The 123114-nt window shown below is 38.2% G+C and overlaps 1 protein-coding gene across 8 annotated transcripts; it reads left to right on the top strand.

Annotated features, from left to right (window-relative positions):
- The first annotated feature begins 1471 nt into the window (after positions 1-1471).
- Positions 1472-99638, top strand: KCNC2 (potassium voltage-gated channel subfamily C member 2). Of its 8 annotated transcripts, XM_032203851.1 has the most exons (6): positions 1472-1533; positions 2087-2811; positions 89426-90356; positions 92802-92969; positions 97773-97867; positions 98922-98984. In XM_032203851.1, the coding sequence occupies exons 2-5, from the start codon at positions 2155-2157 to the stop codon at positions 97832-97834; spliced, it is 1818 nt and encodes a 605-aa protein (XP_032059742.1). In that variant the 5' UTR covers positions 1472-1533; positions 2087-2154; the 3' UTR covers positions 97835-97867; positions 98922-98984. The 8 variants fall into 8 exon arrangements, with proteins under 8 accessions (XP_032059742.1, XP_032059734.1, XP_032059725.1 ...); XM_032203843.1 differs by having other exon boundaries at positions 97773-98986; XM_032203834.1 differs by lacking the exon at positions 98922-98984 and having other exon boundaries at positions 96923-97841.
- The last annotated feature ends 23476 nt before the right edge of the window (positions 99639-123114 follow it).

Raw genomic sequence — 123114 nt, 5'->3', positions numbered from 1 at the left:
TGTCTGGTGTTTTGGCAGCTACTGCCACCCCATGGCTTTCCATAATGGATAAATGCTGCAGAGATGTAGTTGATTGCATTTCTCCAGAAACCTCTTGTAGGTCAGAGAGACAATGATGCATATTCATTTTGCTTTGCTCTCTCCTTCTGCACGTCCCCTTTTCTCCAGAATCCTCTCTGCAAAGAAAAGCAAGTATGGCGTGAGCAGTGCTACTTTGGCTCAGGGCGGGTGAGTCCTTTCCATTGGATTTACAGCTATGTAATTGAATATTAATTTTGGCTCCCAGGAGTTTTCACTAACTGATTATATTTGCCTTGGCAGGAAGTATTCCAGCTTTTTTTCTTTCTTTCTTTCTTTCTTTTTTTTTTTTTTTTCTTTTTCTTTCTTTTCAAGAAACTTCAAAATGTACATCTGGAGCAAGCTTCTGAAACTCATCTCAGAAAGTTGCTGCAGCTCTGGGAGTCTGCATTTACATCATGGATGCCACAGACCGACAGATCTGGGTTAAAGGAAGCTGGTCGAAGTGTGGTGTTGTCCTCTGAGCATTGCTTCCAGCATGGCTCTGACATGGAAGGGGATGTTTCAATACCATTATTCCCCTCGTTACCCTGCTTCATGCCAGGGAATACCCTTGGTATAGAAGAAAAATGATGGTTTTATTGCTGTTTTTTGAGGAAGGAGCAAGAGGAATCATGTCTCCTCTTGCATATCTTCTGGGGCTGGACATTTCTTTCCTTTTCCAACTCAGCTGAAACCAGACATCAGTAAAATAGGCTGTAGAAAATAACTCACATGGCTTAGAGTCAGAGATGTCAGCACAGGTGTTTACAGTACCTTGTACAGTATTGGGATCTCTCACCTTTAATCCAGTCTACGGTGGCCAGAGCCTATTGTGGGTGGAGAGCACCCTGTGCCCGGTATCTGTGCTTTCAGGCTGCCCTACAAACCGCATCCCCCCTCCATCATCTGCCCATGGTGCCTGAGGACCCTGGTGGCTGCAGGGTGCCAGGACCCTCTGCGGGCATCTCCTCCCTGCCCTCACCTGTAGCTGGGCGCCGCTTTTCTTCACGAAAATAAAATAAAATCAGTAAAACAAAACACCGCTCGCAGCCCCCATCCCTTCCCGGCTGAATCCCTCAAGCGAACCACAGTGTGCGGGGATGGGGGGGGGTGGAGGGGGGTGGGCTGCCTATTTTTTGGGGCGGCCGGGATTTGTTTGCGCTGCCGCCTCCCCCCGCCCCGGGGAGGAGCCTGGGCCCCGCGTGGGGGCTGCGGGGGGGTTGCGGGGGGGCTCCCGGGGCTCGCAGCTCCCGGGGAGGCGCCGCTCGCTGCCCGTGTCCCCGCTGGCCGCCCGCGATGCTCTGCTGGCCGTGCCGGGGCGGCGGCAGCCCGGGGAAGGGACGGAGGCGGGGGCTCGGGGGGGGCCGCTGGTATTCCCCTCGGAGTTGAGCCCGGAGGGGAGGCAGGAGGAAAACAACAAGTAGTTGGCGCCGCGGGAGGAGGAGGGGAGCCGCTTTCTGCCCCCTGGCTCAGGTACCGGAGGGGCAGGGAGGGGGGCGGCAGGGACAAGGTGGTGGTGGTTGGGGGGGATCGGGAAGGATGCCCTGCGTTCCCCGGCTCGTCCCCGAGATGCGTGGTTTCCCTGGGAAAGTGGCAGCCCCGGCTCCGCACGAACGGCTTCTCCAAGGGTGTGCCTGCCGCCCGAGCTGCTTCATCCCACAAAGCAATCCCTCCCTCCCTCCCAAAATAGATGGGGAGGGGGGAACAAGCCTCCCACCCCTCTTTATCTCCGTAGGAAGCTGCTCGGCTACCACAAGGCAGGTGCCCGCTCTCTGTTCCCCCAGCCCTGCGAGGAGCTGGCGGTGGCGGTGGTGGCGGTGGTGGCGGTGGGCTGGGCGGCTGATCCTGCCGGGGGGAGCGCTGACAGCTCGCAGCTCGCCCCGGGGGGACCGGGGGACCGCCTGGAGCCGTGCCCGGGGCGGCGGGGGCCGGGCTGGGCGGGGAGCGGCGCGGTGCTGCCGGGGGGGGGCTTCTCCCTCATCCCTCATCCCTCATCCCTCACCTCTCTCCTCTGTCCGCGTTGAAGGCGCAGAAGCTCGTCCCCCCCGGACCCCCCCGCTCTGCCCCCTGCCCAGTCATGTCCCACCCGGAGCGATGGGGAAGCTCGAGGACAACGAGAGGGTGATCCTCAACGTGGGGGGCACGCGGCACGAGACCTACCGCAGCACCCTGAAGACCCTGCCGGGGACCCGCCTGGCCCTGCTCGCCTGCGAGTCCCGCAGCGAGTCCCCCGGCGCCGAGGAGCCGTCGCCGCCGCCCCCGCCGCCCCCCAACCCGCCGCCCCTGGCCGGGGGCTGCCCGGAGCCCGGCAGCGGCTGCGGCCCCCGGGTCGGGGGCGGCGGCGGGGCCAGCGAGTTCTTCTTCGACCGCCACCCGGGGGTCTTCGCCTATGTGCTCAACTACTACCGCACCGGCAAGCTGCACTGCCCCGCCGACGTCTGCGGGCCGCTCTTCGAGGAGGAGCTGGCCTTCTGGGGCATCGACGAGACCGACGTGGAGCCCTGCTGCTGGATGACCTACCGCCAGCACCGCGACGCCGAGGAGGCGCTCGACATCTTCGAGGCGCCCGACCTGCTGACGGGCGAGCCGCCCCCCGACGGCGACGACGACGACCTGGCGGCCAAGAGGCTGGGCATCGAGGACGTGGGGGCTGCCGCCGGGGCCGCCGACGGCAAGGGGGGCCGCTGGAAGCGGCTGCAGCCCCGCGTCTGGGCGCTCTTCGAGGACCCCTACTCCTCGCGGGCCGCCAGGGTAAGCGCCCTCCGACGGCGCTGCCGCCCCCGGGGGGCCCAGGGGAGACCCTGCCCCTGCCTCTGTCCATGCCTCGGGGTGCTGGGGTGGATGGTGGGGGCGCGGGGTGGCGAGGGGAAGCATGGCCGGCTTGGGGTGGGAGTGTGGCTTGGGTGGGTCACCACCATGGGGTGATGCTGGTGGCCCTCTGTGTCTGCAGGTGGCAAGGGGCTCCTTTCCGAGGGCCCCCAGGGCGGTGTGTGGGGAGCCATCATCCCACCCCAGTTCTCAGGGTAGCCTTGGGTTTGGGGTGAGGTGGTGGCAGCCGCATAAGGCCACCTTGTCCCTTCAGCGTCCCTCTGTCAGCGCTGGGAGAAGGTCCGAGTTCAACGCAGTGCGTGTGGCAAAGGGTCACCCTGACTGCCCGCACTGGTTTCTCAGGGTCACCCTCACCAGCCTGTGACTAGCAGGTTGGGGAACAGAGTAAGCTTTCATTATTTAGGTAAGGAATTGAGTTTTTGATGCTACTTTCTGCTCTGGAGTACGATCTGGATTTTAGTTCTGCTGGATAGCTGCTGCTATCAGTGGTGACGGGAGTTTGCTTTCTTAACCCTGGCTTTGGAGCAAACTAATAGTTGTAACTCCTTTGGGAGAAATACACAGCCATGCCTTGAACGTAGCTGTGACAAAAGCAACCAGCAACATATCCTCCCTGCAACGCGTGAAAAGAACTTGTAACGGGAAACGTGCTTGAATTAAGAATATCAGTAAGTGTTTTGCAGTGTATTTACTGGGATTCCCCGTGAAGCATTCAGACCTGAGCCTCATCCTGCAAAAAGTGCAGTTACAACCAGTGCCATCCCCCGATCAGCCATACCAATTTTGTTGCAAGCCGATAGATGCGAGCATAAATGTGTGGCTCACAGATTTCTTGAGTTGCACCTCATGGCCTGGCGCAGGTTCTGTGAAACTTGGCAACCCCCACGAACTTAGTGGGATAGGCAAAACAGAAAGCAACATCCTTGTAGTTATTACTGACATTTGCCGAGTGCCAGCACTGTTAATATTTTCAAAGTGTCCAACAATTTGTTTACCTTTGGCAGCTGGCTCCAGCTGATAGTTGAAGTACATTTTTAATACTGGATTAGTTCTGAAGACGCTTCTGGGAGTTTTTTTCTGGTTTTGCTCATTAACGACTCGCACGTGTTGCTCACATCCTCGCTGCCGGAACTCCACAGCTCCTTTTGCTGTCAGGTACCTGACAAAACAGCAGTGTGCAGCGATCCTGCTGCAGCCTGTCTGTCACCACTGCTTCTGTCAAAGTTGCTGACAGCAGCGAGCCTGCAGCTGTTATGCTACGGAGCCTTCCCCGTGGACTGTGCTGGGGCACTGATGAGCCTGAAGTAAACATTACATGGAAGGTAGCAGAAGAAATACGAGGGTAGGGTGCTGGTTGCCATTACACCCCAAAATGAGAGCTGTCACTTGTGCTTTCAGCCCACTTCAGTCCACCCCGACAGAACCTGTAGGCAAGGTTTGCCCAATTTCCCATCCATGCTACACCATCAGTGGGTTGGGTAAAGATATCTCAAATTTGGAAATGAGCACTAATTAAGTTGATGTCATAGTGTAAGATTAACAATACTGATTTCTTAAAAACTGGTTTTAAGTGTTGTGTTCTGGTTTCTACCACAGGCACCGTCAGAGCTGTAGCAACAGTGTCTAAATTGGTGTTTTAATTTTCTTCTTCAGTGCTGCTACTCTGTATAGTGATCTTTCCAGTAGGAAGACAAGTTGCAGAATCCTGGCAAGTTTTAAACCATAAAGCACCTTTGCACTTAGGGACTGGCATACACCTGGTGTTCACACCTGAACACATAGCAGTTGAGGTGATGGGAAGCTCAGCGTGGAACTGAGATGTTACTGTCAGTTCAACATTTTCCCACACCTGAGAGAGAGAGAAAGAGAGAGAGAGAGAGAGACGTTATTTTCTGAGCATTCTGGCAAATGCCAGCACATTGTTGTGTGTCAGCTGAAATGATGACTAACTCTAAAAATATTTGGGTGAAATCCTGGCCTTACTGAAAGCAAGAAAAACTCCGTGAACATCAATCTTGTCTCATAGTGTTAGCTACTGACTCATGCACTGCTGGGATTATGGTGAGACTGCTTAGTGGTAAACTTTCTTAGTAACTGTGGTAATTATTTATTTATTTGTTTAAAGCGTTGCTGCCTGATTTAACTTCCACGATATCCATTCTGGGAAATATGATGTTGATTAAAAACTGGATATTTGTTATTAATGAAATGGTACTTAATATTTCTGATTTTCTTTATCCTAAACTGTGATCTCTAAAAATAGAAATTTATAGAAATTCAAATATAAGTTGCCATGGTAACCTATTGGGGGATAGTGCACGCACAAGAGTATTCTAGCAAGACCATCCAATGGTGTTATATAAATAGAGAAACTAGTTTGTTGACAAAAAGGTTTGCTTCATTGGAGATTAAAAAAAAATCAACTTTAATGTGTGCAGTTTGTTAATCAGTGAGTGACATCTACTAGCCATGTTTTTTTGTAAATATAGAATGTAATACACATATATATAATTACTTTGAAACCTGCAACTCTTTACTTTGTATTTCAAGTTCAGGAGTTTTTTTCTGAATATTGTTTTTGTTTTCATTTTGTCATTTTGGGTATCATAGTCTGTGAATTGTAATTAAAGGGTAGAGTGGTGCTCCTTTCACTCCAGGCTTAATAGAGCTATCATTCACAAACTTCCATCTGACAGGACACTGCTATGTAGCTGCAGAGATGCTGGCGTAAGATACTGTCACAGAAGAAGAAGCGTTGGGCAAATAAATCTTCCTGTGTGTTGGTTTAAGCAGCTCTGAAGCAGATCCTTATCCAATTCTTACCTCAGTCGTGTGAACTGAGTGTGACTAGTTAACACCTGTAGACTATTTTGGTATCCTTTGGCATCCCTTGCCTCATAAGTACAAAGTATTCATTATGCTTTAGTGCAAAGAAATGTCTAAATAGTTTGTAAGAAAGTACAAGAGGCATAATTAAGCAGGAGTTTGAAAGAGCGTCTGCAGATGCCCAGAGGGACCTAGAATGTCAGTGCCAGTCTCAGATATCATATTTCAAATTAATTAAGCTTTTAAGGCCTTTTACTGTTGAATAATAGTTGAAGTATGGCACTGCTTAAAGAAATAATTATCATTTGTCATTGATTTTTCCTAAGGATTATGGATTATTCATGTACTTAGCGCAGGAACTCACAGATGCCCTGGGGAATCTCAATGCTCACAGCTGTCTGTCCATCCCTCTGAGAAGCCTGTCTGTCTGTGTGTGGAGCTAGGATGGGGAAGCCAGGGTGGATAGGTTGGTGGTGGTCTGGGGCACGCAGTCAGGCACTGCCTGCTTGTCCTGTGTCATGTGTGGTGGCTGTAGGGACCTGGCATAACCCCTGTGCTGCACCTTTCTTATCTGTCAGAAAGACCATCATTATTTGGTTTGCAAGGGAAGGATAAAAGCTAATTAGCATTTGTATTTGTAAAGTTTGCTTGGGTGTTCACAGAAATGCAAAAAAAAACAAAACCAGAGAGCCTTGCAGTTTGGGACTTATGCTCACACCTTGCAGGTGTTCTTAAAAACAGTGATCCTACAGCACTTCATCGTGACGCAGGGAGCGGGACATGAGCAGTAAGCAGCACTGCTGGCTGGAAATGCAAAGTTCCTGTGTGCTGCTCTACGTGGTGGAGTCACATCAGCAGAGGCTTGTTGTAATGCTTCCACTGGCCTCGAGCATTTGGTGAGGTTAGTTGTAGGAAGGCTCAGCTGAAATAAGTCAGGAGGGAGAATGGGGAGAATATGATTTTATGGATCCCCTCAACAACCTAAAGCCCCAGAAATCATATTGGAGAGCATTCTTAATAAAAGTAACATATATTTACTTGGTAGCTTGTGCACTTTTTTTTTTTTTTCCAGGAAACTAGATACCTGTCATGTCCCAGGGTGGCCGAATTGCATGGTTTATATTTAGGACTTTGGCTATTCATAATGCAAAACAGCTTTTATTTCTGGTGGAAGCAATGCTGCTGGGACAGTCTGATGGAGACACTGTAAATAGAGTGGGGAGAATATGCTTAGCTCAGAATATACATTTGTAGGTTAATAGCGAAGAGAAGAGTTCATTTGCTTTCTTAAAAATATAAAAGCCATTTAATTTATAAGTGCAAGCCTTTACTCTCTATCTTTTATGCAAGAAGGAAAGCAAGTATACTTTAGATCTTACTATTAAGTAATTCTTTAATTATGAAGACTTTCTATCTGAAAATGATTATAGAAGTGTACAAAGAAAATAGTAAAGAATGGCAGAGAAACTGAAAGAGGGATTTCCTCTTGCCATCTTGGTAATCAAAGTGTTGAATTTTATTTCTAAGTGGGAAAGGAGAGTCCATTCTCTTAAATTGGCTAAAAACAGTGGTTCTGCTTAAAGCATTCAGCCTATGGGAGCAGTAGTTGCTTTTAAAGCCACAGCAAGATTTGTACCTAGTGACAAACACCATGAGGCAGCACTGTTAAGGGCATTTGTATGCTCCATAGTGTACACAGGATGACTAAATCACATTATAAGTCATTTTTTATTAATTTATTTCTGGAATGCTGGCTGTTGAAAGACTTAATTATAAATTGTTGCTTAATGAGTTACCTGTTCAACATGGGCAAGTTTGATCTACATTAAATTTAGTTGGAATATGATGGCACTGATATATCGGTGAGGTAAAATCAGAAAGATTTCTGCCTCCCTAACTTCTGCCTTTTTCTTCTACAGCTGTTCTGCCTGCTGCTGCTACTGTTTCCATGGAAACAAGCCAGCTCTTGGCTTCCTTTTTCCATTGAAAACAGCCTTCTCTCTGTCACTTATTAATCTCGGAGAAGCATTTTGTCATGGCTCTGACATGAACGCCACAGAGATGATCTGCCCTATCATTTCAGAAATAGATGCTGTCACATATTTGTCCATGCACATAGCCAGGTTCGTTTTCTGACTGAAATAATTTGGTTAATGGACTTATTCAGTATTTGCTTTGGTGTAACTGGAAGTGGAAATTAGCCTAACACACATAGCTCAAGATAATAACAGTGTGAGAATTATTCTTGGTTGAGAAATCTGGCAGACAGGATTCTTTTATGCAGTTCAGACATAACGCTCTGCTCTCTGTCATGTTTTGTTTACAACAGTGAAATGCTAAAATGATTTACTTTGGGGGTGAGAATGTGTTTTCAAACCTACTAAGATGGTGGAGGAGGAGTAGCTCAAATTCTGGTGAATATAAGGTATCACACAGAATAATGCCATCATGCAATGCAGTCAGGGTAAGAAAAAAGTGAATTAAAAATGGTATATTCAGGGACCCTATATTCATAAAGTGTCTGGTACTTAGCCCGTGATAAATGTATCAATGTTCTTTGAAGAAGCCAACATTTTTTTGCCTGTTTTTGTGAATTTGTGTTAAATAATAGTTAAAAAAAATTCAGAACTCGGACTAATCTCAAGTCCTTGATTAGTTTCCCTCTTTGCAGAAACTCTAAGATGTTTTAAAGAAACTCTGTGTAAAACTTATTTGCCCTTTTTGTCTTCAGCAGTCATTGGCAGGAAGTGTCTGTTCTCTTCCTATGAAGTTACCTTGCAATCAGGGAAGAAGTATCAGAGAAGAGGAAAGGCATCTCTATGCAATTTTTAAATATTTTTATATTCTGATTGCAAGTGGTGTTTTGGTGTTGTTCAACTCCACAGAGATTCCTGCTCTTAGCTGATCTTGGGGAAACATGGTTTCCTTCAGCCAGAACAGTAAAGAAAGGGTTTGTACTCTCCGTATTTAGCACCTGATGGGATGGGATGTTCCCTTTTAATTCTCTTTGCTAAATTCTTCTTCAGACATTTCTGCTGGCAGTGTGATTTGCATAAGCTTACTGATCCCATGTAGGAGCTTGTGGGGATTTCTGCTGTTTACTTTTTACCATGAGTAAAGTATGTAGGCCAGTAAAAATACAGATAGGGTAATATATGGAGTATGAAGCTGTTGGTTATAATTCTGCTAAGGATATTTCTTATAGTAATACTTTCTTACGTGTGCAGTTGCTTCTAAAGAGCCTTCCTTCTGATGCAAGGGCTGAAGTATGAGGATATTTCTTGCACCAGAAATACTTTGAAGTGGTGAACGCAATATACAACTATGGAAATGTGTACAGACATAGTAATATAATCTTAGCATTGGCAATTATCAAATTTAGCATTATCAACATGATAAAAGGGATTTAAGTTGTTAGTGCTGACCTGGTATATTTACATACACGTGTATATATTTCTATAACTGAATGGTAATCATGTCAGAAAGAGATCCAGAAACAGTTGTAGAGAAAGAACATGAAATCACTTTTCTTTTTTTAGTTCTACAAATGTGTTTAATTAACATCATTGTTAGTACTTTATGATGACTAAAGCACTTTTGAAAGAAAAACTCCACTTCCATCTGTTAATCAGTAGTGTTAAAAATAGAATGCCATCTAATCACATAAAACACATTTTCTTGTGATTTGTAATTTGCTTTACAGAATTTTTGACTGAAGTAGTGACATGAAGCTTAAAAAATGGATTATCCAATTATATATTAGATCTCTGTTTTTTTCCCTGTCTGAAGATTTTGAGATGTTGCTGTGGTTTTGGTCTTTATACCTGTAGGTTAACTATTGCAGGAGTGTAATAATTCAATCTTTTCTTATGACAGACAGCCTTTTTTAGTTTCTTAGCATTTCTAGGTGAACCTTAGGTATCAGGTCTTTGATATGCTCCTGAAAAAATGCTGTAAATAGAGGAGAACAGTCTTTTATCCTGGTGCTGAATAATATGGTAAAGTTTACTAATATGTGTTGAATAAAGAATATGCTATCATTTAGTCTTATTTCTGAGATAAGTAAAGTTTCTTAAATATGTACATTGTCATTAGTATATAGCATACAAATCCTTTTTTTTTTTTTTTGTTTCTTTCTTTTTCTTTTTTTTTTTTCCTTTTCAGTATGCCTACACTGAACAAGGTGGAGTATCTTGAAACTTGTGTTTTTTGTTTCAATAATTTGTAGGGTATACTGCTGTATAGCAATAATATTCTTCTTAAATGTTTAAACCTTGTCCTAAGAGAAATAATTCTTCTTCAGGAATGACTTTCACCACACTGAAGTGCTTTCTTTAGTAAAAGCTCAGGGCTACTATAATGCTAGGGGTCTAGCAGTATGTGGGATTTTGAAGTAACAGAAATCATACACTAAGACTCAGTTTCAATGGCTGAGAAAATTCTCTTTCAGGGAATCGCTTTAGAGAACATGAAGTATAGTGACACAAATGGTGACACAGAATGGTGCTGTGAAATGCTACTTACATGTGGTTGCAAAAATAAGGAGCGTGAGATGAGATCCTGATGGTTTTGCCTGGGGGGCACCTTTGCTGCCCGTCATGGTGCTGGTTTGGAGTGGTCAGCCTCCCAACAGGCACCCTGCTGCTCAGTGGGTCTTAACTAGGGGGAAAAGTAATGTCTCTAATCATATTTCTCTTGGCTTGCTTAATTTCTCAAAACATAAATGTTCACAAAATATATTATACTTTTATATGCTGTCTACTGTGAGATCAAGGGTAATCAAGCATGTAGTGATTAGTATTTAATATGAAGACTGTGCAACCACAGAAAGATATATATATCTTTTAAAGTAGTGGTAAAAATTCTTATGGAATAATGTAAATGTTGTTTTTAAAGTACATAAACATATGGTTATAAAATTTCTTTAGTTCTTAGACAACACCATAGGAGACATCTTTGCTAGTCCTTGGACATTCTTGGACATGTATTTGAAAATTATAGGCAATTTTAAAGTGAAGTGTCTGTTTTTACATGTATATTATTCATTGGCACCTAGTAATCCTTTACCCATGTGAATAGCAATTATTCATATTAATTGGATTCAGGATTATATTAATTTTTACAGAATTACATTGGTTAAGAGGTAGAAAAAGCTATATTAGATTTTTTTTTTTTTTTCCCAATATCATCCCAAGCATTCTGCATTATTATGATTATTATTATTATTTAAACAGGAACTTTGCAGCATTCTAAATTTAATCCAGTTATGGCTTGGAGAAGAACCTCAATTCTCTTTTTGGTTTCTAATCACACTGGGGAAAGGAATTTTCTTTCCATTGAGATTCTAGGTCTAGTATCTACCTTCACTTTTCCATTTGAATTTTAGGGAATGACTCATCTCCAGGCACATATGGGTTTCATCTTGAACATCCTTGCATTGGTCTGGGAAAATATTTAAACACATTAGATGCTCATTTGATTTCTTGTGTGCTTAAGTTTAATCTTGTGTCAAAATATTCTGTTGGACTGGGAACTGAGTTTGGGCCACTTGCAGAGTTAAGTTCCGGCATACCGGACCTTAACTCTTTCTCTTACACTGAAAAATGAAGTCCTTTATGTAATAATTATTTTGTGATTCATATTTTCATAGTATAAAAAATAAAGTGTATATACAGTAACTGTAATAAATGGCATCAAAAGTTTTTTTGTTTTTTTTTTTTTTGGTAGAAGTCAAGTGAGGTAGGATTTCAGCCCAAGTATTGAACATAAGCTCTGCTGCCTAACTCATTGCCTGCTTGTTATCTGGTAAAACTTCACGTTAAATTTATTTTAAAAACTTAGATAGATGTTTCCATCCCTTGGTCAGTAAATCTCATTACTGGATATATGCTAGGCTAGGTTGAAACTTTTGACAGTAGGCTGGAGTTATATTCCAGCTTGCCCAGGTGGTATTATACCTGTGTAGCTTGGAGAAAGAAACGGTCGTGTTTGTCAGTTGTCTCCAAAAGGGCCACATAAAGCTGATGTTTCAGTGACCCTTGAATGGTCAACAAAATTGGTTTGATGCATTGCAGCTACAGGGTCTCCTTGGTTAGTCATTGCGTGTTCTAAATTGGTTTCTCAATAGCAGGACAAATGAGCTGGGGAAATTAAAAAGCAGAGAATATTTGATAAAAAGGAAAAATTACATCTTGGTTGAAATTGAACCATTGTAGACTGAAACAAGGAATGTAGCTTCATTATTTTACTTTATCACAATACAGCTGGCCAAACCTTAAAACCAGGAAAGGCATTTTGTATTATGTCTATTTTTTATGAATGGCTTTCATTGTTTTAAGGATGGAAGATGTCAGTTACCTTTAAACTGCAGGTTTATCTACCAGATTGATGCTGTTCATTACAGTTGCCTCTTCCTTAATCTTTAAATGAGAAGGGAGTTTTGATTTTTTCAGAATGATTTCTCTAATGACTAGGTTTATTCAATTTTAGAAAAGTCTATTGTAGCAAGCACAGTTTTGATGCAGGTCTTCATCTTAATTCGGCTTCTGAGACAACTGCAAGTGTCTCCCCAAACCATATTTGGAGGCTGTTGGTTCTAACTTATCTGCTTCCTCAATCCTCAGCCTCACCTCATTGCATTCAATACCTTGCACTACAACTGAGCCAATGGCCGACTATTCTAATACTTATGAATCCGTGCTTTTCCAGTGTTTTTGTAATACAATTAACCATTCTGTTTGAGCTTGAGTTGCAATGATAATTATATATGCTTCTCTACTCTCAGTGCTACCTTCAGTAGCTGTGCTAGCAGCATTTGTTTGAGAGAGTGATGGCATTCATCACGTATTGTAATGATTTTTCAATTTTAGTGATTTTGTATTCTCAACAATTTAAAGAAATTTAAATTCAGTATTTGTTAGCAGAAATGTACCCATTAGTCTTTAGAGAAGTGCAGATTTAGTTCATGTTGGGTTTGTATTTCATTAGAGGAATCTATCTTGCACTGGAGTTATGACAGATTCATGAGATGAAGGCAATCCTCTTTGAAACAGTGTCTGCTTTTGTTAAAATATCGATACCTAACTTTCTAAAACAGAGTGAGGAAAATTATTGAACTCCTGTCTTCTAGTGCTACTGTTTGTTCACTCCTTGAAAATATAGATCAGGAGGCATCTATTAGTAATTAAAATGAACAAACATTGCAAATCTTGTTTGTTTACTGGCAAAGCTTTTTAAAAATGATGAGGTAATTGTTATGGTTTGTAATTATATGGTGAACATAACCCTTTCTTCACAAACCTAAACCTTGTTTCTGGTTGGGAATGTCTTGGCAATAGTGGGGCCTAAGGGAAAATGCTATATGCTGTAAAAAATTGTGCTATATTTTTTTTCTTGTGATTCTGCTGCTCAGACAAGCACCATGCCAGTGTGACAAGTACATGCCCTGCAAGACCAGGTGTGAAGAGTAAGTCTGACACAGGAGAACAATGTTTATGGTCCTTGTGCTTTCAAATTTCAGGTGGAGTTTTTATCCATATATACATCAATAGGGATGTATCATAGAATTACAGAAAGATTTGGGTTGGAAAGGACCTTAAAGATCATCTAACTCCAACCCCCCTGCCATGGGCAAGGACACCTCCCACCAGACCAGGTTGCCCAAAGCCCCATCCAGCCTAGCCTTGAACACCTCCAGGGATGGGGCATCCACAGCTTCTCTGGGCAGCCTGTGCCAGTGCCTCACCATCCTCTGAGTGAAGAATTTCCTCCTAACACCTAATCTAAATCTACACTCTTTGATTTTGAATTTACACTCTTTGAAACTCATTACTCCTTGTCTTATCACTACATCCCCTGACAAAGAGTCCCACACCAGCTTTCTTGTCATCTCATGTTGAGCTTCTCATCAACCAGCACCCCCAGGTCCTTCTCTTCAGGGCTGCTCTCAATCCATTCTCCACCCAGCCTGTATCTGTGCTTGGTCCTGCACCCAGCCCAGGTACAGGACCTTGCACTTGGCCTTGTTGAACCTCATGAGGTTCGCACAGGCCCACCAGGCCTACCCAGGTCCCTCTGGATGCCATCCCTTCCCTTCTGTGTGTCAACTGCACCACACAGCTTCGTGGCATCAGCAATTTTGGTATATATTTACACACACACAAATGCATTTCTAAACATGTACATAACAGTGTTCCTAACTTGATTATGATAGACAAGAAGATTTTCTCTGTGCATATGTATATTTTTCCCCATCTGTGTGTCCTTGAGGACTTTAATGAAGAAGGACGTATCCCAGGTCTCATGACTTAATTATTTTAATTGTTTGACACAGATTCCACCTATTAGTTCAAATACTAATAGTAGCATGTCTGAACACCTTGCAGAAGACATCTTTTCTTAAGAAAGCATTTACATTTCCACTTGTTGCAGCATCAGGAAGTGTAACTCTGCCGCAGTACCTGGAGTGGACTTGGCTGATGTAGGAAAATCCTTTGAGAGCTCTGCCTTTTGTTCAATAAATCATAAATCAAGTTGGAAATTGTTTTAGTGTTTCATTCAGTCAATCCTGCATTATTGCATGTGTGAAACCAATAGTCTGTGGTGTTCATTGTTACAAAAAACATCTACAAACTATAAACAAGAAGACTTCTTTCCACAGATTTGCTTCCAACATCCTTCAACAGTTAAGAGAATTATATTATTTTTATAGAGTTAAACTGAATCGCTCAAAAGCATATAACAAGTTCTGGTAAATTATACAGTCTTGCATTTGAACCCTACTGATTTTTATACTGTAAGATTCTGTACATTCTTTATTATTATAAGGCGTTTTAGGAAAAACATGTCTCCTAGGGATGTAGCTTTCCCCTCTGCAACTGTTGGTGAAAGGGAAATGCTAAATAACATCAGATTTGGCAATCATCTTCATGGGATGAGACTGATAAACACATACCATGATATTTCATCTTTGAAATAATCCAACCTGTTTTATTATTCATTCATTTATTTATTTATAAGTTTAGTTATTTTTTGTAGAATGAAGAGAAGTTCATCTCAAATCAGATTCACGCATTTCTGCTTCTTGTAAGGCAGAATGGGATTGCCAAATACAGAGAAGCATAAAAATGTGAACCTAACATTTATGTAGAAGATGCAAAAATCTTAGTACAGTGCATACTGTGAGTGTTATAAGGATTACGTTATGACAAACTTGCTTGGTCAGACTCTGTGGGAGATGGGGAGTAAAGAGGGCTTGGGGACTAACGCACTGGCAGGGAATTCTGGAGATCCAGTTTGTGCCTGCCAGGCTGTAACATCTTCCATGGTTCACCATACCACTGTGATTCACCCTGTCTGCAAACTGGGAAGACACAGCTGTCCTCCTGCTCTAGAAGATCACAAGATAACTTTTAAAAAATAACGCAGTGCTAACATAATGCAGTACCATAAAGGGACTAAGTATTTTTGTTGGTGACAGTCAAATGTAGTTCAGAGGAGAGTTTAGGAACTTTTTAAAGAAAGTTGGGGATAGTTTGCTGTTTTTTGTGCCCACTAGTTTAAGTATATATAATCATCTCATGTTCTTCTGTTTTTATTTTTTCATGACCTCTGTCTCATTTATTTTACAACATGGGTATATTCTGGGAATAAACTGGGGCTGTGTCATTGTGGTATATGCAATAATTAGTAGGAGAGGAAATCCCCTAAGTATATTGATAATTTGATTTGCTCAACAGAGACGGAAGGGAATATTCAAATAAGAAGGCACATATCCCACACCTGAACAACCTAGAAAAAATAAAATTTGGAATTCAGTAAGCAAACATTATCCATTTTGTGAGCTGACTGAGGCAGGGTTTACATGGGAAGAAACTCTTCAGTCATGTTAATGAAGATTTCTTTGTAGTATATGAATGCAAGGAGATCAAATTAAGGTGGAGCTTGGCTCAGATACACAGATTGTCAAAGTTTTTTCCTGGAATTTATGTTAGAACTTATGAAATAAAAGGTTCCTGGAATTTAATACACCTGAAAACAATGTAATTTTCAGTCTTTCTCACCAATTTCTGAATGTTTACAAAGACACTTGGCATTCAGCCTGTGCAGTTAAATTCAGGCAAAACAGAGCAGGGAGTCTTAAAATGAGAAATATTGGCCAATCTATACAGTTGGCTCTGCTACCAATTCAATCTGCAGTATATTAGAACAACTGTTCAATATTTTCAATGATCTCGTGTTGATTCTTGGTTGTGTTCTGCTTTTGAAGCATAGATTTGTGGTGGCCTCCCCATATCAGCTACCAGATATGGGGAGGAGGGGAGGAATGGTTGAGACTGCAGGCTGTGCTTCTAGGGAATATGTTTTATTAGACTCCTCCTAATTAAAAAAAATAATAATAATAAAAAAATAAAAGCAAGATCCCATAAGAGTGCCTCGTGTGAGCAATACTGATGGTACCATTTAATTTTGTACTTCAGGAGTGTTTGTATCATTTAGTGAAAGCTAGTTCCTACCTTTGATGCTTTTAATATGTTAACTTGTTGTGTGCAACTGTTCGAATATTCATTATTGGCTAAGCACACTGGTGTTGTGACTGAATTACTGTAAATATTGGTAAATGATTTTCCCGAAGGAGTAGGTCATAACTGCTCCTTAATTCTGAAGTAACACCCAACTTTCTGTCCTGCTTCACGTACAAGACTGATCTATATGAGAACTCTAGCTGTGAGTTTTTCTTATGAGGGAATTCTTCCTGTAGAGGTAAATGCATTTTCATGAAGAAGACATAATTTAATAGTTTACTGAGAATTGAAGTCAAACATTTTGTTAACTCGATAGATCTGAATTATTTTGTAAATGGTGGAAGCCAAGGACAGCAAACAAGTTGCCACAGAAATGGTTGAAGTGTTTTGAAAATCTGTCTTTAACTGTGGGCACTGACATTGTTGATTTGATTTCTCCTTTATCCCCAGAAAAACCCTTTCCCATGTCAACAGAAGCATTTATATTACTTTTACATATTATGAAAGCCATACAAATTACTACAGGAAATTCATTAATAGATTAGCTGCTATGTTTCTGTGCTGGAAATGACATCTAACTTTATTTCGCCAAGATCTGGGGATATGTTTGCAGCACATGGCATTGTTGGCTGAATTCAGAACAGAATACAGCAGCCTGCAAGTATTAAGTCTGCTCTGATTGCAGAAAGACAAGCAATTTCTTCACCCTGTTAATAGCTGTGGGACAAGAGGCAGGATAAATGAGTGAGCACTGTTTCTTTTTCCACCTGAAATGGTAACTGCCCGTAGTCCTGACAGGAGAAAGCTACATTTTTGGACTTTCTTCTGAGGCTTTTGAAGTTTGAAAAATTCCCCTCTGGAGCGTTGTTAATAGCTGCATAAAACAGATCTGGATTTCAGTACAGTTCCTTATGCAGAATAATATCTGATCTTGAAACAATATCCAAGATTTTACATAGAATTGAATGCACATTTCCAAGCAATAAAACAACTGTAAAGCATTTAGCAACAGAAAATATATAGAGTTATAGTTTTATGAGTCTACCACATATGCTTTCTCCTCTGTGCATGTGTTGTGCTGATTTTGTGCAAGGTTCTGAACCTTGTGAAAGTGAATCAGGAACACAGCACAGATCTGGTTTCATATTCACTGTATAACTTTGAAAACCAAATCTTTCATTACAGGAGTTTAACATGAAAAAAAAATAATTCTATGTATTCCTAGTGGCAATGGCAAATTGTTGGCATGGGTCACTAGTTTAACTCTAAAAAAGCTATGAGCTTGTAGCCATGCTAACAAGCTGTAGTGCTTTTCAAAGTGAATTTGGCAGTAGAGGTTAAGAAGGTCTTCCTTCACTGCCACAATATTTATTAGAGTAAAAAACTGATTTTTTATTTTTAAAATTATTATTATTATTATTTTAAAGATAGTAGCGCATTGCACTGTTCTTTCAGTTCCAGGATATTTGTATATAAAAGAATGACACTGGGCTTCTCATTGGCCTGGCAATCTTTAAATCAGGAAAGGATCTCCTAGAATATGCAGGGAATCTTGGATAAACTGCACATTGTCAAACTGATAAGCTAAGTATGCTAGAGGATTTGAGTGTTCCTATAAATACCTATAAATAGGAAACCAATAAAAAAATACATTAAGACTTTGAGGAGACAGAATCTTAAAGGAAAAATCTAATCAGAAGAAGCTGAAGAAAAAATATAGATATTTGAAATGGCAATTAACAAAAAAAGGCTAGGAGAGAGAGAAAAAAAAAGACCTGATGATGGGGGTGGGGAGATTTTTTTTATTTTTTTTTTTGAGGACCACGAAATGAGCTAGGCTCAGATAATTAGGGACTGGCATTGCCTTGAAATGGAGGTTGTGTTGGTTATAGTTGCTTCCAGATTTGTTTTATTCTGCAGCCTAGGGAAGGAAAAATACATGTTAACAGGTTTGTAGGGTGAAAATATTTGCATTTATTACAGTCCTTGGGAATTCTTCAGTTGATTAGAATAAAATATTGGTGGAGAGGAAGGGAAAAAAGAAGGCCAGGGAGAAGCCTCTGTGCCTATCCATGCTGAGCGGTGCATCATATCTGAGGTGTAATAATACACTTGGTTCTTGAACTTCTGAAAAAAATATTTAAGACTTTCAGTTTACTGTGAATCTGTCTGAGCTGTATCTGAAGGGCAAAAATTCAGTGTACCTCTGTAAGATTTGGAAAATGGTCCTGCCTGTGCACTTATTCTTTATTTTTCTAGTGAGAATCAGTAGCTCACAGTCTTGACACTGCTCATGCATAAACTCTATCAAAACTCGTGCTTATTCTGCAGTGTTTATAGTGGTTTAGATAAGAGATAACAAATAACTGGAAATATGTAACATATGGCATTGAGATGTAACTGTGTTAAAACACTTTCAGTTGTTAAACATATTTATGTACTAATATTATAAAAATTACTACATGTACTAATATTGTAAATATTATTATATGGTGATTTTTCAAGAAAATGGAGCACTTTTTTAAGTTCATAGAAAAATGAAAAATAGGTCATGATAAAGTGACAGAAGAGGCTAATAAGATAAATTTTTAATATTTGAAATTCACTAAGTAGCAGAAAGATTTTTTTTTTTCCTTCATAGGAACTAATGGGCTAGAAATAATAGACTTGAATAAAATTATCCTAAGTCAGGGTATACTATATCATTCTGAATTGGTCTATTCAAGTCAAAGCTTTTTCTACATCTTAAAACCCTTTTTTTGGGGGCTGTTGAAAGAACACTAGTACTGCAATTGTAAGAAAGAATACTAGCAAGGCTTTAAGGAACCTCAAATTCCAGGTGATTCTTCTACTTTTTTAAACAAAGAGCATTTCTGAAGTTATTGGAAACTAAGAAAGATGTGTGATCTGTACTCCATCATGGGGTACTCTTCTGTAAATGTTGCATTTACATGGTATGAGCTAGCAGCAGCTTTTATTCTTTTGTGGGAGAATCACCAGAGATAGTGCCAAGAATGGCTACTGTCTTGCTCTGAAGAGAAAAGGTGAAACCAACTTTAAATGATGGGACAGAACTTTAAATGAGGATGGAAATTTCCACCCCCCCCGCATTTTCCAGCACAGGAATCTCCCCCTCTTATTAATAAGGAAAATTATGAGTGAATTAGAAGCTTAATAAGCATGTTTCCTAAAGACCTAATTGTTCTTTAATCTTGTCTCATGCTTTTCATTGATCAAAGGTGAAGTCTAGAAGAAACTGTTCAGCAAACATCTCATTTTACTATTTATTTATTTATTTAATATTTTTACTTTTTCTCTATGGAATGGTAGTAAATTTTCTCTCAATCATTGTCTTGAATACAGAAATATGATGACCCTTGGAGTTCCAGGCTTAAGCTAATACAAATTCATTTTTTTTAATTCCTGTTTTTTTTTTTTTTTTTTTTTTTGTTTTGTTTTGTTTTGTTTTGTTTTGTTTTGTTTTGTTTTCCTTAGTGCCTTAAAAGCTATCAGAAGCTTTGTTGGAGAGTCTTTTTTTTTTCATCATAAATTTATATTATGGCAATATATTTTTTGTTGTTGGTGGTGATAGATGGTGTTTTTGATTTGTAATGTACTTTTATGCTCACAGCAGTGAAGAATGGGTGATTTGCTTCGTCATTGATCTGAGGTTGGATCTAAGATTGATAGTTGGACCAGATGATCTTGGAGGTCTTTTCCAACCCTAATGATTCCATGATTCTAAGGTGCCTCTCTGTATCTGATAGTGGTTAGACAAGTAGTATATGTATGCAATCCAAAACTGGAAATCTTTTGTTTGGCAGTAGAGTCTTACCTTATTTTCATCAGCTTACCTTATTTTCATTACCTTAGTTTCATCATGTGCTGTTTCGGCTTTGGGCTAATACCATAAAAAAATAGAATCATTGTCCTTGACTGTGTCATCAGTTTTCTGTCTTTAAAGATAACACTGTTAATGCTATTAGCTAATGTTGGATTGTTATGAAGAGAGACAACAGTGAGCGGCAGACTGAATGACTTGCAATAACATAAAATGCTATGCTGTTTGACCTGTAGGATACATTTTTATTACTGGGTCTAGGAGACTTATTATGCACCCATTCAATTAAGATGAAGGCTCAGGAAAGAAGAGGAAGAGCAGTAAAAATTGAAAATGAAGCCTGAAGATTTGCAGTACTGCTTTTCATGAATTATAGATGATGTAAATTAAAGTGTCAGACAGTATTGAAAAACTGCTTTGTCTGTGACCATAATCAGACCATTTTATGAAAACTGGAATTATTTTGGAATAAACATGAAGAAATAGACCAAACCAACATATGAAAACCAGTATGCGTGAATGATGATTTTGTAACACCTTTTTTACCAGAGGTTTGATTTGGAACGCCTTATTGATAATGGTGTGGAAAGGATAACTCTTCCTAGATATGCACAACCAGAGACAATTCTAGTTCTGCATTAAACTTAGGTTTTTCTTCACCTTCTTTTATTCAAGTATGCAAATGTTATATCATCCTCATTTCATAAATTAGTTAATGTTTGGAACAAATTAATTTTCTTTTGGCCATGTCCTATTTTTTTCTTTCTAATTTGTTTGTTAGATATCTGATCCTGCTAAGAAAGTATGTGGGGTGAGTCCAAATGTTATTTTCCGCTTTTAAAGGAGAAAAAAAAAAATAAAATATATAAAAAAACAAACTCTGTAGGCTCACAGCTCAGTGCTGTGAAATATAATGAATAACGTTCTCTTTTCAAAAATAGTTAGACTTGCAAACTTAAAACAACAAGGAAAACTACCTCTATTTTTTGTTAATCTTAGCTGCAGACCCATTTTATTTCTATTACAGAACCCTGTACACAATTTCTGTCTGAAAAGTTCTCAAGTGTTGTGGTATGTATTTTTTTTTTTCAGCTGGGTGTTTGGAAGGTACAATTCAGAACACCTAAAATTAGGAGTCTAAGTTCTCTGTCTTTATAGTTAGAGATACAGGCTTAGATGATCAAAAATAGCCAAGAGAGATGTATACAGTCAGAGAGCATAAAAACCCTTTTGAGTGTTTTCAATACAATTCTGCTATATGTATAACCAAACCACACATTTATGTGCAGTGTATTTTATTGGGATATGCTCGTTTGCACACAAGTTGCACTACTGAGAAATAGGCATGTGAAAAGTGGAAAAATAGCAAAATTGTTGTTTTTGTGCTCTAAATATAGAATTCGCATTAGCATAACTATATTTTTTTGCTAAAGCTGTTTTTCCTAAATCAATATAATAAGCTTGTATGGCCATGTTGTTTATAGTTCAATCAGGTTAAGAGTATCTTGTACTCGTTTAGCTTAGTTTGGGTCCAAACCAATTTTCCCACACTTTACATAATGCACTAGAGGGTTGCTCTGATGTAAATAAGACAACTTCCAAAGCAATTTACTAAATTGGTGCAATTTCTATGTATACTACTTTATTTATTAGGATATTTATACCCTCATCAGATATTGTAGGAAATCACTAGATTTCAATATGTCATACCTATCTTGAAACTAAAGTATTTGATTAAAAACAGATTGAACTGACTCAGCTACTCAAAGACTTACTTCAGAGCCACTCACCGCCTGCCCATGTGTAGTACTTTTCTGTTCCTGCTCTTTGCCTTGGTCTCTCTCAGCTTTAAATTCCTTTTAAGCACTGGTTTATTTCTATATGTGCATACGTATTTGACTTGAGCACATTTTGGATTGTGCATCAGGAGCCTTGGTATCATCCAGCTTCCCTGGTGAATGGAGAGTGATGGGTTCTCAATGCAATTTACTGTAAAGTTTATGGTCTCAGAGACAAGTGTAGTTTTAGAGAGCTTGGATTTATATATGTATATATAATTAGGAAGTCAGTAAAATCATCTTGATTCCATTCTAGCATGTCTTTATTAGTGTTAGTGGGCAGGGACAGGACTGTGACAGTTGCTAACATAACTTATTGCAATTTATGACATCACATAACCACCATGAGTTTTTTTTTTTTTTTTTAAATTTTTTACATTTGTGCTGAATTTTCTCCTTGTCTGTAATGCCCCCCAATTGCACAACAGAGCTGTTGCATGCTCTTTTGACATGCTGTGACTTCATGAGCCCTGTTGGGGCATGAGGTGCACCTCTAAAGCTGTTATTTCTATGTTAGTGATCTCTATTGTGTGTCTCCTCCTTCCCCCCTAAAAAAAAAATAAAATCTGCCCTTCCAAGCAAGATAGCAGAGGCTCAGATGGCTGCACCACACAGGAGGACTGACGTGCATCTGGGCTGTGTTCAGAATCAGCAGAGAAATTCTCGTGGTAAATCGTGCCTTGTGTTTTTGTGGTGCGTCACTTGCAGGAGGTCAATCAAAGGGTGAGGACTGTTTGTCCTCTGCCATGTGAGGCAACGAGAACAAGATTAAAGTGGAAAGCTGCCTGGATGGACCTGTGGAGATCCATGCAGGTGCAGCCTTGTTTTTCTTCCAGGCCTTTTTTGGGGATAGGATAAGAGATGCATCAGAGCATCATTAACTTTCAAAGCTGTTTTTCTACAGAAAACAATACACAGCAATCAAAATCAAAACAGAGGCCAGCCCTAACCCAGGCATGCTTTCATTTTAAAAGGTATGTAAATAGTAAATGGTCTATGTTCAAAGGGAAAGCAAAGCAAGGGCTCAGCAGGAAACCTCATGCCAGACTGCAGTAGGCACACACCTGCTCAGCAGTGGTGTTCAAGTGGAAAGCACCATGTGCCTGTGCAGCACCGTGGTAGTGCTGTTTGGTTTCTTTTTACCTTATGAAGCAGTTCTTATTTTGTTATTTTAATTTTTGATAGAAGAAGCTATTTGTATTGAATTCTTGTAACTTTGAAAATTGTTGGGAAGGGTATTATTTTTCACGGTGTGTGTTTTAGAGAAACAGATTCTGAGGTTAAATAAGGTATAATGTGGCAAGGCTGTGAAGATCTTCCTGTTTTCATCACTGCATACTAAACTACCTTCTCAACACTGCTGTAGACATCACTGGGATTTGCATATATCCAAGCTGAATTTCGGTTGTGGATGACATGCATGCACTGGTTTGATTGGGGAGGTTACTGCAGCGTGGTGTTCAGTGATGGCAAAGAAGCCAGAGAACAAATACAGACTTCCCGTCAAAGACCATAAACTCTCCTCCAAATACTGCCAGAAATAAAGCATTAGGAAAAGCTGCTCTGAAGGGTGGCTGACCATAGCTATTTTGTTTTTCTAGAAGAAGTTTCTTTGGAGCTGGAATCCAACTCCATTTGCTTGTCTGAAATTAATGACTTTACCCATTGCAGAGGAAACTGTCTAGTCATGATCAGAAGGAGATTGATTGTGTGACTGAATGTCACTGGAAATGTCATAAACATGAAAACACCTTGTTTTAAATTTCAAGCAACAGGTCTTGCCAGTGGAAATCCAACCCAGTCATGCAGTATGTGGCTGTTGGATATGTGTCACTCCAATGTGTTGTGTTTTTTACTTGTACTTTCCAACAAATGGGAAAGGTTGTGAGAAACAAGTTTCTCTGCTGTAGTGGCTGTTGGATACTCTTATAGGGTGTGTTGCCTCATGCTGATAGATTTCTTTAATTAAGTCTGTTCCGGAATGTAGTAGGATTTATAACATTTTCAAATATTCATAACCACTATAGGATCTGACTTAGCAGGGAAATTAATGTTTCATGGTTTTGACCTCAAAGGATGTACAGACTTCACAGGTTGGCTATTGCAGAGCTTAGGTTTGATTCTGGATCCAAAAAAAATTTGGTCAGTCTGCAGCCAAGCACGGAAAACAAATTGAGCTCTATTAACTTGGAAAACCCATGGCTTAAAGAACAAAACTAAAACTAAATCTTCAAAGACACATATTACAGATGCTGTTTTCAATAATTAGAATTGTGAGATTTTTGGCAATGTTATGGATACAACATTTCTGAGCTTTCTTGTTTTATTTGTTGTGGTTTAAGATTTTGTGGATTTTCTATGAAACATAGTTTTATTATTGGGCACAAAACCTGTATGTCCAGCTGCAGCTGAACAGCTGTATAAATATTTCTAAATGACTCCCTTTCCACCATATCTGGCACAAACACAGGAAACATTACAAATAAAAAACAAACTGTTGATAACAAACCGGGTCCTAAACACAACACAGCATCCCTCTCTCCTCAGCTTACCTGAGCTTCTGCCCCTTCAGTTTTATCCATGCAGGTTGCCCTCCTCCTCCTTCTCCTGGTGCACCCCTCTGCAGAGGCTCTTCCGCTGGGGTCAGCACCCTCAGGAGGAGCTGGTGTCTTTCCTCCAGGAACGGTAATAGGGGATGCTGCTTTTCTTCCCAGCATGATTCTGGGAAAGGGTGGGCCAGGCTAATTGCATCTTCAATTTGCTGCATAAATTCCTACTGAGTGTTATCACTTTATTGTTTTCATGTGGGTCAAATCCTCAAGTGTTGCTAAACTGTTGTGAACCAATGACTGATAATAACGTGTCTGGGAAAGAAGTAGAAGTAGGAAGGAAGGTAGGACTAGGATTTACCGAGATTGAATCTACTGGGTTTGAAGGGATAGCTTTTTTTCTCATAACCCCTTTTCCTGTAAGTGGCAGTTTCTGTTTTAATTTATTAAAATGCTTATGGAACAATGATAGAAAGATGTGTACTAATGGCAGACAGCCCAGACCACCAAAGCAATCAAAGATTTAGAAATCGTGGCCTATAGGAAAGGATAAGGGACCTAATGTTTGTGTTAGGGATTAGGATGCTGTAGAAAGACATAGGGGAGTTCCAATAGGCTGCTGCAAATAAAAAAAGTGAGCTTTTCCAGTGTCTATACCAAAGAGACCAAAATGTAATAGGATTAAATTGGAGATAGAGAGATTTAGTATAGATTTACACTTCAGTTCAGTGCTTTGGTATGACTAGAACAGATTCTGATGAGACTGAGTTGAAGCCATAAACAAGAAACATCAAGCTTTAATTTGCTTGTCTCCTTACATTTTTCCAAATTCTTTCAGGTCACAAAGAGTCTTTAGGATTTAAGTTCAAATTGTACTTGTGTATCTGGAGAGTTATAAATTAACAAACTATTGCCTTGGATGAGATCATCCATACTTTATTCTCATTCATGCTCATTTTATATTTTGTTTTTAATTGCAGTGTTACTTTTAAAGTTTTTAGAAGTGGAAAAATGGTTAATATTTAGGAGATAATATACTTATAGTCAAATAAATTTGGAAAATGTGTATTTACCCATAGATTGTGATCATACGCTTGTAGAACAAGAGAGTGGCCTCAGATTATAGCTTAAAATCTGGTGTACTCCTTATTTTTATTTATTTATTTATTTATTTTCAGACATTCTTTCTTCCTTACTCCACATTGTCATTATGTGTAGCTGTTAAAACACCAAGTAACAAAACGAGTCCCCTATGACAGAAGTGTTGTGAGCTAAGAGAATTGTGCTGCAAGGCAATGTAGACTGAAGTTATTTTGCATTTGTATTACAGTTGCTTTGTAGCAATAGTGGGATGGGCACAATTCAGATGATAAAGAGAGTAGTGGTCCTCCAAAAAGATCTGACTGGGGAACTGGAACATTTTTCATGTGCAGCCTTGATTTACAGTCATGAATTTCTGCTCCACAGTCTCTAGTCAGAGTCATGAAGCAAGCTTTACTTTTCTTACAAGTAGACTCTGAAAGGTGATCAAGGGGGTGCCATACCCTACTGTCCAAATTCAGGGTCATCACTCACAATTTCTGTGACACAAATCAAGCCTCTCCTACATAACAGAAGATGCCAGCCAATTTCTACCTCTATATCTACACTCCAAATAAATTTACACTAGTTTATAAATAATCCAGTGATAATCCAATGACGTACTTAAAGAAGTGCAGGGAAAATTTATAGTGCGTGCTTGAGACAGAAATACTTCATTGTTATTAAAAGGTCTATCTTTTTCTCATGGGAAATGATAGCAAAATTTTTACCTGAAACAAGACCTGAAAGCAGGTTTAGAAAGACTTGAAAATAATAACAAAACGCATCTGGAATACCCTCCAAAATCTTGAATTCGACCAGATTTTATCTTCCAAATATGTTTATTCATTCAACAGTTTCTTCTTCCAGCTTTGTCAAGCCTTTGATATTTTTCCTCTTCATGTTTGTGTATATGCAGATAAGTGCCCGTTTAATGTGCTTACATGCGTTCCTGAATCAGAGCTATAATTTTATTTCCTGTATTGTGTGTTTCATACATGGAAGTGCATTCAAATCTATGAAAAGTAGCTGAAATATTTGGCAGTATTTATTTCTGACCAAGTCCTTGGTCAGTAACAAATTTGTCCAAACTGAAGCTTAAAGGAGACAAGCTATATATATTTATTTATTTATTTTGATAACGTAGGTATGGAGAAAGAAAAATAGTAGGAAGGGGCAATATTTTTAAAATGAGTAAATATTTTTACCAGTTTTTAATTCTGGAACATCATTTTCAGTAGCAATCTCATTATAAATTTGAATGAAAGATAAAAAAAAAGATTTAAATATTTCAGCGTTGAACAGAAAATATTTTTTTTCCCCTGAAAAACAGAAATATGTATATTATAGACTCATTCATGTTAAATTCTAGTATTTCTTTGTGTTCCTCAAACTGAGAAGTTCATTATTTTTATTGCTCAAGTGACGGCCCATGGTTAGGCAGCATTAAATGGCAAATGGTGGCAGAGCACCCTGGGCATCAAACGCCTGAAGCAAAACTGACAGATTGCTCCAGTCTGAATTGTGTGCCAGTATGTCAAGGCCATGTGCACTTTGCCAGCAGTTTTCTGGTGAAAGTTCACTAATTTTGGTGAAATTGTTGTCCTGTCAAAGGGAAAATGGAGTTTGCAGCTTAGCGTTTCAGCAGAAGTAAGAGGCATGCAAGGGGTTAAAAACAAACAAACAGAAAATAACCTTGGCACATTTGATGGTCATGATGAGTTTACTAAATCTCAGACTCAAGTATAGATAAGTTAAAAAAATCCTTTTAGAGATTTGATATGTAAACTTGAATATATTTCAGTAAAAGCATGTGTAATTGGAGGTGGTGAGTCTTTATGAAGTGTTACTGGCTTTTTAGCAAAGTTCATTATGCAGAAATATTTCTGTTCTGCTTATTTCAAAGTTTGGTCATTAGGCTTACTGATTCATAAGAAGGTGATGTGGGTAATAGGCTGTTATTAATGTGCATAACTGCTGAGGTGAGCTTTGTTCTGCTGCATTAATAAGTGAATAGTAACGGAGATGGCCCAATTACCAGCTGAAATGGAATAGAATTTCTTTATAGACAAGGCATAAATAAATATTATCAATTGTGATAACTTTTACATTTTATTAAGACAAACAACAAAACAAGTGGAAAAGAATAATTGAAGTTTCAATGTGAGAAATCACAACAGTTAATTTCTCTATAACCGCAACAGTCTGAGCTAATGGAGCAGGACTGCATGCTGGCTAGGGAAGGGCTTCTCTCTGAAAGGAAATAAAAAGTAGCATCCTTAGATACACCCCTGGAAAAAAAAAAGCGAAAAGCTCTTTAAAAGGCATTTCTGGAAGGGAAATCAGTTGCTTTTGCTCACCTATTTAGAATGCCTACTCAAAATCTCTTCTTATACACTTCTGTAATTTGTGTATGCATGGAAATGTTGTTGTCCAGGAGTCCTGTTTTCAAGATTTAAATGACTTTGAAAACTCAAAGCAGGTGAAATGCTATTTCACTGAAATGAAAATTTCTCACCAAGATTGAAAAATTAGAAACTCATCAGAAATTTGGACCAGAACTGTTCTTTGCAAGATGAGTTACTGTTTACTAGTTGCGGGAAATTTTTTTTTTTTTTTTTTTTTTTTTTTGTTACTGCTGCTGTATGAGTGCCCTGCAGATATATGAGATTTTGTGTAATGATGGCACAAAGAATGTGTTGTGTAAAGGAATACCCACCAAACAATCCCTAATTGTCTTGAAATTTTGTTCTAGTATTAACAGAAAAAAAGAAAAAATTGTGGTCCTTGTGAGCACTATGCTCAGTGCTGTTTCCTGTTCAGTCACCGCTGCACAAGTTGAAATATGAGTTAACTCAGTTCAGCAATCTGTTTGATGTTGTAATGAAGACGGAAGAAGTCTGAGGTGAAGGCCTTTTAAACAGGAGCACCAGCAGACACATATGCCCACAGCACAGGCCGTTTTTTTTAATATTTCTGCTCACAGGACTGTCAAGGTTAACTGTGTCTAGCAGATGTTTTACTAGGAGTGCTGTGTTCCTGATGCTGCTGGAAGGTTTTCATCTGAGAGATGCAGCAGTGTGTTTTTCTGGCACTCACAATGTGAGAGAACAATTTCCTTTTAGAGCGATGTTGCTGAAGGGAGAAGTAAGTGCTAAGTTAATGAAAACACGTACCTTGAATATTTGAGGTTAAAAAGTTCATTGAATGATTGGAGCAGCAAATAAAACAGAGGAAAAACAAAACACAACAAAAACAAAAACAAAAAAACACAACCCCCACCTGGGAACTCCAGACACTCCCTAGTAACTGGATGTCCTCGTTTCTCAAATTGTTCCAGAGCTTGAGTAGTGGTCTGCACAGGGACTTAGGGTGCTCCTGAACTGCTTTTCCAGAATATGCAGTGTGAGGGGCTTCTCATGGCAACACAAACCTCATGGTTGTACTCTCTATGTCAAGAAGACCTTTCTTCAATGAATTATGGTGAGGAAAGAGGCATGAGAGGTAACTAGAAAATGCATATATGTGTCTGGAAGGGCAAGATGGAGTATCTCTACTGTCTCTTCTGTCCCTTGGGAGAAACAAGCAGTAGTGAACAGGTTTGTTAGGACTCACAACTCTAATTCACAAGATGTTTAGTACAGTGAACTAGCTCTGTTTTTGGAAGAGTCTCATTTTGCATCATTGAATAACTGCTGTGGGTACAACCAGTAGCTTTTAGACAATAGACTTTCTGCAGCAGAGTTGGTGTCTTGCTTTCTGTGTAATTTCAACATTTAGCCAACAAGACCGTTATTATGTTTGTGACCTTACAGCACTGTAACTTTTTTAAAATTTCCAAGTAGTCTAATGAGCAAAGGGGAGAAGTGCCCAGGATGATCATGGGAAATGATGGGAAATGATTTGAAGCAGCCTGCGAAGGTAAAGGTGCCCCCAGCTTCTCTATTTGTAATAGAAAACAGAACTGTAAACTACATTTGCAAACTGCATCCATCTCCCTTACATACAAAATTTGCTCATCATAAAACACTGGAGACTGAAACAAGCTTTTAATTTTTCTTAACTTACTATCATATCTGGGACAGATAGAGTAAGGTGACAAAAAACAAGAGAGACTTAAAATGTATTTTAAACAAGAGAGACTTAAAATGTATTTTTTGAATTCACAATATGTTTATATATATTTGGCTTTCTATCAGTAAAACATGTCTATTGATAACAGTTTTCTTACCCAGCTTTTCAGCGACTTCAAAACAAATTGGCTACTAATAATGGGAACAGAATTTGGCAAATGACTACCCTAGCTAGGCAGTAACATTTGTTAAATCTGTCTTTTTTATTTTTGCTGTAATATAATAAAGCTAGTAATCTGAATATATTTGCTATTCAATGGAGAGTGATAACTACTATAATTATTAATGCAATGCCAGTCATTCAAACATGTGGTATTCAGTATGAATAATAGTCTTTCTTTTAAAACGATTTTCACTCCTACGGTAATAATTTCATTACTTACTTCATGTCTTGTTATTATTACATGGAGTATACCTAAATGCACTTCAGAAAAGATATTGCTGACACTTTCAATTTTGTTTTAGGTCTAATTAAACTTCTACCATAACAGATCAGGTATTTGGGGCTTTCCAATATTTCATTTTTATTTTTTAAGAGCAGGTGAAATGCCACTGGAACAGATAGAAATAGGAAAGCAAGCTGTTGTGGCATGATTTCATAGGTAATGCTGAGCCTTTCCTCCTTGTGGAAATGCTGAAGGAAGAGCACCAAGTGTCTCAGGGCACAACTGGACATCAGAGCTGACACTGGAATGTATTGCTGCTCAGATGGGATGCTGCAGATCTTCATAAGGCAAAGCAGGCATGTTGAAGCTTATGGGAGTATTGGAATCTGCAAGAGAGTAGGAGAAACCCTAACTTGCAATATTAATCACCGTCTTCAAGCCTGTTAAGTTTCCATTAGCAAGTAAGTAGTGAGATTAGATCCGAACACAGGAGTACCAAATGCATCCTGCTGATGGAAAGGCAGGTGGTCTGATTCTCCTGATAAGCATTTAAAAATAGTCTCAGGCACAAGAAACATGCCAAAGGGGATACTATCCCAGAGAAATTGCAGGAGGGGTCACTTTGATTCGCGTTTTATTTGCTTGTGTTCTGAATGTAGCACGACTTCCTGATCTGTGGCAGTTGTATTTTTTAGCTCTGGATCAGAACCATATACTGGAGAGAAATTTGCTTTTTTTAACATGGAAACATTTGTGGAGAACATTTGACGAGTGAAATTACGCATCTGGCTGCATCACAGCTTTGGAGTCAACAGAAGTATCAACTGATTGTCTTTATCGTACAAGCAATGAATAAAACTGGTATCATGTGAGAATTCCTTTATTCCAAATGAAGAACTAAATGGTATTTTGGCTCCCTGTTGCTGAAGTTCTCCATGGCTCATAGGTGCCATTTTCAAAGAAGAAAATCTATGTGCCAATTTGAATTGCATACGAATGCTTTAGTGCCTAACTCATTAAAACTGCCTTGCAAATCCTGGCTGACAGATGTCAATAGTCAGATATATCACCCATTGTGCAAACTGCTGTAAAACTGGGTTTATTGCATGCTGGTATAGTTCAGGCAAATGACCCTGGTTTATACCACAATAGAAGCTAACTTTTTTTCTTTAATAGACACACAAGAAAACTATTATTGATATTTCTTGGTTTATTTCAGGATTATAATTATATATGTATATTTATCAATATCATTGTCCTTTATTAAGTAGGAAAAAAGTCTCAGTTTTGTATGTAAGAATTTCATGGCTTTGTTCTTGGTAAGTATTCACTTCCTTAGTTTTCTGCTGTCAGATAAGAAAGTACATTGAAAAGTAGTTGATTCCTTCAGCTACTCGATGGAAAATTAGCTTGGGAGAATAGCTTAATTTTGTGAGGCAAAAGGAAATTATGATTTTATACCAAAATAGGGTGCATAAAAGGCAATTTCTTGACAGTTTGTCATGAGGTACTGATGGGCATATATGCAAAGCTTTGGAAATTAATTTAATATGGGATGGAAGCCAAAATGTAATATTGTTTTTGGGCCTGTGAACAATTCTAAGTTTACTATCAACTTACTGCTAAAAGTCATTGTTACAGCTGATGGGACTGTTTCCTAGACCTTATTAAGATATTGATTTCATACTCATTCTTTTTAGCTAGATAGTTCATTGTATAATCTGATGATACAATATATCTTTTGTTGCCATACTATTAGTTTATTTTTCTCCTAACTTTTAGTTAGAAGTGCAAGCCACATTTCCCCCATGTGACACAGTTCTATTTTCAATTCTGGCCCAGCTGAAAACAGGAAGGTACTTCTAAGTTAGAGTCAAGCCAAAAGGCTTGCCTGTTTATTAGCTCCGTTATTTAGGCTAGAAAAGAGCTGAGCTGATGTCACACATACAGAAGATAATAACATGGTATATTAGATCATTAGCGCTCCCAAGAAGCTGTGGAAGATTCAGAGAATAACTGAGGTAGGAAAGGGCCCCTGGAGATCATCTAGTCTAACTGCCTGCTCAGAGTAGGTCACCCAGAGCAGGTTGCTCAGGGTTTTGAATATCTCCAAGGATGGAGGGTCCTCAGCCTCTCTGGGCAGCTTGTGCCAGCGCTTGACCATCCTCATAGTAAATTATGTTTTCCTTATGTTTAAAGTTCATTTCTTGTGCTAGTTCCTCTTGCTTGTCTCTGGGCACATCCAGGAAGAGTCTGGCTCTGACTTCTCTGAGAAGAGTCATGCTAGGAAGGCACTCAAAGCCTCTCCATACAGATCTTAAAGACGGAGGACCAGTTTCTAAGGCTATATGAGAAAACAGTATTCTTAATATTCTATTTGATGTCATTTATTAGTGTTACATTTTGATGTGTTTTTGGTGTTTAAAATACATTATCACTCATTTGATTAAAAGAAAAAGCTTTGATTTTACTCGAAAAAGAGTAATTCTTCTTAAAATTTGTTTGTTTCTGAGAAAACAACACCTTCTTATTGCACACTCTTCTCTACTGCCTATTAGAATAAGTCTCTAAAGCCATGAATAAAATTAATATTAATCTTTAAAACAATGTACTTTTACAGTGTCACCTCTGCTGGCAGAAAAATTGATAAAAGAGAATGACTCCTTAGTAATGAGGGTCTAAATGTCATTCACATGAAAATTTACTGGAAATTTAAAATTTTCAAGGTAAGCAGTTCTTTTTAATTTTCAGTCAGTGGGGTAGCTTTATTTTCGGAGAATGGAGTATCTTGCTTTTAAGAAAAGCAGAAATACAGCAAGGAAAACATCCAGATACTTGCTTCACAACATGAGGAAGAATCTTATTAACCTAGCCTTCCATGCCAAAGGGATGGTTTTTCATAGTTTTTCTCAGTTAAAAAGTTGTGTAGTCTTTCTGGGTTCGTAATTGTGTAGTCTCTGAGAAGTGCATGTGAAATCTCTTGTTTAACAGCAGCAAACATTTTGGTAAATCTCCATGAACAATGAACACAGTACTCTAGCAATAGAAACCTGACATGGATTAATGAGAAGTATCTGTATTTCTTCAGCGTTTAGACGTTTCTTCATTATATAGAAAATTTAAGGAAGGTTCTGAGGGGTAGTAGACTCAGAGACTGCACATGGCTGTTGCCAAAACTCATGTCATAGAATCATGAATGATTTGGGCTAGAAGGGATCTCACAGATCATGTAATCCACCCCCCTGCCATGAGCAACCAGACCAGGTTGCCCAAAGCCCCATCCAGCCTGGCCTTGAGCACCTCCAGGGATGGGGCATCCACAGCTTCTCTGGGCAGCCTGTGCCAGTGCCTCACCACCCTTATAGTAAGGAATTTCTCCCTTATATCCAATTTAAATCTACCATCTTTTAGTTTAAAACTATTTAATTACTCCTTGTCCTGTCACTACACTGCCTGATAAAGAGCCCCTCCCAGCTTTCTTGTAGGCCTTGAAGTCTCTTGTTTGTTGTAGTCTGTCACCTTCAGAAAATAGTGTTGTCTGGCTAGCTCTTTCTGTGTGTCATTATTAGCTCATAATCACCACTCTTCACTATCATTCCTAAACTACTAAAAGGTGCTTGCAGGAATGCTTCTTAACTATCACGGTATTGTCCCTCAATTTTGGATGCACTTCTGTTCTGTCGTGTTTTTCAGAATTTAACTATACTAAGTAATTTTTTTTTTTTCTGCTCTGAAATAAGACAGAAAAGGAGTGTTAGCAACAACATTTGATTGTAATTAATTCATTTTAGTGTAAAGCTTTTGAGAGTCAGGGAAATTGTCTTTGGCTTGGGTACCAAACCTGCATGCCTCCCATGGGCTGCTGCATTGCTTTGCCCCACCCTTCCCTCTGTCATCACTCTTGTGGAAGGCTCTGCATTGTGGTAGAAGGATAGAAGGTTGTATCAGGCCTTTTCTCCTCTGGATGCTATGGTTAAGAGCAACAGCTTTAGTTTCATCCTTGCTAAATGTCAAATTTGAATCTGGTTTTGTGGAAAATAAACAGATCTGTCATTACAACAGGTAAACATAAGGTTTGCCAATTTGGCCAATTCATGTTCTCTGTTAAAATAAAAATATTTACACAGGAAATGGCTCTTCTATACCTCTGACAGCATTATGAATAAAATTTCTGTATTTATGTTTTTATTTTTAAATAAGTAAAAATCATGGCTTGATTTTTATGTAAAGAGGAAAAAGGAAGACTAGATAGATCAGTTTCCAGTATCATTATTTGCTCATTTGAAGTCTGCAGGTTTTTGTAGGGGCATCAGGCTTCATGTAAATAATTTTTTGCTGCTCTAATGAGACATACGTGCCTTGAAATGATTACTACTTGAGATGAATACATACACTCAGACTGTCTAAGACTGACTTTGGCAGTTGTTGGCCTACAAGAAGTCTGCAGACTTTGCCTATGGAAGATAATTACAGTTCTTTTGGGAAGTAAAAATCCCCTCTTTTCAGCAGCCACAGAATATGTGCTTAGACATCATGGAGCATTGCCTTGGATTATAAGCAGCCTAATTTTATGCACTTTAGCACTTTTTTTTTTTTTTTTTTCTGGGCTCTGCTGGCAAATCAAATGTTGATGTAGAACAATTTAGGCTTTCATGGAACTATGAAAACTCATGCCATCTAACAGCAAAGAGGAAAAACATTTCATGTAGAGTTTAGTAAATTCATGGATGAAACTGGGTGACAAGGCTTTTAGAAATTGAAACAACTAGTCCATGGTGTGTCCAGCTTGCTAGTATGCTCAAAGTATGACTGGTATTGACAGCATCTATTTGTACCATTGTTGTACTAATCCCAGCCCTCGAGTCTTCTGCTGTTTGCATACTGGGATTATTCCTGACGTTACATTGTACATCCTGTCTTCTCAGGAGTTTCTCATTTTTATTTGTAGCAGTATAAGAGAGGCTGCAGTAGGTAGCCAGGAGAAACTGGTGGGATCTGCTGATGCCATGAGAAGTACCAGAGCATCATCAGTCCCTGGTGTGGTTTGTCATGCTCATGTGCTTAGATCTGTTACCAGCTTTGTGGCTGCAGCACGATTTCCCACCCAGGTTTGAAAAGCAGGCGATGGTTGGGTCATTGGTTATCATTTTAGTTCCATTGCAGAATCGGGTCTGGTCCACTTTCTTTGAGATTTAGGTCTCTTATATGATGGAAATGTAAGATGTATTGTGTTTTTGTTTGTTTGTTTGTTTAATGGGTGTAGTAAAGTGCTTGTTGCTTGCAATGTGGGGGCACTTTAAAAAAAAAAAAGAAAAAGTATTTTGTTCAGTTACAAGGGATTAGGGTTCATGACGCTGGCAACATGGTCTATTCCTGTGAATGAGGGCTGAATGAGTGAGCCTGGCATTTCCAGCTTCTGAGTGTTTGAATTTTATGACCTAATTAACATTTTTAATGTAATTCCTTATGAGTGGAGTGTGTAGTATAGATTATTGCTTTATGCAAATTGGTTTTTGAAAAATACTGAAGAGAAAATGAAAATATTCCTTTCAGAATGACAAAAAAAAAAACAAAATGCAACAACCTTCTCATGTAGGAAATATCTACAAACATTATATAAAAGGCGCTTTTTCTTATCACTGGGAAAAATTTGTATTTTTCCTCTTGCAATTTTACTTTTTTATTCATTAGGCAGTAATAATTTTGAAAGACAAAGCATTTACAGGTCCTACATTTAAGTACAACAAAACAGAAAAGCAACAGGAGCCTGCTTTCAGTAGTTGTTGCATTACAGTTCCATTGAGTCATGAAATTTAACCCCCTCCCCCCGAAATATTTTTAGTTTTGAGGTGGATGAATCTCTCTCAAAAAAGGTAAATCTCTATAAACTAAATTGATTTAATGTTCATTCATTTTTAAATATTTGCACATTTGCTTTGTGCCAAGATAGTACACAAATATTTCACCTTATCATGCAATAGGTCTCCTTCAAACAACAGATTTTTGTGTTTATTAAGAAATTTTGAACTTCTGTTGTCACTGAATAGCCTGCAGCTGTTATGAAACATTGACTAATGATTGCTCTTTCATGTACATCAGTAAGAATTGCTTACCTGAATGGTATTATCAATTATTTGTGAGCTATGGGAGTGTTTAGCATTAAAAACTGCTTCAAAATCTTCTGAATGGAGCAGTGGTCCAGGCTTGGCTTGTCATAGGAAATAAAACTGCTGCTTTTGCCTGGACTACTATCTAATTGTTTGAAATGTTATCTAATTATCTAGCACTCTATCTAATTTCTAGCTATAAAACTCCTGGATACCAACATTTTTGAAGCTGTCAGATGTATAGGAGGCAGCATCGTGTAGCTCTGGGGCTGAAAAAGAAGCGTGCTGTGATCTGACCTGAATTCACATGGGCTGTAGATATGAATACCTTGAGAAGGGTCTAGAGGCTGGTCCTTCCTTGGGGCAGGGATTGGTCTGGACAGCGTTAGGATGACCAGTTTATTAAAAATATGCACCATGGTATTTTGTACATGGGTAGATACAGATGGTAAACTGAGAATTACAGTTTTCTCCTATATGTTGCTTGTACAATTGAAATTCTTATCAGAGGTGAGATGAAGATATTTAATTCTGCAAGTTTTGCAATCTAAAGGGTTGCTAAACTACTTCTCAGCTTAAATTTCCAAATGACTTTATTTTTTCCTTTAAAATATTTATTCTTTAAAGAGATGCTTTCTTTAGTTGCATTTTGCTCTGCTGTCTGACACAAATTCTACCTTTTTAGTACTGTTCCTGGCTGAATGGAAAAAAAGAAAATTCTCCAACCTTCTTTGCCTGTTTTCCATGTGATATAATGCCTTTTGTGAGAGGCACTAGTAAGGAACTTAGGTGCATAAAACTGTGAAATACATGAAAATCCTAAAAGCATCATATAAAAAATTGAATGTCTAAATGTACAAAGCTCACACAGCATATCACCCTACTACATATTTAACGGTTTTTCCTGAGCAGTAGGCAGCTCATATTGGAAAGTTCATGAATATTTTATTCTGTGAGATGAAAAATAACCATGTAGCAAACGTGCAAGACCTGCATTTTTTATTTTGTTTATTCCTTTTGGGGAGCTTTGTTTTCAAATGTGTGAATCAGCCTTTCATCTCCCACAAACCTAAAATTATTCCCATTGATTTTGTAGTCCTCACTGCTGAGGGCAGACCTCATCTGTTGGAGGTTCCCTTAGTGAAAAACTGAGCTAAACAGCAGATAGATCATGAAGGATTCTTTAGTCTTGGGGCAGTTCATGGGGAAAAAAAAAAAAAAAAAAAAAGATGAAGAAAAAAGAAGAAAAAAAGGAAGTTCTGAAATGATAATGCTGGGTATCAGATTTAAGATACAGTTCAAGCCCTTTTTGCTGCTGTGAATGATAACATTCTATAGCTTTCTAAATTGAGAATAGAAGCAGAAACCTGGGATATTGGCAATTTGTTTGTTTGTTTGTTTGTTTTTATTATTTATTTATTTATTTATTTATTTTTGACAGAGGAACTAGCTGAAGAGAAACTGGCCAACCTCTGTGGAGAAGTTCAGCCTAGGCCTGGCAGTCATGTTGTTGTAGTTCTGCTGTACTAAAGATGGAAGGTAAATATGAGTTATAGGTAGAAATAATATCTTTTCTTGGATTAAAAGTCATAAATAGAGGAAATAAACAAGGCTTTGTCTGTGTAAGCCCTTGTTCACAGAAGAAACAGAGAAAGCAGAGCTTATAGATTTAGAATACATTCCCTTTGAATTTAAATTTATTATGTAGATCATCTAGGCAATTGAGAGAAAAGGGCTCCTGCCTTTAGCAGAGAGAGCTGTTGTGATGGATCATATTTTTTGATCAGGAGGTGGCAAGCCTTAGGCTGGCGAGATTTGCTGGCATCCATATTTTCCTTTGAGGCTAGAGGTATGTTAGGGGAATGCATGATCTTTTTTGTCTAGGCAATTATTTTGTCACTGCACTGGAATTTTTTTTACTGCCTGTTGACAGGCATCTGTTCAAATTATCCTAATGCAAATTTAAAATAGTGTTTTATGACTTTTTTTTTTTTTTTTTTTTTTCCCTGGGAACTCTTGAGAGCTTTTTTTTACCCTCTGCCCTTTTTCTTTTTCTAAAGTGTATTTTCTTTCTTTCCTATCATAAATCTGCTTAGCTTACATCTTACTGTTATTTTGTATGTTAATCAGAGAGTTCTCTTTTCTGTGGCAAGATGTCAGGAGAGTTAACTGAACATGCCAGTACAAGTTCCCCAGATGTCATGTCACATGCATGGCATCTAGAACAGAAGTAAAGGAGTGATCTGCATGTATTGTAGTTGGAGGCAGCGGACAGGAAAGCCTTCAGCAGCTGCCAACATTTATTTATTACAGATGCTGAAACCAGGCAATCATTCTGCAGCTGTAGTTCAGAGGTGGCCAGAAGATCTAAAGAAGAACCAGCAGCTGAATAATTGTCTCTCTCTTTTTTTTTTTTTTTTAAATGGAAATATCAGTAACTGGTAATCAAATTCTAAAATGGACCCTCGCAGCAAAGCATAGATGCACTAAGACAGCAAAAGCACCTGAGCAGCTCATGGCTAGGGGAAGGGGGCAGAAATCCATGGAAAATAGACAGTTTACATCAGCTACAGATCTGCCATAAATCTTTGTTTTATGTCTCTAAATCCTAAAATGGACAATCATTTTCCAAGTATGTTTACCCTGTAAATCAGAAAAAGGGATAAGCCAAAATCCATACAAAACATGTATGGCAACCATAACTCCTCTTCTGAAACTGAGGATTGAAACACCGTTGTGTACCTAAAAAGAAAATCAGGATAGTTTGCGAATTGTTTAATGAAACATGAACGTCTGCACATACAGCAGTTGGAGGAGGGAACAGAAGGTTTTGTCACAACCTGATGAAGGGATAATGTGATGCTGAACCTCATGGGGAGCAGAAGAAGCACTGAGTGTGCTGCCTTTCTTCCAATTCACATGGCCTAAAGAGAAGACTGTATAAATGGGTCTGGGCTTGTCTCTCTTTTAGGGACTTTTCCTTGGCAGATCTATCAACAAAAATGAAGATAGAACTTATAAACAGTAAAAATACTATATATTCCCATTTGCACTGTTTTTTGTTTTGTTTTGTTTTTGTGCATACCTTTCTTGAAAGGGTGGACAGGTGGATGTGAGGATTAAGTGCTGGGGTGTTGGAATTCCCTGAACCCTTCTTCAAATTTTCAAGTCCTGACCACTTTTCTTTTTGCAAGTGAGCTTGAAAATGCTGCAAGTCTTTGAAGCCTTTATTCTTTCTCTCTCCATTTGTTTATACCAGTAGAGTACCGCTCCTTCAATACATTCATGCCCCTTAATCATCACTGACTCTGAAGGTAAAACAGATGGAATTTGTTTGCTTATGAATTATGCAAAATTGTAGTTTATTAAGTTTCTGCATTTTAATGGGCAAATGAGCTAATGGCTATGTGGGTGGGCTGGGTACTCTACAGAGTGTATCTGCGTAGTTGGACTCCAATTGCTTCAATTCACTAACTGTGCTTTCAAGTACACCTGTTCTCCATTGTGATTTTCAGCTGGAAAATCTGCCATCTGGATACCGATCACTCTTTGAACAAAAAAAGTAAGGCTATAGATTTAGGTCAAAAGTTTTTTTTTCTTTTTCAGCTAAAAAGAATGCACTTTTTTTCATGGAACTTGATAACAGAAACGACTATTTGTTGAGAAATATGAGGATAATTAGAAAGTGAAGATTTTCATATTGCATGCTAATGAGTGATGAAAGCTGAAAATGAGGGGAACATGTGAAGTGTATTGGCACCACTTTCAATTTTGCAGATTGCATTTAATCAGAAACTGATTTGGCTTGAAATGAATGTTTGTTGAAATTCCATTTTTTTTGTGTGTGTGTTCTGAGAGACAGTATATAAAGCTCCACTGACTCTTTTTGATTTAAAGGGAATGAACTGGAAAATATAAGCAGCAGTAGAAAAAAAGGTATGTTATTTGGCCATTGCCTAACTTTATTCACATTATTCATAGACAGGAGATGGGATGCTCATCTTACTTTATTTTATAGCTGGACAAAGTTTGATGGAACATTTAAAAAAAATCAATTTCCCATTTTGGTTTTGAAAGACACTATGGCAACTCAACTTCATAATAGTAGCCCAGAAACACACAAAAATATATTACAAGATACCTGGTAGTGTAAAAAAATGAAATAATTAAGGTGGGAAAATTAATATTTTATATTACTTTGAGTATTCTTGTAAGCATGGAGAGTTCATGGCTATATAGTTGACATTAAAATGAATTGATATCTAAAGAAAAATAGAGATTGTAACTATTAGCAAATTAATGTTCAGTGGTTAATTAAGTTTATAGCTTCTCTTTTTATTAGTGTGGGAGAATCAGAATCTAAAAAGATAAGCTGTAGGATGCCTTTACATACCCTGGTGACAGTGCATTGACCTATGCATGATTGCACAGCTGTAACCAATGCTGAAATGTGGCCATTAAATGAAAGCCTGAATGACAATTTCCTCCTCTGCTAAGGGCAAAGACAGATTCCCCTTTACTGCAGACGTCAAAGATGGTGCTACAGTTACCTGTGGGTTATCACCAGGATGTAGGTTATGATGACCAAAAGATGAAGAAATAATTATTTATCCATTTGTCATTTGGGTCTTTCAAAACGCTCTAGAAAGGTATGTTAATGCTGAGATGAAAAGCTTTGCTTTGAAATGAAGTAAGCTTACATGTTTATTTTCCTCAGGGAGTGGTAAGCTGTAGGAGAGGACAAAGAACAAACAGCTTGGGAAAGAGTAGTACCACCAAGTCACTCCAGTATCTTCCAAAATAGTCAAGGGTATCTTTTTGCTACCTCTCCAGTCAGTACTTTGTGGTCATTATTGCTTCCCCTTGCTATTTTTATGCCAAGGAAAGTGATTTTAGGTGTTGATGTCGGTGGTTTGAAAACAGTCTTTCCCCTTCAGAAGGGAAGGGCCAGGCTGTCAATACTGCAAGATGTACCCACGACGAGCACTGCTGACAGCTGCTCACTCACATTTGTCATCGTTACGTAAATTGCTGTCTGCCAGAGACGGGTACTGTCTGACCACGAAGCAAGGGGGTTCACTGAGCACACGGACCTCTGGGATGAGCTGTGGGGTCGGGGCTGAAGGGGGGGGTGAGGGGGTGGGGTGGGTCTGCTGCTGGCCTCAGCACCTTCCTGCCAAGATTTAGGGTTTGGACCAGTCACTCTGCCTTGACTGGGTGATATGTAGTCCTCGTTTCTGGAACTGACTGGGGTAGCTTTTGTATCATGTGCACGGTGAACTGAACTGCTGTGTCTGGGAGAAAAGTCAGGCTACCTAACTATTGCCTTCCTGAGAAAACAGCTCTAAAACTAAAGCAGCTGGCAGGCTTGGAAAGAAGTAGTGAAACACTACTGTAAGCAGAATAAAGGGAAAGAATAATTATTAATCCGCAATGGAACAATAGAACAGTTTTCATCTTTACAGTATAGAACAGTTTGCAAAAGCTTTTCTGAAGACTTCATTTTGGTCCAGTTAGTGTGAGATGATGTATGAGAAAGTTCTAGCTGAGTATATTTAAAAACTAGTGTTAATTACAAATTGACCTACAACCTCCTTGCTATTCAGGTGCTTCTTTTTCAAATTTATCTCTATATTTTTATGTTACAGATAAGACAGCACTAGTTTTAGTCCAGCAGAGTAATATTCCACATTGGCCAGTATACACTAGTATTTTAGTGATCTCTAGCTGCAACAGCTCCTACAACAGGGGATTTTATTTGTTCACAAGCCTTATGTTGCTGTAATGTTTAAAATTTTCAGTCAGATTTCTTGATAGACTGATTAAAAAATAATTAAAAATCCTACTTTTTTAATTGAAAGAGATGAGAGCACTTCGGTGATTCTGTTAGAGGTAATATACATATTTGTATATATAAATATTTATTTCTAAATGAAGGTAATACTACGAGCAGCCACAAAATATGCAATAAAAAGTGAAAACTTTTTGAAGGTAGTTAAGCTGGCCTTTAAGATGGACCTTCTTCCTCGGTACTGTGTTTCTCGGCTGCTGTGAGGGTTTGGATCCTATGGCTGGACCTGCTGCACTGGTGGGCTGGATGGCAAGGGGCCATGGCACAGAGAAAAAAGAAAAATCAGGAGGCAGGAAGAGGTGGGCGGCTGAACTGCACGGTGACTTCTGAAGCACGACGTAGAGGGTGTTTGTTTGGTGGTCTGTGGAGGCTGCAGCTCCACCAGCCCTTGTGTGCTGCACATCGGAGCCATGCAGCACGATGGTGCCTGCCTGACCCTACTGCAGTGCCCTGCCTGAACAGGGCAGGAGATGAGCAGGGACTGAACCCTCTGTGCTCTGGAGGTTCACTTCTCTGTGACAACAGCGACGCAATATGATGCAGATTGCTCTTGGTCACAGGCCGTTTACAATGTAATTAGTGCATTTAGTCAAAGTATAAATAGGAAATAACCGTCCATATAAAAGTATTTGTTGTGTATGATTTTTTTTTCCCTAGTGTAATAAATTAGCTAGTAGGAGATTTCATGCGATTTTCTGATGTTTATTAGCTATTGTGCCACACCATACTTTAGAAAAAATTGTCTGCAATTTTATGTAACTGTAGAAAAACTTTAAACAAAGAGTTCATGGCCAGGTATCCCAAATGACAGGTCCAGGAAACAGTAATTTTAGTTTGTAAAGTGTTTTTAGCTTTACTTCATCAACTATTCAACTTGCTGGAACAACAACAACAAAATATTTTATTTATTTTATTTATTTTATTTATTTTATTTATTTTATTTATTTTATTTTTTCTATGCAGCTTGTACTTGGTCTCAGTTACCATGTTTTTCTTTAAGGAGTTTGTGAGTTAGAGGACAGGAGTGCACTGAACACACTTTCCTTTATGGTGTCCCCAGTCAGGCCATTCCTGGCATTAACACACAGCACTCCCAGTTTGTGCACCATGGTCAGACTCTGTTATACACCAGCAAACAGCACTGGATTCTCCCAAAGCCTGGGATCCTGCTTAACCTTCTCCCTGCTATACAACAAACCACAGTTGGTTTTTTTTTTTTTTTTTTTTTTTTTTTTTTCTTTCCTTGGCTATCACTCCATCTGCTTCATGGAAAAACATAAGCCAAACTACAAGCACGATGATTCAAACCATGTAAGATCTTCATAAAGTATCCAAAGGATTTCTATCCCATTCAAAGCCCTTTTCACTTTTTTTTTTTTTTTTTTTTTTTCCAAGGGATTTAAGACAAAAAGGTGGAAGAAACAGCTGAAATAGACTTGAACAATTTGTTAACTGCTCATGCAGTTAGCTGTCCTTGTGTGCCAAATATGCAAGTACCCTTCACTCCAAGTGATTTTATCACATTCATAGTTAGAAAGAAATGATATTTCTGGTACTCTTCCAGTATTTAAAATAGGGCAAGAATATATATACATGTGTGTGTGTATATATATATATATATATATATATTTACAAGACTCACAGCAAAACAGCTTCTTCTTTTGTGATGATTTCACATGTTCTGTATTTATTCTTTTCCCTCTTAATTTTCACCTTCAAACTGATTCATAGGATTTTTTAAATCTTTCTGTAACGTCACATTTTGTCTGATACTAAGAAATGTTTAATCTTGCACTCGTGGCTGAGATAAAATAAGTACGGGGAAAAATGGAAAACTGCTTTGAGGAAAGGAACCTTCTTGCAACTTTGAGAAAATGGCAGTGTAACTAAAGCTGAGATATTTTATTCAAATCCCTTCTCTTCAGCTGTTCATAGCACATTGAAAATAATGTGATAATTTATCATATTTTACTTAATGGGCAATTTGTGGAGACAATTTGTATTTAATTCTGAGAGAGAAAAGGGAGTATTATTTTTAGATAGGAAAAATCAGAAATACTACCTGCAGTGTCTTTTACTGGTGTAAGGTCAGGGTTCCCACCCACGGAAAGCACATAGCTAGTGGTATGAAAAACTTTTAAAAGAAGCTTGTAAAGGCTACCTGAGCAGCAAAATGATACTCCATATAATGTTTGAAAACCTGTGACAGAAACCATGTAGGCTGAACTCAAATTCAGTCAAGAGAGAAGGGTCTTTCCACCCTGATTTCTGAATCCATACAGACAGTCTAACTAAGCTTTTGACTGTGAAATTTTCTGGTATATGTGGCAAATAGTATAGGTAAAATAAGGAAATGTTTTTTCTTGTGGCAAACTTTTATTTTTATTTATTTATGTATTTATTTTGTTGACAGCAGCATGAAAAAAGGCTAAACAATTACTACAAAACACCATATAGCTAAAATATCAAATAGGAGGAATACTTTTCTAATAAATCTGTCCTCTTGCAAGAATATTTACACAGAAGCTTTTCAAGGAGAACTTTTGCAGTCTGAGTTCTAAGCTGGAAAGGATGTCTGACAGCAAACCTGACTGTCAGCTCTTGATATTCCTTATTATTATCACACAGGTTAGTGAAAGAGTGAATTCCTATTATCATCTTGATCTGTATAATCAAATTCACTGGAGCTCAACAAGTTCTAAAAAAGTCTGTGCATAGCAGTAGATAACTTATTTTTAATTCTCTGTGTTGGAGATGCACTGAGATTTCTGAGATTGTTCTGAGATAACTATTAATAGCACCATGCACAAAGAAGGTCTGTAAAGCTTCAAAGGGCCGTGCAAAGCCTCTGGGGATGCTCAGGCTTACTGCTGTGTGAGACTGCAGAAGAAAGTCATGAGACTTGCACACTTCAAAAGTCAGGACAAGGAAAAGTTCAAACACTGCATGCAACTTCACCTCCCCTTTTCTGCTTGTGCATTACAGTTTGTGCAATTGCTCAAACAGTTTCATTTTTTTCAGTGTTTTCTCTTAGCAGTTAAGAGATTTGATGATAAAAGTATGATTCAAGTTCTTAAATAGTGTTTATTGCTATTAAGCTTTTTAGCTGAATAGAAATGCAAGCTTTTTGCTCTATTGCTGCTTCTTTGCCTTAAAAATCCATCTCTTTTGTTGTTGTTGTTTTGATGTTGTTGTTGACCATGACCTTGTCTATTAATGATCTCTCTTTTCTACCTAAGCAAGACTCTGTTCGCAAATGCCTATCTGGTACATAATTCACCAGTGTTTTAGTCTGTGGTTAGCATTTTTATGAGCTGCTGGAGTTGAAAGATTACACGTGAACAGTGCTGTCTGCCAATATTTAAATATAATCTATTAAATGTATTTGATTTCCATACCAAAAAAAAAAAAAAAAAAAAAAAGCAAACCTTTATAAATATAAGGCTATACTGTGTGTGTTGAATCCTAGCTCCATGGGGCTCCTGTGCAACAAAATGACTCTGGGGTGGTGCAGACACATATGGGTTTAAACCCGCCTAGGAGTATAGTGGATGATAAAAAAAAAAAAAAAAAGTATTAATGTAAAGGTAAAAAAGTATTAGGATAAAGGATTTTTATGATCAGATGAAACAGTCTGAACAAATGTATGGTGTCTGAATAGTTTTTATGCATAAGTTGTAGGTGATATCTGGTAGATGTGATGTATATTAATTGCCTCTGGCATTAGCTATTGCTTACTAACCAGTTAGTAAACACATACAGTAATGTCAAATGTGTGAATAGAAACTATACTAAAATATTTGTACTTATGTTTGTGAACTGTTCTTTTCCCCTGCATGCTGAGCCAATTTACTTCCAATGCCTTTATTGCTGAATTGTCATGTTTTGCTGAAACTACTGCACTTTAAGGCTGATTTTTTTTGATTGCATAGTTCAGTCTTTTTTCTTCCCTGTGTCCCAAAACAGAGGAGTTCTAAAGCTAGTGGTGAACTGGAATGTTAGCAGGGGATGACAGATAAGGCAAGACTTCTGTAGATAATATTTATGAAAAAGTATTTTAGAGGAAAAAGCTCATAATTACAGCAAAGAAGTAAGTCAGACACAGTCTTTATTTCCAGTCCTGGAAGAAACTTTAGGAAGCTGTTTAATATTTTTACACGTCTTTGTTTTTGTTTCTGTAAAATGAAACGGTAAAGGTATATGGGAAGCCTAAACTAATGCAATGCTGCAAATTATGTGAAGTCCTGTGGATGTGTTAGATGGGAAAAGTAGCAACTTAGTTCTGTATGAAAATTTACCTTAATTCAAATTAACTTGATTACCACACTAATTATTTTTTAATCTAGAGCATAAAGCACACTATTGAGTAGCTCATGTATCAGAGTAATAACTTAGAGAAAATTGTAGAAGAGCTAGAAATGTGTGATTTTTGGGTCACACATGAAAGTCCAAGTTGATAATTGGTTTATTCCAATTGTGATAATTTTCAATTTTTACTATGTATATGCAGCAAGAAAACTCCTTGAACAAACAAGAAAATGGGAAAAACCCTGAGTTAACTAACTTGCACAGGATTTTGGATGGTCTGCTCTGCTGCTTTATGCCCATCCTGATTATTTGATTTTGGAATTGCTGTTAGAGTTCCCCAGAGGTCCTGTCATCTGGGGTAGCAGAGAATGGAAATTCTTTGGAGGCACTCTGGTTGAGCAAAGTGTTTGTTTTTGACATTTGAATCAGTTTTAATTTCACATCAGTGTGTGAACTGTTTTTCTACCATCAAACAGCTTAATGTTTTAAAATATCCCTCCCATTAAGACTGAGCATACTACTGTTTTTGATTTACTCTGAATTAGAGCATTTATTGTCCTGTGGTAAAATACTTAAGAGCCAGTCTGTGCAAATGAAACAAACAGCTAAAAATAAGTGAATAATAAATTAATGAGATGCATGTTACTTGCTAAAGTGTCTCTAAGGGTTTATTGCCTTAGTGAAAAGAAAATGAAATATTCTGTGTATATTCCTGGTGATGATGTGGCAAATCAGTCAGTGGGAAGGTACTGTCTTTGCCGTGACTAACCTCTCAGGGAATGAATGCAAAAAGAGGGAAATCTGAAGCCAAATCTGTTCATCTAGAAAAAAATACTGAAAGTATTCAAATTAACTTTTTTCTAAATAAATGATAAAATTTTATTGAATTAGGCAAATATTATCTAATAGTAGGCAAAAATATTTGAAAATTCTATCCCTAACATGGTTTATCATAGTAGGTGAAAAGTAGGAAGCACGTAAACCAGGTAAAAGGAAGAAGTCATGCAGGATCCAGAAGGAAGCTCTTTTAATATTTTTTTCATGTCTGCAAGTATCCAAAGTACTCGATTGCAAGGTAATAAATAAAAAGGAGAAATGAGCAACCTTTTGAAAATACAGGTCTTCTTAAATGCAAAATCCAGGTGTTGATTTCAAAAAGAGGTAGTAACCTGTATAAGTGGTTACACCTTTTGTATGAAAATGGAAGCCTCTACCATCCCTGGCATGAACTTTAAATGAGTATTAGGTTATATGATCCTATTCTGTACATTGTGAGGAATCTGTAGAGTGAATTAGCCCAGCCACTAATCTGCTGATAAGCAGGACGAACTGTGCCAACCTCTTTCTTTTTATATTAGATGTAGTTTTGAATGTCACATGCAGGATTTTAAGCCAGTAATATTACTCCCTCACAAGGCATTCCTACACATGTATGGTTTACTGTGTTGTCAGTACAGTGTAAGTGGTAGACTAAAAATGATGCTTTGTGTACTCTCTAGCTCAAGAAATGTGCAATATTTCATCATCTCTGTTTCTCCAACTCAGCATGGACATTTGTTTGGGTTATGTAAAGAAGTTACTACTAACTGGGCTAAATGTTTTACTCTGTTCTTTTTCTTACACGCTTAAAGCTAACTGTGCACAAGAGAGAAATGAGTTAAAAAATTGCACATGACAAATTATAACTGTGTAAACCCTAGCTTTAAAAATATTTCTGTCCTGTATAGCACTGACTTGAAAATCATGGGTATTTAATTTGGAGTAGAATCAAAACAAATGAATTTAAAGTTGTCTTTTCAAAAGGAATTTGAAAAGTTGTAGTTCCTGAAAGAATAACAGTATTATTTGCAGATGAAGGTCTTTATCTTACTATGACAGTTTCTATCAGCTAGGAATATATGGTTTCTTATTCTGACCTTCTTTTGAAAGCAATGACTTAAGGGGAAAAATATGAAAGTTGAAAGGCTTTACAGAAACCTTGTCCTTAAAAATCTGAACTGTAGGTGAAACCACACTGATTTTATATTGTGTGGCATCAAACTGTAGAAGACTCTCCAGACAGGAAGATTTGAAATGTCACGTGCACCGTCTGCTATGAATATGCACTGAAAGTTTGCTGAATAGGTAATCTGAACACACAGGCATTTGCATATAGGCACATTTTTGGATGGATCTCTAGAGAAATTCAGAAAAAATCCATCAAGAGAAGATTATCAGCCTTCTAAGAAAGAGTTCCCATTCCCTTCCATTTAAACATAAAAATCAGAAGAGGCAGATATCTGTGTAACCACTGTTGGACCTGAATTTTTTAATTATTATTTATTTATTTATTTTTCCTAATGAATAGGGGTAGAATTATTCTTAGCAATTTATGTCAGGTTTGTAAAACATCTTTTGGCTACTCATCCAGACTATAATAATAGATTCACACTGAGCCTGAAAGACATCTGGACTTTAAATTATCTTTCTTCCTTTTTGTTCCTAATGGATTGAACAACACCTTCTCCCTAACTCAATAAACAGTGTAATTGCCTGCGTAGTAGAACCCAGTGATTCGGCCATATTCCTATTCATTTCATGGGGAAAACATGATTTGTTCTAGTTTTTAAGTTTCCAACAACCTGGCCTCTAGCAGGAATTACCATCTGCCCTGGCTTCTCTAGGGTGAAGAGAGATTCATCTTGGCAAATAAACTGAAATACATACTCAGTTGTTTATGGTAACAATGCATCTGTCAATGAATGGGACTTGCAAACAGGACTTCAAGAAACCTTACACTGTGAACTTTCCCGAGAAAATCTTCTGCTTACATTGAATAAGGGGGTCCCAGTGAGGTCCCATAAAGGACCTTATTTTGTTGTGCCTAACCAATAGTCCAAGAATGCATGGCATATGTATGGTCCATTTCTGTTATTTTTCACTGCCAGGGCAGGTATGTCTTGATTTACTTTTTTTTTTTTTTTTTTTTTTTTTAATCAAAAATAAGGTTTTCACAACTTCCCTCTGCCAAACAACAACAGCAACAACAGAAACCTATTGATTTCAGTTTCAGCTAGCTCTTTATTTATATGCCAGCGCAGAGTGTTAAGCATAGGAAGTGTTTTCAGGAGTTCATAATCAGGTAGATGAAAGTCTGAAATACTTTACTGATTTTAATAATCTACTTGCCCCAAAACAAATAAGCTGACTTTTGTCCTTAAAACCTTTTGATAGTTCACATTAACCCTCATCACAACTTCCAAGAACTAGATTTAGAATAACTTGAGGTAGAATAAGTCAATTTGTATATTATGCTTTTTGCCTAATCTAATCTATTTAAATATTATTTGTCTACATCTAGCTAGTGTCTGCACTCTCACTGTAATCAACGAGAATAACCACATTATTCTGTAACAACAAAATAAGATAGATCGCTCTCCTGAGATACCCATCTTTCTCCTTAGAAGAGTAATTCTGTTCTTGGTTCCTTATCTAGCATATTGCTTTCCTGAAGGCATCTGTGGTTAAGAATGATGGTTGGCAAAAGTATTTTTGTTTGTCCCAACTTAGATTTTTTTTTTTTTTTGCTATATTACATGCAACTTTTTTTTGCTGTATTGTGTGCAATCAAATCTATATTCAAACAGCCAAGGGGATATATTATTCCTACCTGGATTTATACTATGAAAAATATAAAATCTAGTATATTTCCTTTCCTACTTTTGTTGTAAATTGATCTTGGTTGTTACAGCACTTCAGGCTCTTCTACCCAAATCCATCCCATCCTCCAGCATGCCCCTACCTGTGGGCACAGTGACTGGAAGGTCAGTCATTGGCTTTGCCGAGCTTACCGTCCTCTTTGCTTTGATCTCCATCTTCTCCAGACTTCTCAGAAGAAGTTTACAGATCTCCCAGAATTTCCAGGAGCCTGTAAACCACAAGCTCAAAACTAATACCTCTGGGTTGGTGGGAGATGCACACACTTTTGGGGAGGTTCTTCCACCATAGGCAGGCCGGACTCTCCTTTTCCATTGCCTGTACAGAAAATTGAGGAAGTATTGCTCCTTAACTAGGTACTTAAATGAAGATGTTCAGCAGCACTGAAGTGAAGCTAAGCTGCATGCAGCTACCTGCCTCTGTGGTATACAGACACTTTCATTGTCATCTGCACTATTATTCCCCATTGATATGTTTTTCCAGTTGCTTCTCAGCTGCCTGTTCTCCACACTAGGCAACGCTTAGTAGTCTGCTAGTCAGCTCAGCCTCTACTAATATCCTCTTCAGGCATTTCTGTTCATGTAACTGTCTCTTCTCCTCTTAGTAACCCCTATGTTCACATAAAATATTACAAACATTTTACAGATCATGTATACTCCTAAGGTAACTGTAGTGCTATTGCATTTCTGCTGTTTGGTATTGCAAAAAATTACCACAATCCTCAATTTTCTTCCTGTTTGCTTTTAGTTGTTTTTACTGTCCTTTTTTATTGCAAGCCTTTCAGAAGGTTTACTTTTTTCTTTTTTTTTGTTTTGTTTTTGTTTTTCTTTATAACCATGACAGCAAAAAACAAACAAACAACAACAACAACAACAAAACTCTTTTAAAATATATGTACATTAGGAATGTGGATGAGCTGAAATTACTGCTCCAGAGGAAAAAGACTTTCAGCATGCTGGGAGTGTGATAATTTCAACTGTGGGCAATATTTAAATCATTCTTCCTGGGGAGCTGGGAACCTCATGTTGTATTAAGGTTGAACAGTTTCTGTCTGAAGAGATCTGGGATCTGCCAGATCCTCCCAGGACTCCCAGCTTTGCATGCCTGACTTTTCTTCCTCTCTAGAGGAGGGGAGAGAGGGAACTCTTCCAGAGGGGCCTGGGTCTTGACCACAGCACAGTGTGGTCAAAACAAATTTCTGGACCCATGAACTCAGGAAAAACTCCCAGGTCCAAGTTCAGCCACAGCTTGGATATACAGGAGACTTATAATCAGATGGAAAATTCTTCTTTAATACACCGTTGTTATCAAACAATTATTTTTTAATTCTGATAAAGTTTTAATTAGGATTTACTTTTATGAAAATTTTCTTAAAGCTGATATTTAACTGAACTGCAGTTGGCTGAGAAAGGGGACAACTGAGTGCTCTCTGGAAGTCCCTTAAGCAAATGTTAATTGTCTGCAGTTGATAAGGACAGTAAGTGCTGGAGGGGAGATGCTGCCTGCAACCCTTGTGGTTACAAACCTAAGATTGACTAGAACATAAGGAAGGTAACCCCTTGGCTAAAGTTAGACTCAAAGTGAGATGTTGCCTGTGAAAATCTGAGCTTAAAGCAAAAACACATGACGGCTGGGGATTTCTGCTAGCTAGAAAATATTCCTAATAAGAAAACACGGACTGGCAGGATAGTGCTACATTTAGCAGGAATTCTGCTCCAAGGCTCAGGCTAAACGTGGAAGCTGTGACTTTCACTGTCTTCTGTAGGTTTTATTTAATTGAACTGCAATTGAATGAATAACCACGGTGAATAACCAGTCTAATGTTTCTGAGGCTGTCTGCCATTCCAGTGTTTAGTTCACCCTCAGATAATCCTACAGAATATGTAAGTTCCAGGACACAGATCTCTTTTATCTCGATATCTAAAGATTGCCACTGAATTGAGGGGACATATTGAAAATGTACAAATGCAGGCTTTATAATTTGAAGTTCAGCTGCTTTTGTTCCTAAGAAAGCACTTTAAAGTTGGAGATATTTTTCTAGGATTTATATCGTTGAGGATTTATTAGAATCTGTGTTCTTCTCTTCAGGCTCATCCAATCTCAGGCCTTTCAAAAACTAATAGGTGTTTTGGAGTGAAGTGCCAATGCAAAACCAAATACTAGTCAGCCTGAAGAAAATGTAGAAGTTGATGCAATAAATACATACAACCAATTTGGGAGAATAATGATAGTTTGACTCCCACGCCATGCACACCTGCTTAGGTTGTGTTGATGTTCCTAGTCAGAAGAGCATTAACAAGATGAGATTTCCACAGGTCCAACTATTCTTTGGCCAGGGAGAAGAAGCATGAAGAAAATGCAAAGGGTGTGACTGGTTGATTTAGTGAGACTTTTTCTACCCTCTAGACAAAATCCTGCAGGAATCAGAAAAGAATTTCCTCCCCTCACCCCAGGCTAGAACATACAGTCAGGAAAAGAGAGGGCCACAAGCACTTCCATGTGTTAACAAGTATTTTCTGTTTCTTTTGAAACAGATGTGCTGTATATCCACTGAGAAACTAACAGTCTTTGAGCTCCCATGTGTACTTCCCTTCTTAAGTATGACATGAGAAAAAAAAAAAAAAGTCTGCAGTTACTTATTTGTAAACTAAATGAATAAATACATGTGGAAACCATACCATACTTACATCTTGAGTATTTCACTCTGAATTGAAATGTGCAATATCTGCACATATTCTTCTCTGCATGGGTCACATTAAATAACAAAGCAGTTTCAGTAAGTTAATTCTTAAAACTGATGTAGTTATGAAATTCATATATATATACACATACATATTTATTTAATTAATTATTTATTTATGTATTTTTCTTTAAAGTTACATGAAACAGAAAAGCTTCCAGACAAAGGCTGGCTTTGAGAAGTTCAGGGTCAGCACTGAACTTTGTGGTATGGGCCCCGAGACAAGTGAGAACTTGAAGAAAATTCACATGATGGAAGAAAAGGTGATAACCTTAGAGTAAAAGTTGCATATAGACATCTCTTAGCAACACAGTCTATGAAAATAAGGAAGCTGATGTTAGTATCAACACCCCAAATGCCTATCACTCAGATGTCATAGCTATGTAGAGTAGTCTCAAAGGTGAACTAAAAGGCAAAATAGTTCCTGTCTTTATTACTTGGTGGCAGGAGAGTTGTGGAATTACCTCCTTGTTGTGCTTGTCTGATCCTGTCTGGAACACAGCAAGCCCCAGAAGGTCCATCTGCTAGAAAATGAAAGGAAATGCTAATGTGTTTGTTTTCTTCATCCTTTGTATAATGCTTGGCTGCTTCTAGCTGTTACGTCTGATGGTTGTGAGTACTTGTATTGCATTTTCCGTTGAGAAGACAGAGAACAGCCCTTGCCACTGATTAAGTTAAACCACCTTGGACCTTGATAGTGCTTTGCCCTTTTCAAAGTTTCTAAGTGTATGAGTCTATCTGTGAGCTTTTACACTGGGGCCACTTTGGTTTCCTCCCTCATGTCTGCCTCTTTTTGTTCTTGTCTTTGTGTACCTTTCACTCCCAGAACAGGATGTCTCCAGCAAAACTTCCCACTTCTCCCAGTTTTTTCTCTGTAGAGCTGAGTATATCAAACTGTTCACTTGTCTCACATCCATCTGGGCTCCAACAACAAATCCTCACCTTGGGCTAAGGTGCAATCCCTATTAAGAATGCCTATTTCTCTGCACCATCTATGACAGAAACCTGGATTTAGGTGTGTATGGCACAGGCATCTACATTTGGTTATTGGTGCCTGCATAATGTTAAATGTGCTGTTTGCCTTTTTGATTTCCATATAAAATAACCCAGAGATCTGGAGAAGCTGGGGAATCAGCCACAAGGAGAGCATAGTTTATCCAGATTCACTATTCTAATACTATTTGGTGAGGTCTAAGGATGAAAAGGAAGTAAGCAGTTGACAGGACCTGTTGCTCAACTTTTGTGCTCCAGCACTGTGTCAAGTCTTGCTTTATCTGACCACAGAGAAAGCTGTCTTTAAGAAGCTGGGAGGAGACAAACCTCCGTAGTGCCAGCTACAGTGCAGACAGACTGTAGTATGTGCTTTCAGAATAAGCACAGAGAACCCAAATTCTTTTTTTGAGAATCAGTGTGTTAGCTGATTCAAACTGTGAGGAACATCGTCCTTATGCTTGTGTATGCGTATATGTACACTCTCTATATTTCTTATATTCATATTTAGAACACATGAATTATACTATATATATTCTTACCTATGTGTATATATATATATACTTTTAATGTATATATCTGTTTCAGAGAGAGTGAGCTCCTGTGTAAATGTTTTATTTTCACATAATCCATGCACTCTACTTCAATTCTGCATGAGTAATAAATATTATGTACCTTTTAAGCATACAGCTACAGGGCTTAACAGATTAGCTGCTGTAATGTAAAATGACTCTACAGTCCCTGAAGATCATACTCTGTCAAAATTGCAACTAATTAAGGCTCATTGTCTATTCAAGTTAATACAATTGAAAATAACTATACACACTGCTATATTTTATAATGAAGTAATCAAATAGAATTTGCAATAATCTTACTCAAAAATTTCATTCTTGCTTTCATCAAACAGATAGTTATATTCATCCTCAAAAAAATGTGAAGCAATTAAGCCGGTACTGATTTCGTAAATTCAGATTATGCTCAAAACTCTCTGGGGCAGAGGTTTGTCACTTAATGTTTGCAAAGTTCTGCTCTAATTGCAATTGAAAGTTCTGGTACTACCACAATTGAATTAATAGCAGAAGATAGGATTCCTGTAATGTCATATATTTGGGAAGTACATTAAATAATTTATTCAACTTTGATTCTTTTTATTTATGCTACTTTGCTTCTTCTAAATGTGACAAATGTTATCAGCACTTTCGTAAAAATTGGACATGTTTTATTTTTTATTTCCATATGCACTTCACTTACTTGCCTTGTTAATGTGCAATTTCCTTTATGATAGAAGGGATGGTAAAACTGTAAAATTCATAAATTGGCTCATTTCTGAATGCATGCCAATTTCACATGGGCTTACTGTTTTTTCCTATATTATATACTTCATAATTCTCTAGGAAATAAAAAACAACAAAAACAAACAAACTTTTAAATGCAAGGGCAATGTTAAAAAAAAAAAAAAAGTTAAAGACTACAAATCATTTAGGTTACAATCTAGCTTTACATATCTTTATATTTGAATTAGTCCTGGTAATTATGGAGAGAAAGATCTTGATGTTTAGGTGGTTGAATAGTCAGTTCTGAACTTTTTCAAATTTACTTGATGGCAATTCATAGCCGTATTTAAAGGAACTGACAACTGCAGTATTTACGAGTATCTACAAGCTCTTATTGTCTGCTTAGCAGCAGTCAAATAACAAAATGAACAGATGTCTCTCCCATGCTTCTTAAAAAGAGCTCAAGAAGAGGGGGAAATGACTTATTAAGCATAACGAATGCTGCAGAAACTACTTTTCTCTTTGACATAGATTCACATTTGCATGGTGAGGTGATGTGGTTCCTGTTATGAATAAAGCAAACCTGTTCCTGATTACATCCTGACTGCGGTACATTTATAGCGCTAGTCTTTGCTCTAATCTGTGGTGTATGCACTTTGAGAGCTGCGTGTATCTCTTTCATTTTCAGGTGTCCAGGTAACCTTTTCAGGTTATTTGGGGATACAAAGAAGGGTGGCAAAACCAACTCCAGGCCAATTGTCGTGGGGCTGCAGAACATTAGGAAACCTGCAGAATTTAATTGCTGCTGGTCTCAGCAAAAAGCACATTTTTGAGGGACTCAGGCTCAGGGAAGTTTTTCCCACTCTCAGCCTCTGCGGTCCAGGAGGCAAGGTGACTTTGGGGGACCAAGTCTTCTGACACATACCCCCGTCATTTTCATCAGCTGAGTGACTTTCCTACTTGCTGATGCAGGTCTGTGATTAAAAGACATTAGCTCAGGATGTATAGTTTGTTCTAGAGGTTTGTCTAATGCAATTTGTATAATGCATAATCATCCCTGCTTCAGTTATCTAATAGGGGTGGAAAATAATTCAGGTTATGAAACTTGCAAGAGAGACTTGTGGTTGCAACATTTGAAAAGTAAAAAAACCTTGATGATTGTTTATGTTTTTGTTCTCCTTTATGCAAATCGGCTGATGATAAATGAATGCAGCTTTTTTTTTTTTTTTTTTTTTTTTTTTTTTTCTCCTTCTGTAAGCAAACTGAAAACATGTAAGACTATAAGACACAAAATCCTCTACCCTGCATAACTATAGCTGATCAGGAAACCTAACTGAATGTTTATGTCTTTTGTTTCTTTTCTGCAGATTAACATGAAGAATGGCAGTAACTGTTACTGCTGAAATAAATCTGTCACTATTTAATCATACTGTGTCAAATATACTGTTGAAGTTAGAAGTTCTTTGGATGTGGGTACTTATGTAGAAATTCCCACCTCTATTTTTCAACACGTTTCACATCCAAAGGCTGTCTCTGCACTCCCTCTCTGAATAATGCTGTGGCACTGTCTTCCTCTGTTTGTTGGGTTTCTTCTGCCTTTATTATTATTATTTTTTTTCTGGTGCATCATGCCCTCCATCCTAGCTGATCAAGGCTTTAAATTTTGTGTAGGGAATTGGGAAATTCTGTAGTGTACATGTGACCAAGTTATGCACTGTGTTGTGGCATTTACCTCCAACACTCTATGAATGGCGCTTGGACTATAGCTCCTCATGTGTCTATCTACCTCACTTCATAAAGAGGCACTACTGATCCTTTCCTTTGATTCAGTCATAGGCTTAAGACCTGCAGCTTCTTTCACCAGATTTGCTGTTATGTGTTGATTAGGGATTCCTTTTATGACAGCTTTTGATGCTGTTAAGTAAACAACAGCAACAGTTTGCTGGTGTATTTGGCATAATGCGGGGAGAACATCAATAGGAATCCCAAATGCATCCTGTTTAAAAATACTGTGTGGTATCAAGTATTCAACATTTCTATTCACCTAGATTAATGACTAGGTCAAAATGTGGTTACTGCCGTGTCATTTGATGAGTATGTATATAGTCTGTCCTCCTTTCCCTTGACAGTAATAAGAAGATCAGTGAAAGCAAAGCTCTTTTTAGCTCTTTTTTTTTTTTTTTTTTTTTTCCATCATCTATGCCATTCAGTGTTACTGATAGGTGTGTTTCATGCAGACCTACCTTACCTGAGTGTGGTAAGATCTAATACATTTTCTGAACTATTCTCTGCATCTGGTTGCCATAATGGCATCCCTTTTCAACTCATATTCTTTCAGTGACTGGTAGTCTTGCTTCATAGTGTTTTTGTTCATTTTTCCAAAAGCTTGCCAGACCATAGTTGAAGCTCATTGAAGCTCTTCTGTTCACTCATTGAAGCTCTCCCAAAGCCATCTGGGAACCTTGTAAGAAGTTATGCTGCTTCAAATTTTCAGTAAGTATAGAAATACCATGAGAGACAAGATTGTGTCGTTAAGGGCTCTGGACGGGAGGTGAAAGAAAATACTAAGTAGTAAGAAGAGAGTAGTCTTGTGACGTGAAGAGGACAGTAGCTTTGTGATTTACATAAATGAATAGATTACCCATCTAACTAGTTTGAAATAATATCTTGGTTATACAGAAGCAAAACAATCACATTGTAAAACTTGGATGCTATTGAGACAGGATGTTGTATCAGAAAACATCTACAGAAAGCAACAAGAAAAGATACCAATTTTTTTTTTTTTTTTGAGTTGTGTGTTTTATTATCAAAATACTGATAATGTTTGCAGTAAAACTTAAACATTTTATCTGCTTATGCATGTGTTAATGTAAATTGGAAACAAAGTTTTTTAAACAGCTTCCTCCAATTTTTCAACCACTGAGAAAATTCCTATATTTCCTTTAAGAGGACTACCTATTTTGTTTTCAAATGACATGAGATAAGGTGAGTGAAAGAAGCTATGGATATTTTTTCCACCAAGGTTTTGTTGGTTCCATTGAAGAAATCAGGCAGTGACACATGGAAAGAGAGCACTGTATACAAATAAATCATTCTTGACATATCCCTTGGGCAGTTGGCTTTCTCATGCTATGCAGTGCACTGGGATGTACTATTATTATTTCCCATGTGATTATATGTGTGCATATGCTGTCACTTTCCATTGCTGGAATAAGCTACTTGAGCTAGATTGTTTCTGTGTTTAAATATTGCTTCTTTATTCATCAATGAAAAGTTGTTTTGATGCAAATTAAGGGCTTGCTGAATTTGATCAACAAGAAAAAATATAGTTCTTTCCTCTGTCCAGCTAAGGGATAACAACTGTGGTTGATGCCTTAGATGCTTGAAGTGGCATGAAGTGAACAAGGTGCAACTTTAGCTGTCTACTTCCAATTTGAAAGCCTCCAATTTGAATGTGTTGAGTGTTGGCAGCTAGCACAGAAGCCCAAAGGAGCCATGTGAGTGTTCATTATCTCCCCACATATAGACCTAAAGAAAGACATATGAAGCAGTGGGAAAGATAATTGTCTTTTATAAATCACCATGTGATGTCCTGTGTGGCTTTCAAAGCAATTTTGTTGTGACTTTCTGTCCCTTCCATCTCTCCTGCTTAGAACCTGACAAGATGATGATGCTTTCACTGTATTAAATTAGGACTAAGACCTCTGTGACTCCTGATCACAATCACATTTGGTTTGTCCTGGAGGGAAGAAGAGTCTTGTTATGTTTATTTGTTCATGTGCCCTCCTCCCTCCTATTCTTTTTGACAGTTATTATTTCTCACTGTCTGTAGCTGCTTGTTGGAGGGGCAAACACTGTGTTTAGCATTTCTGTCAGTACAGGGAATGTAACATGCTCAGTATTTTGCACAAGAAGTACTAATCATTTTGTGGCAGATTAATTAGTCCAGTAAATATCACTGAAACATGAGTGTTAATTTTTTTGTTGTTTGCTGGGTGTGCACATGTGTCTCTGTGGAAAGTCATAGGGTTTGTATGGGGTAGGTTCCTAATGCAGCAATTCCTTAGTACTAAAGGCTGACATGAGAAAAGACAGGAGATTTCATTACCCAAATTCAGGCATTTCCTTAGCTAACTGCAGTAAAGGTTCTGTAAGACAAAGAAAATATTGTGGGGACAATATAGGCCTGTGGTATTCCTGCTTTGTCACCAGCAAGTATTTCCCTTCCTGCTTCTCAGTGCATTGCTCCCTTTGCTGTTTTGCCACAAAGCTTTGTGCAGCTGTGCTGTGAATTGGATTCAGAAGTGGATGACATAAAAGGCATATGAGATGGGAAAATTTAAGTCAGAACAGTGATGCTTCTTGTGAAACCACAGCCAAATTCACCAGACAGTCTTCTGAGGAACCTTATGTAGTAAGTGGAGAGAGCGTGATTCCTAGACAGTACTGCCTTCACTACAGAAGGAACTGGCTGGAAGTTGGCTAGTGTGAAATTTTTTATTTTACTATTATTATTCTTTATCAAGCCTTCTTATGCTCACAGAATATGTAGGGTCATGTATTTCATACAAACGAAGTTGTTATCAGAAGCTTCCTAGCTCCTGATACTCCCGAAACTTCTGAGAATTTCCTCTTTCCCTGGCTTTTTCCAGCCACAAGTACCAGTCACTGTGCTTTGGCTGCAGCTGCTTCAGCACCTGCTTGCAGCTGGTGGTTTGGGCAAGGGAGCAGTGAGAAGCCACAGCCCAAGGGAGCTGCCTTCAAAGCACACCTGGCGCTTGATTCTCGTACTTCAATCATGTTCACTTCAGAGCATCTCTGACTGGTAGGAACTGCACAGGCAGGGTTAGCTCTCAGGCTGTCAGATGTGCACACTGGATCCATCCCACATAAAGCTCAGGAGGTTATTTCAGCCTTCTATTATTAAAGCATTTAAAAATAAACTGTGGCTTTGAGCTGCTTTCCAAGGTTAGGGGATTGTGAATATGCCCTTCCTGGCTGGGAGCACAGCAGAGAGTCCACAGATTCAGCTCTTCCAAGGTTGTCAGAGGCAGGTGAAGAAAAGTGCTGTTTCATATCTCTTTTCTTCCCCGTAATTGATTTTCAGACTTCTTTGATGTGTTTTGACATCAGTTGCTAGGAAGGAAAACTGCTTCCAACTCTGTGCATTGCAGAAGGTGTGCAGGATTTCCCTCACACATGAAATTATGGGTCCATCCCATTCAGTGTTCTTCAGTGACTTCAAATCAGCCAGCAACATTTCTTGTGCTTTGCTTTGCTATCCCTCCTTTCAAACATGGTATTTTTCCTAATACAGTAGAGGCAGAGAGACAAAATTGTTTCATGTAGAAAGGGAAACTGGCTTAGGATTTCGAATAGTTATACCAGAAAGTATATAACAAATTTTCTTAGAAATGTGAAATAATACACATATATGTGCCTATATAAATTTGGTAATCTGAAATAATTTAGTATACAATGGTATACATGCTGTCACTTAAGATTCATGTAGAATTTTCTGCAGAGAATATATGGGGAAAGCACAGGGACATACCAGTACTTCTAAATGTTTACAGTGGTATGCCTTAGTCCCGTTTTAACCCTTGTGGTTCTGTGTGTATCAGTGCAGTAACAAACAATGCATTCACATTTTTGGAAGAAATTATTCAACTTGAAATATAATTCTGCCAAAATCGCATGTGCCTTAAGGGATTGTTGCAGAAATTTATGTTTTGTATAACTCCTTACTTCACAGTTTTATAATTCGATTATTTTATATTTCAGAATGAGTTTTGTAATGAGTCAACCAATGCATGAAATTATGAAAAACACCCGTTTCAATACCAAACAGAAAATGCTCAGTCAAAGCAAGTATCTAAACTTCTTCCTTTATTCTTTGTTTATATAGCAAATGGAGCAATAGATAAGCAATATATCCATAAAAGAATCAAGTAGGATTGAAATCATGTAAACAACATCTGTTGTCATTTGAAGCTCTCTCTAAATGGTATCTTGTATGTAACCTTCATAGTCAATGGCAGAAATATTTCCCTGTCTCCTCTTAAAACATGGTTTTGTGTAGTCTGCTCCTGGTCAGCTCTGGCAGTGATCAGCTCAGAGGGATTTCAGAGTCATAGAATGGTTTGGGTTTGAAGAGACCTTAAAGAACATCTAGTTGCCCTTGGATGATGTATGCAAAGCGTTTGATGAATACTATTTACTGAAAAAACTTTCTGCAACTGTGAGACACCAAATGGAAATGTATTTGATCGTTGTGGTTCTTGAATCCTGTGACGATATATTTTTCACCTATGTCACTTAGGAGATAAAATGGATATAAAATAGTTCCTCTAATCAGGAATAAAGTACACACACATTTGAAATGGGGGCAGTGCAACAAAACAGTAGTTGTTTTTTTTTTTTTTTTTTTTTTTTTCTTTTCATTATATTTTTTCTTTCATTCATGTTGTATATCCAAATTCTCCAGTTTCAGCCCCTTACTGAAGAGTAATTTTTCCAGAAAGGTGGCCTCCCTGCTTGCATGGTCTCTTCTGCAAGGGATTACAGTTATTGTCATGATATCACACCTGTGTCACACCTATTCTGTGCAGCACATACTGTGGAATATAAACCTTCCTGCTGAATTATTTTATTCACCTGTAGTAACGTACTCTGAGTGCCATATGGTAGCATGTAATGGGCATTCATGCTAGCATTTCAGGGGCTGAAGTGTGCCCCATAAACTATGAACTTGATTCATGGGACGTGCTTTTCACTCCCCTTGCCTCCAGACTGCTCATCACCTGTACTTCCTATATAAGAGTCACTTGTGAATAGCTTGTTCTGTCTTTTAAACCCTACTGCTCTATGACAGTGCCCCTTTTGTTGCAGTTTTCCTGGCTCCTCTGGCTTTTGCAGCATCCTGATCTACCAACTTGGACTCCTTCATTGAGAAGATCTGCAATGAGAGAGTGGGTCTGAAGAGAATTGCATAGAGAGCAGGGAGTCACTGAATGTCAAGGAAACAGTTGCTTTTTCTTCCCGCCCCCTCCCCCCCCCCCCAGGACAGAGAAGGTTTAGATAAGAATTTCTCTTGATCATCTTCTTAAGTTTGAACAGTACAGAGACTCTTCTGCCATCTTATTGAGTGGTGGCAGATGAAGCAAGGGGTGGAAGGCTGTTTTAGCATTATGTGATGAGTGTGAGAGCCTTAATGGAATCATTCCTTTCCATTGGCTATCTGCTGGTTTCAGTGGTCAGTCAAAAATGCCACCTTCAACCCCACAAGCCCCTGAGAAAGGTGAGAGTACAATAATAAAGGGAGTTGCAAATGCAATAACATTTCGTGGGAATGTTATTTTAGAGTTGAACGTACCTGATATTCTTAGTTCATTCAGCATGATCAAAAAGCCTTCTTGGAGTGTAGTGTCTCAAAGGGCAAGAACATGTTTTGCATACTTTCTGTTCTGCAGATAGGCAGTCAGTTTTCTACTGTCTGTTGATTACTGTTACATGTACATGGAGACACTCTATACAAAAGAGGTAAAGAAAAAAACTCCATGGAAAGAGAAAGAAAAATCGCAGAGTTATGAGGTGATTATTGGAATATTGCTTTATATTTTAAAATGCAAATGAGTACCACTGAATGTAAGATATTTTCAATATTTGAAGGCAAATTAAAAAATTAAACCAAACAATGTTGAACCACTGCAAAAATCTGTCCCCAGAATAAAATCCCTTCTAGGTCACTACATCAAGCGTTTTTATGTGTGAAAGAAAGACACTGAATAGCAGCATTCTAACTGTTATCTTCTGTCTGATTTTTCAGATATCATTTTTAAGCACAACATTAAAGACATAGAGAATTAAACTCAATTTGCCATGAGAAAAGCAATAAATGAAAGTCATAGCAGTTTAACTCACATAAACCTGCCTGTCAAGACTCAGGTTGTTTTTTAACATTATTATGTGAAGCTCAGGGATGAAGGACAAGGAGAGTAAAGCAACTAAATGCTTCAGGAATTTTGGGAGCTCCTGAGGTGGTAGTTTGTAAGTCAGGCATTGTTTCCCCTTGGGAGGCTTACTGACTGAATTAAATCAGAAGACAAAGTGCCTTCTTCCATGGTGTACTCTTACTTTTGAAACAATAGAGAGGGGATTTCATCAGGAACTGAATTTTGGTTTGATTTTCCTCTTTAAAGGCAGGCAGTATTTATTGTGTTTTTCGTTTTGCTTTGTTTTGTTTTGGCTTGTATTGATAAGTCCATGGGAAGATGCAGTCTGTGCATGTGTAGAGCAAGGATGTAAAACTGAATGGGAAAGTGTCTCATGTCCCTTTAAATTGTATGAATAATACATTTACATCTTAGAGAAGGAAATTGTATAATGTCTTCAAAGACTGCCAAAAATATATGATTTTTGCAAGTATTTTATTATTTAAATCATACTGTGTTGATTTCTAATTGCTAATAATTTCTTACACTTGAAGATTTAAGAGCTATCTGGAAAGCCATCTTTTCTTCTATTGAACTTTCTTTATTATTACTTTCTTTTACTTATTCCAGAAAAAAAATAATACAAAAACCACAAAACAATAAGAAAATATAGAGTCTGAAGTTGTATGCGAAAGGCAGCAAGTCAAAATACTCTTTCATATGCTGCAAACCTAGAGGTATAAATAGGTGTAGTTACCAACAAATCTGTAGGTCAGCAATTTGAAAATATTTTTTACTCCGTAGGGACAGTATTTCACATAATGCCTACACTCAGTGGTTATAAATCTGTTCATGTTAGTTTATACTGGTATGCTATTTCTTTCACAAGAAGAGTTTACCAAGCAACACAGTAATCATCCATCTGTTGTGTGTGTATTAAAAAGGTTACAGTCTTCCACCCATGATTTTTTTTTTCCTGGTATTATTAGATCCATATAAAGACCTATTTAACTGAAACAAGAAATGCAAAATAAGCCACAGTAAAATATATGTAGCTTAAAAAAATGTAGCAGTAGTAGCACATCAAAGAAATATGAGGTTGATTGTGAATATTATTGAATATAAAAATATTAATAAAGGGAGTAGTAACGTACTGCTTTAGTTGCCCTCTGTTTATCACAGGTATATGTATGTAGTTTGTGAAACTCGTTCATAAAAACATTCAAGAGTGTTCTTATGTTTTTTATATGACTAGAGTATTGTGCTTTAGTTTTTCCCAACACCCTGCCATGAATGCCACCCACTGGATCAGTTTGCACAGGACCTCATCCAGCCTGGCCTTGAACACCTCCAGGGATGGGGCATCCACAACTTCTCTGGGCAACCTGTTCAGTGCCTCACCACCCTCTGAGGAAGAACTTCCTCCTAACCGCTAATCTAAATCTCCCTGCTTTCAGTTTAAAACTATTCCCCCTTGTCCTGTCATTGTCTGCCTGAGCAAAAAGTTGCTTTCCATCTTTTTATAAGCCCCCTTTAAGTACTGATAAGCTGCAATGACATCACTCCTGAGCCTTCTCTTCTTCAGGATGAACATCCACCACTCTCTCAGCCTTTCTTCATAGGAGAGGTGTACCAGCCTTTGGATAATCTTCCTGGTCCTTCTTTGGTCCTGCTCTAACAGGTTTACATTCTTCTTGTGCCGGGAACCCCAGTCCTAGACACTATTGGTAGCTCAAGTTGTCAGCCAAAGTGGAAAGTAGCAAGATTAAACTCGTTTGGGGTAAATTAGAAAATGTGACAACAGTATCAGCAATTTAGTGACATTCTTCATATAAACGATGTTAACAGCTAGTGAGGATACTACACCTAGCTGTGGAGCTACAGCATAGGAAGGGGCTAAAAATACTACTCTGACTCATTGAGTCTTAGTTTCTTGATTCTTAAAACATGTAAAAATTAAGAGGTGTTAATATTTGTAAAAAACACATTGTGCCCCAGGAAGAAAGTTTGTTATGGTGCTGTTGCCTTCACACTCGGCAGCTGTTGTCCCTGTGAAAATCCCAGTCTGAGCCCTGAATTCTTCTGAAAGATCTTTGGGGAGACCTTCAAAACTCACGTTCTCTGAATCACGATGTCTAGCTTGAACAGTAGCAAGCAAATCCGGTTTTGCTTCTATTAAATAAAAATGTGCCAGTGTAAAAGGAAATATCACTTGTCCCTGTGGTAATAAGTGCTCTTTAAATCAAACTATGGAAAAGATGTTTTTCTTCTCAAACTTTTCTGTGCACTGTTTCTTTAGAACAAAATATTTCTTAGTTTTTATTCAAAATAAGAAGCTTTGCTTATTAACAATACTTTGTCACACACATAGAAGTTCATTTATAGGCTTTTTTTTCCCCTCTTTTTTTTTTTTTTTTTTTTTTTTTTTTTCTACCCCAGGTTGTATATCCATGTTTTAAATAGAAAGGAGTAAATGGCCAGTCATCCAACCAAATAAAATGTATTTGAAGGTCAAATTAAGACTGCACATTTGTTTCATGACCTGATAAAACTGCAGTGTTATTCTTTTGATAGAAATATATTCTGATCTGGCTTTTAAAATACACAGAAAAAAACACTTTTAAAACCCACCCTTATATTAAAGTTCCCTTTACTGCCTCACTTAGCAGAAATCTGTCTTTGGGCATAATTTTACAGATACAAATAGCCTGCGATGCAACAAGCAGAAATTCTGTTCTATTGTGTTTTGGGGTCTAAGACAGACATTTTTATTCGAAAGTTTAAAAACTAAATTAAAGGATATTCAGGAGTATCTAAAGAATTTAATGCTGTCTAGTCCTAATGAAATGTTTTTCTGGGGGGGGTGGGGTGGGTGGGAAATAATTCTGTCAATTTGATACTTTAATGCGAAATTTTTAGAATTCCATAAACATCGAAGAATTTTGAATTCTCTCTGCAAAGTAGAATCTTATATTCAATATATCAGACTCTTCTGATATGGTCTGAGTTTTACATCTGCACCTCTTTCTCTCTCCTCAAAGTTAGTGTAACTCAAATCTAACAGCTCTAACGAGACTTGCTGTCATTATCAAACTCATTGTCATAATACTCTACTCTCTCTGTGTAGGAAGTTTCTACAAGTCATCCCATGGTATTAGTATTCCAAGTGCATTAGCTATGAAGACGAGAGTCATCTGCTGAAAGGTTGGTCTCCGCATGATAGTTCAGACACACTGGGTTCCTTTCATGATCAGTGGAGGCAAGTGCACACTTTTATGTCCTGTGGTTCAGTTCTACAGGAGGTATCTTTATGGTTCAGATAAGTTGTAACTTAAAATTGCCCGACTCTCCGCTGACAGTAAAAAGAGGCTAGAAGGCAGGAATTTTGTGAGGAGGTGCTATAAATGTGAGAGAACATCTACTGTCTGGAGTCCCAATCAGCTTAAACTTAACAGAGTCCTTGAAATCTATGGTGAAATTCTCCAAATGGGGATGTTGTGGGTAAGGAGGATATGCAGATCTCCTGACGCTCAGAAAATTATAAGGACACAACAGGGAGCTGGTAATTCAGGGCACCTCCATACGAGGAGGCTTCTTTAGACACTAGTGTTGGTGTTTGGGGGGACTGTAAGTCATATGCAGTGTCTAAGGCTTCTGGATTTGACCTCATGAACCTGGGGACCCAAGAACATTTTCCTTTATTAGCTAAGGAAAAATAGAAAATGTAGGTTTCAATTCAGGAAAATGAGAGCAAGTGCTAGACTTTCAGCCTGAGCTTATTTTCCACTAACTTGAATGAGATTTATTAGTCCTACAATAACATGAACTTACAAGATGTAAGAAAACATCCTTTATTAAGACCTCTTTGAGATAACTTCCAGCCTGGTCAAGGATTCTCTAACACTTTCCATTCAAAGAAATTGTGTGCATGACATTTACATTAAAGGGTACATTTTCATAGAATTATATGTGGTTTCAACTGCCGTATCTCAGCACTTAAGAAACATACATCAAAGAGCTTTAAATCCTACCAATCTTACCAGCTCTGTTTCTCCCTTTCAACATAATTAACTTAATCTTTCAAGGCAAGTTGACACAAATATCCAATTGGTTACAGGGATTTTAAAAATCATATTTCAAATTCTTCCAACAGGCTAGTAACTAAGGTGAAATCTAAGTTGGGATATTTTGTACCTGTGCTGGCAGTTCTTTATTACTAAATTCAACGTGCATATATGCTGGTTGATTTCTGATCATATCCTTTTCTTCTGGAATGCTCCTACTGAATTATCTAGATAGTTTCTTTTGCAGTGAAGTATTATGAGGGAATAATTCACTGTGTTATGTGCAATTATTTGCAATAATAATGATTTGATCAGTAATATTTCCAGGATTCCAGACACTGGCAACATAAATTGCAATAAAAAGCTATTATAGTTCAGTTGTAATTTTCCTCACATTTAGCTGCTCTCAGTGCATTATTAGTTGAACTGTGAAATTTAAAGGCATCTTGAGAAACTAACAGCTACCGAGTATGGAGCAAGAAGCCTGCTCGTAGTGGCTGCTGTCATCTTGATCGATATGCTATTATGCTAAAGAAGAGGTATATAAACTGTTTACTGATGAAGAGAGAATCTTTAATTGGGACTTCCATCAAGACCAACTAGATATTAAGAAGAAGGTCATTGTGCAGAAAATTGGTTCACTGATAAATGGCATGATCATCTGCAGAATGAAATCATGTCTTCACATGACTAATTGTCACAAGGGTGACTGCAGTATGGTCCACAAGATCCTAATTTATACCGGCATGGTGAGATGGTGGTGTGTCAGGTGCTGCTCTTGACACTCCGCTTTGAATCTGGACAAACTTCTGAAATTGCTGAACCAGCTCAGGTTTCTGTTCCCTCTATTCTCCCTGTTGCAGAGCTATTTCTGCATGCTGTCTGGAGCGCACAGAGCTATCTGTGTGTTTAAAGACACTTGTTACTGCATCCTTGTAGGAGAAGCATCCAAGGAAAATGTGCCAGAGGAGGTGGGATTGTGACTAGGATTGTTTACTGACCTTTGGCTCACAGAACCACCACGAATGAGCCTTTCCAGCTGGCACCAAGGGGACATTTAGGATGAAGGACAGATGTAGAACTGTTATATTTGGTGGAATTAGTCCAGGCTCAAGTGGCCCGCTGTTGACGATGGCATGGCTGTTGTTGCTATGAGAAACCAACCACATATGAGCAAGAGGGAATTAGTGCAGATTAAATATTTATGTCATGTTTGTTTACCTTTTCATTTGGAAATCAAACAAATTAATTGCTTATGGCATGGTCATGTTAAAGATAAGATTTTTTGTTTGTTTGTTTGTTTTTTATTGTTCCTAGTTAAGATATATCTCTATTCAGATGTACTCTTAAAGCATCCTAAGCAGAGGAACTATCATATTGTGGAAGCTGCAGAGGAACCAGCAGCAAGGACATATTTTCATCTATATATATTTATCAGAGAGGGATCCTATCTGCTAAACAGTAGCATTTTCTCTCTGTCCTTTGCTGCTGAGAGTACAAAAGCAATTCCTAAAGCTGTTGCACTGAGAGAAGGCAACATTTGCTTCTTTTCATGATTTCCAGTCATTGGTAATCATGAAAATTACATTAATGGTAAGCTGTGGTAATTGTGCTAAGCTCCTTCCTCACAAATTTTCAGTATCGACTCATCACTTGTGGACACACATGTGCACTGGAACAAGCCTCTCACCTGAAATATGTAGAGTTAGTTGTCTGAGTCAAAGCTACACATCGCTTTTTTTTTTTTTTTTTTTTTTTTTTTTTTTTTTCTCTCTTTCCTGTGGGAAGTGGTAGAAATTCATGGAAAACTTGCTTTTGACTGTGGCACGAGTGACTGCCAAGAAGCCTGTGAATGACTATTATGTTAAATTGGTACTAAAGAACAAAGCAAAATTCAGCCCAACCAGGCTGCTTACTTGAGTTATCAGGATGCTCCTCCCAGGGGAAACACCATAAATAACTCTCTGACTGAAGATCATCTCTAAGAAAATATATTACATTTACTTGTGTTGCATTTCTGCACTGCAATGCTAAGAGGAGTTCAGCATAACTCGAGGGCTGGAGCTCATGGACTGCTTATAACACCTGAGCTAGCCCATTTAATGGTGAACTGCACTTGAATGTGAGCTTTCCTCTCCCTCCTTTCTAGCATGGGAATTCCTCCTGTCTCCTCTTTGAGCTTCTTAGCATACATTAGATAAGCAGCTCTCAGGTTTAGCCTGTGGTTTAAAGCAAATTCAAGCTAAAGACAAAAATAAAGCTTCTGATCAGATGAATGCAAGTAATTCCAAACATTTTTTCTGACATTTCATCATTGTATCTGAGATAAGAATAGTACCAAGATAGAGATTAAGGCCAGGTTTACTTTTTTTTTTTTTTTCTCTTGTACTCATTTATATTATTTGGCATAATTTTTTGTACTATTCTTAGGAATCCATTTATAAGACTAGTTTGGAAATAGAAACAATGGCTTACTGTCTCCTGTAAATCATTCTACCTGATAATCTTGAAAATGGTGTTATCATGGCTGTCTCAGAACTGCATTATGGAGAACTGGGTAAGGTTTATTTCAGTGACCTTTTCGCTATCCACACATGCCTGGTTTGCAGTGACAACTGAGTGTTTTCAGTTTGGCTGGTGTGGCGTATGAAGAATTTCCAATAATTCGATGTGTATATACCAGCCAGACTTAGTTTAATGAACATGTTTATCATGCCAATAGCATCAAGAGAAATTTTGCACGGTTGTGGGAAAAGTAGAGCTTTCTCTCTGATATTCTCACTGCTTTGAACTCTAGTTGAAGCTTACTTCTGAGGTAAGTCTGTAAGAGAATTTTAATTGATGATTCAAGACCAGCACCTCACTGCACATTTGCATGTCTTACAAGCCTGCACTGAATTCTTTTGTTGGGCACTTCCAAATTGCATTTGCTTCTCCAGATTTACTTTAAATAAAAGAAAGATCTTAAGGTCCCTAGCATAAGCTGAATGTTGGACCATGTAACAATGGATTTCAGAGTTTATTTTACTGTCTCTCTATACCTGCTAGCTGTTGAGTAGTATGGCAGAAGCTGTGGACATTGAGTGAGCTTACACACACGCACGAGGCACAGAGTCAGCATCACATTACCAAAATCAATATGTTTATTCCTGGGTCAGCAAAATTCTTAAACATGTGCTCTATTCAAATCTCCGTGTCCTCACACTGACTTCAAGAGAACCGCACAGTCACTGTCTTTGCTAGTCTGACATTGCCAGGCATTGTCTATGTTACTTTTATTTTTTTTGGTTTATTTTCCCATTTTTCAATTTTTTTTGATACTGTGTGTGTTTTTCATCTCAGTTCTAACAACATGAAACTCCACAGAGTCATACTAAATTATTCTGTTATTATACCACCACAGCTGCATTCATAATCACGTCTTGTATGGTGATGATCAGCCACTGGAGGAGTTCAAGCCTGAATCAGCTTATATTTTTTGAAGAATGTCATTGATAACAGCTAGCAGTGCAGGCAGTCTAGAACTGAATGAAGTGAGAAAAAGAAGTCTTTGCTTGTGCAGGACTTTGATGATCTATTACATAGCTGGGTGTACGTCTACCATACCAAGTCTTGCCTAATGGCCCACTGCCTCCCTAGTATGCTCTATAAACACACATCTGACTGATGGACATTCTTTTGCTCTTGACTGTTGCTTGCTATACTGCCTTCTATTATCTTTCATGGGCCCAAATGTTCATTTGGGCTGCTTCTGATCTCTATGTGTATCCATTTGTATATGTAAATTTTATCTTACCATGTCTTTCATGAGTCATATTTATTCATTACCATTTCTGCAGGGAAAACCACCCAATTCTAATATCAGGTTCCATTTTCACATATTTTTATCTCATTTTGCTTTCCGAAGGGAAGTTTTTCACCTACCCTGTATTCTTTCTTTGGAAAGTGCAAGAACCTCATGTTCCAGACCAGTTACGGCAATGTCACATTGTGGCCTTTCAGCCTCTTGTAATGTGGAGATTGCAATAACACAGAACTTCAGAAAAAAATGTTGTAATATTTTCATATATTACTATTATGACTAGATGGTCTTAGTGGTCTTTTCCAACCTGAATGATTCTGTGATTATCAGATAAGTAAAACAAAATATGGAAAACACTTTAGCTCATGTAGTACAGGTAGTGGCTTTTTATTTTGCTGTTCCAGTTATCTGATACGGTCATGGATTTATGGCATGTAAGCAATGTTGTAGTATAACAGCAGTCCATCCTTCTGGGGTGGGCACAGCTCTATTAATAAACACATCAAAACCTTTTCAGACCAGCTTTCTTCACCCTGCTTCTAACATCTGAGCACTTGGATCATTAGCCATCAGTAGATAAAAAGGAATTTAATAACAGTCTTTTGTGCCTTTTTTTTTTTTTTTTTCTTTTCTGGTCATAAACAGCATATTTTTTCATACATTTGAAATAAGCTGATAATGAATATGAAGCTGTGAAGCAGATTTTTACAGTGTTGCTTGTTGCTTCATATCTAAAGCATTATATCAGTTGATAGCCTGCTAATGGTCATAATGTTTAATGAAATTCCTACAAGCAACATACGGAATACAACTTTTTTAATCTTTTAAACATTGGCCTCTACCCGGTAAGCAAAACTCCAAACTCCATCTCAGCTAGCCTGAAAAAATATATCAGCTGGGGATAAAAACCCATAACCTTTTTTTTTTTTTATTATTATTTTTATTTTTTTTTTTATTTTTTACAAAAGTATTTTCAAAAGCTATAGGATATAAGTACTGTTTAAGAGAAGCAATAACTGGCTGTACAAAACAACTTCTTGTTCTCCTTATTTTCAGAAGCTAGCTTTTAGAATATATTCCCAAACTATAATATGTATCTATAGCCCAGGATGCCTGTCGAGATTCAACTGAACTGAAAAAAAGTAATACATAAATAATGACTGTTTATTTTAGAAAACCTTTCATCCTGGTACTGCAGTTGTCTGTACCTAAAGGTTTAAAGGTTTATTTATTTCCTACTCATTTACCTTATGAATAACCTACCATGAACTTACAAACAAGAAAGGCCCCAGGGTAAGGATTCTTACATAATGGCAGCTGTTCTAAGAGCCTGCTTAATCTTCATACTAATTTAACCCCATATGACATAGAGAATTTTCTGATTCCCATGTAACTTATAAGGTCGGACCAAGAAAATAAAGTTGTAACTGGTAGTGTGGGTAATTTTAAGAACTGCACCAGGGCATTATATACTTTAAGAGATAGTAGATGAAACATTAACAAAGTGGAAAAAAATCCAGGAAGCTGACAGCAAGACACAGATTCTAGAAGCACTATCATAAAGTTTACTATAAATGCTATACAGAAATTGAGATAAAAGCTCAAGAGAGTCAGATGAAACAGTGTGTACAAACTGAGATTTCTACTGTTTTTATTTTCCATAAAGCTAAAGTGCTTTGTCAGATTCCCACATTCATACTTTTCCTACAGGGAACCTGGGCAGACAGCCCCCACCAGACTAGTCCTATGTTCTGCTCATCTCTCCCTGTATCAAGTGTCCTCAGCTTTCACTGAAGGAGAGGCTCACTATTTCATAGGTCTGAGCCTTTAAAGCTCTATATATTTGGGTCTGGTTGAGTTCCAACTACTCTTTATATTTTTATTTTATTTTATTTTATTTTATTTTATTTTATTTTATTTTATTTTATTTTATTTTATTTTATTTTATTTTATTTTATTTTATTATGATAGAAATAGTATTGGTGCCAGCTTTGCAAAATTGAAATAAATCTTTGCTTTGTCTCATTCTGTGTCTGATTTCTTCTGGGGAGAAGCTCTTTTATTCAGCGAGTGCATGGCCAGGCCATTTGTCTGAAGGCCAGGTTTTGTTCTGGGTTGGCAGTGTAGTATTTTTGCAAGCTTCCCCCCTGCTATCACTGCAGCTGCACCTGGCAAGAGGAAGCAACCCACAATCTAAGAAACTCATCAGAACAATAATGTCTGCTTCTCTTTTGACAGGTTAATTAATTGCATGCCATTATATTTTGTGTGTGTTTTTGGATGGTTTTGATACTTCCCTTTCAAGTGTGTTTCCCAGTAGAATTTGAAAAGGCATATGTATTGTCTGCCTGTCTGTTACTTCGGATGGTGCCTGATGCAGAAAGAAGAAATGGAGAAGAAAAGCAAGAGGCAGAGTATGTTTGGGGTGTTGCAGCTGGAAAATCTTGCCCACTAGGAACTGGCATAAGATCACAATTACGGATGAATGGAAAACAAGAATGTTGTTTCATAAAAATGTGTTTTTGAAGCCTTTTGTAATTCTGCATAGAAAAATTGAAAGGCAAGGAAAGGTAGACTCCACACCAGTCTAAGCTAGGAGTCTGGGGCATGCATTGATTCTGTAGAGGCTTGGATGGGGTCTTTCACCTCCCATTTAAGCATTGCAACCCCTAGGTACTGACTATTTTGCTGGGAAACAACTTTTGTGGAAGGGAGGAAGGGGAGCTCAGACATTGAATTCTGCCCTGTAGAAACTGGAATTCCAAATGAAACTCTTGTCAACAATTTTTCTGTGAATAGCTGGAGCTTTTCATATCTTGGATCACATTATTTTAGGAATTAAAGTAGCAGCATGTACATACTAAGAGAGTTGACCAGACATTTTGATTTTTCAAACTGGCACATTTCCAGAAGTTGTATAACACCTCTATGTCTTCCCACCTAAAAATATATTAATACTTATGGGCTGAAGAAGCTTGACAGTTTTCAGTGTGCTTGGAAGATGCACTGCCACAGGAAGTTTTAAAAGGCAGAAGTGCCATATTTGTGTATTAAGACTATCACTATTAAGACAAACAGTGTGACATATCAATGCCCACATACAGCATAAAAGTATTATTAGAAATGAGGTATTCATATGCAAGTGTGCAGGTTTGAAGAGTGTATGTCTATGGCCTGAGAGCTTTGTCTCCATGCAACAGTTTGCCATTCAATGACCCTGTATGCCATGCTCTATGCAGCCCTTCTTAATACTTTCATCATGTGCAGATGTGTAGATAATGCTGACCGCTGTTACCAGTTGCTGTTTTTGTGTAGTGCTGCATGTGGTACCAGTGCAGAAGGCATGCTCTGGCATCCAGGGTTCAAATTCACATGAATGAAAGAGAAGCATGTGGGCATATTTGTACCTAGAGAAAACACAAACCAAAGCAGAATCCTACATTAACTGGGTGGGTAGGATGGCATCCTACATAACTGGATGTCATTCACTATATAGGATTTTTTTTCCATTGTATTTAGCTATGACTGATAAATGGGGTTCTTTGCTTCCCAGATCATCAGGTTGCTGAGAGATACAGGAGCCTGAGATATGTGGGAGAGAGGTTAGTTCTATCCAAAGTTCAATGACTGTCATCTCCATTGTATATGAGGAAGCTAGAAGCAGCCTTTTATGACACTGGGACACCCAGAGCAGCACTGTGCCTGGGAACTGCCTGCCCTTGCCATAGTAAGAAGGAGCTGAGCTCAGGGTCAGGAAGTACTGGAGTCACCTGAGGCTCAGAATCCCAGCCCACACAGAACAGATGGTAGCACAGATCATTCTGGAGGACTTGAACTGGGAATAAAAAAAATATATATATATTCTGAACAGGTCGATTTCTTTGTTGTTAATTTTTATTTAGCTAGTGAAGTCTTTTTCATTGTTTTCCTCTGGAGAATAGGGGAAAGGGTTTCCAGTCACTAGTTACTACTGCTGGTGTGAAATAAGAGCATCACAGTTTCTTGCAATGCTAAAAATCCCTTCTGTTGGAAGATTCTTCCACTTGTTAAGTGGACATGCTGCTCTGGACTTTGGTTCCTCCTGCAAGTCTTGTAGCACGCTCATCTGACACCCTAGGGACCAAACTCCTAATTGCACTGAGATGTGCACCAAAGGTTCCTGTAACAAATCTGGAAGTCAAACATGATGCAGTATAAGGAGTCCATATTTGAACGTGAACTTGCAAAACTAAATATGACATAGCATACATTATTGATATAACACATGGTAAACATGGCATACATGGTAGACCCTGCTCATGAGTGGTATTTCTGAGTTGTTCATGTGTTGAGGCAAGAGGAAGTACCTAACTTGCTGGCATAACATTTATGTTGTAGCATATCCTTTAGTAAAGCAAGGAGCAGTCTTTTATTCCTAAAAGGGAGAGGAAGGACAACATCTCCCTGCTGTGTGCTGCAAACCGTAAGGAGCTCCTTGGTGAATTTAAGTCAGCTTCTGTTTTCCCCTAGTCTTCCAGGGCTGTCACATAATCTTAATGTGTCTCTGCTTGGCAAGTTCATCCTGCACCCTGCAAGTGGTAACTTTATATTGGACTATTTTAGTGAGCATCATGTTTTATAGGTGCTTCAGTCTCATACACCCCAAGAAACAAGCAAACAACATACAAACAAATAAACCCACCAAAAAGCTATATAAATAAAGGGTGATGTTTTAATGCTCTTATCATATTAAAAATATTATCAAATTAAAAATATTAGGATATTGTATATTTATATCATATATAAATATATCATGATAAATTTATATCATATATAAAAATATTAGGATACAGAAAGTCTTAATATTTAAGAATCCTTTGATAATAATAAGGCTTTTGTTAGAAATTAAGCTGCAAAGAATGAGGTTGCCACTAGCATCCTGCCAATGTTTTGGTTTTATTTTCAGTTTCCCCAAGAGTTACCAGGGCAAATCTCATTAGACACCAGGGAAATAGTCTTTCATTCAAATCCTGAGGAAGCAAATCATCTGGAAAATTTGTAATGAAGTGGCTTATCTTTATTTTCTACATCTTGAACAACAGAATGGTAAGAGAAGAGTGAATAGGTGAACTGATGAGAAAGAGCTGAAGAAATAAGATGAACATGAAGGCTGAACCTGCCAGTAGACTTCTCTGCTTGTATGCTGCTAAATAAAGTTGTTTTTCTTAGCATGTATCTTTTTGCCAAGGTGTTGCAAGACTGCTAGTGTTCTGTAAACAAAGAGACTTTATTACCCTTCAAATCAGAGCTTCAGAGCCCTACACAGCATTCCCAAAAGCCCAGTTTGCTTCTCCATAAACAGCACCAGTGACCAGCCTCTGTCTCATATGCATATTTTAACAGCAACAACACTTGTAAATCCATGTACAAGCAACCTGTTCCTTATTTAAGATTATACAGACATATGTAACTGCTCCTGAAAGGAATGTGCTGGCAGTAAGCATCCCACGTAGACCTTAAACTGCAAAGCATGCCTCTGTGCAGCATTGTGTGCCACTCCTTCTGCAGATTACATTTGCAAACAGCTCCTAATGAACACAGTCTGCCGGGTAGTGGCAGCAGTGGCACTTCTCCCAGAGCTCCCACCATGATCAGTGCAAGACCTCAAGTCATGTCAAGGAACCCGTTCACTGAGTGACTGCCTGGCTCTGGTCTTTGCTACAGAAACTCTCTCTAGAGAAATACATTCCCTCAGTGCAGAGCTTACATTATGCGCTACAAGCATTGCTGTGAGGATCATTTTAAAGATACCAGCACAAACTGTAAGAAGTGCAGAGGTATTATCCTTCAGGTAGCCTAAAATCCTAGTTATATTGAACAAGAACTGCCCCAGCTGACTCAATGGCATATTGATTCTGACACATGAATTGTAAGTATTCACATTGCTGGCTGCTTTGCTGCAGATGAATTTTAGTCATCTAAGGCATCCAAATATTTATACTAAGTTTATATTTCTCCCTACACCCCTCTGCCCCTTTGTGTGAAGAATTTAATAAAAAAAAGATATCCTGGAATGGATGCACTACTACCTTTTTTTTTTTTTTTTTTCCCTATAAGTAAGCTATTAATGTAGAGTAGAAAAAAATATAATAAGTGGGGTTTAGAATCACAAGAAAATCACTCTTGGATAAAGAAGTCTTCAGCAGGATGATGGCCTGTGCACAACATCACTGGTATTTGTCGTTGCGCTAATTAGTCCAACCCTGAGCATAAGGATTAGTGTCAGCCCTAGGGCAAACTGGTGATAAAGCTTTAAGAGAATGTTTAAGCTAAATAATGTTGGCAATGCAGATGCCTTTTAATAACAGGAATACATTTGAATTGGTGCTGTATGCAGCTTCAGTGCTAATGCTTGCAAAGGCAATGGCTTAGAAGATAATCTATGAATCAAATAAACGTGTAAATTGGATTTGGACATATTCGTGTGGACAGAGTGCTAGAGGAGCCTCTTGGGTCATTCAGTCCAAAATCACAGACCCAATGTCATGAAATCCCTCTTACAGACTTCTATAATTTTCATACACTGAAGCATGCTTGTCCCAGGATCAAGAGGAAGGACTTGAACTATCGTTCATCTGTGTCCAAGTGTCTGCTTTGAACAGGGCTTTGAACGTCACAGTTTTCTCAGTATCCTAAAACCTGTTGTACTGGTGGCTTTGCTCTTTCTTGTTTCCTTCCTCAGTCCAGTTGAATGGTCACTTCTGCATTCTTGGAGATGGGAGTAAATGGAATTTCAATTCATTGAAAACTGCAAGTAGACCAACTATAGTTTCTAACTTATTTTTAGGAAAACCTTCAACAAGATTCTGGGTGAGTTGTTGATCAAAATATATATATTTATAAAATATATATATATATTTAACTTTTGACTTTATGATGTAAATATATATATATATTATATATGTTAGTTCATACATATACTTATATTTATTATTTATTTATACTTATTTATATATATAATATTTATATTTATTTATATATGATATACTTATTTATTTATATTTATATTTATTTATATTTATATTATTTATTTATTATTTATTTATATTTTATTTATATTTATTTATATCTATAAATATATAAAATATGTAAATATATATATTTACATCATAAAGTCAAAAGTTAAATCTGAAAAAAAAGTGTATGTATGAACTAACATTGTCTGGGATGATGGGCTGAGTTCCTGAGAGTCTGGATAAGCCTAGCTGACTACTGTTACAATAAATAATTCACTATCTCTAAATTTAGCTTGGGTCTATGTGATTATGTTGTGAGCTTGGAACATATTCACATGCATCATGCACAGGAGCTTTAACAGCTTTGCCCTTCCCCCTCTCACAAGAATGCCCTTCTGACCTCAAACTGTTCTCCAAGTGCATCACTCTTTCATCTGTACCAGCGTTAGGGCACACAGTTCATTAATTTAGGCATCTCAAAGATTTTTTTCAAAACCTTGAAAGACTATTTAGAGGCTTCTGTGAGATTGAAGACGAAGTCCAAAGACACTGGCCTAGTAAAATGTTAAAGCTGAGATACAGTTTTTAATTTATAGACTATCCAGTAACTTGACTATAGAAAGGCATAAATCTCCATCTGTAAGGGACTGTTTTAATTTTATTAGACGGTAGATTTGTTTAATTAAGGTCAGCATTTATCCTGTGCTGTCTTCCGCTTTCCTGGCATCTCACTGATGTGGGGGAGGAAACCCTCAGGCTCAAAATGAGGCCACGATTGTAGGAAGAAATGATACCTTTCATTAGGCCAGTAATACTGCTGGAAAAAGCAAATGAGTTTGCAGGCACGTGTCCCCTGCAGATTCAAATACAAAAGTCACAGAAACTACATAGGAGACTGCACTGGGACAAAACAAACAAACAAATAAACAAAACAAAACAGCCAAGGACAAAGAGGGCAGCAAGTGGAACAAGGGCTGAGGCCCGGGGAGAGGGAGACCCAGGAAGAGGAGAGACACATCAGCTCTTGAGCGAGGGTGGCGTATGAAAATACAGTGGTTAGAGATCCAGGGAATGGATATAGAAATAAAGGTAAGAACAAGTTACTCAGAAAGGAGGAAAGCCTGGGATACAACTGTAAACCTGAGCAGTAGAGCTGAGATTGAGACAAGAAGTGAAGGATAGGGTAATGGCACACTGAAATGTAGAAGGCGGAAAGGAGCAAGCTATGGACAAATGGGGGGAAAAACAAAACAAAACAAACAAACAAACAAACAAAAAAACACCACCATCTGTGCTCCCTAGAGGTTTTTAATGTCAGAAACAGGGAACTTGATCTTCCCGAGTATCAACACTGTGCACTCTACCATGATTCAGTTCAAACTACTCCTGCTAGTGCAAAGGGCAGAGTGGTTTTGTCTACTGGGTTGCAGCTGTGACAGTTCCCTTAAGAGGCCATACAATAAAGCATCTGGGCTCATAATTCGTTTTTATCAAACCAAGGTTATACCATGAAATCTGCTACACTGGAAGCTCACTGTTAAAACTGCCATACCAATAAATTAAGATTTAGGCAATGTCATAGTCTAGGCGTGGGTAGTTTACTCACTGTGCTTATGCTTTTGTGTAAGTAGTTTGAACAATGAAATCAGGATGGTATCCTAAACCATGGGGAGCTGAGTAAAGGTTGCTCAGGTAACCCTGCTTTTGGCATTTCCTTTCTTTAAGGTATTTGACTTTGCAATTTTTGTAACGTTCTTTTAATGAAACCTTGCTTTATGTATTTAATTGAATATAGATTGCATTAATCTCTGTTAAAAGAAAACTCTTTAGTACCTTGATGTTTTGACATGGGACTCTTAAGGATCTCACTTTTCTGACTCCAGACTGGTCTTTGGCAGAGTAGAGAGTTGGATTTTAACCTCCATAGAGAGAGTTGGATTTTAACCTCCATATCCATTATTCTTGTATTCTCTTTTACCTGTCAGCAAGGGTACCGCTTAATATCAACTGAATTGCATATACTGTGGTGGAGGTATGAAGAATTAAACCAGTTAGTATAAGGAACAGCTTCCAGTCAAATGAGACCTAGTAATCAGCTGTTTGAAGTCTCTGTGTAAACTTTTGAACATCTTGGCAATGATTCCATCCCTTCAATTTTTAGGAAGTTGTTTGATAATTTCTATTCCAATGCTTGAAGTAGAAGTCAAAAGACACAAGCCTGGAAAACTTATAAATAATCCCAGTATATTTTGATTGGAGTGCGGTTGTCAAAAAAGGGCTAAATGGCTTGGTGATATGGCTTCTGTGGTAAAAGCTAAGATAGTCTTAACTAGTAAGTAGCTGTAACAGAAAAATATTAATGGATGTCAAGCCTTAAAATCTTAAAGTTTTCTAAATTTGCTTGAGTGTAATTTTAAAGTAGACTGTCAAAATTGTTTTGAGTGAGAGAAGAAGTAGACATAAGTGAGCCTGTGTGCTTAAATGAGACTGAGATAATAAGGCCCAAAATATTTCTGTAATTTTAATGGACATGAGATTTATGTTGTAGGCAAACTACAGCATAATAGAATTTTCATCAATTTGTCTTAAGAATTTCTCTCTTTTCTCCATGTCTTCATGGGTGTGAATGTCTATTAATAATAAATAATATAATATTGAGGAATTTTTCTAGTTTTGACCCATTAAGCCAAATAAAACCTTTTCATAATACATCACATGGGAAAGAAAGATACTGTCAGTGTAGTATTTCAAGTTGCCAGGTCCCAGAGTCTAATCTATGCTGTAATGGTGCAGACTATGGGTAGTCTAGGGAAGGAAAACAAAGCATGCAGAGAGGCTAATTCTCCTCAGCACGTAAATTTGGGATTGGCTGAAATGGGTTGTTCAAAGTCTGCCTTCCTCAGCCATCAGTGAATTTTAGATTCTTTCTGTAAAATGCTCTCTTAGCTATACAAACCCTCTGATACCAGATACAGAATATGGACTGAGAATTCTTTTTATCGCTTTTGCCTTGACCCCAGGAAGAACATCCATTGCATTTTTGCAGCTGCTAGAATATTCTTCCTGTTTTAGTGTGCAGATTTATAGCAATGTTTAGGAATGTTTAATGAATGAGTGGTGGTAGTTTTCTAGTTTTCTTATCAGTCCATGTAACCACACAGACTGACCTTTTCAAGTAAAGCAAGGTCAAAACGAGCCTTGATGGTGATTTTTTTTTTTTTTTTTTTTTTTTTTTTTTTAATGATTGCTAGATTATAAATGCTAAGTGTACTTAAAAAAACAAGCACAGCTGGCTGTAAGACCTGGTATATTGCCGGGGTAGTCACAGCTCAGAAAAAAAAGTGAAATAAGGCTGATAAATTCAAGTGGATGGGGAAGGGAAGCTTCTGGAGGCAGCATAATTGCTTTTTGATGAGTTCTGCTGAATCTTCAGGAGCAAAAAACAGGTGGTGGGATGTTTGCTGTTTGTTGGTGTGAAATGTTTTACTTAGCTGCTCAATGCAACAACAAAATCAGATCATTCTTGATTTACATAGTGCAAAACTGATCTGTTTTTTTAAGAAACTGGTAATTTTCTGGATCATAAACTGACAAGGGATGTCCTGTCCTAGGACTCCCATCACACAAAGTGTGGCCCAACCACTGAAATGTACTGTTACATCTCCTTTCCAGTTGCCCAGCAGAGGCAAAATATTCTGTGCTGAGCAGGAGAATGTGTGTATATATCAGGGTAGGTTTGTAAATCAGTTTTGAATCCTTTGGAAGTTACATGTCACTTAAAATGCAATTAAAATGAAGAATAATTTGTAACTCTGGTTTTCTTTGTGATCTGCTTTAAAATGTAGATATGCCTAGGATTTGTTGAGTCAGATATGTATCTGAGTGTCAAACTGCTGATTTACCTGACAGCTGAGTTAGAGTGACTTAATTGTGGAACTGGGTTTCTGAATAGGAAAAGAGGCATTCATAACCTTTTTATTCGTGCTCCAGCTGGTAATGAAAGACAGCTGCTTTGCAAGACTATAACAAATGGGGAAAGAATGAGCAAGCAAGAGCACGTTTGTGTTTCCACTACTACATGCAGATGGTAGCCAGTCTGAACTGTAAATATTCCTGTACTATAAATCTACTCATGGTATATTACTGTCTATCTTACTGTCTGTTCTTTAACAGTATATCAATAAAAGTGCACTGATATATAGAATTTTTCATTTAAATATGTCCGTATGTAGAATTGTAGCAGCAGAGTGTTAACTGTTAAACTGAATGCCAAATAACGTTAGCAGTAGAGTACAAATGAGGAAGAAATGCAGTAGGGATTTGAAAACAGGAGACTCAGCTTTCCCAGAATGAAAACTATAATATTGGCAAGAACTCTACCAACTGTGGCTTGATGTTGGTTGAGAAATTATTCTCAATGAGGAGTTTTCCAATGAGGTTTGGATTGTTAAATCTTTATGTATATATTCAAAAATATTTTAGTGCTGATATTCCACCCTATCACCTCAAATGAGGATGAGTTGCAGATTTTTAGAGACATTAAATTAGTCTTTTCTTAGTGCCTGATACTTCACACATTGAGTTTTTGTTTTTCCCTTGAAGATTTATTTAACATGCTGTGCCTGTATCCATTCTGTAATCTTTGGAGAGTGATAATGTGAGAGATTATGATTTATGAGTGATAATACAAAATGATAGTATATTTGCCGTGAGTTTATATTTTAAATGCCAGTAGCTTCATAAGTAGCTGCAGATGGTATTTGGTTTCTTACTCAGTATACCCAGATGTAATGCACTGAAAATGCATCACACCATAAAAAAATCTGTGACTTTTTTTTTTTTTTTTTAATTTTGAATGGAATAGTAATTTTCCAATGGAAGCTTGTAGTTAAGGAAGAATAACAACTTGGAGGAACAGAGTTGTGAAGAGACTGATGATCTCTTTCGTGAGATCTTGCAATAGCTGCTAACTGATTGGTGTTAGTGTGAACTGAACTTCAATATTTAAATTTCACTCCACAGAACATTAAACCAAACAAGGAGGTAAGGTCAGCATGAGAGCTCATTCTGAAATCCTATTATGATTTTAGCAGTATCCTAATACCAAAATGAATTTGAATAGAGGAAAAAAATCTATTGTGTTAAAGACAGAAATGAGAACAATCTGTCCAATCTACATGTAAATCCAGAGACAACTCTCTTTAAACCTGGAAGTGATATCTAATTCTGTGATTTCTTTCCAACATTAATTACTACTCATTAGAGTGAAGCATGTCATATACTTTACAAATACAGTTTCTTTTTCTGCTTCTCTATTCATAGTTGAGTCATAGTTTCCTTGAGCAACCAAATTACTCAAAATTACTGGAATTTTTATGGGATTTTTTTTTCAAGGCAGGTTTTATATGACTAAACAGATATAAAACTGGATTAAAAAGTCAGCAGTGCAAATTAGTTGTAACTGATTGCAAATATTTTCTGGCTTTGTTCACTGTTTGACTGGGTCCTGCTCCTATAGCACTAGGAGGATTCCAAAAAGGAATTGGAGGTTTGAGTTCCTGGGAGAATAAAAGAGGCTGATGGAGAATATTACATGACAAATATATGGAAGATTTACAGGAACAAAGACTTTTCTGGCCTGTACCTTGAAAGAAAAAAACGTCAATATCTGATTATAAAGTTTATGGTGGGAATAAATAATTTTGATATAATCACTTATATATGTCTTATTCTAAGTTTATTTTAATCAAGACATAGTATCAATCAATTAGCATTGGAGTACATATCAAAAAAATGTAAAATACAGTTTCATAGTTAATATATCTGACTGCCTTGTTGCAGATAGTGATGTTGGATGCATTTAATGATTACACAGATTACCTTCTGTGGTCAGAGAGTTAGTGGGAGGAAGAAGCTAGACAATCTATTTTCTCCGAATAGCTTGCATTATTTTCTGAAATATAAAAAGATGAGGTTTAAAGTAACAGATGTTAACAGACATCGCTGGAAATAATTATCGTATCTCCAAAGTATGGGAATTTATTTGTAATTTTTCAAAATAATTATGATATTAAGAAAAAAAATATATACAGCTTTCCTTTTAGGTATCTTCTTACCTAATGGAAAAGTTGCTTTGTTTTGAGGATTCTGTTTAAAATGAAAGCTCTGGTAGGAAAGTGAAGAACTCCTGACTGTGGAAACTCCCTCATTCTTGTTTTGTTCAGGAAAAGTTAAGACTCATTTAGTGAACTCTTATCATTTGTAATGAAAGCGTAATTTGGGTTTCAATAGCAAGCAAGTATTCAAAGTTGGCTTCTTTAAGAAACAAAATGCAAACTCTTGTCCTTGCCTGTCTCCCTGTGGTTGTATTTTTATCTTAATTGTGAAAGGGAGGATTATGGGGTTTTATTTATTTGTTTGTTTGTTTGTTTTTAGCAAAATGTATATATCAAGTCTCATGATATTTAACAAGAAGATATTTAACACAACTTTTTTTTTTTTTTACTTATTTATTTTTATTTTCTTTAAGACAGTTCTGTACCTGCATTAGAGAATATTAAATGTTGTATTTCCAAGGGCTTATTAAATATTTGATAGTTTTCTTTTTCTGTAGTCAAGTGTGTCAAGGGCAACCCTTGTAAGTCCTGGAATGAAACTCAAATAAACTAACCAAACCTTAAAAGCTGCTATTGAATACTCATGCTAGAACATACATATTGCACAGTGATGGGAGTTGAAGGAAGAGGTGTTGAGATCCAACCCCAGTACAGTTTGGATCCAGATAGCATAGACTCTTTCTGGGAAAATACTGAAACGTAGAGATTTTATTCAAAACTTACAAAACAGGAAGTAACGGCAACCGTGACTACCAACAATTATCTATGCATTAACCTCATCACTAACTGTGACCTGTCCATTGTGGAATACTTAAATAATGTGTAGAAACAGTTTGTTTTATGGGTTGAAGGGGATGGACGAAATATGGGGTAGTGAATGTGTCAGATTTTATGAATATGAATAACATACCTGAGTACAAGGACCAATTTCTACATCTGCCGTTGGTTTATTTAGGCATTGTCTAAGCTGATAAACCTTAGAATGACTGATACCAGGTGCCGACTCCATCACAGAGTCATACTGAGGTGTGCAACACTCCTATGTCTGGGTTTGCATTGGAAAGGAAACAGGCAGGTGACCTGGGCCATGACATCCTCTGACAGGGCACCTTTTCCTATCATGAAATCCAGACATGGCCTACAGGACTGTTGTCAGACCATTTGCAGCCAAGGTTTTTAAGGTGACTCTACTTCCTTTGAAGAACTTCAGGAGTTCAAGTGTGCAAGATAAAACGTATAATTGAATGCACAGAAGTTCTCATAATCCACAGACTGCATTCCTAGAAATGGTTGTCATTTATGAAATTGTTTTAAACTCTGAGCAGCTCAGTTCCACATGGGACACTCAATACAAAACAGGAATCATGGTTATCTACCTCCAACATGTTATCCACAGGTATCTGCCACTTGCTTTGGATTTATATGCTTCATCAAAAAACAAATAGTAGATGATTAATCCAGCTATTGTGAACAGTAGTAGGACTCTGTAGCAGAGCTTGACTTGTGATCCTATCAATTAAAGAAGCTGGGATCCAGAATCTGCACCAGACTTGTCTGAAATGTGATGCAAACACACATTAACAAAATTGGGTGCGCATTGCCTTCAAAACTCGAGCAGAGGGAATCAGCAACCTACTGAGAGCTTTAACTGCTTAATGAAGAATGTTCTGTTTGTTTTTTATTACATACTGAATATTTTCATTTTGCTTTTAATTGCTCTCTTCTGGCCTACATACATCGAACATTTTGTTAATTCAAATAATTTAGAAAAAGACTGTTTTTGGTGGCCATGAAGTGTATTTACCACCATTATCTCATCTACAAAATTGTTGTTCCTCAGGGGAAAAAAAAGTTGTGTCGTACCCTGTAATTGTTTTGGACATTAGGAGGACTTAGGAACAGAACCTGGTTGATCCCATCCAACAGAGAAACTGGAAGTTTGAAGGTGTACCAGTTTTCTCTGGAACATCATGCTTATCCACATGAACAAAAATAGATGTGTTTTTAGTGTCTCGGTGCCTTCAAAATGAGAGAACATGGAACTAGGAAGATGCAGAAGAATAACTGAAAGTGAGAATTCTGCATGACTTTCTTTCTATCTGTAGAAAACATGACAGACTCTTTTCAACATTTTGCCTAATGTTACATAATACGATATTGAGAAAATATCTTTAATTAATGTAAAGTAAATGCCCAAGATCTTTTCTTTCACTGAGTAAAAGTTCCTCCTTACATTGGCCACCATCTTCTTTTTCTCTGAGCCCTTTTGACTACTGCAATAATAATGTAGAAGTGTCTTCTTGTGTATGTGGTTTTATTGTGCTAGGTGCTCTGCAAGATCTGCCCAAAATGTCCAGATCCAAGGCATTTATATTTCAAAACAAACCACAGAAAGAGATACAATGTATAGCAAAAAGAAATTAGTGTCTTTGCTCAAAATCAGATGTATATGCTCTTGTGTACATGTATATGGTAAATGTGTACATGGTTCAATTGCTTTACATTGCTGTGAATGGAAGGTGTGAGATTATCAAGAAATCTGCCACTAGATTAAGACATGTAATAATTTGTTCTTGCCTTTCTTATAACTTCATAAAGATAATTGCCTCTAGGGAAACAGGATAGACTACCCAGCTGATCTTGAAAATGACTGAAAGTATTTTTCTTTTAGGGTTAATGTAATTAGCCCTAAATTACATCACTGAATGTAATTTTACAGTTAAAAATTCGTAGCTGTCTTGCCAAGTGCCAAGTGTGCTGTGGCCTTTCACTGTGTCAATGTTGTTCAAAACAGTAATAAATAGGTTGTCAGGCAGTTCTACCTGTAGTTAATTCCTTGCTTTTGGGAACTTTTAAGTAAGAATCTGAACCAGAGATATATATATATATCTTTTTCTGATATATAGCCTAGAAATAGATGCTAATTATTCACCTACTGTTAGATTCAGTGTACTGCTGAATGTACATTTAATATTTATTATATCTGATTTGGTAATATATTTGAATTTTGCTAGGCTGAATGTAATTTTCAGTTCTTTCTAGACAAAAAACATTCCTAGCTTCCTGAAGTCACCAAAGTGTTGCTGCTACAAGAGGTATTTTATCTATTGAAAATTCCCACCCAAACTGCAAACTACAACACTGACTTAGCTTCAGTGACCCTCAAACTCCACAGGTTCATTTGCTTTGTATCCTACTGCTGGGTAGAAAGATGCTGGAGGATGCTGAAGCAGCATCCCAAGGGAATAACCCTGTAGATCTTAGTGCACCACTGGCTTAGAGTCTGATAAATTCTCTGTCCCTGTTATGGAGAGGTTTTGCAAATAACTACTGAGATTAATTCACTTAAGTTACATAAATCTGGTTGTATTTGCTGACTTTAGCTGTCTCACATAAGACGTGTGTGTGTGCGTGCGTGTCAGGTGCCAGGAAGAAATGAGCTATGAATGTGCAGAAATTTTGTAGTTCAGGCAAAGGCAGAAATGTCTGCTTGGTAAAACAGACAGTGTAAGATTGTTAGTTCGTGATTAGAAGTTGAGATCGGATGATAAGTGTTCAGTTCAGTCCCTGAGTCAGACCTTTTTGACAGAGAACAGATTAGAGTGTTTGCGATTGAGAGGCTTGGTATAATAATCTTGTTTCATTGATTGAGGAAGGGAAGCCATAAACAAGCTGCAAATCTCTGATATAGATGCATTAGGTCTGTGGGGTTGGGGTAGATATATCTTGTCACTCTGAATATAATAAATTTACCAGGCCTGCATTGCAAATTTGAACTTGTTTCTCAGAATCAAAGCAATTCAATCTACCTGTTGTAGAGACATTTTGATGTCTAACTAGCATTCTGTGTTAGAAAAACGTAGCCATTCAGTGTTGTACCAGCCTAAAGGAATTCTTCTATCACACAGTGTAAAATGTATGTGCTAATGCTAAATTCAGTGATTGATACCCGAATACACAAAAGCAGTTTTACCACAATGTTGTGGCCTGGACTAAAGTGCCAGAATGGAGACATTCTTGCTTGTGGCTGTTGTTCTGACTCCGACATAACAATTTATTTATTTATTAAATGGGATTCATAATATCAGTGTGGTAACATACCAGTATCCTGCTGCCACAGTTTCTTTTGCCACCATCATTGAATTCATGCTCTAAGCTGCTCTTTCCTGTAGGCTGATAGTAGAGAGCATGAAACCTGTTTTGACATCATTTTATGTCTGAAAATATTGAAATCTTTCAATAAGCTTTTTTTTTTTTTTTTTTTTTTTTCTTGTCCTGGAAGTAGTTTTCTGTAGTTTTCTTCAATGCCTGACTATGATGACTGGGTAGTACCTGGTTTTTAAGTCCTTAACAATCCTGTGTGAGAGCAGTCTTCAGGTTATTTATCTGCATTTTATGTTCATGTGCTGCTACTAAAACTGAATTTCTGTTTCCGTATTTGTTCAGCTTGTCCTGGATTTGTAATTTCAATATCAGGATTTAGGTAGAGGACTGATAATACACTGCCGTAGCAATGAGAGAGGCTCTGCTTATTTCTAAAACATCTGTGCATGCTGTGCTCACCAAGTGCCCCTTGAGGCAATGTGGCAAGACCCCATCCAAACTGCTTTAGTCTTTGTGTTCCCCAAAGCTTTGCTTCTGATAAGCCAGGCAGTGGGTGAAGGCTGGTTGGGGCACAGGACTTGATTTCACAGAATTTGTTAAAAGTAGATATATTGTTTTGCTAAGAAAGTTTTGTTGGAAGTGGAGACAGCTTTGTTAGGGTTACTTTTAGTCCTGCCTGAGAGAGTATGATGGATGACTGAACTAAACAGGCTGTGAAACCTGCTCTACCTGTAATGCAGAAGGCATTTTCTACCAGTGAGTGTCAGTTATTTTTCAAAGGTCTTGGGAATCTGGAGGTCCCAGTTAAATGGAAGCCGGCAATCTTTTTGGATATCAACAAAACCTCTGTTATTGTTTCTCATAGCATATAGCTAGATAAAGGCATAATACAATGGGTGAACAGTTGGCTGATGGGTAAAGTTCAAAGGTTTAGAGTAAATGGGGTCACATTGGGAATTAGTGGCATTCCCCAGGGCTCCATTTTAGGGCCAGTTCTCTTCAATGTCTTCATCAATGACTTGGATATAAGACTTGAATATCCTAAGTTTGCAGACGACACTAAACTGTTCATAAGGTGCCATGACAACTCATAGAATTCATATGATTTAGCATGGATTTAACATTTTTTGCCACTTTTTGGAAGAGTTTCACCCTGGCATATTGTCCATAACCAAGATGTTCCCTGCTCCCAGACTCCTGAACAACATGTGAGAGCTGTCTGACACTTTCTGTCTTGGATGCAAAGTTTTATGCCTATGAATTTGTGAATCATTTGGGGATAAATCAGTAAAAGATTTATAATGACCACTGATCTACTGATATTATTAATGTGAAGTGCTGTGTGATTCTGACATCTCTTTTTTCTCTTTTTCTTTCAGTTCATTGCCTTTGCCTCTTTGTTCTTCATCCTAGTTTCAATCACAACCTTTTGCCTGGAAACACATGAGGCTTTCAATACTATTATAAATAAAACTGAGCAGGTTGTCAATGGAACAGAAACAGTACTACAGTATGAAATTGAGACAGATCCTGCCCTGACATATGTGGAAGGAGTCTGCGTGGTATGGTTTACATTTGAATTTTTAGTGCGTGTTGTTTTTTCCCCCAACAAACTTGAATTCATCAAAAACCTCTTGAATATCATTGACTTTGTGGCCATCCTGCCCTTTTACCTAGAAGTGGGCCTGAGTGGGCTTTCCTCCAAAGCTGCTAAGGATGTACTTGGTTTCCTCAGGGTGGTAAGGTTTGTGAGGATCCTGCGAATCTTCAAGCTCACACGGCACTTTGTGGGCCTCAGGGTACTGGGCCACACTCTGAGAGCCAGCACCAATGAATTTTTGCTGCTGATAATATTCTTGGCACTCGGTGTTTTGATATTCGCCACCATGATCTACTACGCAGAGCGGGTGGGAGCTCAGCCCAATGACCCATCAGCAAGTGAGCACACACAGTTCAAAAATATCCCTATTGGCTTCTGGTGGGCTGTAGTAACCATGACCACCCTGGGGTATGGGGATATGTATCCACGGACTTGGTCAGGCATGCTAGTGGGAGCCCTATGTGCATTGGCAGGGGTGCTTACTATAGCCATGCCTGTGCCTGTGATTGTTAACAATTTTGGGATGTACTACTCCCTGGCCATGGCAAAGCAGAAACTGCCAAGGAAGAGGAAGAAGCACATCCCTCCAGCTCCTCAAGCTAGTTCTCCTACTTTCTGCAAGACGGACTTGAACATGGCCTGTAATAGCACACAAGGGGACATCTGCCTTGGCAAGGACAACCAGTTGATGGAGCACAACAGATCATCAGGTAGGACCCCACTGGAGATGCATGTTCTCTGAAAACACTTTATAGACCAGTATGTTTGGTAGGGGTCAGAAAGCTGCCAGCCTTTCTGCCAGGAGAAAACATAGCTCCCACCCTTCTCCCCTCCAGTGTTTGCGTGTGTCAGTCTCATAGAGGACAAAATAGTTAGAGCAACATTCCCAAACCTCTATGTAGCTGGTCTATACAGTTTTGCTTGCTCTGTTGAGAATGCTTTCCTGCTGATGATATCAACCTTTTCTTTTGCCTGTTGTTTGTTGCGTTGTATGGATGTTTCTTGTTTTTCTGCATGACTGTGACTATTTGAGCAGCCACCGTGTCCCACCCTGTTGGACTCCATGGTGTTTTGCCTCAGTGTCTGTCTCTTGTGTCAGCTTTGCCTGTGCCACATCGTGGCCTGTTAAGCAAGATCCTACAAAGAAGCAGTCATTTAAAAGGAGCAGGTGCTTTACATCAAAAGCCCAGCACTCAAAGGAAATAAGGAGAAATTCTCTTTCTAGCTTTCTTTCCATTTGGCATTCTGCTTTCCTGGCTAGAAGAAACTCCTTCATCTGAATTAGATGAGATATTGCATGATATTTACCATTAATTGGATGATAATTGTAAAGCTGATGTAGAGTTTGTTTGGAAAAATGAAAGTGGCAGCCCCTCACAACATCGATATTAGTGTTGATTTTTTATGATTTATATTACCTTATCTCTCAGAGTTCCAGATGCTGAATGAGGAGTATTTTGTGCTAACTGCTGTGAAAACACATATCAAAAGGCAGCCTCTGCCCCTCTAAGCTACTGCCCAAAATTCCATATTTCTTCAATTTTATCTGTCAGTATAATTAAAAGTCTTTTTTTTTTTTTTTTTTTTTTTTTTTAGCAGCAGGGATTTTTGTTTGTTTATTTCTTGAATGTATTTATTCTTAAGCAATACATAATCTGATTATAAAACTCACAGACCAGTCATTATGCTCCTGTTGGAAAGTTGCTAAATGTTAATAAGAGAGAAGAAAAAAAAAAAACTCACAAAACTGTGACTGGTGTCATTCAGTAACTGAAATTTATTTTTTAGAAAGAAGAGCCTGGAAAATCGGTCTCTGAACAATATCCTTCTTTGTTCTGTTGCTCTGTTACTGAATAGCATTTATCTTCAAAGAAGCTCGGTTTCAGTCTCCGAGTGAGTGTTCACAAATTTAACATGCCTTTTAGATGTCCTAAATATATTAAGGAGGTTGGAAACCCTTGAAAGGTCTCACATCAAGGGTGGAATAGAATTCGTTTTACAGTGCTTTGACTGATATACACTTTCAGACAACATCTTCAAAGTGATAATGGTAACAGCTTTTTCATGCCATCAGGTCCCGCCAAAGGTATTCCGGAATGGAGGAGGCTTGGTGTGATCAGAGCAAAGAGACACTTTTGTGTGTCTGCAGCTTTATTTACAAGGTGTTATAATCCTTAAAGTTAGACAGAAAGCAGATATGCAAAAAAGGAGCAATGTTAAAGTGTTAACTTTTTCCTTGGTAGTGCCAGCACTCACACTAGATGCTCTAACTTTGTTTCTGGTAGAGAATGCTATTAGAATCATCAGGAATTTTGCACAAAACCAAGGCTGAATGGCATCACCCTTGGCATTGCCAGTTCAGAAAAGCACATGCTCAGGTTTAAATGCAAAGGTAAAGCTGAAGTAAAAAACATGCCATTACCTGTTATGTGCCGTACTAGCAGAGATTTTTTTTTTTCTTGAAGTGTGGCCTGAATCTAAAATAGTAGATAATTTTTGAAAATAGTCCTTTGGGAGTCTCAAATCAGAAGAGGTAAGAATTTCAGTGTTTGACAAAATACACAGGCCAAAACCAGCATTTAATGTTGGGTACAAATGATGACAAGCTGTGCAAGTATGATAGCAAGTGCAGAAATGAAAACTGTGTGTGTGATTAAACAGGTTTTAGTGTAAAATGCGGATAATTTAACCCTTCTGGGGGAGGGGTTGTCTTTAAAATATGCTAAACAACATATTCTAGGAAAAAATGATTAGCATGACCTCTAATTTAATAAAAAGGGTAGCCAAAATAGTAAAACCATTTATAAATATCCAAGACTGACTATACTTACAGTCTTTATCAGGCAACTAATTGAGCCTTGTGTTGCTTATTTCTTATTTAATGGTTTAGTAAAATCTTACATGAGATTTAAAAGAAAGTCAAAAAGATCAAAAGTCAAAAGATCACTTGCTCTTGAATAAAAAAAAATATATATATATATATATATTTTGCCATTTTGTACTGATGAATGACAAACTGCAATCTTGTTTTCTAATGATTTATCTTATAACTAGTTTTTGAGTGATGGGAATATCTGGCATTCAACATAAGCTCTTTGTGATGTCTCATTTCCTCATTCATTATTGTCTGTAAATGGGCATGGTGCTTTAACCAGTGTTATCAGGTGAAGACAGTGCAGGAAGTGAGCAGCCACTCTCACCTGGTGAAAGGCTCCCTCCCATCAGACGCTCTAGTACCAGAGACAAAAACAGAAGAGGGGGAACATGTTTCCTACTGACAACAGGTGATTACACGTGTGCTACTGATGGAGGGATCAGGAAAGGTATGGACTTCTTTCATTAGATCATAAAGATCACTCAGCAATGTGCTTGTGAAAAGCAAGCTTAGAGTAAAATGATGTGCACAATGCTCTTAGAGGAAAGATTGTACCACAATGTATTTTTTTTTTTCTTTATTCCTAGCCATTCTTTCCTTGTTTTCCTTTTAAAAACACAAATTTCCTTTAGTCTTCACAAAAAGTGCCTGATGTTAGATCCTCATTTCACTTATGTCTTCATTTGTCTGTTACCTTTTATAGAAAACCCTGCAATTCAGTCCTTGCTCATTCAACCATTCATCACTTGATACCATTTCTCGTTCTAAAAGACAAAATAATTATTTTAATAACTTTGGTCCACACTTAATAACCTAATAAAAATTACAGCTGAACGAATTACATTTAAAAGATTAAGATACTAGAAGTAAACAACGTTTTTGTTCTGAACACAACAAAACCTATCAATGAGATGCTATTTAGATTTCTATCAAAGAAGAGTTAGCACCACTAATGCTAAACTAAAGAAGAGTTAGCACCACTAAAGAAGAGTTAGCACTACTAATGCTAAAACGTGACTGTCTACCCCAACCAGAATTCAACTCCAGTAAGCAAGTCTTGATCTTGCAAGGTGATAAAAATGTCTTACAAGTTATTTAGCCTCCTCAACCCTATTCTGGGGTTGGGTTCCCCTGTCAGAGTCTACAAAACCTTCCAGAATTATGTATCACCGTGTGACCAGTGGCATGGCCATCTGATCAGGACATAACTATCTGTGGCTGGAAAGCTAACCTCAGGGTATAACCCCCAAATCAGCAATGCTAGCGGTGTGGTTTTTTTTTTTTTTTTGGTTAAAAATTGCTTTTTTTTTTTTTTTTTCTTGGCAAACTGTAATATTCTAACAGTTCTCTCATTCCTGATCCTTGGTGTGCGATCATTCATGTCAGAGTTCACCATCTGCAGTAGCCATGTGGCACTGAACAAACATCTTTGGCTGAGAATTTTTTTTTAATTAGCTTTGTCTATTGCAATTGTAGTTGTTCCAGCCAGCCGAATCGAAGACCCTGAAGCAATTCTCTTGGTTATTCTGCAAATGCTTTTTTTTATGTTTCAAAAGCATGAGCTCAGTAGGTTAAACTTGTGAAGGCAGATATACAGCTAGAATGGGATATGTGTAGAATTTGTAAAGAAAATGATTGTCTCTATGCTCCTACATTGTACATATTCCTGTAAATAACATTCAGATTAAATAGGACTTGGTAGCAAAAAATTTTCTGCACACAGATTTAGGACTTTGCATGGTCTTCTTCACAACTAGGATTATTTACAATTTCTCTAACAGTAAGGGTCCTGTCTTTTGGGGAGGTCAGAAAAACCCATATAATGCAGAATGCCGTGGCATCTTGCAAGATTAAGTTCTTGACTTCTTTTAGAAATGTTAGTATAAGCATTGGAGTGCTGTTAACTTGGCTGTAACTGTACTTAGAATGGAACAGAAATAATGGAAGAAATTGCCTGTTAGTACTAATGACATATCCATATAGCAATAAAACATATTTTATATAGGAATACATGAATATTTTCATTTCAAAATCTAGATTCAAGGAAAAATTAATCATTTAAGAGTTTCTATCAAAAAAACAGGGCTTGAGTTCAGAAATGACATTTTCTCAATAAGAAATGTGCTCTTTGGCAGTTTGTAGTGATAACTACAGAGTAGGGAAGCTAGCTTATAAGTAGCATATTTGAATTTTTGAATTCTTGAATTTAATCACTCGTTAAGTCTACTAGTTTTTAATTTTGTTTTATTTTTCCCTTTCTTTCTTTTTGTATATCCTTCTTGTTTGGTTTATTCCTTGTCTGGTTCTTGGTTGTGTTCAATGATCATTTATTCTGAGCTTTTCTGCATTGGTGCTTATCTCCATCTCTAAGATGATACTGATTCAGAGCTGATCCAAACCCCACTGATCTACCTGGAAGTCACTGATTTTGGATTATGCCTCTATGTTTATTCATCTTGTATTTCTGGTTTTCATTTTTTATGGGTTCCTGTTTTCTTTGCCATCTTTACCACCTTCCTCTATCAGTTCTTTTCCATTATCATTAGAGAAGTATCCAGAACAATATACACATGTTTTTCAAACAATTAATCCTAGTTTCTGTGTAAAAAAACTACCTTATTCTTTTGAATTGTTTTGTAAGCATTAAATTTAAATGAGAGGTTACATATATATATTAGCATTGAGTGTTCCTTCTGTTCTGCTTTCAAACATGATTCTTTCTAATCTGTGTAAATACTCAGAAACAGGAGGCTGGATTTGAAATGTATCAGAAGTCTGTCAAGCAACACAGTTCAGCCTGCCCTTGCAATCTGGAGATAACACTGCACAGTGTTTTAGCAGACATGAGGTTATACATGTGTTTTAAATTCAGTTTTACAGTATGCAATTTTCAGTAAGTAAGAAATATTTTTATTATTATTATTATTATTATTACTACATATTTTTTTTCACCATGGCTCTCAATAGCCTGGGACCTGTACAAACAAAAACAGAGGTACAATGCTTCCGTAAAGAGTATCTATTCTGGGTAGAGCCTAAGATATAATTTTTCCTGAAGATGTTAATTGCTTGTGGTCTGTTATATGGAGATTTGGAATTTGAACTAGTAACTGTTTCAATTAGAAAAAATAAAAAAATCTGTTGACATCCCATGTAATGCTTAGATGCACTGTCACTGACATTGTATAATTTCTGTGGGAAAAGTCTCAGTATTTCACAGCAGCTCACAGTAGACAATAACACTTGAATGTTTTACCTGGCAAATGCTTAGGTGCTTACTAATTTTTAAAGAAATAGGTTGTGCCACTGAAATCAATGGAACCTCTCCTGCTTGCAGTGAAACATGTATGCATACTTTAGGAGCAACATTCCAGCCAGCTTGATCTTCATTTTATACTCCCTTCTGGTATCTCTTTCCAGACTAATGCAATGATCCTTTTCTTCATAGGCAGAATTATTCAGGCACTGTTGAAAATATTTGAGTATGAAGATAGTGAGACAGAGCAAAGCAATGCTTTAACAGTATTTTGCACAGACTCTACAAGGTGAGAACAATGTATATGTAGCAAGAACTAGGTAGCTACAGCTCACAGTGTGTGTTAACAGAAATGTCTGCAAGTGCAATGTTCTCTCCAAATTGTGAAGCATCATGTTTTTGCATTATTTAAAGATTAATTCTTCACTAGTTGCTTTTGTGGATTAACACCATTTATTTTGTATCAGTTGGCTGAAGAAGGAACACAAATTTGGTGACTTAAATTTACCAATCTGGAAGCATTTGCAAATATGTCAAACTCTGCTATCTTATAGTTTACGTCTTAGGGTTAACATTTATGAAAATGGAGCTTCTTTCCCATCATATCATTCAATGCTCTGCAGAAATGACTTACAATTAATTTATGCATTTTTTTCTTTTCTTTAAATAATATTTTATTTTTAGAGAAAAATCTTCCTTTATTAGGAATTGGATTTAACACAGGTTATATCATTCTAACAGTTTTTATAGTCTGTCTTAACGGGTTTTTGATTATGCTTAGTCAGATAGCTCACCCAAAAACTCTGTTGGGATCTTTTATCTTACGCTCTGTGCAACCCTGATGACGCCAATAGAGTGGCACAAAGTGCACATGGGGATGGGAAAGAAAAGGCCAGACCTTTTACATGGTGTTCTGTTTAATTTCCTGGGAAAGAATAGCTGCATTAATTCATAAATTATTTTATTTGTTAATATCTTTTGGCAGTACTATTTCTCTGCATTGAGTTCTTTTGCAGGCAGATTCCCTCTGAGTCCCAGATAGCTCCTTGGATTACACTACATTGTATTGTTTGTCTTTGTCTATTTTTTTTTTTTTTTTTTTTTTGGCTGAATTCAACTGATGTCTGTGCATTTTCTCATACAAGGCTACGAAAAATCTCGAAGCTTAAACAACATAGCTGGCTTGACAGGCAATGCTCTGCGACTGTCTCCAGTAACATCACCCTACAGCTCACCTTGTCCTCTAAGGCGCTCTCGGTCTCCCATCCCTTCTATCTTGTAAACCAGATGGCATCAATCGGCTATATAGTATTAATTCAAATACTGTTTACCACATATTGGATATAAATGTAGCATTAACCATAGGCTCCACAAATATGGTATAAGTCCTGCATGATATAACTGTCAGTAGTAAGAAATGCCACTTGGGTAGCTGAAGATTTTTATCTTGGCTTTTAAAGATCATCTAAAGTAGCACTTATTCTTTCATCTACTTTATTGTCCTACTTTCCTGTGGCAATAAAAGGACAGTTAGTGGATGCCATTGGCCAGTATATTCAATAAATAAGCAGTTTTTCAGGGAAATTTACTTAAAATAATGTGCTTCCAAATAATAATCTGTCACCCCATTGAACCTCCATTTCTTGTGACTCTAATCCATTCTGAAGATGTCTGGAATCGTGTCTTGGTTGCGCACAATGTGACTTGGGTCTGCTCATTTGCATGGACCATCCTGTCTCCATTACCTGACAAGCAGTGTTGCCGATCACGGAGACCACAGAGGCCTCTGGATGTGTGTACTCTCCATGTACCATCCTGCTGAAATGAAAGCACTGATAAACTGGTCTGCATGTGGGATTGTTTTTCTTTGTTTAACCTTCTCTTTTATTTTTTAACGATCTACTTGTTTATAAATGGTCTTATTTTGTGATTAACTTACTTTGGTACTGGATTACTGTATCAGAGTTCTGAATGTCTCCGGTTGTTTGCACACAGATAACTGCAAAGAGGTTGTCATTACTGGTTACACGCAAGCAGAAGCCAGATCTCTTTCTTAATGGCTTGGGGAAGGCACAAAACATGCAAGAAAGGTAAACGCCATCCAGACTTGCAATTTTAAGCTAGCAAGTGCTGCTTGGTACTATAGTCATTTCTCTACTCCAGGGTTCTTCAACATTTTCAGAGGCTGAGTACCAAGCAAAATCGAGAAGATAACTGGGGGCTTTTTTGTTCCACTGTAAGAGTAGTTCTCAAGTGGGGTTTTTGACCAGACTTATACCTCTGGCTCATGAGCATTTAAAAATTCTTCAGTCAATGTTTTTTGAGGTGCTTTGTCCTATGTGTTGTTTGTCTGTCTGTTTTGCAACTTGTCTACTGTATTCTCCATCTGTCTCCATAAAGCACAGATACTGTTTAAAATGCCCCCTCTTTTAAGGCTAAGACACTTTTCTCCTTTTCTCTATATATATATTTTTTTTTTTCATATCAACTATATGTATGTGTATAGATACATAAATATATTTTTCAAGTGCAAGTTAGTATTATATAGACTAACTCAGAGTGAGCACTCTGAAGATTTTTTGAATGGGATTTAGTAACAATTTTACAAGGCTGACCGGTTGCCTATTGCATCAATCCTCCTCCTAGCAACCAGTATCCATTACAGTTCTGAAACTGTATCTCCTCTAGTGTTTTTTTTCATTCCATATAAACCTGTATTTATGCAACGGAACAAATGCAATAGCAGATTTGATGTTCTGGGCTGGTGAGGAACAATTACCTTAAAATACATAAGTTTAGAATTTCATAGGGTAGGGAAGTCTGTAACTACACAGATCTTAAGAGATCCTTCAGATTGTTGAATAATCCCTGACTGTCATGTTTTATTTTTTGTTAGGACAAGAATTATAACTTATTGTTGACCATGTAACATGTTTTTCTGTATATAGGCTAGCCCAATAGCATGACTTGCATGTCAGAATTCTTGTACAATAATGTATTTATCAAAGTATACATTTCTGATATTTAGAGATGTACATTGATTTAGTTTTGGTAAAATATTGTCAATAGAGAGATAACTGCAAAAAAAAGCTTTTAGCAAAGGAATTAATATAATATTTGGTGCTGCTGTTATATTAACTACAGTGTTGTACAGAATTTATCATGGATTTTTGACTGCTGAAAAAGGGACAATGGAATTTAGCCATACCAAGGACTGTACTGGAAAGAGACTGCTGCTGCTGAATGGGCCCTGATAAACAGCTCACACCTTGAGGAGGTCACTGAGACTTTACTTGGGAAGTAGAGTTTGATAAAGAAGATTAACGACTGCTCATAATTACTGCTGCCAGAGGAAGGGGTGACTAGTCACTGTTGATGAGTCAGCTGTAAATAAAACGTGTGTGCATGGAATATCAGTTTTTATCTATATCAAAGAAAGCTGAATTCAAGTAATCATTGCTAAGACTCCATGCAAAGACCCACACCCTGATGCATATTATTCCTGGTTCCTGCAGTAAGTTGTGCTGTGAATCATACAAAGACACACACTTAATAATGATAGTGATGTAAACTACATCTGTCTTGACTTCTGTCATAACAAAGGTATATTTTGCAAAGGTCACAAAAATGAACAGAGTAGGTTTGCATAAGTCCTCGCTTTCTCAGTTTGCCATGATCTATATTTGTATGAATTCTAGTGTATATGCCAAGTCCTAAGTTTACTTTTCACTTTGATAAGAGAAATGTGACTGCAGACAAACATCACTGACTTTGTTCACAGCACACAGTCTCCTTTCATTGTTACCTCAGACTATAAGTATTATGAGAAATAAAATTCTGGCAGCAAGACTATTTTTTTTTTTTAAATTCAAAGTGTTGCAAACCCAACGTCAATAAATATAAAAGATGTATTAAAATTATATCTTAAAAAATGTATATTTTACATAAAAGATATATTCATTGATCAGCTACTTTCTGTGATTTTTGTGGTAAATGGATCTAGTCTATTCTATGTTTATGAGGCATTGTAGTGGTATGATGTGGTAATTATGTTCTCTCCATCTTATTCAGTGAAAAATTCTCCAAAATCTGTTTTGTCACCCTGGTGTCCCAATTGTAGGGACCTGTCCCAGTTGTGAAACTCTGTACTGTGGAACTTCTGTGATCATGTCAAGGTGCATGCACAATCCTGGTGGAAACCAGTGGCAATGTAATACCTGAATTGGAGAATAAAAGGCAAAAGACCTGGGGAGGAACTTGGAACATATTATCTGAAGTGGCTCATGCGCTTTCTTTAGCTGTATCGGTCCCTTGCCTGCCACTGGCCATCCCAATTCTCAAACCAATTTCCTGGGGCACATGCGGAGCTAATTCAATGACTAGCATGAGCTGGCTTCTAAACCCATATAAAATCTTCCTTCTTCTTAATGAGCCCACACCTTCTGCAAAAGTTGTAATCGGTCTAGATATTATTGGTCTCAAAACAGTTCTATTGCATTCTGGTATGAAATGAACCTAAAAAAGTGATAAATGATTGCTTAAAACTTGTAATCAAATACTGTATTTGGGGTAATCAGTGAAATCCATGAATACACAAGCAGGATATCAGAGGGGGTGCGGGTACTCGTACATCTGCATGCATAATCTAAGACGCCATTACTACAAAGGTGTTGGAACATAAGGAAGATTTCACAAAATGAGCCAAAAAGTGTTCAAGTTTTGGAAAATGTGTTAAGTGACATGATATCAAAGCACAATGTTCTGAGTTTGCCTAAAAGGTTAAAAATTTCTTGGACTGTGCCCTGTAAGCATTACATACATGAAGAAGAGGTGTAGCAGTCAACCAGGACAGGGCTTGCAGCCAGCTCCAATTGTGCATGTCTAATGTCTGCCCCAGGCACAGAGAGAGAGGTGCCTGCCTTTCCTCAGTGCTACCTGGGGACAGTGAGAAGTCCCAAATGGGATGCAGACCAGGCCATGGATTGGTTGGGGAAAGACAGTAGAAAACACCAAAGACTACCAACACAGGACCTTGAGACCAGAACATCCTGATTGCAGCTATTTATTCTCTCCTCTTCCCTGCTAAGAACTAAACCTATGTGCAGATGTTTTCTTTCAGAAGTGACCGTGAGGCCAAGGGAATGGTGAGTTCATTAACAGTTCATGTGTCTTGGGACTATAACGCAAATCTGACTTTTCTAAGAGGGAATACTTGCTTAACCACTGACACTCAAACACCAGCCCCCTTCTGGCTTCAGGGCCCAAGAAGGGGAGGCAGGGTATTGTCACAAGAAGTGAACCAGCAAGGTTTAACTTGTTCAGACCAAGGAAGGCTATGAACCCATTTTTTCCTCTTCAGGGTGATGTGCTTCTTGTATCTCAAATACCATGTAAAGGATGAGCAGCATATTTGCAGCCATTTCCTCTCTTGGCCATCCTTTAAAATAAGTAAGTGAAATGATCTTTTGCTAAAGAGGGGGCCTTACCCTGCCACTGTGGTGCACTTACATGCAGCAGATCTACACGAGTTCCCAGGGACCTGCAGCAGAACTGCACTTGGAGAAAAGAGTTTTGGGTCAGGGAGAAAGAGGCTGTATGAATGTAGGTATCCTGTGGATCAAATAGTCATCAAGAGGTGGTGATGGGAGTTTATGGGCCTGCTTGAAAGGTTCTAAGATTATCTAAGGACCTTTCAAGCAGGCCCATAAACTCCATAAATGATTTAATCTTTTAATAAATGAGATTTAAGGATTAGAAGTCAAAACTGGATAAATTTAAACAATAAATAAGTTTAGAAATAGTGCACCTACTAAAGTAACTTTCCAAAGGCTGTTGCTTGTTTGCCTTTTGAAATTGTAACCTTCTAATATCAAAAATAAGCATCTTTTTGAAAGATAAACTAGTGCAACAGCAGGACTGATGCAGAAATCAAAATCTGTGACATATAGTGGAGATCAGCAGCTTATGGCACCTTTGGACCTTGAACATAGCTATTGTTCTTATTGTTCTCTATTCAGCACCGAGAAAACTTTGTTGGCCCACTTAACTTTGAGATACTGTATGAAGAGTCTTATAGGTATGTACTACAAACTGGCACAAGAACTGCTACGAAGCATGCGGCTTACGATAATTAAGATCACGCTGTGTGTTGGAGGCTTTTTCAAGTGTGAAAAAAAATATTGTTCCTAAACATTCTCTTACAAAAGGTTTAGATTAAATTAAAACTGCTAAAAGAGAAGGGATTATAAAGATGCCTCTATTCAGACTGATTCCTGAAAACCAGAGGGGGAAGGGACCAATGTGACATTAGCAAACTTGCCAGCATATTTAATATGAAGATATGAATTTTAAAAGTCATAAATGAATTAGACTATATGAAAGAGGAGGGCATTTTATCATCAGAATAAATCATGCAGAAGTCAGATTAAGGAAATTGGAATGGAAAACTGCTACTAGAAAGAGAAAATGAATATATTAATATGCTGTATTACAAGCAGTGGCTTGAACAATTCTATAATAGAGCCTTTGAATACTAACTGAGCAAGAAGAAATTACAAAAAAAAGCAAAGGTTTCTATCAAGTTAAAGTTATCAGAAATATTAATATTTTTATGATACATTATTTCTCCCTTGTTATTTAATTAATAAAGAGACAAGTTATTTTAAAAATGATGGTTTCTACAGCAGAGAAATGGCTCATGAGCCACTGAAATCTTGGTGTACATGTCCTTGTGTTGGGGACCTAACTGGTGTGCCAACACCAGCATTTCACTCCTCCTTAACTGTGTATCCCTGGGACACTTTGAAATTGCTGAGGTATCTGATTCCTGGTCCTCGAGATGCAGGTCTGGCACACTCCATCTCTGTGGGAATGAAATCTACTGTGGGAATGAAATCTCTGTAGGAATGAAATCTACTTAGCACTGGGGTGTGCTCCAGCCCCTGATGTGGAAGCACCCCAATGCAGGAGCACCCAAGTCTGTGGCTTCTCTTTGCTTGCTAGCAACAAGTGCATACTTCCGCCTGCCCAGCAACCACCTCCCCAAAAGCCAGCTTTCTGGTACTTGCATTTTTTTTTCTCACAAGCATCTTGTTGAACAGCTGACAGATTTCAGATTCCTGCTTTCCCATCTTCACACTCAGAGATGGCAATAATCTAGCAGATTTAAAACAAAACAAAAAAAAGGTAGGAGATGGACACTTTTTGAAAATTTGACACCAAAACTTAAACATTTAATTTAATATCTCCTGTATTATCTGCAGGTGGAAATATTGAGGTCAGTTTAAAACAAGGACAACAGCCAGGCTATCCTGAAACTCCCAGGCTGAGTTCATTTTATCCTCTGCACCTGGCTGCATGGCGCTATTATACAAAGCTCTCAGGATTTCTCCTAAAATGGGACTTGGGGATAAACAGCTAGGGCAAGTCAGATAGTACTGGTTGAAGATGAGTGTTCTCACTACAGCATGGCTGTGACCTCTATAGGACTAAAAACATAACACCCTTTAAAACACAGAAAGTAGAGAATCCCCTATCAGCCTCCTCAGAGCAGCATTAGACCTACATAAGGTAATGAATTACTAAAAGATGAAAGTGGAAGCTGTTTCCCTTGACCTTAACACAGCTTATTTGCAAAAGCAGCAAGATCAGACTTATTTAAGAATCTTAGCCTTTGCAGGGAAACAATGCAAGACTCCATCAATCTGAAGAATAGTAAACCATAGCCACATTATCCTATTAGGCTGATTCTAAATATAGAACAGATTTTCAGTTTCTTACAGGGATTTCATTTCTTTGTGACTAAATTCAGCACCAGGGATTTTATGAAAATCTAATTTTCTTCATGGCTATAAATATTGTCTGTACAATGCAGTGTTTGGCACTCTGAAAGCCTTAGAACTATCCCATTGTTTGCCAGTACTTTTTTCATGCTTTGCCAGCATGAAAAATCAGGCTTCTTCTGAACTGGAACAGCAGAGACGAGAGGAAAGGGAGCACTGAGGGACATGGTATTCTTGATTTGTTGTGAAACCTGCTGCATGTAACTGTAACTACACACAAGTAAAAATACACAGCTTTCCTTATGTCAGTGCCTTGACATTAACTGTAACTTTTCCAGTTCTGGAACTCTGTGTTGGTTGGAAATCATGGCAACAAGATTTATTTAGCTACTGCTGTTTGTAACCTCAACTTAACCCTTGGTAATTTTGCTTTAAATCTGTGAACAGAACAATAGAGCGCTTAAAAACACTAAGTCTAGCTCAGAAAAAAAACTTACACACAAACTTAATAGGTCCGTCTGTAATTATTTAGGGGTGTTCTCAACACAGGACATTATCTAGGTAAGTTTTCAGGCTGAAACAACCTCACTGAAATGAATGGCAAAACTCTCCTTGGCTTACTTAAGAGAAACTAGGTTTTGGTAAGCAATTTGCCTACATCACGGGCATTTCCGGAATATTTATTACCAACAATTTAGTATTGAAACATATTTCAACTGGAAAGATAATGATAAATATTCCCTGTGAATTGTCACAGAGGTCACCATTTCTGCTTTGAGTACAATAGCCACGAGGATACACAGCCCTAGCTTTCATCTGTGTCCTGTTCCCCATCCTCCACTGGTTGCTGTGGCTACAACAGAATGGCTTGGGCCAGTGCTGCATTTAGGGTGCTGAACCTTGCCACAGTGCAGGGGTGGGGAGGAGAAGGGCATTGTCATCTTCACACCCAAGTAACCCGCAGAGTGTGCTGCAGCACCTGTGTGCCTGGCGCCCACTCCAGTCAAACCATGAAGCTGAGACCATGAATTAGACCTGGACATTATTTATTTATTTATAGCATGTATCATTGCTGCTCTCCACCTTCTGCAGCTTACCTAGCTTCAATCAGTCCATCGTGTATACAGGATTTATCCCTATGCCTCCTTTCTCTCCCTACTTGCTGCAGCACAGCTGTGGTCTGCATGGGAGCTGCTGGAAGGGGATGTTGATGAAAAAGGTAAGTGAATTTGAGCCATAAGCACAAGCATAGAGGAATGCAGGACTGAATCTCCTTGTAAAGCTGACTAAAACTTGTTGTACATGTCACTCTTGCCTAGCTGGCTCCAACCCAGCTTGGAATGAATTTGCAGTTCTCTGCAGCTCCTTTTGAATGGCTGCCACAGTTGGAAACATTAAATTTTGGAACCACAAAGTGTTTTCTAAAAGCTGCACAGCTGTCAATGAAGAGCGGTTTGCAACTGGAATATGGCCAGTGCCAGGGACACTGCTGAAGTCCATGCCAAACAACGATAGAAAAGATTGCTTAGAAACCAAACTCATAAATTAGATTCTCCAACCACATATTCACTGAACTATTGATTTGCCAATCAATATGATAGTACTGAGCAGACTGATTGGAGTGCTGAATGTATCATAACTTATCAAAAATAATGGAAAAAACTGACATGATTCTTTCTGCATTTGTTTATGGCTTCCTGTATGTAATACTGAATTTAATTTTGACCAGAAAATAAACACAATGAAAATAAGTGCTTCAGTTAAATAAATATCAGGTAATAAACATCCCCCAAGAGTAACTAGTAGAATTTACTTTAAGAAATGTTTTCATATGCTAGTCCTTGATGTAAGCAATTCTTAAATGGAAGCAAGTTTTATTCATGGTCCTCACTACCCTTCAAATAGGGCCTGATTTTAGACTGCCCACTGTACTGGGGAGCTTTTCACTTATCTATATTTGAATCTTTAGGCTGTTAGAGGTCAGTTTTTGACTCAGTCATTCCTGCATTGCCTGTGTCCATTGGGAAAAAAATAGATCAAGTTCGGGAAGAGGCGTGACTTTTGCTTGTGCATCCTTAGGCACCTGGAACAAGCTTCCCACTCTTGCATTATGTGTTTTCAGGTGAGCCTGAAAACATTCCTGGGGATGTGATGTACATGACTGCTAGGCAGGTAGAGCAGGGACATATGCTGTAGTACCAGGTTAATGGTCTGTATCTTGCAGCTGGTCCCGGGGTGGTCTGGTTCCTCGGTGGAACAATGTCATGGGGAAAGAAAGAATCTGGGACTGCAGCCATCTACCTCCCCATAAAGGTTTCAGCATGTAGAGCTGAGAGATGCCAGCATCCATCTACGGCCAATGCTGGGATTTAACACCCTGACTCCCTAAAAAAACTCTTCCCAGCCCATTGTGCAGTTTGATCAACCTCTAGGGCACAGCTCTGTTGTTACACCTGCATTTCCAGCACACTTTTTCAGCCTGGATCTGATCTCCCATCTGCAGCCAGACACCTAGTTTGGGACCCAGTGGAGGCGTGTGTGTTAAGTGCAAGAGAACCCAAACTTTAATGCTACTCTGCAATCCCTAACAGAAATTTTAACAAGTCAGATAAAATGTGCTGTCTGTCCAAGAAACAGACACCAAAGCTGCTATAGCAGGGGTCTGTTTCCTCATATCTGGAGACATTAATGAGCATGTTTTCCTCTGCACAGTGGGCTTCACTCATGGAGCTCCTCACAGGGCAGCAGAGCTGTGCTGTGAGCACCGAATGCATTGGAACCCTATCATCCTTCTCTTTCGCCTCTGCAAGAACATTGCATCATCATAAAAAGATCTGAATAACACAATACCTTGGTGCTTTATGCTGCTTGGTATAAACTGCAAATTGGATGGCATGGCAGTGAGGAGTGGGGAGTCTTCTCCAAATTTCTTGGCAGGAGTGTGGCTCTGGGAGCTCAGCTGTAAGAGATAATGACACATATTTTTTGTCTGTTGGGCTTGTGGGTGGATTTGGATTGTCAGGCTAGGGAGGGGCCTGAGATGAGAGACAAATGTGCACTGTATGGTCCATGTGTCCATATGCTGGCCCGCTGGCACCAAGACCTGAGGAACCTGCCAGTTGCAGACAACAGTGTGAGGGGCCCTCTCCCAGAACTCATGCAGCCACCAGCTCCTCTCCTTCCTGCCCCATCATCTCCTTCCACCCTGTGCAACCTTGGCAGTTGCAAAATGAGAAATCAGTGTGTGTTTCTGATCCTGGTGAGGTTTCTCCTTCCTTCTCTGACACTCCATGAAATATAGTGTCACCGTGATGGTTGGAAATGTGCCTTTTGTCGTCACAACCAGCACAAAACAATGTGGTCAAGCATAAGGCTTATTATCATTGAGTGGCTCTGTGCACTGGATGTGGGCTCCAGGTCCCTACAAATATCATGTGCATTTTGAATGAAGGATGAACATATTCTCCTAGAGCCTGCTTCTGGTTGTGTTTGAAGTGACAGCAGGGCTTGTTTGCTTCTTGGATATTTCTTCTTTCAGTCATTCAGACTTAAATTTCCAATTAAGCTTTAACATAGGAAATTCCTTCTTTTCCTTTATGCAACACCATTTTCTCTTTCAAGATCAACTTGTGACAGTTTCAAGGGGACATTAAAAGCACAGCAGCTGAAGTTGAAATGCCAGTGCTGGCTCACAGTTTCATAGCTGCATGCAGTCTTTAGCCTCACCAGGATTACAAATCCACCAGTGTTTAGTTTTACGTAACTTCAGATGAATACATGCTTCTGTTAAAAAGCATACCAAAACACTACAAGTGACCTCCTCATCCCTTTGAAGGATTCAATCAAAACATAAACAAGGGGGAAATTCTGTCTTTTCATTCACACTGTGGATTTCAGGTAATGGGTTTTAGAGAGAGCATACTTACTGTTAAACATTCAGAGAAGGATCCCAGGAACCCTCTCGCTTGCCAGTGTTTGACTTCAGGCTTCTCCTGCTTCAGAAGCCCCAGGGAAGGCAGGGCATGGCTCTGAGAGTGGTTTCCATCATGGGCACTCCAGTCCTACAAGCTTCTACCCTGCTACTGGCTCACACCAGCTCACTTGGGTGAAAATGCCAGGCTACTCTGCTCTTTAGCCAGGGAAAAAGCAACAGCAGGGACCAATGCATAAAATTGACAGCCTAGCATTTGAGACCCAGGGATTCACTGAAATCTATGAGGTTTAAGATCCTAAATGCTTAGGGGTCTGGCAGATAGAGTAGATCTGCTTTAGATGTGGAAACCAGAGCCCTGTTATTCCAACTTTGACTGTTAAATTGTTGTGGTGTCTTGGCTTAAATGCCAAGGGTCTGGGCCTCTTTTTCCTTCCTTTTAACAAAACAAAACTGAACAGAGCAAAACAAACAAAAGAATCCTGAAAGCACAATGTTACTCATCCACTTCTGAAAGGTGTTCTGTGTACAGTGTACTTTGGAGGGGGAGGCTGTGACTCAGGTAAATGGTACCTGTGGCCTTGCACTGGTAAAAGAGGATAAGATGCAGTTGGAAAGACACCCTTCCCTGTATGCATGCCAAACACAGCTGCTGTAGGACACACAGGAGCTGGTGGTGTGTTTGGTCACTGGTGACTCCGGAAGCACTGAGACCCTGGCAGGTCTGGAGACCTCAGGAGACAGCTAACTCCTCAGCTATGCAGCACCAGCATGTCATAAAATAAAACTCTGCTCCCCTTAAAAGGGAATTTGATCCTTACCATCAGACAAGCACTTGATGACATTGCAAGTGCTGCTTGTGAGTATGAATGCAGCAAGCAATGCATATGTAAATGAACTGCACATTTTCAGACCACTGCAATCTGGTGTGGCATGGTGTGGCATGCCAGGTGTTTCTATCACATCACACACAGTTGCCCGGAAACCATGGGGAAACCATAGCCCTGCCAGGCTGCTGGCGACACCAAATTTGTCTTCCAGGTGCCCCAAACCAGTGATACAGTGGCAGAAGCCATCTCTCTTTCTGAAGAAAAGAGTCTGCAGTTCAGCTCATGAGTGCTTGGGCAGCTTCCTGCATCCTCCTGGAGGACATCTCAAGGGTATTCCCTAAGTGTATGGGCACTTCACAACCTGCCACCAGCTTTAATTTGGACAAAATCACTCTTCCTTTGGAAGTCCTTTGTCTGGCTTACAAATAAACTAACCAGCACTGTTTTTATTTATTTATTTATTTATTTTCCCCTGAAGAAAAATGAACCAGGATAAAAGAAACTTATACTAGCAAAGCTCTGAAGCTTTAGAATATTTTTAATGTAATAATTGTTTAAGAATTATATTGACAAAAATCCCCTGCCTAAATAATTTAAGGAATTCATGTCATCAAATGGATGCCCATTAGTACACTTACTTAATTTTCACCTCCTGAGCCTTTCATTGGAAAGACTCCTACTTACTCCAGTTTCCTGTGTATAAACAATCAAACTACAATAATAACAAAAGTTACTCCTTTCAATAATTATCTCAAATGTATCTTTTTTTTTCTTTTTTTCATCTTGATCAAACTGAGCTATATTTTTTTCCGTCTACATAAAAAGTAGGAGAATTCAGTTTTACTTTCTCTTAACACTTGACAATACTGAAATATATTGCTTCGTCTTGTGATATAGATTTCACCAACATTACTTTTATTCCTTAGCATTGAAAGAAGTGATGTTACATATTACCCTGAAGTACTGGAACAGGCTATGGCAGCACCTGTGTTATGTGGACTATGTCCAGCATTAAGGTTCTCAACCTTTTTGATTTCTTCCCTCATATAACAAACAGTGAAAGGGTGATGTTATTATGAACTATTTTTAAAAATTACAATTTCAAGCTAAAAGTAGTACTCCATGAAACTTCAATTTCAACTGAGTTATTTTCAGCCATATCTATTAGCCCTTCCCATTGAGATTGCATTCAGTTTTCTTTAATATTACTAAACATTCACTGAATCTGCTTTAGTTTCTGGGCAAGCTGTTTCCAGTGTGGTAGCTTTGACTCATCAGCTGGGAAATACGTGCCCTTCTGGAGAGGAACAGAGAGGTCCTGCTTTAATCATGCAGAGGTTACCATGCTCCTGCTTGTCACACTGACTCTGCACAGGCTGAGGCTGAATAGACAATGGGCACTGCAGAGAGATGAGCTCTTCTGATGCAAGTGTATAGCACACGCAAATGTTTTCACGAAAAATAAAACAAAACCAGAAGCCATTAAAATATTGAAACATTTGTAATTGGTGTAAACACTATTCAAACACTCCTAATTGACACAAATATTGAATGTCTCATATGTTCCTCTATTTACAGCACAGCCAACCTTCTTTCAGGGAAGACATTTCTTCCTGCCATATGAAGTTAGGAGCACAATTTCAAAATGAGAAATCAAAATTACTGATGAAAGCAGGATGAACACTATGGGAGAACATGGTGTTTGCCCACTGTACATTGATTGGAGGGATAATACACAAGGAAGGGCATTCAGAAGGGCAGGACAAAGAGCTCATACCAGCCATATGTGAGGCTGCTCCATAGTCAGAAAACTGGCAAAAAACCTGTCCATGGACTCTGGGGGAAAAAAGGGAAAAAAAAAAAAAAAAAAGAAAAAGAAAACAGCCCTCCACCTATTAAGAGTATGAGAAGGATTTAATTTCCTATCAACCTTGCCCAAACCTCAGTGTAGCTTGTTCTCAGAACTTTATAAACATTATATCATACATATTGGCCATGTGAAAAGTTCTTTTACAGTTTAATGAAAAGAAACCCTGATGGATTATGACCAGAATAGTGAGTTTACACCGGTTCACCGACTGCAAAGCTTGGGGACCAATATAAATAACATACATCGGATATGAGAACATCCAGATTTTTGCACCATGCTCATGGCCAGACAAAAGTTGAACTGAGGAACAACCATGATGTAAGGAGGGGAAGTACAAGGACAATAGCCCTTCTTCAGTATACTCATTCTTATTTCTTGCTCTGTCTCACAGCATGAATAAGACTCATACAACTGTAGCTCCTTTGGCCACCACAAGAAAAGTATGAGTGGCTTTGACAAAATCAGTCAGACAGAGACATGCTGCTGTTGCTTATACACAGTCTCTGATTTTCTTCCCACATTTCATGTATTCCTCACCAGTAGCAAGGTAAGTTTAGAAATGTGATTTTTCCAGAAAACTGATATAAAAGTCCACACTGGCTTGCAGGTTGGCCTCAAGCAAACTTTTTGCTCTTTTATTTAAAGCAGCATCAAAATGGCATCTGCTTTCTCATTGTCAAAACAAAGACACATGGTGAAATTTTATTTTGAAATTGCAGATACATGAGAAGTACTAATGCATGCTGAAGTATCTGTTGCTTATAATAGAAGATTGGAGCTGAAGATTATGAAAAATAAAATTGCAGGAAAAAGTATTAGTGAGTGTTGTCATATTCAGACATCAGAAGCCACCAGTTAAAATACAGAGTGCCAAGAGCAGGCATCTTTGAAATATAAATAAGTTTTTGTGCAGAGTGAGGAAAAAACAGCACAGATGCAACAGAAAAATAACCTGCTGAGTCATAAAGTTTTACAGTAACCCACTCATCCTAAATCTGCTCCTGAAAAGATTAATGTTAAAAAAGTTACTATGTAAGGAAATCTAGATTACCTGTCCAGCTCCAAAAGTAAAAAAAAGTAAAAGAGTAAACAAAAAGATAATAATTTAGGACTAATAATTCAACTTGAAAGTTTAGCTTTTCTTACTGCTCTTGAGTATACAGAAAGATACAGAAAATGATTGTCTTGAGTGGATCTGGGGGAAAAATATATATACATATATAAATATAAATGCTATAGATGAAATTTTAGGCATATATTCTGGGCCAAATTCTTATTTCTGTAAGGTTGCTCCTGTTCCAAAAATGCTCATAATGATGTAAGTTGGGAATACTACCTAATATAAGAAAACAGATCTGAATATCACTAACTGTGAGTGTAGAGTCCACAGGGTCTATGAGCGACCCATATTTCATCTGTCTGTGGCCAATATAACAATTGCATACTAGAGTATTTTTCCTTTCATTGGATCAGGTTCTCAGCCAATTATAATTTCTTGAATAAACATTACTATGTGTCAACTAAAAGTTTGTTTTTCTACAGTCATGTGCATCCACAACTTGGCATTTTCTTCAAAGGCCATCACAGTAAGTATTCACTATCTTAAAATTTGCTTGTTCTTATTATAATGATTGAAGAAGTGCATTGAATACATATTCATGCATATTCTGCACAAAGATGGATCTCAACCAAATTAAACTGAGGTACCGATAAGATTCAATTACAGAAACAATTTTTAAAAATGAAACACAAAATTCTTATGGATATGGCTGAAATGAATACATTAAAAAATAAGTGATGATTCATGTAAGATGTTTGACAGCTTACATCCAGATTTAGAAAGGAGACTCTGCTAGTTTTTTTAGAATAGATCTAAACAAGAAGCACTTTTTTATTTTTATTTTTATTTTTATTTTTATTTTTATTTTTATTTTTATTTTTGTTTTTATTTTTATTTTTATTTTTATTTATTTATTTATTGTGACCAGGTTAAACAAACTGATGCCTACTTTGCTCCAGACAGTAAGATTTTCCTTTTTCCTTGACACCAATATAGGCTGTTTCATTTGAGTTTGTCTCATATTTTGGCATATGTGACAAACCTTAAGACTTTCCATAATGCCACAGTTCATCAATCGTCACAGTTCGTCAGTCTAAAATATCTCTGTTTCCCCTCTGAAATTTTTGAGTCCCTAAATAGCTCTCACGTGGCCCTTAAATACATTTTTCTGTAGGCATTCAGGAATGATGCTCTTTCTATAAAAGAACTCCAAATAAATTATTGAGAGCTCTCCCTCCCACTGACATAAGGGTCTGAGAAAATGCCCAAGGTAGCATATCTTACAAGTACTAATTATTTTGATTGCCTCCTGCCAGGTGTCATCCGTAGTTGCACTACAGCAGCCCCAGATCACTTTATGTCTGAGCTCAGGCAAGATTATCATCAGACAGTCCAGACAGAGCCCTGCACTGTTCCTTGTTTGCTATGCTGGAAGTACAGGTGTCAGTGACCACTGAGCCACTCCCAGGCCTCCAACTCACCTCTATGTGGAGTTGCACGAGGTGGTCCTACCCTTAGGAAGTGGCAGTGCTTTGGTCACTTACTGGTAATACTGGTGTCCTAGAAAGTTCCTTAGCATTTTTAATATGGTCTCCAGTTTTACTCACAGCTTTGTGAAAGTTGCCCAATTCTTCATGGAGAGCTTAGAGTATAGATGCAGAGAGCGTGTTGGTGCTAAAGGGTCCAGCTGACACTCACAAGATCTACTAAAATAAGTCAGCATGAAGTGATTAGCTTGTGCAGGGGACAGGCATAATGCATTGAATGCACTTAATTCTTCCAGCACCTGAGATAACTTGTGCAGCCTCTTTATTATCACTTCTTTTGTCGCATAGCTATAATCATTGTTTTCTGCTATCATAAAAATTCAGGACTCTTCAACTTCTTGACCATTTGCTTTGATTTTCATCCCAACTCCACCACGTCTTTGCCTAGTAATTGCTCTTACGCTATTGATCTTGGCAAGAAGATCAGCCACAAGCTTCTCACTCAGTTCTCTGTTTAGAGTTTTTGGCATCCTTCCTCACCTGGGAAAAAACCAATCTGGTGAAGGCACCAGCATGAGTTCCTAGAGGAGATGAAAAATCTCTAAGGGAAATGTTAACTGCTGTATTTTTCCACGAAGAATTTTGTGCTTGTTCACAGCACTCCTTACTCAGTGTTTGTCAGCTACTCATAGCCAACGGCTGCTTCATCTTTTATTCAAAAATTTCCATACCCCTTTTTTAAACAACCTCTGACTTGAGGTGATCTATTTCTAAGGTTGAATGTGTACATGTAAGTCCTTTACACAGTACTTTTCTGCCATAAAGATCAGAATCTAGACTGCAAAATAATGCCCTTTGAACAGATAAAGATCTTGTAAGGTATTGTTGTGCGACATTGTTTGACTGCTTCCTTTTCTAATTTTTCAGTCAGGTGACTCAGCTCCTTCTGATCATTCACAAATATCTGCTGGAAATGTTTAACACAGTCAAGAAAATTCTGGCAGCTTCAAACTTATTCTCTCTTTCAAGGGTGATTGTAGCTTCTGCTTACTAATAATCAGACATCAGAAAGAAAGAAAAAAAAAAGTCAAGCATAAATTAACCTGGAAATAGCAGCATTAAATGTTTAATGGCTCTGGAGAGTGCACATCTTTGGGATATTCATTAACATATTTATATGTACTGCTCTGTCCAACAAGATTTTTCTTTGGAAAATTTCATACCTTTATACTTCTACATGACAAAATCAGTAAAAGCTGATATACAAAGACTTGGGGGTTTTCCCATGTCCAAGGTGGTACATAAGAAGTAAATCTATTTCTCATAGGTCCTTTCTGAAGTTCCTAATAAATCAATTTTGTAGAGTATTTTAAGAATAAAGATTTCAGAGACATGAGGCACACTGGAAGTATTTCTAAGAGTATCTTAAAATTAAGGACCAAGTAACTATTCTCTGTGTGTTGCCATTTGTACAGGAACTGTGGACTATCAAACTGTTCTGGAGTGTTATTTCATTCCCCTTCCTGGTACCACTTGTAGCAAAGTGTACAAAAGGACTCACACACTCACCTGACTCTTGTCCTTCATTGCTAGTGCTTACACGCAACACACAGCACCTCCAAGACACTACTTAGGGGTGCCCAACACTAAAAGAATCTGATGTTTCACTACCAGCAGTAAATCCTCATGGCTGCCTGCTCCTGGCGTGAAGGCTGCTTTCCCTCTCTTGGGCAGATCAGTATCTGGGAGGCAGGAGCCCTTCCACAATTTTGTGATGATGCCTTCTTATGCTCAGCATTGGGGTTGGAGGTACAGTTGCCAAATCTTGAGGAAGAGATGTCTCCGTAGACTTGGAAGTGAGTCACCACATTCCTGATCTCCTGTCACCTCAGCCTTTTGTGAGCTTCCTCATCCCCAAATTATGGTCTTCAAAGCAGGGCCTTGCAACATCCATACACATTAGTCTTAAACTCTTTATATGAATGTAACACAGAGAGGAGCTGATAAGGTATTATTTTAGCAACTGAATTAATCAAATATTTATAAACTACAATACAATTCCTTAGAATATCATAGAACTATTTCACACAAATGGAGCATTGTTAAATTTTTAAAACACTCAGACCACTCTGGACTACAAATTAAATAGGAACACCTGAGTGACAGTAGGCTTTCATGAGAAGGAATTCAACTCAGAGAGAAAAGAAGCAATCGGGAGGCTAGCCTATTCTGGGCAGTGGCTGGCTGTCCAGCACAAGGGATCTGCAGGGACAGAAAGCATGTAACACCCAGACATGCACAAGGAAAACTCATAGGCTCTTAGTATTGCTGCCATGGTCACTGATCCATCTCTCTACCGATAAACTTAATTTGTACAACAGCTAAGAGCTGTTGCTGTGCTCTCTTCATGTGGTACATGAAGTGTTGTTGTGTTTGTGGAACATGGCTTCTTAAAAATTACTCTTTTTTTTTTTTTTTTTTTTTTTTTTTTTACCCAACATCTATCAAAGATCTGTTAGCCAAGAACCAATTTCCTGAATACCTCTTCTCAATCCATTTTAGTAATGTGTATGCTATCATCATACTGATATAATTTTTTCCTCCTTCCTTTTCAGTTTGACTTCTTATCCACTCTTGATCTCTCTCCTCAGGTGAGATCTTGGCTCAGGGAATGCTTTGGTTATGCAGAGCAGGACTTGGATCTGGGAGGTTCCTGTCCTGCAGGCAGATACAGACTGGCTGTGGTTTGATGGGCTGGGAACTGTGCCACCAGCTGCACACCCACACTGAAAGAGATGCATGCATCTCATTTGCAGGATCAGGCTTTTAGGGTGAAAACTTCTCTTCTCTCTGATTTATGGGGCTTGCAGCATACTTTGAGACACCACAGGATATAACATCAAAATGGCAACAGAGATCTTTAGAATCACAGAATCACAGAATTTTCTAGGTTGGAAGAGACCTCAAGATCATCGAGTCCAACCTCTGACCTAACGCTAACAGTCCCCACTAAACCATTTCCCGAAGGGGAGATGTAGCCTGAAACAGGGGAAGCCTGCAAGTCAGAGTAGTGGAATTGTTTTCCCAGGTTTGCTTCTGACTTGCTGGCAGAGGTAAAGCTCAGCCTGTGCCTCAGTGCTTATAACTGCATTAATATTGCAATGGGCACTGAGGTCGTTATCAAAGTGAGTTTTATAAATTTCAAAATGATGATTATTTGGCTGAGCCACGTTCTTCTGAAATGCTTACTTGCATGAAAGATCTCTTTTTTTTTTTTTTTTTTTTTTTTTTTTTTTTTTTTTTTTTCAGAGGTTTGAAAGATAATTTGGCTAGATTGTTCCTTTCAAGTAAGGCAATCTCACATTTAGCATGGTTGGATACGAAGTTGTTCACTAGTATCATTTCATTACTACCTTGCCATTCATGTTCTCAAAGAACATCAAAAGGGACACTTTAATGTACTTATGGACTTTATCCAGCTAGTGTATAGCAATATTTACATTGACAGCAAAATACTCTGTGCTCCTGGAAAAAGCTAACCACATATAAAATCTACACTTCCATGTAGCTGCTCTTTAGATGTCTACAAAGAAAAATGTAAGTGTGTAGCATCTGAGTTGCTTCTGGCTTCATTCTCTCTTAATTTTCCCCAAGCTTCCCAAACAGGCATGATAAAATCCCAGTGATCAGCATGTGGATCTGAGCTTAATGGTCCTGCTGGCTCCATGTGCCTAGTAGCACAGTTGTTACCCCCACCAGGCAGTAACAGGGTTATTAAAACTGCTCTCCACGGGAGACAAGTGGGTAGTGCTGGGAAAAGACCCAAGAAGCTTTAGAAACTGTTGTACCTAGTGAGAAAGCTCAGCTTTCCAGCCAAAACTGCCTAATGCTGGCTCATCAGCTGAAAGACACATGAGGACTGGTCTTAGTTTGGTACAGTTGTGGAGTTGCTGTGTGCCCCTGGGATGGCACTCTGCTGTCCAAAAGAGGGATCCAGGCAAGGTACTACCAACAGTGTCTGCATCTCTCCTCAGGGTGTATATGGAGTGATCAGATTCAGGACACTGTCATCACTGTGGGATCCCTTACCCATGGATTTCCCCCAGAATTGATCACCTGGCCCTTGGGAAACCATTTAGCTACACAGCATGCAGGTGACACTGCTCTGTCAGCCTGGCACCGCAGCCAGGCACAGGCTGCCACCACCGCAGCTCGGTGCGCAGATGGGATTAGGCCACAGGATTTGTAGCTAATTGCTAGACTTTAATCTTTATTTTGAACCTGGGCCCAGAGTATCTGCATAATGTCCTGATGTGCTGGAATCGAGACCAAAGCTGACAGCTGCCAAATGACAACTGGCACTTTCTCAGAGGTGAGGCCTGTGTGTCTTGGGCATTGGCCATTCCTGAGAGCTGAACCTGAACCACAAAACTAAGTGTGCGGGACCTGAGGACCATCATGTTTTCTGATGCTGAGGATCGTTGCTTTGACTGGTGCAAATGCAAACATGTTAAAAAAAACCTGCATCAAACCACACTAAATAAAAGCCCTATCAAGAAGTCCAGACCTCTGGGGCAAAGCTGAGAAACTAAGACTGTGACTGATTTTTAAGTCCATTGCTTAATGCACTATGGGTCTGTTGCTCATGCTATGGCAATGAACTTGTTATAAAAGCTTACACAGAACAGAATGAGCATGAAAAAATTCAGACATCATGTTGAATTTGCGATTCAGATTGAAGTGCATTAATAATAAATTGAACACATGTATTATATATGGTGGTTCCTATTGAAACATTTCTTGAGGGCAGCTGAATTTTAGTGCCATAGCAGAATGATAATAGTTTTAAAGGAAATTCAGATTACCGTCCTTTCTCTTGTAAATTTTGTTAGGCAATAATCATGAACAATGTCAGGGCTCATACAGGATATATCACAGGGATCTCAACTGCACTCTATATTCCCACCTCTGACCACTAAGACAGATCTTACCAATATTTTTGGTGAGAGAAAGAATAAAATATTTGCTTCAGTTTATAAGTCCAAAAATCACAGGGAGCATATCTGAAAATTTTAAAGGAAAATTTATTGTTGCTGGGCTTAGAAACCTCTCACTGAAGTCTCATTGTTCCCAGAAACCCAACCCACTTATAAAAAATACATGAAGCAGTGGAAGCTTTCTGAATGCTCATTTATGAGCTTAAGGATGACATGTTGCAAGTCATATGCAGAGGGATTTCTCAAATCCCTTCTGTTCAATCCTTCCATTAGGAGGCAGGTAGAGGTAGAACTGGGGTCTAGTCACAGTGATCTTACAGATCAGCATGTCTGACCCTTAACATCTCCCTCCATTCAAACAACTCTATACAACCCCTTTCCTGTTGCAGAGTGTCAGATATGGGTTTAATGTGCTCTATCTCTTAGAGACAGCAGAATTGGTAGCAGGGGACAGGTATCTGGTACTCTAGAGGAAAAGAGGAGATTTGCTTATGATAGAGGGCAAGAGCTGCTAAGTCCTCAGCTAAATTAAAAATCTCCTTCTAATTACAAGACCTCTTTGCTTCTCCCCAGCCTTTGTACTTCATCTCTGTGTCCCAGCAGCAAGTCAGGTGGTCCCAGAGCTTCTGGGTAGCAACACTGCCTCTTCCAGAAAGAAATGTGCTGTTTCCTCCCTGAAAGGTATGTAGGGGTCCTCTCTCCCTGCAGAGAGACAAGAACAGTCTTTTGATACCTTTTACTATTGAACACAACTTTAAGTCTTTTTCTTCCCACAGAAAGGCTTTTCTGTTGAGGAACCCGAAGGACTGGGTTTGCTTTTGAACATCCCTTCTTCCAGGTGTGGATACTTCACAATTGAAGAACACCCCTTTGGCACTTCTTGTCAGGGCCATGATGGTAGATTTAGGCCCTCAGCAATGACTGGGACACCTGCCCACACTTCAGTACCTTTCTTCTTCCCTAAATTTAGAACAGACAGGAGAAGAGACCAGGGGAAGGGCAGCTCCCTCATCATTCTGAGAATCCCTGGAGATACCAAATGTGGGGATCATTACCAGACTCAAAAAGGATGTCCTCATCCAACTCTAGGTTTCATTCCCTACGTTACTGCTGAAAAGGCTGAGAAGGGAGGATGTTTTCCTCCTTATAAGGAATATTTTTTGTTTCTGAAATGTTACCCATATGCTGGTGCTGTGTCAGGATGATTCCTCCTCTCCTTAGGGTGCTTTCTCTAGCTGGGGTTTGACCTATCTTTGGCTAACTTGCATTCCTGCACTGATTACATGGGGATTATATGTCCAAATTCCTTGCTTAGAACCTGTCATGACTAAGACATTTTTGTGTGTGTGTGTATTTGTCGTTACTTATTTATTTACTTATTTATTTTTAATGAAAGCTTGATTCCTGGTGTTATATCAGAATCACGAGTCAGAGACTTAGGACCGAATATGGGTTCTGGATTCTTGAATGTGTTTAGGTACAAAGATACTTAGGGGGCAATCAGGGAAGAAAACACTCCTTCCCAGTTAAGAAAAGTAATTTATTTAGCTGATAAACAAAATAAACAATGTACTGAACCTTTGCAGAATTTGCCAGAAGAAAATGACTCAAACTGGATGTGGGAGGGTTATTAACATTAACATCATCATCTCTTGTCTCTGCCTTAGCCCTGGTTATCAGAACTCTGTCATGGAGCAAAACCTTCATTCATGATGGTCAAAAATGGTGATGTGGTCTACATTGTGCCCCTGAGAATTTCAAAGACTTAGTTACTGGTGTAGGCAGTAGCATCTGCATCCAGGAGCAGGGAATGGAAAGGAGCCACATAAACTTACCAAATGTGAAAGCTAGTGGGGCTCCATAGGGCTGTCAGATATATCACAGGAGCTATAGGAGACCTCAGGCATCCTGTGATGGCTGCTGGAAGTGAGGCTGACACTCAAGAACTTCTCTGATGGCGCCAGCAGGCTAAGTTGAAGCAGTCAAAGCCATCTTAAAAGCTGTCCTCTGGCCTAGGCTCCACTGTCTTTGCTCCATGGTCTGTACTGGCAGCTAAGGTGCCCAGCTTACATTCAGACACTTCATTTACATGTCTGGAGCTGAATCTTGCTAAAAGTGACAGGATAAGAAAGGGAGGGAATTTGTCATTACACAGGAGGCTGTCTACCACCTAAAATACACACCAGAACTTGCAGGTCTAATAGATAAAAAAAAAATAAAAAATAAAGCCAGGAAACTGATGCAGCACCATGCTATCCATGCCACAGCAGTGCTGGGGGCCAGAGCAGGACAGTACTCTGTGTGCATGTCAAAGCTATGGGGTATTTGAGGCATGGGAAGACCTGGATGCCTCAGGTCATGGAATTACTGCTTTTAACCATGTTGATCCATTCTGAGCTGGAAGACATGATTCCCTCAGCCCTGGCTGTCATCAGTGCCAGTTTAACTATTTTTATTGGGCATATCAATGAGCTGTAAGTAGAATATTGATGGATATAAACACCTCACACAAGAGGTGTGTATTTCCAAACGAGGAGTGGTAATTTGTAACATTGCTAGCTCTGTTTTTCAGGTTTGTCTAACCAAACCTTAAATGCTCAGGAAACCTGGGTCAGCCTTGGGCTGCTCAGATACATGGCCCAGGTAACTTATGCCTTAATTTTCCAGATCTGTAAAAATAGACATATTGATCCTGTTCTTTTTAAATTACCCCAAGGTGTCATAAAGAAAACTTTTATGTAAAATTCAGGAAGGAAGGAAGGAAGATTCTAATGGTTAACACCAATTTGTAGTAGGTAAAATGTAATTTTACAAGATACCTGCAAAAATTTGGTGAACAGAGAGCTACCACCTTGTGGGAGCACTGCCAGAAGTCCTCAGCTTCATTCTCTTCCATATGTCAGCGTGGGGGTACCTGAGATAATGGTGTAACTTCTGTAGCCATTTGATTTAGGAAACTATAAAATAAACATTCTTTGGATTTCTTTACAAGTGGAAGAAGTTGGACTTAAAATTGAGCTTCTTGCTAGATCTATAGTTTCTAATTTCACAGCAAGACTATTGGGACCTCTTAAAGAAGCAAAGCCACAGGAAAAAAAAAAATCATTCTTTTGTGTCTAGATGGGGAGTCCTCACTCACCTGGGTGCCATTAAGCAGAAGACAGACTGTAATGATAAACAGTCTGTGCTGAAATTTTATATTATGAAGGAGTATCACATATTATTTCATTGGTAAGTCACAACAAGCCTGCAGGTTTAAAAAGAAAAAATATGGCATCTGGTTGAAAACAAATTAGCTGAACTTTTCTGAGTTTATATCTTTCAAGATGGAATCATAACTATAAAACAAAAAAAGGCAAAACTAGGCTAGTAAAAGGAGCTAAAAGCAACTATTGGTTTCCAAATACACATCAGAGAGAGTATTGCTGAAGAGATCACACACTATATGAAGTCATATACATTTTGGTTACATTATTTAGGGACCATGGATTTATAATGGATATATTAATATTTCAGGATGTTATTTTACTATCTCTAACCTCCATCAAGCTTACTTGGCCAGTGAAATACTAATTGTAGAATTTGTTCTCTTGCACCAAACTCTGAAATTCCCATGATAATTCTAATGGCACCCTGTAAATGCCAGTTGCACTGAAAGAGCAGTTAATGTACTGGACTTCTAACATTCAATAAATAATTGTTTTTTCTATGCATGATACTTTTTTTTTTTTTTTTTTTTTTTTTTTCTTTTTTTTCCTGGTGTTCTTTCATCAAGCTTTAAATGATATAGTGGTATCTTCTTCCACACAGTGGTTCCTGACTCTGGGCAACTCTTTCAAAGACAGAAGGCATCAGTGACCATCAGTGGTGACACTTCCCTTTAAAAGTGCTGACATGCTTTAAAGAATTCATTTACACATTTGAGTGGTCACTGGATGCTGGAGGTACAGTCCCCATCATGTAACATTTACTTAAAAGTCTTCTTCCCAGGCCAGTAAAGGTCAAGATAAATTATCTTTCAGATTGTCTGTCAGATGCTTCTCAAAGTAACGTTCCTTCCTATCTTGTAAAGTGAGGCTCCTTCTTTCTTCCTTTCTTTTTCTGCATGGCCCCACAATCCAGCGAGCTCATGTGACTTCTGATATTTGAAGAGCTGAAGACAGACAGAAGTGAAAATGAACCTGTATTTGAAGATGAACTTCTATGTTTTTATCAATTGATGGTGATGGAAAGCTTGTTTTACTGTGCATTCTTTGTCCATATGTCCTCTTCTTGCCAATGGATGATAGTAAGGCTTTCTCTAGCCCTGTTTCTCTTCCCCTATTCTGTCTGTAGAGCTATCCATACCACTCCTTGTTAATCATATTTTCTTTTTCTTTTCTTTTTTTAATCTCTAATTGTCCACATTTCCTCTTCTTTTTCTTCCTTTGTGTGCCCAGCATTTGACTAGGTACCTTTATCCCCAGCTGAGAGCTGTTTTGATGTGAAGAGAAGCCAGGCCACAACCTTCCTGGGCTAAGGTTTGTAGGACAGAGCACCATGAGATGTGGGCAAGCAGAGCCATAGTCACTGCAATGGTCACTGTGCTGGCCAGTCATCCTGGCCAGCTCTCAACCTAGGGACTGCAAGGCTCCCTTCTCATAACCTCAAGGCCAAAAGATCTTCACTTGTACTTCTGTACTTACAACCCCCTTAATGTAGCCCAAAACACTGATGTCAGTCTGTTATTCAGCTGCTGCCCTTTTTTGCTAACTTTGCTAAATTTTTTTTGGTCACAATGCAGCAATTTATCTGTGAGAGGAAATTCCAAGTTTCCTGGGGTAAAAGCAAACATTTAAGAAGAGAAGGTGAGGACGGAGTTGGGGTAGCTTCTTGTACAGCTCACACTTGCGACCTACAGAAAATAAATTGGGTTTGAGATTGTAGTATGTCAAGCCTAAGTTAGCATGGCTACAGAGTAAATCTTTCACTTCATTACTAATCAAACATTCATCATGCTTATGAAGTCCCAACAGAAACATCCATGATGAGAAGAAATATGACATATTTCTTCTAGTTCAGCAAATTTCAATCCATGTTGTGCAATGATGCCTCTGAATTTAAAACTTATGTCAGACCTGGGCAGGTTTCTGGTGGCTGAGTTGTGGCTCTTGAAACTGAAGAGCAGTTTTGCTTCACAGAACTGTTCTTTATGACAAAATATGAGACAGGTGGCAGTTCTTATTTTGAACTTTCTAACTCTATTTTTATATTACCTTTCAGCTCCTCTGTTAAGCTGATTTTTCCAGTCAAGCTGTCTTTTCACCTGTTTCCTCATTTCCCTAAAGAGTTTTATTTAGCCTTAATCTGATGTCACAATAATAATACATAGGTAATAGTGT

Source organism: Aythya fuligula, chromosome 1 (assembly GCF_009819795.1).
Source record: "Aythya fuligula isolate bAytFul2 chromosome 1, bAytFul2.pri, whole genome shotgun sequence".
In the NCBI taxonomy this organism is placed as follows: domain Eukaryota; kingdom Metazoa; phylum Chordata; class Aves; order Anseriformes; family Anatidae; genus Aythya; species Aythya fuligula.
This window is presented reverse-complemented; position numbering and strand designations above follow the sequence as displayed.

Bases quoted from the DNA above. Each gene is read 5' to 3' on its own strand.
- KCNC2 (XM_032203834.1), top strand. From the start codon at position 2,155: ATGGGGAAGCTCGAGGACAACGAGAGGGTGATCCTCAACGTGGGGGGC. The intron at 90,357-92,801 runs GTAGGACCCCAC...TGCTTTAACCAG, and splicing joins GGAGCACAACAGATCATCAG to TGTTATCAGGTGAAGACAGT. The intron at 92,970-96,922 runs GTATGGACTTCT...TTCTCATACAAG, and splicing joins TGATGGAGGGATCAGGAAAG to GCTACGAAAAATCTCGAAGC.